General features: G+C 43.8%; 1 protein-coding gene and 1 pseudogene across 1 annotated transcript; one reads left to right on the top strand and one right to left on the bottom strand.

The window, feature by feature from the left end:
• Positions 1–27672: 27672 nt before the first annotated feature.
• LOC101136086 (coiled-coil-helix-coiled-coil-helix domain-containing protein 2-like) lies at positions 27673–28243 on the bottom strand (annotated as a pseudogene).
• A 6398-nt stretch (positions 28244–34641) lies between these two features.
• Positions 34642–132404, top strand: FLT3 (fms related receptor tyrosine kinase 3). The gene is made up of 24 exons (XM_019039485.4): positions 34642–35209; positions 64652–64773; positions 73034–73236; positions 78380–78495; positions 83161–83290; positions 85614–85741; positions 86060–86199; positions 86297–86450; positions 87391–87559; positions 98573–98676; positions 99834–99942; positions 100204–100382; positions 101476–101582; positions 101669–101801; positions 101892–101996; positions 107547–107657; positions 108590–108743; positions 110882–110964; positions 112357–112484; positions 117397–117519; positions 120315–120426; positions 120762–120861; positions 121461–121566; positions 131856–132404. Exons 1-24 carry the CDS (start codon positions 35167–35169, stop codon positions 131976–131978), a joined length of 2982 nt encoding a protein of 993 aa, XP_018895030.4. The 5' UTR covers positions 34642–35166; the 3' UTR covers positions 131979–132404.
• The last annotated feature ends 2442 nt before the right edge of the window (positions 132405–134846 follow it).

Raw genomic sequence — 134846 nt, 5'->3', positions numbered from 1 at the left:
CAATCTAGTATATCATTGGTATCATCCCATACAACTACCACCAGCCGTATAGAAGTACCTTTAACTTAGCAAAGCTCACTATTACCACTTCTGTTGGTTAAGCACCCCCTACTCCAGAAACTAATATTTGTATGTGAAATATGACCATTATAATCTTAAATCGGATAATTCTGTATTAATAATTGATTTTACTATTTCAAAGACTATGTTTATTTCAGTTTAGATTTTCTAATTTATACTTGGATGAAAAACTTTAAATCAGGAGACTTGCTGAAAAATATATGTATTAAAGCAAGAATTTTTTTTTTCTTTTTTTTGAGACGGAGTCTCACTCTGTCGCCCAGGCTAGAGTGCAGTGGCGCAATCTCGGCTCACTGCAAGCTCCACCTCCCGGGTTCACGCCATTCTCCTGCCTCAGCCTCCTGAGTAGCTGGGATTACAGGCATGCGCCACCACCCCCAGCTAATTTTGTATTTTTAGTAGAGACGGGGTTTCTCCATGTTGGCCAGGCTGGTCTCGAACTCCTGACCTCAGGTGATCCACCCGCCTTGGCCTCCCAAAGTGCTGGGATTACAGGCGTGAGCCACCGCGCCCGGCCAGAATTTTTTTTCTTAATCTTTACAACTTTTCTGTAAAAAGCAAGAATCTTAATAAGATATACTATTAATAAAATGAAGCTCCCGAAAAAAAAAAAAAACTTTGTCTTTTACTGTTAACCCTTTCACATGACCTATTATAGAGCAATAATATAAGTGCTAAAATTTATTCACAAGGTTTTTTATTTTATTTTATTTTATTTTGAGACAGAGTCATGGTCTGTCATCTAGGCTGGACTGCAGTCGCATGATCATGGCTCACTGCAGCCTCAACCTCTCAGGCTCAAGTGATCCTCCCACCTCAAAGTAGCTGGGACTACAGGCATGTGCCGCCAGTCCTGGCAAATTTTTTATTTTTTGAAGAGACAGGGTCTCACTGTGTTGCCCAGGCTGGTCTTGAACTCCTGAGCTCAAGCAATCCTCCCACCTCAGCCTCCCAAAAGCTGGGATTATGAGTGTGAGCCATTGCAACCGGCCTTATTTTTTATTTATATTTCTATTTATTTAAGAGACAGGGTCTTACTATGTTGTCCATGCTGGCCTCAAACTCCTGGGCTTAAAGGATCCTCCTGCCTCAGCCTCCCAAGTAGCTGGGACTACAGGCACTTAAATAGCCAGACTACAGTCTTAACTATTTTTATTATTAAAAAAGAATTAATAATAACAGACTTTAACACAAGGACAAAAATGAATCAAGAGCAAGGAGGAAAAGGGAATGTGTCATAAAGCAAAGGCTGAAATTAATAAAATGGAAAACATTAAAAATCTTAAACCAAACTCGTTATTTTTAAATAACAATAAAAATAGATACACTCTTGACAAGTCTAAGAAGGGTAAAAAGAAAGAAAAATACACATCATTAGTATCTTCAGTACACTTATAGAAAATAACTGCCAGTCTAGCATTCAATGTCTAATGAAAATATCCTTTAAAATGGAAGATGAGGCCAGGAGTGGTAGCTCACGCCTATCATCCCAGAACTTTGGGAGGCTGAGATGGGAGGATCACTTGAAGCCAGGAGTTTCAGATCAGCCTGCACAGCAAAGTGTGACCCCATCTTTACAAAAAAAGGGAAAAATAGGCCGGGCATGGTGGCTCACGCCTATAATCCTAGCACTTCGGGAGGCCAAGGTGGGTGGATCACCTGAGGTCAGGAGTTCAAGACCAGCCTGGCCAACACAGCGAGACCACCATCTCAACTAAAACTACAAAAAATTATCTGGGCGTGGTGGCACACGCCTGTAGTCCCAGCTATGCTGTAGGCTGAGGCAGGTGAATCACTTGAACTCAGGAGGCGGAGGTTGCAGTGAACCGAGATCGCACCACTGCATTCCAGTCTGGGCAACAGAGGGAGGCTCTGTCTAAAAAAAGAAAAATTAGCTGGGCGTGGTGATGTTCAGTTATAGTCCCAGCTACTGGAGAGGCTGAAGCAGGAAGATCACTTGAGCTCAGGAGTTCGAGGCTATAGTGAACTACGATTTTGCCATTGCACTTCAGTGGGGGCAACAGAGCGAGAACCTGTCTCTAAAATAAAGTGATTAATAATAAAAATAAAATGGAAGGCAGGGACAGTGGCTCACGCCTGTAATCCCAGCACTTTGGGAGTCTAAGGCGTATGGATCACCTGAGGCAAGGAGTTTAAGACCAGCCTGGACAACATGGTGAAACTCCGTCTCTATTAAAAACACACAAAAAAATTAGCCGGACCTGGTGGCACACACCTGTAATCCCAGCTACCAGGAGGCTGAGGTGGGAAAATCACTTGAACCCAGGGGGGCAGAGGTTGCAGTGAGCCAAGATCACACCACTGCACTCCAGCCTGGGCAACAGAGCGAGACTCCGTCCCCCCAAGAAAATAAAAATAAAATGGAAGATGAAATAAGGACTTTCAGAAAAAGCGAGATAATTTGTCACTAGCAGATGTACACTATTCCAGATGGAAGGAATCAAAAGCAATTGAGTGAAATATGTGGGTAAAACTAAATTAATATTGACTATAAGACAACAGTGTCTTGTGGAGTTTTAAATAGATGTAGAATTAAAGCACACAGAAACATCAACATATAAACCATCAGGTATAAATGAAGGACCGCAAAGTCTTTGTATTTTAAAAAAGTAATAAAAATGGTTATTTATCTTAGACTAAAGTAAATCAGAGATACATGTTATAATTTCCAGGGCTACTAATATAATAGCAAAGTAAAATAATAAATAACAACCTCACAGAAGGGAATGGAACAATGAAGTACTTAATCGAAAATGAGAGGACAGAAAACAGAACAGGTGGAACAAATAGAAAACAATTAGATTTAAGTCTGAATACACTAAATCTAAACGATCAAGCTTCAGTTAAAAGGCAAAGACTTTCAGGTTGGGGTAATAGAATAAGAAAACTGTGTATTAGGGTTCAATCGGAGAAGGACAACCACTATGAAAAACAAAGAATGAGGGGTTTATTGTAGGATTAGATTTGACACCATAATAGTAACTGGTGGAGGAGTCTATGCTGTGTTATTGTCAGCATCTAGTGCAGAGCTGAAGCTGCTATGGGTTAGCCTAACCAGTAGTGTGGAAGGAGTACTGGATATGAACAAGAACATGGGCAAAGGGGAATCTAAAAAGGACAACTGGAATTCCTGAGGACAAACTAGAACACACGTCTATTTCTCACTGACATCAGCAGTTGCCATGGCATTGCACATACTCTTGGCCCATGAATTATAAAAACTGAAGGAAAGATCCTCAGGCCCGTTGCCTCCTCCCTCCACCAGATCAGTGACAACCTGTGCAAGTTGCAATAGTGCCTGATACGCTGCACTGGCTACTGCTTCACTTCTGCCTTCCAAATTGCATACAAAGTCTTCTTGTCTTCAACACTGATGAAGAACTGTACTAGGAAAGAAATTCTGGTAAATACAGTTACAGTTTAGCTAATTTCACATAGTACAAAGCCACCACAGTCTACATCTTGGCATCTATACACACTTTTTCCGTAAACATTCTTAACTGACAATAACGAAGTCATGTTTCCAGCTAACATGATCGGTTTCCTTCATAAACTTAAGCAACCCTTGCAGGACAGGAGGATATAAAGTCATTCCTAGCTGAATCACACTATAATGATCCTGTAACGTAAATCCTATAAGGTTAATTACCATTGGCACAAAGTATATTCGATGGTAGAGGAGTGGGGAGGGAGAGAAAAAAGATGTTTAATATACAAAAACATATTCAAAAGAAGAAATAACTATTCCAACCCTCATTTCTGCCCCTTATTCACATGGTCAAAGCTGTTTATTACAACAGGTCCTTCAATAATGTTTAGTTATAACATTAATGAGAAAAATTCTGTTTCCAGCTGGTGCCACTGTCGATGTGGAGTTTTCATGTTCTGCCCATGTTTATGTGGGTTTTCTCCAGTTACTCCAGTTTCCTCCCACATCCCAAAGCTGTGTACAGGAGGAGAATTGTTGCAGCTACATTTTCCCAGTCTGAGTGAATATAGGTGTCATGTGAGGGTGCCCTATCATAGAATGGCCACCTGTCTAGGCGATTCTCGCCTAGAACTCTGAGCTACTGGGATGGGCTTCAGCCACCCATGGCCCTGAGCTAGAATATTTGGGTGAATAATTATCTTACTTATTTTTATTAATATTTCTTAAATGTATGTATAGCCCACATTTTTTTTCAATGTTTAATATTAGAAGTGCTTTGGTCTTTATTTAGAACTTTGTTGATGTTTTCGTGACCATAAATATAGTCTGGTTAAGGGATTTAACTCTTGTTTATATCAGCCTCTGGTAAAATTGTTTTCTTCATACATCATTTCACTGAAAGGTGTAGTTTCCAAGAACCTGTTGACAACCTTAAGTTAGGACTTACTATACTTCCTTCTTCCACTATCTATGCCATGTTTCCTTTGCCTTCAGCAGGCACCCAGGCTTTCATGATTCCTATCTGGTGAGGTGACCCACATCTTCATTTTTAGGGGTCTGGGTTGTTAGCAGTCCTGTCTGTAGGGGATAGTTATAGTTTGACTTTAATCACTGGGCAAGGGAGTACTGTGAGATGCCCCAGGGGACCTCATGCATTCCAGACATACTGCTTACCTAATTGTGTAATAGTGATCTGATTGCTTCTTCTTTTTTGAGACAGGGTCTCAGTCTGTCACCCAGGCTGGAGTGAAGTGGCACAAATCATGGCTCACTACAGCCTTGACCTCCTGGGCCCAAGTGATCTTCCTACCTCAGCCTCCCAAACATCTGGGACTACAGGTGTATACCACCTCACCTGGCTGATTTTTTTTTTTTTTTTAAAGACAGGGTCTCACTATGTTGTCCAGACTGTCCAGTTTCTTCTTGATAGGATTAGTCACCCCAGCTACTACAATAATTTCCTTCTTTGATTTACTGTTTCAGAAAGCTAAATATGGCTAAGTGCAGTTTCAACTCCTAATTCAGTGGCTCAATTAACATGTGCCCCCTTTACTAGTGGAAGCAAGGTAATCAATACCTTTAAACCTAATTAGATTAGAGAACTAATTCCAGAGAATCCAGAAATAATACAGACAATCCATCTATAAGTTTCTATTCCACTTCTGGCTATCCACTGCTGAATAACAACCCACCTCGAAACATAGTGGCTGAAAACAATCATTTATTTCTGCTTACAGATTATTTATTTCTGCTTACAAGTCTTCAATTTTGGTAGTATTTGGCAGCAATGGCTTATATCTGCCCCATGCAGTGTCACCCAGGGCAGCTTGTCTGGGAGCTGAGCTTGTCTGGGAGCTGAGAATCCACTTTCTTTCTTTTTTTTTTCTCTTTTTTATTTTGCCACACCTCACCTGAATGGGAAGCCACTTTCAAGATATCTCAGGCATATGGTTGACAAGTTGGTGCTAGTTGTCATATGCTAGATCACCCAGGGCTGTGGGCCAAGGCCTCAATTCTGCTCCACCTGGTCTTCAATATGGACTGCTTGTGCTCCCTCACAGCACTGTGGCTGGGTTCCAAGAGTGTCTGAAGAGAATCATGCAGAAACTGCATGGCCTTTTCTAATTGAGCCTGAGAAGTTACACAGTGTCAACTCCACTATAGGCTATTCATGGAAGCAGGCACCTACCTACCCAGACTCAAGGAGTAGGGAGTTTAACTCTATCTTTTGATGAAGATGTAGTTTCTAGAAGACCATGTGGGATGGGGACATACTGTTGAGGCCACCTTTGGAAAATAAAATGTACCACAATATGCTACCTTAAAAATAAGGAATCAAGAAAACAAAGGAAAAAGCTGGTAAAAATGTATAATATGAGCACTAACAGCAAGAAATACTCCTAGAGTTAAAGAGGGACTTTTGTTTTCTTTATTTTTGAGACGGAGTCTCGCTCTGTCGCCAGGCTGGAGTGCAGTATCTCAGCTCACTGCAATCTCTGCCTCCCGGGTTCAAGTGATTCTCGTGCCTTAGCCTCCCACGTAGCTTGGACTACAGGCGCGTGCCACCACGCCCAGCTAATTTTTGTATTTTTAGTAGAGATGGGGTTTTACCATGTTGTCCAGGGTGGTATTGATCTCTTGACCTCGTGATCCGCCCACCTCGGCCTCCCAAGTGCCGGGCCTGTGAGTCACTGCGCCCGGCCAAGAGGGACATTTTATATTGATAAGTTAAATTCACCAATAAGATTTTAACAGTTCCAGGCCAGGCATGGTGGCTCACGACTGTAATCCCAGCACTTTAGGAGGCCAAGGCAGAAGGATTGCTTGAGCCCAGGATTTGGAGACCAGCCTGGACAACATGACAAAACCCTGTCTACAAAAAATACAAATATTAGCCAGGCATGGTGGTGTGCACCTGTAGTCCCAGCTATTCAGGAGGCTGAGGTGGGCTGATTGATTGAGCCCAGGAGGTTGAAGTTGCAGTGAGCCGTGATTGGGCCACTGCATTCCAGCCTGGGCAACAGAATGAGACCTGGTCTCAGGGAAAAAAAAAAAAAAAGAAGTGCATATTTGCTTATTTATTTTGAGACAGGATTTTCCCCAGTTGCCCAGGCTGCAGTACAGTAGCAAGATAATAACTCACTGCAGCCTTCATCTCCCAGGCTCAAATGATCCTCCCACCTCAACCTCCTGAGTAGCTGAGACTACAGGCACATGCTACCACACCCAACTATTTTTTTTTCCAGCGGAGAGGAGATCTTGCTATGAATTTAATCTTTTTTTTTTTTTCTTTTTTTGAGACAGAGTCTTGCTCTGTTACCCAGGCTGGAGTGCAGTGGCATAATCTCAGCTCACTGCAGCTTCTGCCTCCCAGGTTCCAGCGATTCTTCTGCCTCAGCCTCCTGGGTAGCTGGGATTACAGGCGCCCTCTACCACACCCGGCTAATTTTTGTATTTTTAGTAGAAATGGGGTTTCACCATGTTGGCCAGGCTGGTCTCGAACTCCCAACCTCAGGTGATCTGCTGGCCTCAGCCTCCCAAAGTGCTGGGATTACAGGCATGAGCTACCGTGCCTGTCCTTTTTTTTCTTTTCTTTCTTTCTTGCGTGGTGTGTGTGTGTGTGTGTGTGTGTGTGACAGTCTCACTCTGTCGCCCAGGCTGGAGTGCAGTTGTGCAATCAAGAATTTAATCTTTAAAGCCACTTCTAAAATCGTGAAGAGTGGGAGTGGGTTATGAACAGCACATATAACCAGCCAACATGTAAAGAACTCCTACAAATCAATAAGAAAATAATAAGCACCCCAATAAATATTAGTAAGAGATTTGAAAAGGCATTTCTCAAAAGATGATATGAAAGGGCTGGGTATGGTGGCTCATGCCTGCAATACAGCACTTTGGGAAGCTGAGGCAGGAGGATCCCTTGAGACCAGACCAGGCAACATTGTGAGACCCTATCTCTACAAAATATTTAAAAAATTATCTGGATATGGTGACGTGCACCTGTAGTCTCAGCTACCCTGAAGGCTGAGGTGGGAGGATCACTTGAGCCCCGGAAGTCAAGGCTGCAGTGAGCCCCATGATTGTGCCACTGTACTCCAACCTGGGCAACAGCGAGACCCTATCTCAAAAAAAAAAAAAAAAAAGAGATATGCAAATAGCCCATAAGCACATGAAAAGGTATTCAATATCATTAATAATCAAGGAAATGAAAATTAAAACAAAAATGAATACTACCATTGGGACTCGGAAACCAATACCTCAAGGTCTCTCTGACATTCTCACCCTCCACCCTCCCCTAGACTTTCCCAAATAAGAAAGAAATTTTCTGAAGTTCCTTTATCTGCCTGAGATCCAGACCCGCCAAGGAGAACAATTGTTTTTTTCTTTCACACCCTGTAAGGCCAAGAATGTACACCTGAACAGACCCTTTCACAAGCTTATGTACAGATTAATCGCTGTTTCCTGATCCATTCATTCTACCTAGTAATCCCCTCAACACAATTCCTCTTCTCATCCCCCATAACCCGTTTTGCCAGGATGATGTATAAGCTTCTGAACTCCTTTGGGAATGGATAATCACTCCGTGATTCTCCCCATGTATACATTATATAAATTTGTATGCCTTTCTCCAATCTGCCTTTTATGTATTGATTTTTTTTTTTTCTTTGAGAGTCTAGTTCTGCTGCCCAGGCTGGAATGCAGTGGCGCCATCTCAGCCCACTGCAACCTCTGCCTCCCAGGTTCCAGCAATTCTCCTGCCTCAGCCTCCCGAGTAGCTGGGATTACAGGCATGCGCCACCACGCCCGGCTAATTTTGTATTTTTAGTAGAGACGGGGTTTCTCCATGTTGGTCGGGCTGGTCTCGAACTCCTGACCTCAGGTGATCCGCCCACCTCGGGCTCCCAAAGTGCTGGAATTACAGGCGTGAGCGACCGCGCCTGGCCTAGCCTCCACTTTTAAGTGAGAACGTGAGGTACTGGGTTTTCCATCTCTGCATTAATTCGCCTAGAGTAGTGGCCTCCAGCTACATCCAGGTTGCTGCAAAGGACATGACTTTGTTTTTTGGGTGTTTTTGTTTTTTTTGTTTTGTTTTGTTTTGTTTGAGACAGAGTCTTGCTCTGTAACCCAGGCTGGAGTGCAGTGGCGCGATCTCGGCTCACTGCAACCTCCGCCTCCCGGGTTCAAGCAATTCTCTGCCGCGGCCTCCGGAGTAGCTGGGATTACAGGCGCGTGCCACCACGCCCAGCTAATTTTTGTATTTTTAGTAGAGACAGAGTTTCACCATCTTAGCTAGGCTGGTCTTGAATTCCTGACTTCGTGATCCACCAGCCTTGGCTTCCCAAAGTGCTGGGATTACAGGCGTGAGCCACCGCGCCCAGCCATTTTTTTTGTATTTTATTGGAGACGAGGTTTCACCGTGTTGCCCAGGCTGTTCTCGAACTCCTGAGCTCAGGCAATCCGCAAAGCCTCCCAGAGTGCTGGGATTACAAGCGTGAGCCACCGTGCCCGGCCAACCTTGTTTTTTTTTTTTTTATTTTTTTTATTTTTTATTTTTTATTGATCATTCTTGGGTGTTTCTCGCAGAGGGGGATTTGGCAGGGTCATAGGACAATAGTGGAGGGAAGGTCAGCAGATAAACAAGTGAACAAAGTTCTCTGGTTTTCCTAGGCAGAGGACCCTGCGGCCTTCCGCAGTGTTTGTGTCCCTGGGTACTTGAGATTAGGGAGTGGTGATGGCTCTTAACGAGCATGCTGCCTTCAAGCATCTGTTTAACAAAGCACATCTTGCACCGCCCTTAATCCATTCAACCCTGAGTGGATACAGCACATGTTTCAGAGATCACAGGGTTGGGGGTAAGGTCACAAGAATTTTTCTTAGTACAGAACAAAATGAAAAGTCTCCCATGTCTACCTCTTTCTACACAGACACGGCAACCATCCGATTTCTCAATCTTTTCCTCACCTTTCCCCCCTTTCCACTCCACAAAACCGCCATTGTCATCATGGCCCGTTCTCAATGAGCTGTTGGGTACACCTCCCAGACGGGGTGGTGGCCGGGCAGAGGGGGCTCCTCACTTCCCAGTAGGGGCGGCCGGGCAGAGGCGCCCCTCACCTCCCGGACGGGGCGGCTGGCCAGGCGGGGGGCTGACCCCCCCCCGACCTCCCTCCCGGATGGGGCGGCTGGCCGGGCGGGGGGCTGACCCCCCCACCTCCCTCCCGGACGGGGCGGCTGGCCGGGCGGGGGGCTGATCCCCCCACCTCCCTCCCGGACGGAGCGGCTGGCCGGGCAGAGGGGCTCCTCACTTCCCAGTAGGGGCGGCCGGGCAGAGGCGCCCCTCACCTCCCGGACGGGGCGGCTGGCCAGGCGGGGGGCTAACCCCCCACCTCCCTTCCGGACGGGGCGGCTGGCCGGGCGGGGGGCTAACCCCCCCACCTCCCTCCCGGACGGAGCGGCTGGCCGGGCAGAGAGGCTCCTCACTTCCCAGTAGGGGCGGCCGGGCAGAGGCGCCCCTCACCTCCTGGACAGGGTGGCTGGCCGGGTGGGGGGCTGATCACCCCACCTCCCTCCCGGACGGGGCGGCTGCCGGGCGGAGACGCTCCTCACTTCCCAGACGGGGTGGCTGCTGGGCCGCGGGGCTCCTCACTTCTCAGACGGGGCGGCTGCCGGGCGGAGGGGCTCCTCACTTCTCAGACGGGGCGGCCGGGCAGAGATGCTCCTCACATCCCGGACGGGGCGGCAGGGCAGAGGTGCTCCCCACATCTCAGACGATGGGCGGCCGGGCAGAGACGCTCCTCACTTCCAGGATGTGATGGAGGCCGGGAAGAGGCGCTCCTCACTTCCTAGATGGGATGGCGGCCGGGCAGAGACGCTCCTCACTTTCCAGACTGGGCAGCCAGGCAGAGGGGCTCCTCACATCCCAGACGATGGGCGGCCAGGCAGAGACGCCCCTCACTTCCCAGACGGGGTCGCGGCCGGGCAGAGGCTGCAATCTCGGCACTTTGGGAGGCCAAGGCAGGTGGCTGGGAGGTGGTTGTAGCGGGCCGAGATCACGCCACTGCACTCCAGCCTGGGCGCCATTGAGCACTGAGTTAACGAGACTGTCTGCAATCCTGGCACCTCGGGAGGCCGAGGCTGGCAGATCACTCGCGGTTAGGAGCTGGAGACCAGCCCGGCCAACACAGCGAAACCCCATCTCCACCAAAAAAATACGAAAACCAGTCAGGCGTGGTGGTGCGCGCCTGCAATCGCAGGCACTGGGCAGGCTGAGGCAGGAGAATCAGGCAGGGAGGTTGCCGTGAGCTGAGATGGCAGCAGTACCGTCCAGCTTCGGCTCGGCATCAGAGGGAGACCGTGGAAACGGGAGAGGGAGAGGGAGAGGGAGAGGGAGAGGGAGAGCTTGTTTTTTTTTTTTTTTTAATGACTGCCTTAACCTTTTTTTTTTGAGACCGAGTCTCGCTCTGTCGCCCAGGCTGGAGTGCAGTGGCACGATCTCGGCTCACTGCAAGCTCCGCCTCCCGGGTTCACGCCATTCTCCTTCCTCAGCCTCCCGAGTAGGTGGGACTACAGGCACCCACCATCACGCCCGGCTAATTTTTTTTTTTTTTTTTTGTATTTTCAGTAGAGACGGGGTTTCACCGTGTTAGCCAGGATGCTCTCTATCTCCTGACCTTGTGATCCGCCCGTCTCTGCCTTCCAGAGTGCTGGGATTACAGTCGTGAGCCACCGCGCCCGGCCTTAGCACTCCTCTTTTATTTTTTTTTTGTATTATTTATTTATTTTTTCAACTTTTATTCCAGGGGTACATGTGCAGGATGTGCAGGTTTGTTACACAGGTAAACATGTGCCCTGCTGGTTTGCTGCACAGATCAACCCATCACCTGGATATTAAGCCTAGCATCCATTAGCTATTCTTCCTGATGCTTTCCCTCCCCCAGCCCCCACCCCACAGGCCCCAGCATGTGTTGTTCCCTTTTTCGTGTCCATGTGTTCTCATCATTCAGCTCCCACTTATTTTTATTTTTTATTTTTTGAGACGGAGTTTCCCTCTTGTTGCCCAGGCTGGAGTGCAATGGCGTGATCTCCGGCTCACCGCAACCTCCGCCTCCTGGATTCAAGCAATTCTCCTGCCTCAGCCTACTGAGCAGCTGGGATTACAGGCATGTGCCACCACACCCAGCTAATTTTGTATTTTTAGTAGAGACAGGGTTTCTCCATGTTGGTCACGGTGGTCTCGAACTCCCAACCTCAGGTGATCCCACCTGCTTCGGCCTCCCAAAGTGCTGGGATTACAGGCATGAGCCACCGTGCCCGGCAGCTCCCACTTATAAATGAGAACACGTGGTGTTTGGTTTTCTGTTCCTGTGTTAGTTTGCTGAGGATCACGACTTCCAGGTCCATCCATGTCCCTGCAAAAGACGATCTCGTTCCTTTTTATGGCTGCATGGTATTTCATGGTGTATATGTACCACATTTTCTTTCTTTCTTTCTTTCTTTTTTTTTTTTTTGATATGGAGTCTCACTCTATTGCCCAGGCTGGAGTGCAGTGGCGGCGCAATCTTGGCTCACTGCAACCTCTGCCTCCTGGGTTCAAGTGATTCTCGTGCCTTAGCCTCCCAAGTAGCTGGGATTATAGGCACTCACACTACCATGCCCAGCTAATTTTTGTATTTTTAGTAGAGATGGGGTTTCACCATGTTAGCCAGGATGGTCTCTGTCTCCTGACCTCATGATCTGCCCACCTCGGCCTCCCAAAGTGCTGGGATTACAGGCATGAGCCACTGCGCCCAGCCTATGTACCACATTTTCTTTATTCAGTCTATTATTCATGGGCATTAAGTTGATTCCATATCTTTGCTATTGTCAATAGTGTTGCAATGAACATAAGCATGCATGTATCTTTATAATGCCTAACCATTTTTTTTTGAGATGGAGCTTCACTCTTGTCGCCTAGGCTGGAGTGCAGTGGCACAATCTCGGCTCACTGCAACCTCCACCTCCTGGGTTCAAGCGATTCTCCTGCCGCAGCCTCCCAAGTAGCTGGGATTACAGGTGCCTGTCACCATGCCCAGCTAATTTTTGTATTTTTGGTAGAGACAGGGTTTCACCATGTTGGCCAACTGGTCTCAAACTCCTGACCTCAGGTGATCCACCTACCTCAGCCTCCCAAAGTGCTGGAATTACAGGCGTAAGCCACCCCACCCAGCTCCTGCCTTAACCTTTTTTTTTTTTTTTTTTTTTGAGACAGAGTATCTCTTTGTTGCCAGGCTGGAATGCAGTGGCACTATCTTGGCCCACTGCATCCTCTGCCTCCCGGGTTCAATCAATTCTCCTGCCTCAGCCTCCTAAGTAGCTGGAATACAGGCACACACCACCACGCCTAGCTAATTTTGTGTGTGTGTGTGTATTTTTAGTAGAGATGGGGTTTCAGCATGCTGGCCAGGATGGTCTTGATCTCCTGACCTCATGATCCACCTGCCCCAGCCTCCCAAAGTGCTGGGATCGCAGGTGTGAGCCGCCGTGCCCAGCCTGCCTTAACCATTTTTAAGTGTACAGTTCAGTAGTGTTAAGTATATTCACTTTGTTGTGCAACCAATCTCCACAACTCTTTTCATCTTGCAAAACTGAAACTAAAATACTAGCCTTTGGGGTTTCCAGAGCAGTCCTTAAATCATCACTTTGAGATTTCCCCAGGACGAACTCACAAGAGTTTGTGATGAGAGTGAAATAACAGTTCTCTGTCAAAGAGGGAATGAAAAAGGGATCTAGTTGTGGGTAGTTAACACTGCTGTTGCCGGGCGCGGTGGCTCACGCCTGTAATCCCAGCACTTTGGGAGGCCGAGGAGGGCAGATCACGAGGTCCGGAGATCAAGACCATCCTGGCTAATATGGTGAAACCCCATCTCCACTAAAAATACAAAAATTAGCTGGGCATGGTGGTTCACACCTGTAGTCCCAGCTACTCCAGAGGCTGAGGTGGGAGGATTGCTTGAGCCCAGGAAACAAGAGGCTGCAGTGAGCCAAGACTGCACCACTGTTCTCCAGCCTGGGTGACAGAGCGAGACCCTGTCTCAAAAAAAAAAAAAGAAAGAAAAAAGAAAAAGAAAAAGAAAAAAGTTGTGTCATGTGGTTAATTAATGAATAATTCATTAATTAAAATAATTTAATAAAAATTAAGTTATTTGTCTTGATTTTGTGAAATCTGTGATATTTGTCAGCTTTTGAAAATCTGTAATTTGTTGTGATTCAATTCTAAATAAATATTTACTTTTGCGCCTAATTTTATACTTAGAATTTTGTGTTCTTTTTCCTTAATAAGGTTCCCAAAATTGTATGATTCAGGTATCCCAAAAACCTGGATCCTTCCTTTGGCTCTGATAGCAAGGGAAAAAAAAATGCTCTAGGACCTTTAGATGAGGACTCACTTAGAAAGTCGATATAGATGTACAAAACAGGATGGATCAATGAACAGAATAATTTCATTTCCCAATGAAAAGGGAAGCCTGCTGGCTGCTGCAGCCCAACACTCAGAAGCCTAGTTTCTTGCAGAATATACACTTTCACTTGGATGTTGTGTTTTCTGGGCTCTTCTCTCCTCCTTCTGAACTATTTTCCTAGATGATCTCACCTCTTCCCAGATTTCAGTCTCATGGCTTAAATACTATCCATAGGCTGGTGACACCCAAATTTCTATCCCTACCTCAGACATCTCTTCTGAACTCCAGACTTGTATGTCAAAATGCTTACCTGACATTATTGTTTGAATTTTCAACCTTAGCTTGTCAAAATTGCACTATTTCTCCAAGCTTTTTTCTCTGCCAGTCATTCCCATCTCAATAAAGGGCATTTCCGGCGGATCACAGTGGCTCGCGCCTGTAATCCCAGCACTTTGGGAGGCCTAGGCGGGCAGATCACGAGATCAGGAGATCGAGACCATCCTGGCTAACACAGTGAAACCCGTCTCTACTAAAAATACAAAAAATTAGCTGGGTGGTGATGGCGGGCGCCTGTAGTCCCAGCTACTCTGGAGGGTGAGGCAGGAGAATGTCGTGAACCCGGGAGGCGGAGCTTGCAGTGAGCCGAGATCGTGCCACTGCACTCCAGCCTGGGCGACAGAGCAAGACTCTGTCTCAAAAAATAAATAAATAAATAAAATAAAGGGCATTTCCGAACACCCAGTTTGTCTTAAAGCAGACACCTGAGAGTCCAGTACTTTGGAAGGCCAAGGCAGGTGGATCGCTTGAACCCAGGAGTTTAATGCAGCCTGGGCAACAGAGTGAAACCCCGTCTCCAATAAAATACAAAAAATTAGCCAGGCATGGTGGCATGAGCCTGTAGTCCCAGCTACTTGGGAGGCAGAGGTGGGAGAATCACCTGAGCCTGGGAAGTTGAGACTGCAGTGAGCCATGATTGCGCCGCTGCACTCTAGCCTGGGCCACAGAGTGAGACCCTGTCTCAAAATAAAATAAATAAATAATAAGAAAAAGAAAAGAAACCTGAGAGTCATCCTGATCACCTAACGCCCTTCAGCCTTCAACGTCCATCCATTGTCTTCTCTTCCCCTCCACTGCCCAGAGCCTTGTTTAAATCATCATCTCTCTACTATACTATTCCATCAGCCTCCTACTTTATCTTGTATAATCTATTCTCTACAGAGCAGTCAATCAGCATTTTACAAGGTAAACTGGATGATCACACCCTTGCCACCCCCAGTTACAACCTTCATGTCCCACTGAATTCAATATAAATCCAGACTCCTTAGCATGACCTTCAGAGCCCTATGTGATATGGTATATCTCTCCAGCTCATCTCCTATCAGTAGGTCCCCTCAGGCCTTATTTCAGTTCCTCCACACAAGAAACTTTTCTACTTCAAGATCCTTATACATACCATTTCCTCTGCCTGGAATGCAGCCCCTTCTCCCCAACCATATATGCTTTGCCTGACTGACTTGAACACATCCTGATACGGGTCTCAGTTTAAATCTCCTCAGAGAGCCTTTTCCTTATCATCCAATTTAAATTAGGTCTCTGTTATATAGTCTCTCCCAGCACCCTGCACTTCCCCCTTGTAGCATTTATCACAATTTGTAATTATAGATTATTTGTTTCATATTTGACTGTCCTCCTGAGCTATGGGCTTCATGAGAGCAAGGACTGTTTCTATTTAACTCAGCACTTGGTGCACAGAAAGATTTCCACAAATATTTATTAAATGAATGAGTAAACAAATATGACCCTGGCATGGTGGCTCATGCCTATAATCCCAGCACCTTGGGAGGTCAACCCAAAGAAATTTTGTTTTTTTTCTGAGACAGAGTCTTGCTCTGTTGCCAGGCTGGAGTGCAGTGGTGAGATCTCAGCTCACTGCAACCTCCGCCTCCTGGGTTCAAGCGATTCCCCTGCCTCAGCCTCCCGAGTAGCTGGGACTATAGGTGTGCACCACCACACCTAGCTAATTTTTTGTATTTTAATAGAAACAGGGTTTCACCATCTTGGCCAGGATGGTCTCCATCTCCTTACCTCATGATCCGCCTGCCTCAGCCTCCCAAAGTGCCGGATTACAGGCGTGAACCACCACGCCCGGCCAAAACATTTATATTAATGGTAGAATAAAAATACAGTTTTATATATGATTAGTAGTAAATTCTCATTGCTCCTCTTTCTTTTCAATGCATTTTAACTTTTTCTCCTTTCATCAAATTTAATGTTTTCCTGCACTGACCAAAGTTTTATACATTTCTCAATTCATTTATTAAGGTTTGAAAGTAGGCTACCCAGCACTTTGGGAGGCCAAGGCGGGTGGATCATGAGGTCAGGAGATGGAGACCATCCTGGCCAACATGGTGAAACCTTGTCTCTACCAAAATAAAAAAAACTAGCCCGGTGTGGTGGCATGTGCCTGTAGTCCCAGCTACTTGGGAGGCTGAGGCAGGGGAATTGCTTGAACCAAGAGATTGCACCACTGAACTCCAGCCTGGCAACAGAGCGAGACTCTGTCTCAAAAAAAAAAAAAAGAAAGAAAGAAATTAGGCTAAAAAAAAAAAGCGTATAGTTATCTGTTGCAGCTTAACATTTTAATTCAAAGCTTAGCATCTTAAAATAACAAACATTTGGCCAGGTGTGGTGGCTTATGCCTGTAATCCCAGCATTTTGGGAGGCCGAGGCGAGTGGATCACTTGAGGTCAGAGTTTGAGACCATCCTGGCCAACACAGTGAAACCCCATCTCTACTAAAATCCAAAAAACTAGCCAGGCGTGGTGGTGTGCGCCTGTAGTCCCAGCTACTTGGGAGGCTGAGGCAGAAGAATCGCTTGAACCCAGAGATCACGCCACTGCACTCCAGCCTGGCAACAGAGTGAGACTGTCAAAAAAAAGAAAGGAAGGAGGGAAGAGAGAGAGAAAGAAAGGGCTAAAAAAAAGCGTATAGCCATCTGTTGCAGCTTAACAGATTAATTCAAAGTTTAGCATCTTAAAATAACAAACATTTGGCCAGGTGCGGTGGCTTATGCCTGTAATCCCAGCACTTTGGGAGGCCGAGGTGGGTGGGTCACTTGAGGTCAGGAGTTCGAGACCATCCTGGCCAACATGGTGAAACCCCGTCTCTTCTAAAAATACAAAAATTAGCTAGGCATGATGGCGGATGTCTGTAATCCCAGCTACTCGGGAGGCTGAGGCAGGAGAATCACTTGAACCCGGGAGGTGGAGGTTGCAGTGAGCCAGGATTGTGCCACTGCACTCCAGCCTGGGCAAGAGAGTAAGACTCCGTCACAAACAAACAAACAAACAAACAAACAAATGAACATTTATTATCTCACAGTTTCTATGGGTCAGGAATCTGGGTGTGGCTTAGGTGGGTTCCTCTGCCAGGTTCGCCCACAAGCTGTAATCAAAGCCAGGGCTGCAGTCATCTCAAGGCTTGACTGAGGGAGGGAGCATTGCCTTCTAAGCTCAATATGTGCCTATTGTCAGGCCTCATGTCCTCCCTGGCTGTTGGCCAGGGACATTGGCTCGTTGCCTCATGAACCTTTTATGGGGAAGCTCAAGATATGGTAGCTGACTTCTCTCAGAAGGAGAGAGGGCAAACAAGATGGAAGCAACAGTCTTATTTTTATTTTTTCAACAGAGTCTCACTCTGTCGCCGAGGCTAGAGTGCAGTGGTGCTACCTCGGCTCACTGCAGCCTGGACTTCCCAGTCTCAAGCAAACCTCCCACCTCAGCTTCCCCAAGTAGCTGGGACTACAGGCACATACCACCAGGCCTGGCTAGTTTATTTGTGTTTTTTGTAGAAACAGGGTTTTACCACGTTGCCCAGGCTAGTTTTTTAGGGGTTTTGTTTTGCTTTGGTTTTGTTTTGTTTTGTTTTTGTGTTTTTAGGAGCGGAGGTTTAATAGAAGAAAGAGAGAGGAGAACAGCTCTCTCTCTAGTAAGAGAGAGGGGCTTCTGAGAGGAAAGAACCTGCTTTGTTTCTTTAAGACAAGGTCTCACTGTTGCCCAGGCTGGAGTGCAGTGATGCAATTGTGGCTCACTGCAGCCTTGAATTCCTGGGGCTCAAGAGATCCTCCTGCCTCAGCCTCCCGAGCAGCTGGGCTCACACCACCATGTCTGGCTAATTTAAAATTTTTTTTGTAGAGACAAGGTCTGAGTTTGCTGCTCAGGCTGGAAGCCACAGGTTTTTTTTTTTTTGTAACCAAACTGTGAAAATGACGTCCTGTCAATTTTGCCATGTTCTTTGTGTCAGAAGGGAGTCATTAGCTCTTACACTCAGGGGAGGGCATTACCCAAAAGCATGAATGACAGGAGGTGGAAATTCTTAGGATCAGCGTAAAGGTTGCTAGTTGTGAGCCATTTTAACTTTAACTAAAATCCATTAATAATCCCTTGAATACTTGAAACCGATTCAAACAGAGAAAGTCTTTAGTTAATATGATTCTTTTTTGTTAGCCATAAATCTAGAAATGTTCAAATGTTGTTGGTATATATACTCATAGCAATCCTAACTGACTGAAGACAATTGGTTATTGTTTGTTGGAATGCTGAGATTTTCAGGATTATGTTCATGATTTTTAGGGGCAAAGGGAAGGAAACAAAATTTATGAAATCTAAGTTATCTTCTAAAATCATAAAAGTGTCAGTAAAATTCTCTAAAACATGTATTTTGAAATTTCATAGCCAGAAGTGCTCAGGAATGGCTTTGTTTATAGGCAAGTAAGTCATTGGGCACCCTTGGAGACTTTCCCGTGTTATTGGCAAGGTTTACATTTTTCCCGCTGCTTTTCCATGGCATGAAAACTTGTGCTGCTCTGAGAATATCACCAAATTCCTGTTTCAAATTAAAGCCCTCATATAAAATTGATCCCCATCCTTTCATTTCACTACCTTCATCTCTCACTGCACCCCAACAGGAGTTTTCTATTTACCACCTGAACTCATCTAGTGATCTCTCCCTACAGGTCCATCACCTAGCAATCACTCGAATTGATAATAGATTCTTTATATTGGCAGTATCAAGCCATGTTATTCCCTTTTCTTCTTTTAACAGTCACCTTCCAGACTAATTCTAGCAGATTTTTAATCATGCAAACCTAATTAGACTTGAATTAAGATGCAGACCAGGGAGGGGATTGGGAGTTGCTATTAGATTGGTGTATTGAAATTTAAGATTTCAAGGTGTAACAATAGAAATGGACTGATAAATTGTGGTCAAAGTTGTTGGCAGCAAGGGCATCTATGTTCTTTAAGGGTAGACGATTGGACGGGTATTCGTCATCATGAAAAGTGCTGGAGTGGAGAGGTGCAAATGAATGAGAGTAACTAGCTGGGAGTGCAACATTCCTTCCACTCAATTCAGGAAGTGAAAAGTTGTGTAAGAGATTACAGTTCAAAAAGGTGGTGGTGGCCAGACACAGCGGCTCACACCTGTAATCCCAGCACTTTGGGAGGAGGCAGAGGTGGGCAGAGAGTGCTTGTGCTCAGGAGTGCCAGACCAGCCTGGGCAACATGGCAAGACCCAGTGTCTACAAAAAATACAAATAATAGCCAGGCATGGTGGTGCGTGCCTGTAGTCCCATTTAGTTGGGAGGCTGAGGTGGGAGGATCTCTTGAGCCTGGGAGGCAGAGGTTGCAGTCAGCTAAGATTGCACCATTGCACTCCAGCCTGGGCGACAGAGTGAGACCCTGTCAAAAAAAAAAAAAAGGTAGCAGTGGCTAAGAGGAATACATGAGAAGCCAGATTTTTTAATTTTGAAAAACGTGATGTGAACTAGCCAAAAGAGACTGGCCTGTGTGAATTATCCTGAAAGGTGCACCCAGCTTCCAACTCCTGATGCCAGATCTACAACCAATAATCGTAAGCACAAATCACAGCCATCCTGAGCTCCTCTTAGGCAGGTGAGTAAACTTGCAACTCTGGGAAGTTTTTAAATTATAAAAAAAATTGATGCAAATTACAATCTTAACATTTTTGTGCAGGTGTAATAAGTTTGCAATCTGTTATAGTTTCTGTGTTTTGTTCATGATTTGAGGTGTTTCATATGTTTTAAGAGAATCTGACAGATTTATGTTTTTAGGTGAAATCCTTAGAAAAATGTAGCTAATTAAGTTTGTAATCACTGTGTAAACATGTGAAGGAATCTAATTAGTAAATCTGCAAATTTTGTATTATTATGCATGTAAATGCTTCTTAAATGCTGAGAAAGTTTAATTAGACTTTTATTAAGTGTTTGAAGCACTACAGAGGAATAAATTTACTAAATGTGTGACTAGTTTGAAACTTCTAAGAGAATTTCATAAAGGTGTTGAATGTTTAGGAAGATTTAATACAATTCAATAATTTAAATTTATAAGATGATTATCAAAGTACAAGTAAGATGAGTATTTTAAATTTCAAAACTATATTCGATTTATAAATTAAATGACAATACTTATAAGTTGAGCTCAAAAGCTTCAAAAAACTAAGTTCTAAAATGTGCAGCCTTGGCCAGGTGCAGTGGCTCTCACCTGTAATCTCAGTACTTTGGGAAGCTGAGGTGTGAGGATTCCTTAAGCCCAGGTGTTTGAACCAGCCTGGGCAACACAGCGAGCCTCAATCTGTAAAAATAAAAAATAAAAAACAATTAAATAAATAAAATGTGTAGCCATAATAACTGAATATTAAAACAAAGATACCTGGCCAGGCACCGTGGCTCACACCTGTAATCCCAGCACTTTGGGAGGCCAACACAGGTGGATCATGAGGTCAGGAGTTTGAGACTAGCCTGGCCAATATGGTGAAACCCCGTCTCTACTAAAAATACAAAAATTAGCCAGGCGTGGTGGCATGCGCCTATAGTCCCAGCTGCTCGGGAGGCTGAGGCAGGAGAATTGCTTGAACCTGGGAGGCGGAGGTTGCAGTGAGCCAATATCGTGCCACCGCACTCCAGCCTGGGTTACAGAGTGAGACCCTGTCTCAAAAACAAAATGCCAGGCATGGTAGCTTGTGCCTGCAATCCCAGCACTTTGGGAGGCCTAGGCGGGTGGATCACCTGAGGTCGGGAGTTCGAGACCAGCCTTACCGACATGGAGAAACCCTGTCTGTACTAAAAATACAAAATTAGCCACATGTGGTGGCATGTGCCCATAGTCCCAGCTACTTGGGAGGCTGAGACAGGAGAATCTCTTGAACCCGGGAGGCGGAGGTTGCGGTGAGCTGAGATCGCGCCATTGCACTCCAGTCTGGGCAACAACTCTGTCGCAAAAAACAAAACAAAAAACAAAATCAAACATATCTATAAAATGTCCAAAAGCATGTATTGGTTCCATAAATTATGATTCATCCATATCATGGAATGAGTAACTTAACAGAATGTTGTGGCATAATCAACATGGACAATATTTGATTTTTTTTTTTTTTTTTTTTTTTTGAGACGAAGTCTTGATTTTTTGGCCAGGCTGGAGCACAATGGCACGATCTCAACTCACTGCAACCTCTGCCTCCCAGGTTCAAGCAATTCTCCTGCCTCGGCCTCCCAAGTAGCTGGGATTACAGGCATGTGCTATCACGCCCGGCTAATTTTTGTATTTTTTGTAGAGACAGGGTTTCACCATGTTAGCCAGGCTGGTCTCGAACTCCTCACCTCAAGTGATCTGTCCACCTCGGCCTCCCAAAGTGCTGGGATTACAGGCATAAGCCATCACGCCCGGCCGATTTTATTTTATTTTACTTTATTTATTTATTTTTTTTGAGACAGAATCTCGCTCTGTTCCCTAGGCTGGAGTGCAGTGGCGCAATCTTGGCTCACTGCAAGCTCTGCCTCCCGGGTTCACGCCATTCTCCTGCCTCAGCCTCCGGAGTAGCTGGGACTACAGGCGCCCGCCACCATACCCGGCTAATTTTTTTTTTTTTTTTTTGTATTTTTAGTAGTGACGGGGTTTCACTGTGCTAGCCAGGATGGTCTCAATCTGACCTCGTGATCCGCCTGCCTCGGCCTCCCAAAGTGCTGGGATTACAGGCGTGAGTCACCGCGCCCAGCCCAATTTTTTTTTTTAAGTAAGCAAAGAAGGAGCATGTGTATGATAATCCTATTCATAAAATATATGTTTAGATCTATGTATAAATATACACATAGAGAAAAAACTGGATAGACTGGCATCGAAGTGTAAATGGTTATCAGTTGGTACATGTAGTGTGAGTGTGCGTATGGATACTTTCCAACTTTTTTCCTTTTTTGCGTTTAACATGTACACTTATGCTAGAGAAAGAATACTCCCTTTTCTTTCTTTTTTTTTTTTGAGACAGAGTCTCACTCTGTCACCCAGGCTGGAAGTGCAGTGGCGCGATCTTGGCTCACTGCAGCCTCAGGCTCCCAGGTTCAAGCGACTCTCATGCCTCAGCCTCCCAAGTAGCTGGGACTACAGATGTGCACCACCTTTTTCTTTTTTTTTTTTTTTTTGAGACGGAGTTTCACTGTTGTCGGCCAGGCTGGAGTGCAATCATGTGATCTCAGCTCACTGCAACCTCCGTCTCCCGGGTTCAAGTGATTCTCCTGCCTCAGCCTCCCAAGTAGCTGGGATTACAGGTGCCTGCCACCACACCTGGCTAATTTTGTATTTTTAGTAGAGACAGGGTTTGACTATGTTGGTCAGGATGGTCTCAAACTCCCAACCTCAGGTGATCTGCCCGCCTCGGCCTCCCAAAGTGCTGGGATTACAGGCATGAGCCACCGCACCTGGCCCATTTTTGTATTTGTAATAGAGAGGGGGTTTCACTATGTTGGCCAGGCTAGTCTTGAACTCCTGACCTGAAGTGATCTGTCCGCCTGGGCTTCCCAAAGATTACAGATGTGAGCCACCATGCCCCGCCAAGAGTATTATTTTTAATAGAAAAAAAATAGGTAATGATCTGTAAGTAGCAATGGAGAACTAGAAGAATGCCAATATTCCAGGCTTCATCATATATGGAACAGGGGGAAACAAGAATTTTCCCCAACTGCTTCCTCTGTAGCATTTGAAAGAGCTACAGAGGAAGCAGTTTCCTTGGGTTAAAGCAAGGTTTCTAAGGGCCATAGTGAAGGGAATGTTTTATGGAGCACACTTTTCACTGTGACCCTAGTATGCCTGGCACATGCTTTTATCAAAACCTCTGTAACACTTTGGTGCAAATATTTGTTTATGTGACTGTCAAGCAATATTATATTATATACCTTTGGGAATAAAGAATAACTATTTCTCTTATTGCCTCTACACTGTCATTTTTTACTTATTTATTTAGAGACAGAGTCTCGCTCTGTTGCCATGCTGGAGTACAATGGCGCTATCTCGGCTCACTGCAACCTCTGCCTCCCGGGTTCAAGTGATTCTCCTGTCTCAGCCCTTCAAGTAGCTGAGGTTACAGGCACATTCCACCACATCCAGCTAATTTTTGTATTTTTAATAGAGATGGGGGGTCTCACCATTTTGGCCAGGCTGGTCTTGAACTCCTGACCTTGTGATCCACCTGCCTCGGCCTCCCAAAGTGCTGGGATTACAGGTGTGAGTCACCACGCCCGGCCTACACTGTTTTTTTTAAAGTGCAGATCCTGATTTGAAGACCATTATCCCCTAAAATAAAAATCCTGAAAATACCTCCTTACCAGATTGCCACAGTGATTAAAAATATCCCAATTGAGGCTGGGCGCGGTGGCTCACGCCTGTAATCCCAGCACTTTGGGAGGCTGAGGGGCGCGGATCACAAGGTCAGGAGATCAAGATCATCCTGGCTAGCATGGTGAAACCCCGTCTCTACTAAAAATACAAAAAATTAGCCGGGCATGGTGGTGGGCGCCTGTGGTCCCAGCTGCTCGGGAGGCTGAGGCAGCAGAATGGCGTGAACCCATGAGACAGAGCTTGAAGTGAGCCGAGATCGCACCACTGCACTCCAGCCTGGGCAACAGAGCAAGACTCTGTCTCAAAAAAAAAAATTCCCAATTGAAGTAGTCCTTTTTAGTTAAAACGTTATTTCCAAAAACTGCACTCTGGAGCTCTACTCATTTTCAGGAAAGACAAAATGATGGTCATTGTTGAAACAGAGTGATGGATACATGTATCATTATACTATTCTTTCAGCTTTTGTGTATGTTTGAAAATTTCCATATTAAACAGTTTTTCTTTTTTTTGGTCAAGCACAGTGGCTCATGCCTGTAATCTCTGCACTTTGGGAGGTCAAGGTGGGAGGACCACTTGAGCCTGGGAGTTTGAGATCAGCCTGGACAACACAGTGAGACTTCACCTCTACAAAACACATAAATAAATAGGGGCCAGGCGCGGTGGCTCACGCCTGTAATCCCAGCACTTTGGGAGGCCTATGTGGGAGGATCACCTGAGGTCAGGAGTTCGAGACTAGCCTGACCAAGATGGAGAAACCCTGTCTCTACTAAAAATACAAAATTAGCCGGGTGTGGTGGTGCATGCCTTTAGTCCCAGCTACTAGGGAGGCTGAGGCAGAAGAATCACTTGAATCCAGGAGGTGGAGGTTGCCATTAACCGAGATCATGCCATTGCATTCCAGCCTGGGCAATAAGAGTGAAATTCTGTCTCAAAAAAATAAAAATAAAAATAAATAAATAAATGTGCCAGGTGTGGTGGTGTGGGTTTGTCATCCCAGCTACTCAGGAGGCTGAGGCAGGAGGATCGCTTGAGCCCGGGAGTTCAAGGCTGCAGTGAGCTATGATCATACCTCTCCACTTCAGCATGTTGGATAATGCGAGACCCTATCTCAAAAAAACAAATTTTTTTCTTAGAAACTTGTCAATATCCTCTGGTGGAAAAAACAACAACAACAACAAAACAAAAGTAAAATAAATAAGATAAAATTAAAAGAAGAAACTCATCAATAAATTCACCAGTCATGCAACGAATATTCATTGATTTATGAGAGCATGCTGGGTACTAGTCGTTGTGTTAAGGTCTAGGAATGCAAGTGTGAGTAACAGTTGGGGGATGAGGTGCAGGCAACAGTCGGACAAACATAGAGGCTAAGAACTGTAGTACAGTGGGACAGACAGAGGAGAGAAACAAGAGGATGTACCTGAGTCACATGTGGCTGGGGGGATAGCGATAGAGTAGTCAGGGATGAATCTAGAAGGTGAATCAGAGTTGGTCACATAGACTGGAAGGGGCAAGGGAAATAGTGAGAAAGGGGCATGGGTCATTGCAGATACCAACACAGGTATCAAGACATGGAAACAAGAAGAACATAAGGAGTTTGGAGTTCTGGTTCACTGTGACTCTAACTTGGGTTTATGTGGAGGAGTGGTGGCTATGCAAACAGGGTACAAAGTAAGCTATTGTTACAGACAGCCCCCAAGCACCATGGATTAAATGAGACCGAAGTTTATTTCTCTTAAGCAGCAGTCTAGAGGGATGTAGGTAGTCCAGGTTTTGGAGTTGCTCATGCAAATCTAATGCCTTCTATATTGTTGTTCCACCATACCCTAGGCTGTTGTTCATGTATGTATTGTCAAAATGGGATTACTGTGACATCCATGTCCCAGCTCAAGGGAAGGAAAAAGCATATTTGGAAAAAGCCTAGTGTGATCAGAGAGTGTAGTACAGTCATGTGCTGCATAACAACATTTTGGTCAAGATGGACAATGATCCAAAAGATTATAGTTCTGGTTTTCTACTGTACTTTTTCTATATTTCAATATGTTCAGATATACAAATACTTACTATTGTGTTACAACTGCCTACAGTATTCAGTATAATACATGCCATATAAGTTTGTAGCCTAGAAGCAACAGGCTATACCACATAGCCTGGGTATGCAGTAGGTTAATATCTAGGTTTGTGTAAGTACACTCTGATGTTTACGCAACAATGAAATTGCCTAGCAATCCATTTCTCAGAACCTGTCCTATTAAGTGACACACAACTATATTTATAAAATGCCATGTAAGTCCAAAAAGAAGATGTTTTGTCTGCTTGTAGGATATAAATTCTACATAAATGTGTTCACTCTTTCCTTGTTAATTACTTTGTTCAAACCCCTTATGTCCTTAGTTATTTTTGACAGTGTAAAATGGGCCAACTCGCCTTACCACAGATACCTCCATCTTTGTAACTTGTCTTCTTTCCATGAACTCCCTCTTTTGGCTTTCTGGATCATCCATCTCTCCTGCTTCAAAGTTTAGGCTGCTATTAGACTTCTTTGGAATGGGAAAAATACCTAACCTATGGGATTGTTATTAGTATTAAGTGAAGCAAAGATTGTAAAGTGATTAGTACAATGTTTGGCACATTTTAGGAACTCAAATGGTGGCAATTATTATTCTAAGCCATAATGGCTGAAAGCAGGGGTTTTGGATATGAGCCAATTTGAATTCTAATCACATTCAGCCTCTTACTGGCTGTGAGACTTTAGGTAGGTCACCTAACAGCTCTGAGCCTTAGATTTCTGATGGAGAAATCAGTTCCATCTCACTAATAAGGCCATGAGTCAGAGATAATCAGTTTGCATTTTAGTGTATTATCTTCCAGTTATTTGAGTAGGCATATACATAATTTCTGAAAATTTAATGACTGTCATGTGATGTAGTTTGTACCCTTTTTTTAACCTTAAACTCTTTGAAAGCACAATTTTCAACAGCTCCCATTTTTGTGTTAACTTCTAAAAGTTACCCATGCTCAATATTTTTTGTAAAAGTAAAATATCAAATTGAAATCTACTTAATATATCAATTAACAACCAATCTATAGGTGAAGCAAATGAATTAATTTCTATTGATTTTGAAATCTATCCGTTAAGGGCTGAATTGTGTCCCTTAACAGGACACAATTTTTTTGTGGTCCTAAAAAACATATTTTTGAGGTCCTAACCCCATATTCCTCAGAATGTGACCTTATTTGGAGATAGGCTTTTTACAGAGGTAATCAAGTTACAGTGAGGTCATTGGGTGGGTCCTAATCCAATATGACCGGTATCCTTATGAAAAGGGGAAATTCAAATGCAGCGCTACACAGACACGCACACAGGGAGACTGCCACGTGAACATGAAGGCAGAGGTTGGGGTGATGTAGCAGAAGCCAAGGAGCACCAAATATTGCCTGCAAACCACCAGAAGCCAGTACAAGGCTTGGAACAGATTCTCCATGACAGCCCTTAGAACCAACCCTGCCAACACCTTGATCTTGGACTTCTGGCCTCCAGAACTGTGTCTGTGGTACTTTGTTATGGCAGCTCCAGCAAACTAATACATTATCTGTTGCGAATAATTCTAAGGAGATGATTATTTTGAAATCATCTTAGACATAAAGGAAGAACTATCAATTATGAAATTCTGCAGTTGGAATTTTGCAGTTTACCTGTGTGCCACCAATTGCATAATGGAAACAGATTCCAGGGTCCTGTTATTGTTCATCCCATTTAGATGGGTTAATAAAAACACAGTAAAGAGCAGCTCATGAGTTCTAAGCAGGGGTAGTCATCTTCCACACATTCAGGATAAGTTAACTTGTCCAATATTTCAAATCTTTTTTTTTTTCCCTTGGAAGAAAATGACTTTATTCTAATTAACTCACAAAAAATAAAATCATAACAGCTCTTTTAAGGAGGCCACACAAACATTTGCCCAGCCCCAAATTCTACAGAGTAGGAACACCCCCTTCCATTTCAATTCAGAAGCAAGGAAGCTAGGAATGACACAAGAGGTTTAACTGATGGTTACACTTTATACCTTCACTATCAATTCTATTTTTATACTAAATTAACTTGGTTATAGAGCTGATTTTCCATTTCTCCAGGTTGAACTTCTTGATCAGGCCAATCGTTTTGCCAGTCGGCACTGTTTCAGCACCTCATTGAAACCCTCACAGAGCTTGATGTCACCATGGTTCTGGGCACACTCCAGAAACTGTTTGATCTCATAGAAGCAAGGCTGCTGCTGCTGTGCCAGCTGGGTTCCCTGAGGCTCCTGGTAAGTGATGTCAGGCCTCGCAGGCTCAGCATTACTTCCTCCACTAAACCCCCCAGTAATGGCATGACCCAGTGTGTGCCCCACGGCAGAGCCCACAGCCACGCCAGCTGCAGTGGTTGCCATCTGGGCCATCAGACGGGGCATAGCAGCAGGAGAGCCAACTGTAGATGGGGGTGCCGCTGCTGGTGGCTGAGCGGCTAGTGCTGGCCTGGATGCAACTCTCATCTGAGGGGCCCAGCTGGCTAGAGGGGTCATGCGGGAGGTGCAGCTTCAGCTTCCACATGGCATCCTAGGTACGCAACGGCTCGGCCTTTTCTTCAAATCTTTTTTATTCAAAACCTTTTATTATAGAAAATGTCTAATAAAAAGTATAATGAACTTATATGACTGTGGCTCAGGTGCAACTACTGGTGACACATGGTTAATTTTGATTGCTCCACTCAAACCCTCCACATCAGATGATTTTGAAGAAAATCTCTGGCTTTATGTCATTTTTTACAGCTTCACTGAGATCCAATTTACATGTCTATAGTTCACCTATTTAGCCTACAATTCAGTGGTTTTTAGTGTATTTACAGAGTTGAGCAACCATCACCATAATCTAATTTTACAATAGTTTCATCATCCCAAAAAAAGAAACCCTGTTCCCATTAACTGTCACTCCTTATTCCCCCTCAATCTTCCCATTTCATATCATTTTTTCTGTAACTATTTCATGTGTACCTCTGCAAAGATAGGAATGATTTTTAAAATATATAACAATGCTATCATCACACGTAATTTTTTTTTTTTAATGGAGACAGAGTCTCTCTCTGTCCCCCAGGCTGGAGTGCAGTGGCGCAATCTCGGCTCACTGCAACCTCCGCCTCCTGGGGTTCAAGCAATTCTCCTACCTCAGCCTCCCACACACATATAATTTTTTATAAAATAATATCAAAATTAAAACCAGTGATCACATTTTCCCAATTATTTTATGTATATTTTTCGGGTTACTTGAATCAGCATCCAAATAACATCTTTACATTGCACATTACAATTGCTTGATATTGTAATGTCCTTAATATATCTTAGGTTTCTTTTAATTTATAGGCTCCATCTCTTTTTTTATTTTCTTACAAATTTTCGTTGAAGAAACCAAGATATTTGTTCCATACAGTTTCCTAGGTTCTGGAATTTTATTTATTATTTATTTATTTATTTATATTTTTTTGAGATGGAGTCTTGCTGTGTCACCCAGGCTGGAGTGCAATGGTACCATCTGGGCTCACTGCAACCTCCACCTTCTGGGTTCAAGCGATCCTCCTGTCTCAGCCTCCTGAGTAGCTGGGATTACAGGCAGCCGCCACCATGCCCAGCTTATTTTTTTATTTTTAGTAGAGACGGGGTTTCACTATGTTGGCCAGGCTGGTCTTGAACTCCTGACCTCAAGTGATCCGCCCCCCTCAGCCTCCCAAAGTGCTGGGATTACAGGTGTGAGCCACTGCACCTGGCCTTTGGAATTTTAAAATTATGTCCCTGTGTTGTCCCATATTCCACTATCCCATGTATTTCCTATAAATTGGTAGTTGGATCTGGGATCTTCAGGTGTGCGCCACCAGGCCCTGGAATCTTAATCAGATTCAAATATCATTTGTTTGTATAAGAATACCTTGTAGGTGAAAATGTGTCAAACTTATTTATTTATTTATTTTTAATTATTATTTTTTAGAGACAAGATCTTGCTCTGTTGCTCAAGCTGAAGTGCAGTGACACAATCGCAGCTCACTGCAGCCTCAACTTTCTGGGTTCAAACAATCCTCCTGACTCAGCCTCCTGAATAGCTGGGACTACAGGTGTGAGCCACATACCCGGCTAATTTTAATTTTTTTTTTCTAGAAGTGGGGTCTCCCTTTATTGCCCAGGGTGGTCTGTAACTTCTAGGCTCAGTGATCCTCTTATCTCAGCCCCCCGAAGTGCTGGTATTATAGGTGTGAGCCACTGTGACTGGCCTCAAACTTCTTTAATTTTCCTTTTTTTTTTTTGAGATGGAGTCTTGCTCTGTCGCCCAGGCTAGAGTGCAATGGCACCATCTCGGCTCACTGCAACCTCCGCCTCCTGGGTTCAAGTGATTCTCCTGTCTCAGCCTCCCTCCCAAGTAGCTGGGATTACAGGTGCGTGCCACTGTGCCCGGCTAATTTTTGTACTTTTAGTAGAGACGGGGTTTCACCATGTTGGCCAGGCTGGTCTCAAACTCCTGACCTGTGATCCGCCCGCCTCGGCCTCCCAAAATACTGTGATTACAGGCATGAACCACCGCACCCGGCCTTTAATTTTCTTTTGTTGTGAAATACATCATACTCACAGCAGTGTGTAAAAATAATTACATAGATTAAAGAATAACAATAAAATGAACATCCAGCACCCACCACAGAGGTTAAAAAAAAAATACGGTGTGATTGGACATGGTGGTCCACACCTGTAGTCCCAGCTACCCAGAGGCTTGAGTCCAGGAGTTCAAGGCTGCAGTGAGCTATGGTCGTGCCTGTGAATAGCCATTACACTCCAGCTTGGGCAATGTAGCAAGACCCTACCACAAAACAACAATAAGGTATGTTAGCACCTCAGAAATCCCCAGTTTGTCTTCTGTAATTAAACCTCCTCTTCCCACCCCATACCAGACGTAACCACAATCCTGACTTTTGTGGTAATTATTCCTTTACTTTCCTTATACCCCTATGAATGTATTCCTAAGGAGAATATTGTTTGCTTCCGCCTTTATGTCTATTATTCCATGACTTGCTTTTCCCCCTCAACATTATGTTTTTGAGATTCATTCATGGTGTGTCAGGTAACTGTAGCTCATTCATTTACACTGTTATTTAATATATAGGTATTTTATTATGACTGTACTGCAATTTATCCTTTTGTTGGTGGGCATTTAGATTGTTCCCAATTTTTTGATATTATAAACAATAATGCTATGAACATTCTTATACTTGTCTCTTGGCACATATGTGTTTCTTTGAGGTTTATATCTGGGGCTGAAACTGCTGGCTGGAGGATATGTTCAACTTTATTAAGATATGCCGAATTATTTTTCAAAGTGCTCACACCCATTGGGATGTCCACCAACAGTGTGTGGGTGTTCTCCATTGCTCTGAATTCTTGTCAACACTTTGTATTGTCAGATTTTGCCAATTGGTGAGTTCAAAGCCCCTATTAATAAAAGATGTGTAAAATTATACTATAAAGTTGATATCTCAACTGAATTCACATGAACCCTATTCAAATATTCCTTTTGTTTGTCCCTGATTTTCAGGAAAACATAAGGCTTTGTAAGTTAAAAATGACATTAAAGTATTTCACCTGTGAGCTGCTACGAAACTATGTCACAATTTTTGGAGAGAGAGAGGAAAGGGAGAGGAGATATTTGTGTGACTTAAGGGGTGGAAACATGGTATCAAGATGCTGGTAAGATAGATGACCACTTACTCATGGCTAAGCATCATGGTGCTAAGAATCTAGATAAAATACATCCTTTCATAGAGTTAGCACTAGACACTCCATTCAACCCAGAAACAAACTTACTCTTCTCTTTTCCGATTTCTCCTGTTTCAGCTCATTTCTTCTAGTTGCTTTTGACCCTTTAAGAGTTTCTTTATTACAGAATTCCTATCATGAACTCTGACACCAAAATTTCATACTTGGGCATGCATACCTGGGCGTGTAATCCAGGACTCTAGACAATTTCAGGCTACTTTCCTTAGGGTTGCTGTGAGGAAGAAATTAGTTCTCATATTAGATATGACTCTTGGCACATCTCAAAAAAACATGGGCATTACTTCACCTTCTGTTAGCCTATACCTCATACTCCAAAATATTTCAGTCTATAAGATTTGCTCCTTCTAGAATTATTTTTTCCACCAATTTCCACGGAAAATCAAGTGTTCCTAGAAACCATTCCTGGCTGGCCGCAGTGACTCACACCTGTAATCCCAGCACTTTGGGAGTCCAAGGCGGGTGGATCACGAGGTCAGGAGATTGAGACCAGCCTGGCCAAGATGGTGAAACCCTTCTCTACTAAATATACAAAATTAGCTGGGCGCAGTGGCGGGTGCCTGTAATCCCAGCTACTCAGGTGGCTGAGGCTGGAGAATCGCTTGAACCCGGGAGGCGGAGGTTGTAGTGAGCCTAGACCGTGCCACTGCACTCTAGCCTGGGCGACAGAGCAAGACTCTGTCTCAAAAAAAAGAAACCATTCCTAACTTCTCCTCTCTCACCAACCCCCTTTTTCATGAAGATCTCTGTCTTGTGTCCAAGATTCTTGGACAAAGCAGCAGTATCTTTATGATTTTGTATCCTGAATACTGCTGCACTCAAGCTGATGTTCTGCAAATCTGTAATAATCAGTTTCATTTTTTTTAGTTTTTCATTTTATTTATTTATTTTTTTGAGATGGAGTCTCCGTCTGTCGCCCAGGCTGGAGTGTAGTGGCGCGATCTCGGCTCACTGCAACCTCCGCTCCCCAAGTTTAAGCAATTCTCTGCCTCAGCCTCCTGAGTAGCTGGGATTACAGGCGTGTGTCACCACGCCCGGCTAATTTTTTGTATTTTTAGTAGAGACGGGTTTCACCATCTTTGCCAGGCTGGTCTTGAACTCCTGACCTTGTGATCCACCTGCCTTGGCTTCCCAAAGTGCTGGGATTACAGGCATGAGCCACTACGCCCGGCCAAGACCAAGTCTTGCTCTGTTGCCCAGACTGGAGTGCAGTGGCATGATCTCAGTTCACTGCAACATCTGCTTCCTGGGTTCAAGCAATTCCCCTGCCTCAGCCTCCCGAGTAGCTAGGACTACAGTGCCACCACGCCCAGCTAATTTTTGTATTTTTGTTAGAGATGGGGTTTCACCATGTTGGTCAGGCTGGTCTCCAACTCCTGACCTCAAATGATCCAGCCGCTTTGGCCTCCCAAAGCGCTGGGATTGCAGGCATGAGCCACAGCGCCCAGCCAATCAGTTTCCTTTAAGACAGTAATCGAGCTTTAAATAGAAGGTAGTGTGTTAGGTCTTGGCCATTGGAAGCTTGCTTTTCTCCCCATAACCAGCCTGTTTCATTGCTTTATCTCCTCATGTTTCACTTATTTCAGGCCATCTTCCTTCACTTCTGTTTCTGACCTAAGGTAGACACAACACTCTTTAAAAAAATTTTTAAACCCCCAGCAGCTACACAAAAACTTAAAAAATTTAAAATTGAGGTAAAATACACATACATAAAATTTACCATCTTAACTTTTTGTTTTTGTTTTTGTTTTTGTTTTTGAGACAGAGTCTCACTCTGTCACCCAGGCTGGAGTGCAGTGGTGTGATCTCAGCTCACTGCAGCCTCTGCCTCCCGGGTTCCAGTGATTCTCCTGCCTCAACCTCCCAGGTAGCTGGGATTACAGGCATGCGCCACTACGCCTGGCTAATTGTTGCATTTTTGTAGAGATGGGGTTTCACCATGTTGGCTAGGCTGGTCTCGAACTGCTGACCTCAGGTGATCTGCCCACCTCGGCCTCCCAAAGTGCTAGGATTACAGGCATGAGCCACCGCACCCAGCTTTAGCCATTTTTAAGTGTACAGTTTAGTAGCGTTAAGTACATTCACATTGTTGTGCAACCAGTCTCCAGAACTCTGCTCATCTTGCAAAACTGAAACTCTGTATCCATTAAACACTGGCTCCCCATTTCCCCCTGCCCCCAGCCCATGGTAACCACCATTTAACTTTCTGTCTTTATGAATTTGTAATGGGATACAGTATTGTATTTTTTGGGACTAGCTTATTTCACTTAGCATAATGTCAAGATTCATCCATATTTTAGCTGTGTCAGAATTTCCCTCCTCTTTAAAGCTGAAAAATACTCAGTCGTATGTATACACTGCATTTTTGTTTATCATTCATCTGTTGTGGACATGGGTTACTTCTGCCTTTTGACTACTGTGAATAATGCTGCTTTCAACACGGGTGTACAGACATCTCTTCAAGACCCTGCTTTCAATTCTTTTGGCTACATGGCCAGAAATGGAATTGCTGGACCGTATTTTTTTTTAATTTTTCGAGAAACCTCTATAGTGTTTTCCATAGTGGCTGCACCATGGTAGACACTTCTAAAGTTTCTGCCATACCCTAGGGGAAAGAATTATTGTACTGTAGACAACATCTAAGGAAAAGAACTGTATGGCCAAGAGTAAACAGTCAATTTTCATGCTTTATTAGAAAATAATTAAAATAATTAAGAGCGTGGAATTCCTAGAATTGGGAGAGACATTATGAACCATTTGGTCCATCCCTTTCCTTTACGATGAGTAAACAGAGGTTTGTGGAGGTCAAACGGCCAGTTAAGTAAGGGAAGAACCAGAATTGGCATCCAGAGCTTTCCAATCCTCAACTTATTGCAAAGAAAATAATAATAATTTTCAACTCGAAAAATTATGCGATGAAGAACAAGAACTATTGAGCGGATGATTCGCAACATCCTCTGGGATGTATTTTCTGTGTGTTTTGTTTTGAAGGCTGTTTGTTAACCTCCCTAATTGCCTTGGTTGACATTGAAACCCTGCCTGTTTTTCTTGATCCCGCCGCTGACTGGGTCCTGAGCATCCTAGGAGATGGAGGCAGAGACAAAGGAAATCAGTCCACAATTAAGAATGGAATGATTCTTAATGGAATGCTCGCCTGTGCGCTGGCGGGAGTTGCCAGCGTGCCGAGCGGATTCAGCGCCTTTCTCAGGGCCTCAAAGATCCCAGCGCACTAGGAGGGTGGTTTGTGGCTCCCTGCAGTCCCCACGCCCCGGATCCAAACGACAGAGTTCGGAGACTCACAGGGGCAGCAAGGCGGCAGAGCCGCGGAGCCAGTGCAACTTCTCCGGCGGGACCGCGCCCAATCTTCCCCGCCGCAGTCGGGGAGCCCCGGGGGCCGCCGAGCACAGGCTGCGGACCGCGGCGGGCACGTGGGCTCGGCTGCAGCGCTGCGCCAGGCACCGGCTGCTCGGCTCTGCCCAACCTCTCCGCTCCCGCCTCGGTCCCTGCCTCTGGGGAGAGGGTTCCTCCCCCCTTCCACTTTGCACCAGTCCGAGGGAATTTGCGGTCGGTGACGCGCATCCTTAAGAGAGCCACCTGCAGCGCGGGGCGCGCCGCTCCAGGCGGCATCGCAGGGCTGGGCCGGCGCGGCCTGGGGACCCCGGGCTCCGGAGGCCATGCCGGCGTTGGCGCGCGGCGGCGGCCGGCTGCCGCTGCTCGGTAAGGCCCCGCTCGCTCGCTCGCAGCCCCTCGCGGTCCCTCAGCCCCCACCCCGCAGTGTGGACCCGGGCGCGCGCCTCCTCCGGCCCAGCCGCCTCGCTCCTCCCCGCGCTCGCTCCTTCCATTGCCTCCCGCGCCCCTCCCCTCTTTCGCGCCCTCCGGACTCGCCCACTACTTGCCTGCGGCCCCGGCTTTTCCCACCCCGCGTCCTCTTCCCTCTTCTCCGAAGTCTCTCCTCTGGCTCGGGCCGCGGTCCCGAGTGGCGGCCCGGACTTCGCAGACGGCCTCGCCGAGGCGCTGCGCCGGGTCTGGGGCAGCTCGGCCCGCGCGCTCGGGTGCTGGGCCGTCAGTGGGAGTCTGCGGCCGCGAACTCAGCGCCAGGTGGCCAAGGACCTCTCCTGGCCCGGCCCTTGGATACTGTAGATACCTGGGTGTCGTCTTTAACTCTTCTTTTGAGGTTTTGATTTATGGAGGGAACTCTGATGGGAAAATGCGTCCGCGTTCTCCCCTAGAGCGAGTCATCCTCAATAAAGATACCCCCCAGCCCCGCCGAATTTTGGTTGGATCAACGAATAGTTTACCTAGGAAATATTATGCAAACAGATTTACATATTAAAATACTAGCTGTCCCTTTCTTCTAGTCTCTTCTTATCCTGGCATTAAACCCCAAAGGGGTTTTCAAGGACTCCGAGGACTGTCCCCAAAGAATCTGCTGGGTAGCATAGTTGTTATTGAAAAAAAAAAATCTTCCCATCGGTTCGCGTCAGCTTTCTATTTGGAAAGATGAGAGGACTGAATCGAATTTGGGTTGAAGGCGACAGAGTTCTGGGAGCCCGGCAGCTCCGGTCCCTGTCCTAGGTCTGCAACCTTGGGACTGACACTCACCTCCCCCGGCCTCCGCGTCCTCATCTGTGCAGTGAGGGAGTCCGTCCGAGTCCCCTTCAGCTCTGAAATGCTAGGACTTGAAGTCTCTGTGGTAAATAGAGAAAATGCTTGCAATATAGAAGTGCAGGAATTATATCCAATAGCTTTTGTTACAAATAATTCTGAAATATAAAAAGTAAAAAATGGAAATCGGGGGAAAAGAGTTGAAAAACAAAGACATTTTAGTTCTTAAATAGTTATCTTTACTAGTTAGTAAATCTGTAATTTCAAATGTGTAGTACAATATGTTTTCCAGATTCCATTAATACAAAATGTTAGCTTTCTATTATGTATGATATTAAGTAGTAAGTGCATTTTTCAGAAGCATAATAGGCTTTCTAAATGTATAAGCATCAATACTTGCAACGATATTTAAGCTGCTTTGAATTCTTTTATATTTAGGAAAGAATTCAGAAATTTCTATATCTCTCTCTCCAGATATTTCTAAATGAAGTACAATTGGCACACAGTAAATATGCACACATCTTAAGAGTACAATTTCATTAGTTTTCACATATGTACGTGCCCAAATAACCACGATCAGACTGAGATATAGAGCAATTCTAGCTCCACCCTCTCTGTCAGTACCCCCTCCCCAGGTAGCCACTATTCTGACTTCTGATGCCATGGATTGCTTTTGCCTATGTTTGAACTTCATGTAAACCAAACCATCATCGTGTGCTCTTTTACGTCCACCTTCTTTTACTCAACATTATAATGATAAGATTCAACCTTGTTCTCTGTAGCAGTGTTTTTTTTTTAATTGCTGGTACCATTCCGTGGTATGAATAGATGTTATAATTTATTTTATCCATTATGTTCATGAAGCACATGGAAGTTGTTCCAATTTTGTGTAATTATGCATAGCACTGCTGTGAACATTGTTTTATATATGGTGGACATAAACACCAATATAAAGGATTATGCCCACAAGTAGAATTCCTGGATCATAGGGAAGGGATATGTTCAGGTTTGGTAGATACTGTCAAACGGTTTTCCACAGTGGTTATACCAATTTCCACTCCCACTAGCAGTGTATGGCAGTTCCAGTTCCTCACATCTTTGCCAATACTTTGTATTATGGATTTTCTTGAATAAAGAAGGATAAAGTGAGAAGCTTAAACATGAGAACTTTAAAATGGTTAATAGCCTTAAATTCTTTGAATTAGAACATGGGATCCCAATTTCCCTTATATTGTAATCACTACTTTTTTTTTTTTTTTTGAGATGGAGTCTCGCTCTGTCACCCAGGCTGGAGTGTAGTGGCGTGATCTCAGCTCACTGCAACCTCCGCCTCCCAGGTTCAAGCGATTCTCCTGCCTCAGCCTCCTGAGTAGCTGGGATTACAGGTGCGTGCCACCACACCCAGCTAATTTTTGTATTTTTAGTAGAGACGAGGTTTCACCATGTTGGCCAGGCTGGTCTCGAACTCCTGACCTCAGGCGATCCACCCACCTCAGCCTCCCAAAGTGCTGGGATTACAGGTATGAGCCACCACACCCGGCCATGCCCGGACTTCTATTCATCATTTATTAATAATGATGAAGCTTTCTAAGTGGGATTTGAAGGAGAGGAACATGTTCCCAATGGGCTTTTCTGCATTATCTGCTGATACTGGACAGAGAGAAGTATTTCAATATTTTAAGAGCTATGATACTACCTTTTTCATTAGTGTTAAAAAAAATTCATATTCAAAGCCTTGAACTGCACATTTGAGTTGCCATTCTTTGCTCTTGTTGCTTATCTTAGTTTATTTGCCTTCTTGGAAACTCCTAGCCCAAGGGGGAATGATTCAGGAGAAAGTGGAGGGAAGGGACACTCAGCAAAGCTTGGTTTGGATCGGATGTGAGCCCAGACCTGCCGACCTGACATTAATGTCCCCTCTGACTCTGAAACTCTAGTTCTAATTTTTGCCATTATATAGGTGTAGATTGGATATTCATTTCTTTTTAGGTACTTCACGTCTGTCTATAGTAAATTATCCTCTTAGGTTTAATTGTGAACTTCTTGCCTTACATTAAAAATGGATTAACTTTTTATAACTAAGAAGGCACTTTCAGTAACTCTTAGCTATTGGTAAATATTTGTTATTGGATTCTCCTGTTGTTTAAACTGAAAAACAATCAGGCAATGAGATATTAAATGGGAAGGAGGAAGACTTACTTATATTCCAAGGGAAGACTTCAGATAAGAAAAATGAAGAGAAAACATGCATTAGGAAGAAAAAAATCTGTTTTTATTTAACAAACTTTAATTGAATACCCATTTTTTTCCTTCCTTCCTTCCTTCCTTCCTTCCTTCCTTCCTTTCTTTCTTTCTTTCTTTTTCTTTCTTTCTTTCAACAGTCTCCCTTTGTCATTGAGGCTGGAGTGCAGTGGTGTGATCACAGCTCACTGCAGCTTCAACCTCCTGGGCTCAAGCAAGCCTCCTACCTCAGCCTCCTGAGTACCTGGGACCACAGGCACGTGCCACCACACCTGGTTAATTTTTTGAAAAATTTTTTGGTAGAGATGAGATCTCACTGTATTGCTCAGGCTAATCTTGAACTCCTGGGCTCAAGTGATCCTCCCAAAGTGCTAGGATTACAGGTGTAAGCTACCGTGCCTGACAGAATACCTATTTCTACTATTTCTTGCTAGGCACAAGCGGTACAAAGATTAAAGAGATGGAGGTAGGGGAACTTGTGTATAAATAACCAATTTTATTTTTTTAAGAAATGTGTGGTCATTGCCTTTCCCCAGGAAAAGTATTTCAGTATGCTTTCTTTTATTAAACCTTCCAACACAGTTATTATGATTACTAAATATACATTAAAAATTGCATGAGTCTGGCTGGGCGCGATGGCTCACGCTTGTAATCCCAGCACTTTGGGAGGCTGAGGCAGGCAGATCACTTGAGGAGTTTGAGACCAGCCTGGCCAACATGATGAAACCCTGTTTCTACTAAAAATACAAAAGTTAGCCAGGCGTGGTGGCGGACGCCTGTAATCCCAGCTACTTGGGAGGCTGAAGCAGGAGAATCACTTGAGCCTGGGAGGCAGAGGTTGCAGTGAGCCAAGATTGCGCCATTGCACTATACCCTTGGTGACAGAGTGCGACTCCATCTCAAAAAAAAAAAAAAAAAAAATTGCATGCGTCAATGAAGGAAGCTTTAGCCTGGTCAGAAAAGGGATCCCAGTTTTTTGCCACATAAAACTACTTTTTAAATTTTTTTTGAGACAAGACCTGGCCCTATCACCCAGGCTGGAGTGCAGTGGTACAGTCTCGGCTCACTGCAGCCTCTGCCTTACGGACTCAAGCAAGCCTCCCACCTCAACCTCCTGAGTTGTGGGACTACAGGCATGCACCATGACACCCGACTAATTTTTGTATTTTTTGTAGAGATGGGGTTTCACTGTGTTGCCTAGGCTGGTCTTGAACTCCTGAGCTCAAGCAATCCTCCTGCCTCAGCCTCCGAAAGTGCTGGGATTACACATGTGAGCCAGTGTGCCCAGCCTAAAACTACTTAAAAATGGAGATATAGTATTGTATTTAATGCTTATGGGAAAGAAAATGCTCTTCCATTTAAAGTAAAAGGAGCAAACTGTTCCAAAGCTAAATATGGTCATCTTTTAGGTCTTGGGAAGAAGCACTTTTCCAAATCATTCTTTAAGCAAAGGTATTGACTACATTTTACTCTGGGAGGGTATTCCTGCTCATTTGAGAAGCCCACAAAATGCCTTGGCTTCAGCAACATATCCACGGTTCTTTGTGTTCCTCTCATCTCATCCTTGCATGACACTCGGCAAGCAGGGTGACAGTAACTAACCCCTATCATTCAAGTTCAAGATTACAATCTTGCTGCCTCCCCACATACCTACCAGACATTGCCTTAATCTTTGGGCAAATATTTTGATTTGACAAAAAGCAAATAATCTCAAGAGTATTGTATTTTATCATTTTTCTTGACTTTGAAAGGGATCTTGTAGATAACAGGAATAAGAATTTGGAGAGGGGGCCGGGCAAGGTGGCTCATGCCTGTAATCCCAGCACTTTGGGAGGCCAAGGTGGGCAGATCACGAGGTCAAGAGATCAAGACCATCCTGGCCAACGTGATAAAACCCTGTCTCTACTAAAAATACAAAAATTAGCTGGCTGTGGTGGCGCACGCCTGTAGTCCCAGCTACTCAGGAGGCTGAGGCAGGAGAATCACTTGAACCTGGGAGGTGGAGGTTGCAGTGAGCCAAGATCATGCCACTGCATTCCAGCCTGGAGACAGAGCGAGACTCCTTCTCAAAAAAAAAGAGAGGGGAAACCGAAGGGCTGGAAATTGGCTTAGCTTGGTCTTGACACTGTGCTGTATCCTTTATTCCCTCTGAAATAGCAAATTCTTATGAACTTCACAGTAGGTGGTTTGTCTGCGTAGAGCTTTTTGGTTTTTTGTTTTTTCTTATATACCCAGACTGCTCACCTGCAAGCTTTTTGGTTTTTATCAGGAGACTTTGTGATCTTAAGATGTTTTTCTATGACTTCCAGAAAAGCTGTATCCACTTCTCAGGTAGTCATAGTTATAGGGTCGAAGATTTTTCTGTCTTTGGGGAATCTCTGAGTTTTATACCTAAGTGATTTAGTTATTCTTGGTTGATACTTTCTATGGCTGCATTATCAGTGGTTTTGAAGTAATGAAAGCTTTTGTAGAAGTCACTACTGGTCACTAATTTGACTCACGCAATTCTGTTCTATGGGTACCAACACATGTGAAGGAAATTTTAAAATAATATAAAAGTAGGCAGAGTGCAGTGGTACACACCTGTATCCCCAGCACTTTGGGAGGCCTAGGTGGGAGGATCACTGGAGCCCAGGAGTTCAAGACCAGCCTGGGCAATACAGCGAGACCCAGTCTCTACAAAAAAATTTAAAAATTAACTGAGCGTAGAGGCACATGCCTGTAGCCTCAGCTACTCAGGAGGCTGAGATAAGAGGATAGCTTGAGCCCAGGAATTTGAGGCTGCAGTGAGCTACGACCATGCCACTGTACTCTAACGTGGGTGACAGAGCAAGATGCTATCTCTTAAAAAAGAAAAAAGAAAGGAAAAAAATATATAAAGTGCACACAGTGTTCTTTTGTGGCCACAGAAATTGCATAAGATCCTAAAAGAGGAACCATTTTTTTTTTTAGGTTAAACAGTAAAAATATATATATTTTTTTACTGCTGTCATTATAAGGTCAATTGGTAGCCAAGAATCTTCCATAGAATTATTTACAGTCTATGCTAAAGCAGGCTTTAGTGTATAAGACAGTGTATAAGATAGTCACTGAATTCGGTCTTCGAATATTTTGTTATTTGAGTTATGCTTTTCCTAATGTTTGATATTATGTTCTTGGAGGTAATGCCCATAGATATATTAGGACTAAAAACACATTTAGGAAACGTGCTGTTTTCTGTGGCAGAGAATGTCTCTGCACTTAAGTTCCTCATTTGTAAAAAGGAGATAAGCAGTATCTTACTCCTTCATCAGATAATACTTGTAAAGCACAGCTGCACTCCTTGTTAGGCACGTGTTTTGCAGAAAGAAAAATATATGAAGTCTGAAGACATTAGGATTTGGAGTCACAAGATTTGCCTGCTTCTCTCCTTCCCTCCCTTCTTTTTTAATTCCCTCCCTCCTTCCCACCCTTCCTCCTTCCACAGATGTTTTTGAGCGCCGTCTATGTCTAGGACCTGTGTTAAATGCTACACAGTACTGTTTCCTGCCCTCAAAGTATAATGTTAGGGGTGTTGGTGGGAGAAGGTCAGACATATAGAAAGAAAATTGCAGTGGAGTTTTAGAAATATGCACAGTGGCTGAACCTCTAACCCAGACTGAGAAGGTAAAGCAAAGCTTCCAAGAGAAGGTGATGCCAGAGTCATACTGGGAGAGAAGTAAGACTTGTCAGAGAAAGAAGAGGGTGAGGATGTTCCAGGTAAATAGGACAGCAAATGGAGTTTTCCACAGATGGAAAACTATGATTTCATTCTGAGTTGTTGTGACACAATGTATAAGGTCGCCAGGATTAGAGTAACTATCATTTATAAAGTTGTAATTCAGCAAATTATTTGAAGATTTCTAATGAATAGGTTTTAACAAAAGAAAATTCAGGGTTGCCTGAGCATAACGTGTAATGTGTAAGGGATACTTTGGTGATGTGTTATGTTAAGTGGTTGGACTTTATCATGTAGACCAAGAGTCTCTGGATGGTTGGTCTGACGTGGGGATCCATGCCTATAGTCCCAGCTACATGGGAGGCTCGCTTGAGCCCAAGAGTTCAAGTCCAGCCTGGCCAACATAGCAAGATCCCATCTCTAATTAAAAAAAAAAAAGAGGCCAGGTGTGGTGGCTCACACCTGTAATCCCAGCAGTTTGGGAGGCCAAGGTGAGTGGATCACTTGAGCCCAGGAGTTTGAGGCCAGCCTGGGCAACATGGCAAAACCCCATTTCTACAAAAAATACAAAAAAAGTTAGCCAGATGTGCTGGCACGTGTCTGTAGTCCCAGCTACTAGGGAGGCTGAGGCAAGAGAATTGCTTGAGTCTGGGATGTGGAGGTTGCAGCGAGTCCAGATCACACCACTGCACTCCAGCCTGGGTGACAGAGCGAGACCCTGTCTCAAAAAAAAAAAAAAAAGGTAGTCTCTGGATGGATTTCAGGGGGTTTGTTATATCTTCCCTCTGTGTGTGTATGTGTGTGTGAGCATGCATTTTTTTTTTTTTGGAAAGTGAGTTAATTGCTACCTTCAGATTTTCAAAGGGGTTTGTGACTCAAGAAAGGGTAATCATTGCTGTTGGTTCTGGAGGGCTTTAAGCAGAGGTGTGACATGCTCTGATTTGTATTTTAGAAAGACAATTCTGGTGTCTGTGTGTAGGATGAATATGGGGCCAACAGAACTATGGCAGGGAAGTTGTTGGCAGTAGTCCAGGCCAGAGATGATAACGAGGGCTTGAATTAGGGTAATGGTGATAGAGATGTGGAGCTGAGAATTGCTTTGAGAATTATCAAGTAGTCAGAATGTTAGCTGAGCATGGTGGTGTGCACCTGTAAGCCCAGCCACTCTGGAGGCTGAGGCAGGAGGATCACTTGAGCCCAGGAGATTGAGGCTGCAGTGAGCTATGATCCTGCCACTGCACTCCAGCCTGGGTGGTAGAGCGAGACCCTATCTAAAAAAAAAGTCAAAATGTAAGGGTTGGCAATTGCCTGGGTAATGGGAAATGAGGCAGAGGGAGGAGTCAAAAATGGCTTCTGGGTTTCTGGATCCTGTGACGCTGGAGGTTTGCCACTGAGGAGGATTTGGGGAGAGGGAGGAGAGAGGGAGATAGGAAGAGGTGGGGCTTAGGGAGGAGAAAGGTGAGTTAAATTTCCATTTGAGTTTAAGGTTCCTGGCGGGGGTTACCCAGATATATAGTTAAAGACACAGAAGGTATGAATTAGGAACTTGTGAGCAGATATATTCTTTTTTATTTTATTTTTATTTTTTGAGACAGAGTCTCGCTCCATCACCCAGGCTGGAGTGCAATGGCGTGATCTTGGCTCACTGCAACCTCTGCCTCCTGGGTTCAAGTGATTCTCCTGCCTCAGCCTCCCGAGTAGCTGGGACTACAGGCGCTGTCCACCACACCTGGCTAATTTTTGTATTTTTAGTAAAGACGGGGTTTCACCATGTTGGCCAGGCTGGTTTCGAACTCCTGACATCAAGCGATTCACCTGCCTTGGCCACCCACGGTGCTGGGATTACAGGCGTGAGCCACCACGCCTGGCCTATTTTTTATTTTTATAGAGATGAGGTCTTGCTGTGTTACCCAGGCTGGTCTTGAATGCCTGAGTTCAAGCGACCCTCCCACCTTGGCTTCCCAAAGTGCTGAGATTACATGCGTGAGCCATTGCACCCAGCCTCACCAGCAGATAGACAGTAGTTAAAATTATGAGAATTTATAGAGAAAGAACATTGAATGAATGAGTTCAGAGAATGAAACCTTAGAGTTACCCAGTCTACTGCCCTCATTTACCACAGGAAGAAAATGGGGCCCAAAGAGGATAAATGAGTTGCTCAAATTCAGTTTTCAAAGCTGATAACTTTCAGAAGAGGGACTTGGAACTCTGGTCTCCAACTCTTTGCCTCACAGAAGACAGCTTGAAAATGAAGTGTCTTGACATCCTCTGGTTTGTTTCATAATGTGTAAAATAAAGCCACAACTCTTTAAAGTTTTAGATTAATGTCAACTTTTGTTGTACTTACCCCCACCCCCATCCCAGTACTGTCCCTTCAAAGTGTACCACTTTGAGAGCTCTTTTTCAATTCCAAAGTTGTCCTCACTGCTCAGAATGTGTTTGGAACTGGATTCTGGGAATTTCCATTAAGGTTTTAGAATGAATTTTTGGAAAGAACCTTAATATTGATGGTGGCAAATTTCCTTTGGCTTTGTTCTTTTGTTGAGGGGGCAGGGGCGGACAGGTCCCACTCTGTCACCCAGGCTGGAGTGCAGTGGCATGATCTTGGCTCACTGCAGGCTTCACTTTGCGGACTTCAGTGATCCTCCCACCTCAGCCTCCTGAGTAGTTGAGACCACAGGTGTGCACCACCACACTAGGCTAATGTTTGTATTTTTGGTAGAGATGGGGCTTTGCCATGTTGGCCAGGCTGGTCTCTTACTCCTGAGCTCAAGTGATCCTCCTGCCTCGGCCTCCCAAAGTGCTGGGATTATGTGTGAGCCACCGCGTCTGGCCAGCTTTTTAAAAAGTCAGGTTTATTGAGGTACAATTTTCATACAGTAAATTTCATCCTCTTTAGTATGCAGTTCTATGAGTTTAAGAAACAAATACAGTCATGGAACTGCCACCACTACCAAGATATAGACATTTCCATTCCCCTTAAAAGTTCCCTCATGGTGGTGCACAGTGGCTCGAACCTGTAATCCCAGCACTTTGGGAGGCTGAGGCAGGCGGATCAAGAGGTCAGGAGTTCAAGACCAGCTTGCCCATCATGGTGAAACCCTGTCTCTACTAAAAATACAAAAAATTGGGCATGGTGATGCACGCCTGTAATCCCAGCTACTCAGGAGGCTGAGGCAGGATAATCATTTGAACCTGGGAGGCGGAGGTTGCAGTGAGCTGAGATTGTGCCACCACACTTCACCCTGGGTGACAGAGACAGACTCCATCTAAAAAAAAAAAAGTTCCCTCATGGTGGGGCGCAGTAGCTCACGTCTGTAATCTCAGCATTTGGGGAGGCCGAGGCGGGCAGATCATTTGAAGTCAGGAGTTTGAGACCAGCCTGGCCAACATGGTGAAACCTTATCTCTACTAAAAAAAATATATATAAAACTTAGCCGGGCATGGTGGCAGGCGCCTTTAATCCCAGTTACTCGGGAGGCTGAGGCAGGAGAATTGCTTGAACCCAGGAGGTGAAAGTTGCAGTGAGCCAAGATCACGCCACTGCACTCCAGCCTGGGCAACACAGCAAGACTCCGTCTCAAAAAAAAAAAAAAAAGTTCCCTCATGCCCTTTTGTAGTCAACCCTGATCCCTACCCCAAGCCCCTCACAACCAGTACTCTCTTTCCTGTTTTCATTCCCTTTATAGAATGTCATGTAAGTGGAATCTTATGATATGTAGCCTTTGAGTGTGTTTATTTCACATAGCAGAATTATCAGATTTATCTGATCAGATGATTGTTACGTATATCAGTAATTTTTTCTTTCTGGTGCTGAGTAGTATCCTATTGTATGGATAGGCCTCAGTTTGTTTATCCATTATCCAGCGACTGGTCATTTGTTTGCTTCCAGTTTTTGGCAATGATGAATAAAACAGCTATAAATATTTGAATACAGGTTTTTGTGTAAGCATAGGTTTTCATTTCTTTTGGGTAAATACCTCAGAGTGGTATTGTATTGCTGCAGTGGATGCTAAGTGAATGTTTAACCTCATGAGAAACTGCCAAACTGTTTTTCAAAGTGATTGTACCATTTGTCATTTTCCCCAACAATGTGTGAGAATTGCATTTGCTCAAGGTCATCGTCAGCATGTGGTATTGTCAGTTTTTTGGTTTGGGTTTTTAACCATTCTAATAGCGGTGTAGCAATGTGTACTGTGGCTTAAATTTGCATTTCCCTAATGACTAATGATGTTAAGCATCTTTTCATGTGTTTAATTGTCATCCTATATTTTGTTTGGTGAAGTGTCTCCCAAAATCTTTTGCCCATTTTTAAAACTGGAGTGTTTGTTTTATTATTATTGGGTTTTAAGGGTTCTTTGCGTATTATGGATACCAGTCCTTTTTCACATGTATATCATCAAACTATTTTCTCCAGTCTGTGGCTTGTCTTCATTTTTTAAGAATGTTTTCTGGGCTGGGTGCGCCAGCTCACGCTTGTAATCCCAGCACTTTGGGAGGCCGAGGCAGGCGGATCACCAGGTCAGGAGTTCGAGACCAACCTGGCGAACATAGTGAAACCCTGTCTCTACGAAAAAACAAAAAAATTAGCTGGGCGTGGTGGTGGGCGCCTGTAATCCCAGCTACTCGGGAGGCTGAGGCAGGAGAATCGCTTGAACCCAGGGGGTGGAGGTTGCAGTGAGCCGAGATCGCACCATTGCACTCCAGCCCAGGTGACAGTGTGAGACTCTGTCTCAAAAAAAAAAAAAAAAAAAAAAAGGTTTTGGATGGCTCACACCTGTAATCCCAGCACTTTGGGAGGCCCAGGCAGGTGGATCACCTGAGGTCAGCTGTTCAAGACCAGCCTGGCCAACATGGCAAAACCCTGTCTCTAGTAAAAATACAAAAATTAGCCAGGCATGGTGGTGCGCACCTGTAATTCCAGCTACTTGGGAGGCTGAGGTGTGAGAATCACCTGAACCTGGGAGGTGGAGGTTGCAGTGAGCTGAGATTGTGCCACTGCACTCCAGCCTGGGCAACAGAGTGAGACTCCGTCTTAAAAAAAAAAAAAAAAAAAAAAAAAAAAGAATGTTTTCTGAGGAGCAAAAATTTTTCATTTTGGTGAAGTCCACTAGTGAAAAAAAATTAACTCTAAACTGAACACTGCTTTGATCCCACCTAACCCAGCTTAAATGCAAGACATGAAAGAACAAAGTGCTCACCATAAATTTAATTGCATCCCAGAAAAAAGTTCAAGAATATTTAACAGAAGACAAAAACATCCAGCACCAGGTAAAATTCACAATGTCTGACACCCAGTTATAAATTTACTAGACAAACAAGGAACAAGAAATATTTAACTTAAGGAGAAAAATCAGTCACCCAAAAGGGACCCAGAAATGACATCAAATGTGGAATTAGTGGGCAAGAAAATTAAAACGGTTATTATAACAATATTCCAAATCTTTCTGAATGAGGAAAGATTGTACATGTTAAGAAGAGACATAGTAAATATAACAAATTACTCAAATTGAACTTCTAAGGATGAAAACTCAATTACACTGGAGAGGATTAGTACCAGATTAAACATTGTAGGAGAAAAGATTAGTGGACTTGGCGGCATAGCAACAGAAACTATCCAAAATGAACAGAGCAAAAAAGACCAAATAACGTAAACAGAGAATTAGGGAGGTACAGAACTTCAGGTCGCCAGATATACATGTAATTAGAGTCCCTAAAGGAGAGAATGGGGGAAAGGAGGATGACAGTAAAGCTATTTCAAAAATAATGGAGGAAAATTGTCAAAATCGGATAAAAATGATAAACCTATGGGTTCAAGAAGCCCAGTGAAACTCAAACACATGACCCATGACAACTACAAAAGGCTAATTTTCATCAAATTGGTTAAAGCCAGAGACTAAGAGAAAATCTTAAAAGCATCCAGAGAAAAAAAGATACATTCATTTGGCAGACTTCTTGTCATGAACTATGTAAGTCAAAAGACAGTGAAGAAACATTGCAACATCTTTAAAGAACTGAAGGACGCTTTGGGAGGCTGAGGCAGGAGGATTGCTTGAAGCAAGGAGTTCAAGACCAGCCTGGGCAACATAGCAATCCCCTGTCTCTACGAAAAATAAAAGAACTGGCCAGGCATGATGGTGTGTCCTTGTAGTCAAAGCTACTTCAGAGGCTGAGGTAGGAGGATTGCTAGAGCCCAGGAGTTCAAGGCTGCAGTGAGCTATGATCATGCCACTGTACTTCATCCTGGACAACAGAGCAAAACTAATAATATAAATGTGTAGTTCTATATCCAAAAATAAAACACTTTCAAAAATGAAGAGAAACAAATAGTTTTTCAGATGTACAAAAACTGAAAGAAACAATCACTACCAGACTGGCACAATAGGAACTGTTAAAGAAAAGTTCTTCAGACAGGTGGGCATGGTGGTTCATGCCTGCAATCCTAGCACTTTGGGAGGCCAAGGTGGGCAGATCCCTTGAGGTCAGGAGTTCAAGACCAGCCTGGCCAGCATGGTGGAACCCCATCTCTACTAAAAATACAAAAATTAGCTGGGTTTGATTGTGCAAGTTTGTAATTCCAGCTACTTGGGAGGCTGAGGCAGAAGTATTGCTTGAACCTGGGAGGCGGAGGTTGAAGTGAGCAGAGATTTCACCACTGCACTCCAGTGTGAGTGACAGAGCAAACTCTGTCTCTCTCACACACACACACACACACACACACGAGTTCTTCAGACAGAAGGAAAAATAATACAAAATGAAAATCTGGATTTACACAAAGGAATACAAAATAGTGGGAATGGAAACTATTTGAGTAAGTATAGCCTTTTTTTCTTATTGTTTAAATCTCTTTAAAAGACAATTCACTGTTTAAAGCAATAATAATAATAATGTCTTGTGGGGTTTATAGCTTACATAGAAGTACAGTGCATGTCAGCAATACCACAAAGCCTGAAAGAAATGAAACGGAAATATGCCAGTGTAAGGTCCTAGTATTAGATATGAAGTAATGTAACATCACCTAAAGGTAGACTGTGTTATGGTAAACATGTAATACTATGAACCTTAAATCGACTACTAAAACAAAACAAAGCATTATAGCTAATAATCCACAAAAGAAAATAAAGTGGAATCATTTTTTTAAAAGCTCAGTTATTCCCAAAGGAGGCAGAAAAAAGAGAAGAAAGAATAAAAAACAGAAGGGACAAATGGAAAACAAAGAACAGTATAGTAGATTTAAATCTGATCATGTCAATACTTTCTGTAAACTAAAATGATCTAAATATCATAATTAAAAAGCAGAAGTTTCAGATTTGGCTAAAGAAAAGTAAGACCCTACTATATGCATCATAAATGAAACCAGTCCTGGATTTTTTTTAATGTAATTTTTTATTTAAAGAAGGGGTCTTGCCATGTTACCCAGACTGGTCTTAAACTCCTGGGCTCAAATGATCTGCCCACATTGGCCTCCCGAGGTGCTGGGATTACAGGTGTGAGCCACCATGCCCAGCCCTAGTCCTGAATATGAAGACACAAATAGATTAAAAGTAAATGGATGGGGAAAAAAAATCCCATTCCAACACTAATCAAAAGAGAGCCAGAGGTAATAATATTAGACAAAGTACATTTCAGAGAAAAGAATATTGCTAGAAACAAAGCGAGCCATTTCATAATGTTATAAGGCTTGATTCATCAAAAGGACATAACAATCCTAAACGTATGCACCTAATAACAGAACTTGAAAATACATGGGGCAAAATCTGATTGAACTGCAAGGAGAAATAAACAAATACACAATTATATTCAAAGTGTATGACACTCCTTCTCCTTCAATAACTGATAGAACAAGAACAAATAAATAAGTAGGATATAGAAGACTTGAACAGCATTGTCAAGCAGCTTGACCACATCACATTTATGGAACATTCCACCTAACAATAGTCACAGTAGTCAAATGCACATCTTTTTTCTTTTCTTTTTTTTTTTTTTGAGATGGAGTCTCGCTCTGTTGCCCAGGCTGGAGTGCAGTGGCACAATCTTGGCTCACTACAACCTCTGCCTCCTGGGCTCAAGTAATTCTGCCTCAGCCTCCCGAGTAGCTGGAACTATAGGCGTGCGCCACCATGCCCAGCTAATTTTTTGCATTTTTAGTAGAAACAGGGTTTCACCACATTGGCCAGGCTGGTCTTGAACTCCTTTCTCAGGTGATCCGCTCGCGTCGGCCTCCCAAAGTGAGGTGTCACAGGAGTGAGCCACCGCCCCGGCTTGCGCATCTTTTCAGGTGCACACTTACCAAGGTAGAGCATATTCTGAACCATAAAACAAGTGTCAGTGAATTTTTTTTTTTTTTTTTTTTTTAAGAGGAAGGCTTGCTCTGTCGCCCAGGCTGGAGTGCAGTGGCGCGATCTCGGCTCACTGCAAGCTCCGCCTCCCGGGTTCACGCCATTCTCCTGCCTCAGCCTCCCGCGTAGCTGGGACTACAGGCGCCCGCCACCACGCCCGGCTAATTTTTTGTATTTTTGGTATAGACGGGGTTTCACCGTGTTAGCCAGGATGGTCTCAATCTCCTGACCTCGTGATCCGCCCTCCTCGGCCTCCCAAAGTGCTGGGATTACAGGCATGAGCCACTGCGCCCGGCTGTAAATTTTAAAAGATTCAATACATACAAAGTATATCTTCTGACTACAATGGCATTAAATTAAAATTTCAGCCTGGGCAAGATGGCAAAACCCCATCTCTACAAAAATTAGAAAAAAATAATTAGCCAGGTTGGTGGCATTTGCCTGTACTCCCAGCTACACAGGAGGCTGAGGTGGGAGAATCACCTGAGCCCAGGGAAGTTAAGGCTGCAGTACACCGTGATCACACCACTGCAGTCCACCCTGGGTGACGAGTGAGACTCAAAACAAAAAACAAACAAAATTAATACCTGCAGGACATTTTTGTAAAAAAATAAAAAATTAATTAATTAAAATTAATAACAGAAAGAGGCCAGTACAGTAGCTTGCGCCTGTAATCCCAGCATTTTTGGAGGCTGAGGTGGCAAGATCACTTGAGGCCAGGAGTTCAAGACCAGCCTGGGTAACATAGCAAGACCTCGTCTCCCAAAAAATAAAAAAAAATTAGGGAGACGTGGTGGCCTATGTCTGTAGTCCTCACTAGTTGGGAGGCTGATGTGGGATGATCATTTGAGCCTAAAAGTTCAAGTCCAGCCAAGGCAACACAGCAAAACACCATTTCTTTAAAAAAAAAGAAAAAAAGTAAGCAAAAGAAAGGAAACACAGTAATAATCATCAGGGTGAAAAAGAAAAAGAAAACAAAAAAATTAGAGATTAAAACAATAAAACTAAGAACAATAAAAGATCAATAAAATCAGTAAACCTCTAGCCAAACTGTTAGGAAAAAAGAGTGAAGACGTGAATTGCCAATATCAGGAATGAGAGAAGTAGTATCGCTACATAATCTACAGATATTAAATGGTTAATATGGAAATATTACTAACAACTTTATACCTATACTTTGACAACTTTGATTAACAGAAAAAGAAAAGACACATACTATCAATGCTTGTTCAAGAAAAATTGATAAGCTAAATAATGCTCTACTAAAGCAATTTAATCTGTAGTTAAAAATATTCCCACAAGGAAAATTATTAGAGCAGATGGCTTTCACTGGGAAATCCACCAAACATTTAGAGAGGAAATAAAACCAATTCTATATAGACTCCTCCAGAAAACTGAAGAGAAGGCGACACTTCTCAACTCATTCTATGAAGCCAGCATTACTCTAATACCAAAACCAGACAAAGGTTAAAAGAAGGGTATAGATCAATAACTTCCATGAGTGTAAATGTAACAATCCTTAGTAATATTTTAACAAATTGAATTCAATGATATATAAAAAAGATAACAGGTGATGTCCTGCTGATGTTTATTCCAGGAATGCAAGGTTGGTTAACATTTGAAAATCAATCACTATATTTACAGACTAAAAAGAAAATTATTACTAAAAAAAAAGAACAAAACCAAGTCTATCTGATCATCTCAATAGATACAGACAAAGCATTTGACAAAGTTCAATATCCATTACTGACAAAAACCTCTTAGCAAACTAGGCATAGAAGTGATTCGGCTGGGCACGTGGTGGATCATGCCTGTAATCCCAGCACTTTGGGAGGACAAGGTGTAAGGACTGCCTGAGCTCAAGAGACCAACACCAGACTGGGCAACATGGTGAAACTTCATCTCTACAAAAAATACAAAAATTGGCCAGGCGCGGTGGCTCATGCCTGTAATCCCAGCACTTTGGGAGGCCGAGGTGGGCAGATCATGAAGTCAGGAGATCGAGACCATCCTGGCTAACACAGTGAAACCCCGTCTCTACTAAAAATACAAAAAAAAGTAGCTGGGCATGGTGGCGGGTGCCTGTAGTCCCAGCTACTCGGGAGGCTGAGGCAGGAGAATGGCGTGAACCCAGGAGGCAAAGCTTGCAGTGAGCTGAGATCGCGCCACTGCACTCCAGCCTGGGCGACAGAGCAAGACTCCGTCTCAAAAAAAACAAAAACAAAAAACAAAACAAAAAAAAATTAGCTGGGCGTCGTGGCTCCTGACTGTAGTCTCAGCTACTTGGAAGGGTCCCTTCCAAGGTTGGAGGATCCCTTGAGCATGGGAGGTGGAGGTTGCAGTGAGCTGAGATCGCACCATTGGACTCCATCCTAGGTGACACAGTGAGATCATGTCTCAAAAAAAAAATTCCTCCTGGAGTGGGCAGCAGAAAAAACAAAAAATAAAAGACTAGGCACAGTGGCTGATGCCTGTAATCCCAGTGATTTGGCAGGACGAGGCAAGGGGGGTTGCTTGAGGCTAGGAGTTTGAGACCAGCCTTGGCAACATAGCAAGACCCCATCTCTACAAAAATTTAAACAATTTTTTAAAAATTAGCTGAGTGTGGTGGTATGTGCATGTAGTCCTAGGTACTTGGGCAGCTGAGGTGGGAAAACTGTTTGAGCCCAGGAGTTCAGTGTTGGAGTGAGCTATGATAATGCCTCTGCACTCCAACCTGGGCAACAGAGCAAGATCCTGCCTATAAGAATCAAAGTAGGCCGGTGCAGTGGCTCACGCCTATAATCCCAGCACTTTGGGAGGGTGAGGCAGGCAGATCACCTGAGGTCAGGAATTCGAGACCAACCTGGGCAACATGGCGAAACCCTGTCTCTACTAAAAATATAAAAATTAGCCGGGCATGATGGTGGACACCTGTAATCCCAGCTACTCAGAAGCTAAGGGACAAAAATTGCTTGAACCCGGGAGATGGAGGTTGCAGTGAGCCAAGATCGCACCATTGTACTCCAGCCTGGGCGACAGAGCAAGACTATGTCTCACAAAAAAAAAAAAAAAAAAAAAGAATCAAAGTAAAAAAATCAAAGTAAAAATTATAATAAAAAATTATAAAAGAGAAAAGAACTTATCTTCCTCAAGCTAATTAAGGGTATCTATGAAAAACCAATAGCTAACATTATACTTCATAGTAAATTGATAAATATTTTCCCTAAGATCAGAAACAAGGGGAGGATATCCACTCTCACTTCTTTTATTCAACTTTATACTGGAGATTTTAGCCAATGTATTAAGACATGAAAAAGAAATGAAAAGCATCCAGATTGAAAATGTAAAACTCTTTATTTACAGACAACATGATAACCTATGTAGAAAATTCTATAGAACCTACAAAAAGTGACTATAACTAATAAGTGAGTTCTGTAAGTTTGCAGGATGTACTATCAGTGTGGAAAAAAATTAATTGTCTTTCTATGTCCTAGCAACTAACAATCAGAAATTGAAGGGAAGAATACCAAAATAGTATCCAAAAATATGAAACAGGGAGAAAGATGGGCAAGACCCATAATGAAAACTATAAAACACTGATAAGAGAAATTAAATAAGATCTAATTAAAAGGAGTGATATGCCATATTTATGTATTAGAAAACTCAATATTGTTATAATGTCAGTTTTGCCCAAATTGATCTAGTGATTCAATGAAATTCCTTTTAAAATCCCTGTAGATCTTTTTGCAGAAATTGACAAGCTGATTCTAAAATTCTTATGGAAATGCAAGAGAACTAGAATATCCAAAACAACTCTAAAGAACAAAGTTTGAGAATTTGTAGTAGATTCCAAGGCTTATTATAAAGCAGTAGTAACCAAGACAATGTGGCATTGGCATCCAGATAGACAAACAGATTAATGGAACAGTATAGTGATTCGCGACCCAGTAATTGACCAAAAATATATGGTCAATTTATTTTTTATAAAGGTGTAAAGGTAATTCAGTGGAGAAATCAGTCTTTCAACAAATGGTACTGGAACAATGGCATATTCATATGCAAAACTTTGATCCATATGTCATAATGTATGAAAAGTTAATTGAAAATGGATCATAGACCTAAATATAAAATTAAATGTAAATATGACTTCTAGGAGAAAACCTTTCTGATTTAAGATTAGGTGAAGATTTTTTAGATACAAAGCCAAAAGCATGATCCATAAAAGAAAAATTGATAAATTGGACATCTTCAAGATTACAAATTTCTGATCCTCTAAAAACAAGCCACAGACTGGCAGAAAATATTTGCCAATTACGTAAGTGATAAAGGACTCGTATCCAGAATATATATAATTTTAACCTCTCAAAACTCAATAATACAAAGTTTCAGTTAGGAGGGATAAGTTCTGGATATCTATTGTACAGCATGATGACTATAGCTGATAATAATGTTGATATAGTTTGGATATTTTTTGCTCTAAATCTCATGTTGAAATTTGATCCCTAGTGTTTTATTTATTTATTTATTTTTGAGATGGAGTCTCTCTCTGTCACCAAGGCTGGAGAGCAGTGGTGCGATCTCCACCAACTGCAATCTCCACCTCCTGGGTTCAAGCAATTCTGGTGCCTCAGCCTCCTGAGTAGCTGGGATTACAGGCATGCCCCACGGCGCCCAGCTAATTTTTGTATTTTAGTAGAGACGGGGTTTCACCATTTTGGCCAGGCTGGTCTCGAACTCCTGACCTCAGGTGATCCGCCCACCTTGGCCTCCCAAAGTGCTGGGATTACAGGCGTGAGCCACCATGCCCGGCCAGATCCCCAGTGTTTTAGATGGAGCCTAGTGGGAGGTGTTTGCGTCCTGGGGGTGGATACCTCGTGAGTGGCTTGATGTCATCCTGTGGGAATGAGTGAGTTCTCATTTTACTAGTTCCTACAAGACATGATTGTGAAAAAGAGCCTGGCATCCCCCTCCTCTCTCTTCCTTCCTTTCTCACTATGTGATGGCTGCTCCCCTTCGCCTTCTGTCATGAGTGGAAGTGATATGGTTTGGCTGTGTCTCCACCCAAATCTCAACTTGAATTGTATCTCCCAGAATTCCCACATGTTGTGGGAGGGACGTAGGGTGAGGTAATTGAATCGTGGGGGCTGGTCTTTCCCGTGCTATTCTTGTGCTCGTGAATAAGTCTCACAAGATCTGATGGGTTTATCAGGGGTTTTTGCTTTTGCTTCTTCCTCATTTTTCTCTTGCTGCCACCATGTAAGAAGTGCCTTTCACCTCCCACCATGATTTTGAAGCCTCCCAGCCATGTGGAACTGTAAGCCCAATTAAACCCCTTTTTCTTCCCAGTCTCAGGTGTGTTTTTATCAGCAGCATGAAAACAGACTAATACAGTAAATTGGTACCAGTAGAGTGGGGTGCTGCTGAAAAGATACCTGAAAATGTGGAAGTGACTTTGGAACTGGGTAACAGGCAGAAGTTGGAACAGTTTGGAGGGCTCAGAAGAAGTCAGGAAAATGTGGGAAAGCTTGGAACCTCCTAAAGACTTGTTGAATGGCTTTGACAAAAATCCTGATAGTGATACGAACAATAAGGTCCAAGTCGAGGTGGTCTATCTGATGGAGATGAGGAACTTGTTGGGAACTGGAGCAAAGGTGACGACTCTTGTTATGTTTTAGCAAAGAGACTGGAGGCATTTTGCCCTTGTCCTAGAGATTTGTGGAACTTTGAACTTGAGAAAGATGATTTAGGGTATCTGGCTGAAGAAATTTCTAAGCAGTGACACATTCAAGAGATGACTTGAGTACTTGTAAAGGCATTCAGTTTTGTAAGGGAAGCAGAGCATAAAAGTTGGGAAAATTTGCAGCGGGATTATGCAATAGAAAAGAAAAACCCAGGCCGGGCATGGTGGCTCACGCCTGTAACCCCAGCACTTTGGGAGGCCAAGGCAGGGGGATCACGAGGTCGGGAGTTCAAGACCAGCCTAGCAAACACAGTAAAACACTGTCTCTACTAAAAATACAAAAATTATCTGGGCATGGTGGCGTGCACCTCTAGTCCCAGCTACTTGGGAGGCTGAGGCAGGAGAATCGCTTGAACCTGGGAGGCGGAGGTTGTGGTGAGCCAAAGTGGTGCCACTGTACTCCAGCCTGGGTGACAGAGTGAGACTGCATCTCAAAAAAAAAAAAAAAAAGAAAAGAAAAGAAAAACCCATTTTCTGGGGAGAAATTCTAGCTGCTGCAGAAATTTGCACAAGTTGCAAGGAGCCTAATGTTAATCCCCAAGACCATGGGGAAAATGTCTCCAGGCCATGTTGGAGACCTTCACGGCAGCCCATCCCATAACAGGCCCAGAGGCCCAGGAGAAAAAAGTGGTTTCATGGGCTGAGCCCAGGATCCCCATGCTGTATGCAGCCAAGGACTTGGTGCCCTGTGTCCCAGCAGCTCCATCCATGGCTGAAAGGGACCAATGTACAGCTCAGGCTGTGGCTTCAGAGGGTGGAAGCTACAAGCCTTGGCAGCTTCCACGTGGTGTTCAGCATGCGGGTGCACAGAAGTCAAGAATTGAGATTTGGGAACCTCTGCCTAGATTTCAGAAGATGTATGGAAAAGCCTGGATGCCCTGAGAAAAGTTTGCTGCAGGGGCAGGGTCCTCATGGAGAACATCTGCTAGGGCAGTGCGGAAGGGAAATGTGGGGTCGGAGCCCCCACACAGAGTCCCTGCTGAAGCACTGCCTACTGGAGCTGTGAGAAGAGGGCCACTGCCTTCCAGACCCCAGAATGGTAGATCCATTGACAGCTTGCACCATGTACCTGGAAAAGCTGCAGACACAATTCCAGCCCATGAAAGCAGCCAGGAGGGAGGCTGTACCCTGCAAAGCCACAGGGGCGGAGCTTCCCAAGACCATAGGAATCCACCTCTTGCATCAGCGTGCCCTGGATGTGAGACCTGGAGTCAAAAGAGATCATTTTGGAGCTTTAAAATTTGACTGCCTCGCTGGATTTCAGACTTGCATAGGCCCTGTAACCCCTTTGTTTTGGCCAATTTCTCCCATTTGGAACAGCTGTATTTACCCAATGCCTGTACCCCCATTGTATCTAGGAAGTAACTAGCTTGCTTTTGATTTTACAGGCTCATAGGCAGAAGGGACTTGCCTTGCCTCAGATGAGACTGGACTGTGGACATTTGGGTTAAGGCTGAAATGAGTTAAGACTACGGGGGACTGTTGGGAAGGTGTGATTGATTTTGGAATGTCAGGACATGAGATTTGGAGGGGCCGGGGCAGAATGATATGGTTTGACTGTGTCACCACCCAAATCTCAACTTGAATTGTATCTCGCAGAATTCCCACGTGTTGTGGGAAGGACCCAGAGGGAGGTAATTGAATCATGGGTGCCAGACTTTCCCATGCTATTCTCATGATAGTGAATAAGTCTCACGAGATTTGATGGGAATAAGTCTCACGAGATCTGATGGGTTTATCAGGGGGTTCTGCTTTTGCTTCTTCCTCATTTTTCTCTTGCTGCCACCATGTGAGAAGTGCCTTTCGCCTCCTGCCATGATTCTGAAACCTCCCCAGCCATGTGGAGCTGTAAATCCAATTAAACCTCTTTTTCTTCCCAGTCTTGGGTATATTTTTATCAGCAGTGTGAAAACGGACTAATATATGAAGCTTCCTGAGTTCCTCACCAGAAGCAGATGCTAGCATCATGCTTCTCACACACACTATGTAACTGTGAGCCAAATAAAACTCTCTTTTCTTTTGTTTTCTTTTTCTTTCTTTTCTCTTTCTTTCTCTCTCTCTTTCTTTCTCTTTTTCTTTCTTTCTTTCTTTCTTCTTTCCCTTCCTTCCTTCCTCTCTGTCTCTCTTTCTTTTCCTTCCTTCCTTCCTTCCTTTCTGTCTGTCTCTTCCCTCCCTCCCTCCCTCCCTTCCTTCTTTCCTTCCTTCCTTCCCTCTCACTCTGTCACCCAGAGACAGGGTCTCACTCTGTCATCCAAGCTGAAGTGCAGTGGCATGATCACAGCTCACTGCAGCCTTGACCTCCCTGGGTTGAGGTGATCTTCCTGCCTCAGTTTCCTGAGTAGCTGGGACTACAGATACATGCTACCACACCTGGCTAATTTTGTATTTTTTGTAGAGACAGAGTTTCACTGTGTTGCCCAGGCTGGTCTCGAATTCCTGGGCTCAAGCAATCCTCCCACCTTGGCCTCCCAAAGTGCTGAGATTACAGTCCTCACTCATGCTACAAACACTGCCTTCTCTCTGCCTTCTGGAGTAGAACACCTTTTCTCCTCCTGCCTTTGGACATCAGACTGCAGGTTCTTTGGCTCTTGGACTCTGACACTTGCACCAGCAGCCTTCTGGGGGCTCTCAGGCCTTTGGCCTCAGACTGGGGTTGCATTGTTGGCTTCCTTGGTTTTGAGGCTTTTGGTCTTGGACTGAGACACGTTACTGGCTTTTCTCATTTTCTGGCTTGCAGACAGCTTGTCCTGGAACTTCGCCTTTGTAATCACATGAGCCAATTCTCTCTAAAAAATTCCCTTTCATATACAAATATATGAAATATATGTATATATATCCTATTGGTTTTGTCCCTCTGGAGAAGGCTACTACAAATGTATTGTGTAAAATGAAATAAAATAAACGTCAGCATTTGATTATATTTTGTAATATATTTTCTCTTTTTGGGGCCATTGTAGGTACTTAATATTTGTTAATTGCATGGATGGATGAATAAATAAATGTCAAAATGCTCATATTTTAAAAATGCATTGTATATGAGAAAATTGCTATGAAAGGCCATGTGCAGTGGCTCACGCCTATAATCCCAGCACTTTGGGAGGCCGAGGCGGGCAGATCACTTGAGGTCAGGAGTTCCAGACCAGCCTGGCCAACATGGGGGACCCTCACTTCTACTAAAAATACAAAAAATTAGCCGGGTGTGGTGGTGCATGCCTGTAATCACAGCTACTTGGGAGGCTGAGGCAGGAGGATCACTGGAACCTGGGAGGTGGAGTTTGCAGTGAGCTGAGATGGTGCCACTGTACTCCAGCTTGGGTGACCGAGTCAGACTCTGTCTCAAAAAAAAAAAAAAAATTGCTAAGAGAGTAGGTTTTAGATGTCTCAACATGAAAAAATAAATACATGAAGTGATGCATCCATTTTTTTTTTTTAGACAGAGCCTCACTCTGTTGCCCAGGCTAGAGTGCAATGGCGTGATCTCTGCTCACTGCAGCCTCTACCTCCCGGGTTGAAGTGATTCTTCTGCCTCAGCCTCCTGAGTAGCTGGGACTACAGGCATGTGCCAATTCACCCGGCTAATTTTTGTATTTTTAGTAGAGACAGGGTTTCACCATGTTGGCCAGGCTGGTCTTGAACTCCTGACCTCAAGTGATCTGCCCACCTCGGCCTCCCAAAGTGCTGGGATTACAGGTGTGAGCCACCATGCCCGGCCTTGTGATGCATCTATTTTTTATTGATACATAATATTTTACATATTTATGGGGTACATACGATATTTTGTGACCTCCATAGAATGTGTAATGACCAACTCAGAGTGTTTGAGGTAATCATCACTTTGAATATTTATCATTTCTATGTGTTGGGAACATTTCAAGTCCAAGAAATATATGAAATATATGAAAAAATATTCAACATCACTAATTATCAGGGAAATGCAAATCAAAACCACAATGATGTATATGTTAATTAGCTTGATTTAATCATTCCACAATGTATGCATATATTAAAACATCACATTATACTCCGTGAGTATACATTTTTGTCAATTATAAAATACTCAATACTTTTTAAAATGAGCAATCACATTAAAAAAGGTTAGATGTGGGCAAAAGATGTGAACAGATACACCACCAGAGAAGTTATGGAATGTAATAGCATCATCTAAATGGATGTTCAGTGTTCATTAGTCAGGAGGAAAATGCAAATTAAAACCACAATGAGGGCTGAGCGCAGTGGCTCACACCTGTAATCCCAGCGCTTGAGGAGCCCAAGGCGGGCAGACAACTTGAGCCTAGGAGTTTGAGACCAGCCTGGACAAAAAATACAAAAATTACAAAAATACATAAATTAGCCAGGTATGGTGGTGCGCACCAGTTGTCCCAGCTACTCGGGAAGCTAAGGTGGGGGGATGGCTTGAGCCCAGGAGGTCAAGGCCGCAGTGAGCTGTGATCACGCCAGTATACTCCAACCTGAGTGACAGGGTGAGACCCTGTCTCAAAAAATAAAAAATAAAAATAAGTAAGAACACAATGAGATACAACACACTTATTAGAAAGGCCAAAATTTTAAAGTCTCATCATACCAAATGTTAGCAAGGATGTGACACAACTGGGATTCCATACACTGCGAGTGGGAACATAAAAGTTCTAACCTCTTTGGAAGACAATTGGGCACTTTCTTAAAAAGTTACAAATACACTGACCATATAACCTAGGCATTCAATTCCTTAGTATTTACCCAAGAGAAATGAAAGTGTATATCCATATTAAGACTTTTATATAAATAGCAGCTTTATTAGTAACAGCAGAAGTGGAAACAGCCCAAATGTGTGTCCACAGGTGAATAGATTAAAACAAATTGTGTTATATATCTATACAACAGATTACTACTTGGTAATTAAAAGGAATGAACTACTGATACCTACTACAGTATGGACAAATATCAAAAAAATGCACAATGAAAGAGGCCAGACCACCCACCCTATAAAAAAACAGTTCATACTGTGTGATTCCATTTGTATGAAATTTTAGAAAATTCAAACCAGTCTATAATTACAGAAAATAGATCAGAGGTGGCTTGGGTGTGGGGGAATGGGGTTGGTAGCAGGGCGTGATATCAAAGCTTCATAAGGAAACTTTTGTGAGTGATAGGTAACTTTACTATCTTTTAAAAAAATTGTTTTCTTTTTTTTTTTTTAGAGGCAGGATCTGGCTCTTGCCCAGACTGGAGTGCAGAGGTGTGATCATAGCTCACTGCAGCTTCAAACTCCTGGCCTCAAGCTATCCTCCCACTTCAGCCTCCCAAGTAGCTGAGACTTCAGGCTTGTGCCACCACACTTGGCTAATGTTTTAAAAACAAATTTTTGTAGAGATGGAGTTTCACTCTGTCTCTCAGCCTGGTCTCTAACTCCTGGTCTCAAGTGATCCTCCCACCTTGGCCTCCCAAAGCACTGGGATTACAGGTGTGAGCATCATGCCCAGCCTTAAATTCACCATTTTGATTGTGGTGATGGTTTTGTAGATATGTATGAATTTACTAAATTGTATACTTTTAATGTGCACAATTTATTATAAGTTAATTATACTTATAATTTTTAATACTTAAAAAATATTATAAAATATTTTTTAAATTACTATTTTTTTAAAGACTAGAGAGAAAACATTACAGAGTGGAACAGGAAAAGTTCTTACTTTCTGAGACTGTCTCAGATTATGAGATTACAAAGATGGCTGAACACATATATTACCTCCTGTCGCTATCTACAGACCACTCAAGTGACAGTAAAAAATGCTTTTTTTTTTTTTTTTTTTCCAGAGATGAGGTCTCACTGTGTCACCCAGGGGCTGGAGTGCAATGGTGCAATCGCATCTCACTGCAGCCTCAACATCCCATGCCTGAGCGATCCTTTCCCACCTCAGCCTTCTGAGTAGTTGGACTGGGACTATAGGCGCACACCACTATGCCCAGTTAATTTAAAAAAAATTTTTAGGGATATGATTTTACTGGGTTGCCCAGGCTGGTCTCAAACCCCTGGCCTCAAGCAATCCACCCACCTCAGCCTCCCAAAGTGCTGGGATTACAGACATGAGCCACCAGGCTCAGCCAAAAAATGCTTTTAAAGAGATAAGCATATTTGTTGTTGGTGGTTTTTTTTTTTTTTTTAGAGACGGAGTCTCGCTCTGTCGCCCAAGCTGGAGTGCAGTGGCACGATCTTGGCTCACTGCAAGCTCCGCCTCCCGGGTTTACGCCATTCTCCTGCCTCAGCCTCCTGAGTAGCTGGGACTGCAGGCGCCTGCCACCACGCCCGGCTAATTTTTGTATTTTTTTAGGTAGAGACGGGGTTTCACCGCGTTAGCCAGGATGGTCTCGAGCTCCTGACCTCGTGATCCACCCGCCTCGGCCTCCCAAAGTGCTGGGATTACAGGTGTGAGCCACCACGCCCGGCCGCATATTTGTTAAGAGAATAGATCTTGGCCAGGCACAGTGGTTCATGCCTGTAATCCCAGCACTTTGGGAGGCCAAGGCAGCTGAATCACTTGAGGCCAGGAGTTTGAGACTAGCCTGGCCAACAAGGTGAACGCTGTCTCTACTAAAAACACGAAAATTAGCTGGGCATGATGGCGCACACCCGTGATCCCAGCTACTTGGGAGGCTGAGGCAGGAGAATCACTCAAACCCCGGAGACAGAGGTTGCAGTGAGCAGTGATCGTGCCACTGCACTCCAGCCTCGGCAACAGATCAAGACTCTGTCTCAATTAAAAAAAGAGAGAGAGAGAGAGCGAGAGAGAGTAGATCTTAAATGTTCTCATCACCAAAAAAGAAAAAGAAAAAGATAAGTATACAAGCTGATGGATAGGTTAGTTAGCTTGTTTGGGGTATTCATTTCACAATGTGTGTATGTATATGTGTATATACTTATATGTACATATATACTTAAATACATAAAGAGAAGCCCATATATATGTATATATACTTAATATATACATATACATACACACATTATATATAAATACACATATATTTGTATATATGAAAATTACATGATGTACACTGTGAATATATGATGTACACTGCAATTTTTATTTGCCAATTATACCTAATACCCCCAAAGAAACAAAGATATAAACATATAAAGACAAAGAGGATGGAGGAGAAAGTAAAACTTTGAGAGCTTTAAAGCAGATAAAGCTGGGTGTAGTGGCTCACACCTATCATCCAACAACTTGGGAGGCCAAGGCAGGGGAATCACTTGAGTCCAGGAGTTTGAAGTCACTGTGTGCAACATAGCGAGATCCTGTCTCTTAAAAAAAAAATTAAAAAGAAGAAGCAGATGATGAAAGCTGAATTATAGTTGGGGGTTGAGAAAGCTGAGAAGCAGCCTGCTTTTCATTGCAGGACCCCACAATAGTATAACTTGCCAAGACCAGCTCACAGGACACAGGCAGCAAGCAAGAGAGAGAATCTTCTCTGGGGAGTCGGACCAGCCGGTGAGAAAAGACCTAAATATACACCTACAGAGATTGGGCCACAAGCCACATCATAGAGCTTAGGACAGACACTCAGCACTTCATTCTTATATGTGAAGAGACTGTCAAAGATTGTCAGTCATTTGGGGAAAATATCTAAATCATGGGCAAACAGAAAGTAAAGAGGAGAGAAGGAATCAAAGAAATAATTCAAGAAAATGCCAAACAGAGGGATATGAATTTCTAGATTGAAAAGGCCCACTGAGTACCCAGCACAATGGATGAAAATAGACTCTCAGGAAGGCACATAATTTTGAAAATTTTAGTGCTCTGGTTTCAAAGAAAAGATTCTATAAGCACCCATAGAGAAAAAAGAATATACCAGGCCGGGCACAGTGGCTTACACCTGTAATCCCAGCACTTTGGGAGGCAGAGGCGGGTGGATCACCTGAGGTCAGGAGTCCAAGACCAGCCTGGCTAACGTGGCAAAACCCCGTCTCTACTAAAAATACAAAAAAAAAAAAAAAAAAAGAAAGAAAATTAGCTAGGCACGGTGACGGGCACCTGTAATCCCAGCTACTCGGGAGGCTAAGGCAGGAGAATCACTTGAGCCCGGGAGGCGGAGCTTGCAGTGAGCCAAGAACGCGCCACTGCACTCCAGCCTGGGCGACAGAGCGAGACTCCATCTCAAAAAAAAAAAAAAAAAAAGGTAGAAATCTATATACAACAAAAAGTGCACACACACACACACACACAAATCATGTATACAAATAATCATTTCCTCAGTCAAACTAGCCTCATTTCAAAAGCTTAAGAGCCACATGTAGCTAGTGGCTGCCATATTAGACAGCACAGGCATAGAACATGTCCATCACTGTAGACTGTTTTATTGGACAGCCCTGCTCTAAGTATCTCTGCTCCTGATTTAAACTAGACTAAACTTGCATAAAATCGAATTTCCTTCATACTTTCATAGTGGCCAATTTCCTCTGATTACACTTTGTTTTGTTGTTTGGTTGCAAGATAAATGCGTGTTTTCTTTTTAAGGTGTGCATGTATCAACATTATCATTTTTATTTTGTTTTACAGTTATTTTTTCTGCAATGATATTTGGGACTATTACAAATCAAGATCTGCCTGTGATCAAGTGTGTTTTAATCAATCATAAGAACAATGATTCATCAGTGGGGAAGTCATCATCATATCCCATGGTAAAGTAACATTAAAATTATACCTTTAGCTGTTTTTCTCTAGAGAACGTAATTTGTAAGTTATTGAAGCCTACCATGGCTAAATGGGCGTCTCTTTATGTATTTAAGTATATTATGTCCTCACATCTGGTACCAACAGAGCATCTATACTCCTAGCTCCCTGGCACTCCATTCCTTCAAGAACCGTATTCTTCATATGAGGATTTAGGAAGGACACTGATTGATAACTAGCATGAAGTAATGAGTAGAGTCGTCCCTTGGTATACAGGGGGGATGGTTCCAAGACTCTCACTAATACCAAAATCCATGGATACTCAAGTACCTGATATAAAATGGCTTGGTATTTGCATGTAACCTATGCAGATTCTGTATATTTTTGAGACAGTCTCATTCTGTTGACCAGGCTGGAGTATAGTGGCATGATCATAGCTCACTGCAGCCTCGCCCTCCTGGGCTCAAGCAATCCTCCCACTTCAACCTCCCAACTAGCTGGGACTAAAGGCACATGCCACCACACCTGGCTAATTTTTTTTATTTTTTGCAAAGATGGGGTCCCACTCTGTTGCCCAGGCTGATCTTGAACTCCTGGGCTCAACTGATCCTCCCACCTAAGCCTCCCAAAGTGCTGGGATTACAGTCCTGAGCCACCATGCTTGACCCTCCCGTGTACTTTTAAAATTATCTCTAGATTACTTATAATACCTAATACGATGCAAATGCTTTATAATACCTAAACAACTATGTGAATAGTTATTATACCCTATTGTTTAGGGAATAATGATGACAAGGGAAAAAAGTCGGTACATGTTCAGTACAGATGCAACCCCATTTTTTCAGAATATTTTCAATCTGTGGTTGGTTGTATCCATGGATGCGGAACCCATGGTTACAGAGGGCCGACTGTATTTCCTTTTCTCCTTAAAGAGAATCCAGGCTTTTCTTCCAAGCCTGAATCCCTCACTTCCAGCTTCCCCCAGTATATAGGTAGATTTTCCATTTGCACATCAAAATCCACCTACATCATTTATTTTATTTCATTTATATTTCCCCAAGCCTGCTCTTATTCTTGTATTAATTGATTTTGTTTATACCCCTGTTTAGTTCCCAGGCTTGAAAGCTCAGCATCATTTTGGACTACTTTCTTTCTATTACTTTCACATTTGGTCAGTTACCAAGTGTTGTCGATTCCCTTTAGGAGTTCTCATATAATCATCTCATATTCTCTAGTCTCACTGCCATTTCCCTAAGTCAAGCCCTCGTTAACTCCCTCATAATCACAGTGATATCCTAAGTGGCCTCTTCCTGCTACAATTCATCTCAGAGATAGCTGCTGGGCTAGCCTCCCTGAAGCAGGCACATCCTTCACTGCCTGGCTCTGAACCCTCCATGATTTCCCATTACTTAGACTGATACCAGGATTGCTCAGTAATCTGGCTCTGGCTCCTTCAAGTTCCTACTTTGTTTTTCATGACTCCTCTCTTTTACACTATTCGTCTTGTTTTTCATTACCCCCTCTCTTGTGCTATTCCTACCCCTCTATTTTAAAAACATATATTTAGTAAATTTACTCAAGGGAAGCTTAAGTGATGGAGAACTGAAAATAGTAGAAATCAGCCAGGTACAGTAGCTCACACCTGTAATCCCAGCACTTCGGGAGGCCAAGGTGGGTGGATCGCTTGAGCTCAGGAGTTTGAGACCAGCCTGAGGAACATGGTGAAACCCCGTGTCTATCAAAAATACAACAACAACAAAAAAATTAACCAGCCATGGTGGTGTGCGCCTGTGGTCCCAGCTACTTGTGAGGCTGAGGCCGGAAGATCATCTGAGCCAAAGAGGTGGAGGTTGCAGTGAGCCAAGATTGTGCCACTGCACTCCAGCCTGCCTTGGCCTCCCAAAGTGTTGGGATTACAGGCATGAGCCACTGCTACTGGCTGATATATATCTCATATATATATATGATATATATCATAGATTTTTTTTTTTTTGTAGAGACGGGTTTTGCCATGTTAGCCAGGTGGGTCTCGAACTCCTGACCTCAGGTGATCCGCCCACCTTGGCCTCCCAAAGTGCTGGGATTACAGGCATGAGCCACTCACTGCACCCGGCTGGGAATCGCGTTTCAACATGAGCTTTGGAGGGGACACACATCCAAACCATATCACCAACTATTCCATATTCTTCAAATTTGCTTTTAAGAGGTGACTGTGCTAAGGCACCAAGTATTCACAGCAGCTGATTGAGATGTACTGTTTTTTTTTTCCCTGTCAGTGATTAGAGAGCATAGGCAGGCAATCCACCATAACTCTAAAATTATCTCTCCTTACCAAATAGGTTCATTTATACCTCCCTTCCTCCAGAAAGTCAAAGCTGCATTTAATGTCACATTCCTCCTGAACAGATCTTGTGCCATTGCGGCACAGTCTAAACAAAACAAAACAAAACATAATAAAAACAAAAATAATAAAAACAAAAAGTCTCCACTATGGTTTAATGACGGGCTTTCTGTTTGTGAAGAACTGAAGTTACTGGAGTTGACCAAATGTGTTTGACAATCATGACCTCATATTTCAGGCAGGTGGCCTGCACAAGCCAGCTCATTTTCTTTATTTGCCATGTCCCACCCTGTACTTCTAGAGAATGAGTTGTTGATTTGTTTGTTTGTTGGTTGGTTTTCTGTAACAAGGATTTGGGAAAGAATGGTGGACTTTGTGTGATGGATCATTTTACGTGCTTTCTCTGGACTTTTCACAGCTTGTGCAGCTGTTTTACTTACGTAAGCAGACAACAACTGTGTTAGCGATTTCATGTCCTCATTAGTTAGCTATACTTGTTATAAGAAGATCAACAGACTGAACTTCACTGTTATTACAAAAGTTGTATTTTTTTTTTAACATTGTGAGTTTTAGATATCACAGTCTCTTAAATTCCAGTGCCTTCGTGGCTCCGTGGGACTCAGCTCTGCCAGGTGGTGAAGAACGTGGCCTGGCCTTCAAGAACATCCCTTGGGTCCTGGTCAGCCTGGCTCAAGCTATTCCCGGACTGCCAGCGGTGGAGCCCACCACCTCTGTACTGTGCATTTATCATGCTATTCTCTCTCCTCTGAAGCCTGCAGATTTGTCTATCCAGATTGTGGATTGTACCCAGCTTTAATTTTTAAAAACTTTTTACAGGGGCTGGGCACGGTGGCTCACGCCTGTAATCTCAGCATTTTGGGAGGCCCAGGCAGGTGGATCACCTGAGGTCGGGAGTTCGAGACCAGCCTGGCCAACATGGAGAAATTCCGTCTCTGCTAAAAATACAAAATAAACCAGGCATGGTGGCGCATGCCTGTAATCTCAGCTACTCAAGAGGCTGAGGTAGGAGAATCACTTGAACCCCAGAGGCGGAGGTTGTGGTGAGCCGAAATCATGCATTGCACTCCAGCCTGGCAACAAGAATGAGATTATGGATTTCTGGCAAGAATTTCCCAGGAGCGTGCCCTTCCCAGAGCATCATATTCAGAGTGACAGGAAGTCATTTGGTGTCATTATGAAGATGTGAACCTTGATCATTAGATTTAGACGGTGCATGCCAGGTGTCCCCACTGCAAAGTTACTATTTTCTTCACTTATAATTAATAAGTGTCTTGGAGGGGATGCAAATATCCTGTTCCTTCTTTAATTTTCACCTACTGATTTTAGCACCCATTGGTGGATCTTGCCTACGATTATTATGGTGGTGTTTGCCTAATGGTGCTTTTCTTTTTCCTACATTCCCTCTATGTTAATTGGAATGTTTTGTAAGGAAGCACTGTCCCTTTCCCCTCATTTTATGTACGTATTTATTCAATTTTTTATTTATATCAGTATAGGCCCATGAATATTTATTTTATCCTCTGGGTTGTAACCCAATACAATCATTATTTATTTTGTTGCTCAAATTCTTCCAGCTTTGGCCATTGAGAGTTACTTCAGTTTTGCTCCTGTGTCCTTTCAACATCTCCTCATCTTTTTCCAAGCCCTTCCTTAATTTTTGACACACTACCAGATAGTTCAGGTTCATCTTGTATTTTTCTTTTCTTGCCTTAGCCCTGGAATTCAGCACTTCTCCAAAGAGCACTGGCTTCTTTGGGGGGTAGTATTTAGAAACCAAGATCTGAGAGTTGGGTGTGCCCATTGCTGCTGGGATATCATTGCTTCTAGGCCCTCTCGGCAGGCAGAGCCTGGAAATACAATATATAGATAATCTAATTTTAGAATTACTAACCCATACCCTGGTGAGAAATAGATTTACTAACTAAAGGACAGTATTTGTGTACAGTGCTTTTTGTCTTTAGCCTTAAGGGATCCAAAGTATTATTTTCTGAAGTTACTTAGGTTAGTTCCTTTCTTTCCCATCCCCTTCACTATGGTTTTATTATTTATTTGTGATACAATTGAATTAATTTGGTTCGTATTCCGTCTTGATATTTCTTCCAGCCCCCTCATTTCACATATTCTAGTTGGTTTATTTATTTATTTTATTTTATTTATTATATATTCTTTTACTAGAGACAGGGTTATACCATGTTGCCAAGGCTGGTCTTGAACTCCTGGACTCAAGCAATCTGCCTGCCTCGGCCTCCCAAAGTGCTGGGATTACAGGCGTGAGCCACCACGCCTCGATTATTATTATTATTATTATTATTATTGTTATTACTTTGAGACAAGATCTCGCTCCGTTGTCCAGGCTGGAGTGCAGTGACACAAACATAGCTCACTTCAGCCTCAACCTCCTAGGCTCAAGCAATCCTCCTGCCTCAGCCTCCCGGGTAGCAAGGACCACAGGCATGCATCACCATGCCTGGCTAATTTTTTAATTTTTTGTAGAGATAGGGTCTCACTTTGTTGCCCAGGCTGATCTTGAACTCCTGGGCTCAAGTGATCCTCTTGCCTTGGCCTCACAAAGTCCTGGGATTACAGGCATGAGCCACTGTGCCTGACCCTCCTGGTTGGTTTAATTACTTGTTTTTTGAGACATGACATGACTCTTGTCCTAAAAGTCAAAACAATGTGAAACAGTATACTCAGAGAAGTATCACTGTCTCCTCACTCCTACTGACAAGTTTCCACCCTCTTTCTACATATCCCTGTACTTAACCAATCCCTTTAGATGTTTTGCTATTATTCCAGTATTTATTGTGCACAAGTGACCAGATACATATATATTTCCTTATATTCTCCTCTTTCTTACATAGCATAGCATACTTGAAGGTAGATACTTTTTGCACCTAGCTTTTTTCACTTAACAGTATGTCCAGGAAATCATTGCAAGTCAGTTCTTAGAGGTTGTCTTCATTCTTTTTTATAGCTACATAGTACCCCCTGGTGTGGATGTACCATAATTTGTTCAACCACTCTCCTATGTACGAGCATTTAGGTTGTTTTCAGTATTTTGCAATTACGAATTGTGCTGCAATTAATTGCTAGAGGTGTGCTTATTCCCAGGAGTGAGATTGCTGGCTCAAATGGTGAGTGAATCGCAAGTTTTATTAGGTATTGCCAAATTCTTCTCCAGAAGGGTTGTGCAGGGTGTGTTCCCCCAGCAATGCAGGAGAAACTGTTTCCCCATGGCCTCACTGACAAAATGTGTTGTCATATTTTTTAATTTTTTGCCAGTCTGATAGAGGAGAAGTGATATATTAGTCTTGTTTTAACTTACGGATTTCTAATTATAAGTAGGTTTAATATTTTCTCATATGTTTGAGGGCCATTCTTTTTTTTCTTTTTTTGAGATGGAGTCTCACTCTGTTGCCCAGGCTGGAGTACAGTAGTGCCATCTTGGCTCACTGCAGCCTCCGCCTCCCAGGTTCAAGCAGTTCTCTGCCTCAGCCTCCCAAGTAGCTGGGATTACAGGTGCCTGCCACCACACTCGGCTAATTTTTGTATTTTTAGTACAGGCAGGGTCTCACCATCTTGGCCAGGCTGGTCTCGAACTCCTGACCTTGTGATCCGCCCACCTTGGCCTCCCAAAGTGCTGGGATTTCAGGAGTGAGCCACCGCCCCTGGCTGAGGGCCATTCTTTATATCTTTTTTCTTGAATTGTGTATTCAATTCTTTTTCCCAGTTTTCTACTGTGTTTTGGTTCTGTGTCCCTCAATTTTCAAAGGTTCTTTTTATATTAGGGGTATTCGCCCTTTACGTGTAATATATGTTGGCATATTTTCTTCTAGTATGTCAGCTGGGTTTTTTTGTTTTGGGACGGGGTCTTGCTATGTTCTCCAGGCTGGACTTGAACTCCTGGGCTCAAGTGATCCTTCCACCTCAGCCTCCTGAGTAGCTGGAACTACAGGCATGTACCACCATGCTTGACTTGTCTATTATTTTTTACTTTATCTTGTGCCCATCTTTTATGATCCAGCTCAATTACTGGACTTGGGTGAAAAACTTAAACATCCGGCTTAGAAATCTCTTCTCCCTCCTTTGAAGTTCCAGGGCACTTACAATTTACATTTCAAAGTATTTGGTATCTTTTTATGGGACACTTGTATTTCTCCTGTGTTATACTTATTTATTCCTAGGAGACTCAAACTCTTTAAGGGCAAGATTAGTCTTTTTTTTTTTTTTCTAGTCTCATAGTACTCAGCAGATGGTCTTGCACTTATCATATACTTACTAAGAGAACAATTAAGACCAGAAATATGGTTTTTGACTGGTAGCAGAAGAGCTACCCTGCTCTTCACCTGAAGAAATATGTGTGTGCTCATGTGTGTGCATGTGTGCATGCTGTGTTCAGCCATGTAAAGGAGATAGGAGGTGAGGGACTCCACAGCAGAAGCTGCTCCAACCCCTGCTCTCAATATATCTTAATTAATTAATTAATTAATTTTTCGAGACAGAGTCTGACTCTGTCCCCCAGGCTGGAGTGCATTGGCGGGATCTAGGCTCATTGCAACCTCCATCTCCCAGGTTCAAGTGATTCTCCTGCCTCAGCCTCCTGAGTAGCTGGGATTACAGGCGCCTACCACCACACCCAGCTAATTTTTTGTATTTTCAGTAGAGATGGGGTTTCACCATGTTGGCCAGGCTGGTCTCGAGCTCCTGACCTCAAGTGATCTGCCCACTTCAGCCTCCCAAAGTGCTGGAATTACAGGCGTGAGCCATGGCGCCTGGCCTAATATATCTCAATTATTTAAAGCAGGCAAGAAGTGTGGTGGCAGTGTGGCTATGGGGACATCTGCCCAGAAAATTTGGTTTTTAAATTTCCTCTAACACAGATACCAATTTACCATCGCTTTATAAATTTTTATCTATATACCAACAATCACAAAAATATTTACCTATATATTATAGATTTTATAATTACGGTCTGATTAGTTTGCTGGGGGTGATAAAACAAACTACCACAGACTGGGCAACTTAAACCAACAGAAATTTATTATCTCACAATTCTGGAAGCTAGAAGTCCAAAATTAAGGTGTCAGCAGGGTTGGTTTCTTCTAAGGGCAGTGAGCAAGAATCTGCTCCAGGCCTCTCTCCTTGGTTGGAAGATGGCTGTCTTTCTGTTCACATGGTGTTCTTACTGTCTGTGTATCTGCCTTCAAATCTCCTCTTTTTTTTTTTTTTTTTGAGACAGAGTCTCACTCTGTTGCCCAGTCTGGAGTGCAGTGGTGCGATCTCAGCTCGCTGCAACCGCTGCCTCCCATGTTCAAGCCATTCTCCTGCCTCACCCTCCCGAGGAGCTGGGATTACAGGTGCCAACCACCACTTCCAGCTAATTTTTTGTATTTTTAGTAGACATAGGGTTTCACCATGTTGGCCAGGCCGGTCTTGAATTCCTGGCTTCAAGTGATCTGCCTGCCTCCGCGTCCCAAAGTGCTAGGATTGCAGGTGTGAGCCACCATGCCCTGCCTCCTCTTCTTATAAGGACACGAGTCATACTGGATTTAGGCCCACCCTAATGACCCATTTTAACTTGATTACCGCTGTAAAGACCATCTCCAAATAAAGTTGCATTTGAGGTTTAGGACTTCAACATATGAACTTGCAGAGGTAGGGGGACACACGCCATGACAGTCCGTACAACATTTTAGAAATGCAGCCCAGTGTTATTTATCTTTTCTTTAGAGAATTATAATTAATAGGACCTTCAGTCGGCAGCGTGTTCTCAGTGGGTTCCAGCTTGTGTGGGTGTTGCGTGCAGTGTGTCAGCATGCATATGTTTGGTAAAGTTTTGATGTGAAGAAGGGGAGGCCTTAGACCTGCAGTTTTCATGAATTCACTTTGTTCTATCTGCAACGTAGGTATCAGAATCCCCGGAAGACCTCGGGTGTGCGTTGAGACCCCAGAGCTCAGGGACAGTGTACGAAGCTGCCACTGTGGAAGTGGATGTATCTGCTTCCATCACACTGCAAGTGCTGGTCGACGCCCCAGGGAACATTTCCTGTCTCTGGGTCTTTAAGCACAGCTCCCTGAATTGCCAGCCACATTTTGATTTACAAAACAGGTAAGTGGAGGAATACCTTCTTGACATAAAATGTGGTTCATTTGGAATTTTGTTTCAAGTTTCTGTTCATGTTTATTGTAAACCTTTTTTTGTGTGTGAGTCAGGGTCTCTCTCTGTCACCCAGGCTGGAGTACAGTGGCACAATCTTGGCTCACTGTAGCCTCGACCTTCCAAGCTCAAGTAATCCCCCCACCCCAGTCCTCCCAAGTAGCTGGGACTACAGGCGTGTGCCACCACACCCAGCTAATTTTTTAAATTTTTTCTAGGCACCACGGTTTTTCACCATGTTGCCAAGGCTGGTCTTGAGCTCCTGGGTTTAAGCGATCCACCCACCTCAGCCTTCGAAAGTACCAGGATTACAGGTGTAAGCCACTGAGCCTGGCCTCAGCCTGTTTTTTGTAACTCTTATCTTCAGTGAAATAATGAACTAAAAATACAGTTAGGGCATCAATACATGACATTATATATCTGTCAAATCTCATAGGATGTATAATACAAAAAATGAACCCTAATGCGAACTATCTCGCTCTGTCATCCAGGCTGGAGTGCAGTGGCCTGATCTTGGCTCAGTGAAACTTCTGCTTCCCAGGTTAAAGTAATTCTCCTGTCTTAGCCTCCTGAATAGCGGGGATCACAGGCGCACACCACCACACCCAGCTAATTTTTGTATTTTTAGTAGAGATGGGGTTTCACCATGTTGGCCAGGCTGGCCTCGAACTCCTGACCTCAGATGATACTCCCACCTCGGCCTCCCAAAGTACTGGGATTACAGGCGTGAGCCACCGTGCCCGGCCCAAACTATGAACCTTAAAATTGGTTCATCAATTGTAACAAACATATCACACCTATGCAAGATGTTAATAATAAGGGAAACTGTGTGTGGAGGGAAGGGCATATATGGCATCTTTCTGTGTCTTCTGCTCAATTTTCCTGTAAGTCTAAAACTCTCTGAAAAGTAAAGTTGGTTGGGTGCAGTGGCTCATGCCTGTAATCCCAGCACTTTGGGAGGCCGAGGTGGGAGGATCACCTGAGGTCAGGAGTTCGAGACCAGCCTGGACAACATGGTGAAACCCCATCTCTACTAAAAATAAAAAAATTAGCCCGGCGTAGTGGTGTGGGCCTGTAATCACAGCTACTTGGGAGGCTGAGGCAGGAGAATAGCTTGAAGCCCGGAGGGGGATGTTCGGTGAGCCGATGTCACGCCACTGCACTCCACCCTGAGAGACAAGAGTGAGACTCCATCTCAAAAAAAAGAAAAAAAGAAACAGGTTAAGTCTATTAAGTTAAACCTATACACACAGACACATGTATAAGTATATAGAAAGCAGTGAGTGGCTGGCAAAATGTAAAACAAATAGTGAAAAGAATATCTAGGTTTTTTTTCCTTTTTCTTTTTTTGTTTTTTTAAATATTTTTACCTTATTTACAATTAAGAATTTTTTTTTTTTGAGGCAGAGTTTTGCTCTGTCTCCCAGGATGGAGTGCAGTGGCACGATCTCAGCTCACTGCAACCTCTGCCTCTCAGCTGCAAGCAATTCTTGTGCCTCAGCCTCCTGAGTAGCTGGTATTACAAGCACCCACCACCATTCCTGGCTAATGTTTTTTGTTTTCATTTTTTTTTTTTGTATTTTTAGTAGAGACAGGGTTTCATCATGTTGGCCAGTCTGATCTCAAACTCCTGACCTCAGGTGATCCACTCGCCTCAGCCTCCCAAAGTGCTGGGATTACAGGCGTGAGCCACCACACTGGGTCTATTTGGGATTTTTTAAGTGTCTTGTTTTTTAGTTGGATATCATGTTAAAGATAAAATTTAGAAAGTTTTCATTTCATTCTTGTTAGTGTAGCAAGAAATTTCTTTTTTAAATTTATTTATTTATTTATTTATTGAGGCGGAGTCTTGCTCTATTGCCAGGCTGGAGTGCAGTGGCATGATCTTGGCTCACTGCAACCTCCATCTCCTGGGTTCAAGCAATTCTCCTGCCTCAGCCTCCCGAGTAGCTGGGATTACAGGCACCTGCCACCACGACCAGCTAATTTTTGTATTTTTAATAGAGGTGGGGTTTCACCATGTTGGACAGGATGGTCTCCGTCTTTTGATCTCTTGATCTGCCCACCTCGGCCTCCCAAAGTGCTGGGATTACAGGCATGAGCCAAGCATCCAGCCAAGAAATTCTTAAAAAAAAAATTTTTTTTAAAGGAAATTTATTCTTGGGAAATGCTTGGGAAAAGAACATTTGATCTTATCTATTTTGTTTCACAATATGATAAGCAGAATTGCAATGTTATGTGCTATCTACAGATTATTTAGTAAGACATTGATCTGTCTGTGAGGAACATCGATCTCATCCAGAAAAATGTCTTAGCCAGGATGTGTGGGTAATGTCCTAACCCTGTATAGCTCTATGCTGATTGCTGCCCCCTGCTGTCCTTGTCCTCTTGCTGAAATGAGATGGGGCAAAGGACATAGGTCAATTAAATGCCCTCTTAACGCAGCCTTTCTTTTACATTCTTGTGGCTGTCCTGTTGTCCCTTAGGTGTAGAGAAGGCACGCGCTTTCCAGGAACTATGTAGTAAACAGTACCCAAATGGCCTGCAAGGGGTATCAGGCCCCTTGATAGGGTCTTGGAGAACGTCTCTGTGATCAACTTGTACCAGTTATTTGTATTCGTTTTTAAGGTCAAATACATTCTTCTCTTAAGTGATTTGCAGGACAGTGAGTATAGTTCTGAAGTTGAGTTCTAAATCTTGGAACACATTCATTTTCCTTTCCTCTTTTGAGATTGTATTACTCACTTCTTGTTTTTTGGCTGCAAATGTGCTGGGATTACAGGCGTGAGCCACAGTGCCAGCCACATTTTTTCTTTTTATTGGGAAGGCATCTCAATATGTTGCCCAGGTTAGTCTTGAACTCATGGCCTCAAGCGATCCTCCTACCTCGCCTCCCAAACTGCTGCGACTGCAGACGTGGTGGCTCACGCCAGGCGAATGGTTCAGAGAAAAAAAGTATATCATCAAAATAGATCTGCAGAAGCAAATCAAGTATATAACCTACTAATTGACTGTGTTTAAGAATGCAGGCCCATGTACTATTGAACCTGCTTGCTGCTTTAAAGCAGGGCTTCTCGAATATAACCTGTATTTGGATTGCCTGGAGATCTTGTTTAAAATGCAGATTCTGATGAGTAGGTCTCAGTGGGACCTGAGATTCTGCATCTTTGTCAACTGCCAGCTGATGCTAACACTGTTAGAGAAAGACTACACTTTGCACAGTTAAGGGTCTAAAGGTCAGAAAGTGTGAACTTATTTTATTATTTTATTTTATTTTATTTTTTGAGATGGAGTTTCAATCTTGTTGCCCAGGCTGGAGTGCAATGGCATGATCTTGGCTCACCGCAACCTCCGCCTCCTGGGTTCAAGCAATTCTCCTGCCTCAGCCTCCTGAGTAGCTGGGATTACAGGCATGCGCCACCCCACCCAGCTAATTTTGTATTTTTAGTAGACAGGGTTTCTCCATGTTGGTCAGGCTGGTCTCGAACTCCCGACCTCAGGTGATCCACCCACTTCGGCCTCCCAAAGTGCTGGGATTACAGGCATGAGCCACCATGCCTGGCCAGAAAGTGTGAATTTAAATCCAGCATCACTCAACAAAGTGCTAGGAGGACTGTCAGCTTTAGAGAGAGAGGATAGCACCAAATACACATCATAGTTATCTCTCGGAAGAGAATGCCCGTAACCCAATTTATGTTTACTGATTATCTGAAAAGTTAAAAATACTGACACTGAGACATCTTTCTCTTTACATCTAAGTGATATTCAGTGTAATTATGACTTTATAGGAACATGCCTTTTGTCAGATTTTGCTTGAGTTCTTTCAGTTAGACAGAGAAAGGCACAAACTAGGAGAACTTTTTTTTTTTTTAATCTCAGTGTTCTGTGAATGGGAAACTGAGGCTGAGGCTGGTGACCAGGTGACTTGGGCACATGTGATCACAGAGGGTGCTTTCTTATGGAAGGAAATGGCATGCCACTGCTAAAGGGACTGTATCACCAACACTGTGTGTGGGAGGTTTTTTTTTAATTTTTTTTTTTCGAGACAGAGTTTTGCTCTTGTTGCCCAAGCTGGAGTGCAATGGTGTGATCTTGGCTCACTGCAACCTCTGCCTCCCGGGTTCAAGCGATTCTCCTGCCTCGGTCTCCTGAGTAGCTAGGATGACAGGTGGGCGCCACCACGCCCAGCTAATTTTTTGTATTTTTAGTAGAAACAGGTTTCACCATGTTAGCCAGGCTGGTCTCGAACTCCTGACCTCAGGTGATCCACCCATCTCGGCCTCCCAAAGTGCTGGGATTACAGGCGTGAGCCACTGTACCTGGCCGTTTTTTTTTTTTTTTTTTTTTTTAATTTTTAAAAAATAGAGGTAGGGTCTCACTATGTGGCCCAGGCTGGTCTTGAACTCCTGGGCTCAAGTGATCTGCCAGCCTTGGCCTCCCAAAGTTCTGGGATTACATGTGTGAGCCACTGCACCCAGCTTACTGTGCTTTTGTTGTTGTTTTTTCAGTTTTTTTTTGAGACGGAGTTTCACTCTTGTCACCCAGGCTGGAGTGCAGTGGTGCGACCTGAGCTTGCTGCAGCCTTTACCTCCTAAGTTCAAGCAGTTCTCCTGCCTCAGTCTCCTGAGTAGCTGGGATTACAGGCGCCTGCTGCCATTCTCAGCTAATTTTTGTATTTTTAGTAGAGACAGGGTTTCACCATGTTGGCCAGGCAGGTCTCGGACTCCTGACCTCAGGTGATCTGCCTGCCTCGGCTTCCCAAAGTTCTGGGATTACAGGTGTGAGCCACCGCACCCGGCCTCCTGTGTGTTTTTAGATGGGAGTTTTCGATCCTAGAAGCTCAGAGAAGGTGAGATCATGGCACCGGAATGGAGCTCTCCCACCCTCAAGGGGAGGACTGGTTAAAAGTCAGGGTTCAACGAGCAACGCCCAGGCTGAGTGCTGGGCACATGACAGAAGCTGTGTTCTCCACAGAGCAGCTTCCGTGCCAGTCGGGGAACGCTGGAGTACCAAACTGCCTTTTTAGTCACTATGAAATTTTGTTTTTAGTTTCACACATTTTCCAAAATAACTAGTTCTCTTTCCTGTTTTGCAGAGGAGTTGTTTCCATGGTCATTTTGAAAATGACAGAAACCCAAGCTGGAGAATACCTACTTTTTATTCAGAGTGAAGCTACCAATTACACAATATTGTTTACAGTGAGTATAAGAAGTAAGTCCAGCCTGCTACTAGTATTCCAGCCTGGAATACAATATTTCAAAGGAGTGGTTTAGAACCCGTTAGCTTGACCATCTCCTCTAGACATATTCAGGTTTCCCTTGATACGTAGTTGGATTGATTAGATTCCTGTCAACCCTCTGTAGAACCTACAGAGGACTGAGAATCACTGATGAATCACTGATGTGTGCCGTGGGCTCTCAGAATGTGACTGCTGCTAAAAACGCCTGGGACGTCCTCTGTTCAGTAGCAGATGGCTGACAGGGAAGAAATGGAAAACACTTTGACCTTGGAATCAGAAGACCTCTGTTCTAATTCTGGTTCTGATACTACCACCTATGGCAGGTCACAATTTCTCTGAGCCCCAATTTCCTTATTGGTAAAATGAGGATAAAAATACGTACCTCACAGGATTGGAAGGTCTCAGCGTGATCCAATAGAACTTTCTGAGATGATGAAAATGATCTTTGTCTGTTCTTTCTGATACAGTAGCCACTGGCCACGTGGGGCTGTTGAACACTTGAAAGGTGGCTAAGGTGACTGAGGAACTAAAGTTTTAATTTTATTTAATTTTAATTTGTTAAAATTGGAATGTAAATAGCCCCATGCAGCTAGGGGCTACTGTGTTGGACAGCGCAGGCCCACACGCATGCCAGACCATATGCAAACTGTAAGGAACGGTCCAGATGTTCTTACCAAGGGAGGCAGCTGTGCAGTTGGCAGAGGCACCACCTGCGTGTGCTTTCTGGCTTCTCCTTGTTTTGTCCCCATCATGCACAGACTCGGTGCTATGCACACTGAACTTGCTGCTTCACCTTCCATGACCAAGAAGGACTAAAGGTGGCTGCATTCACTTAGGTCCTCGTGCTTTTAGGGGCCAGTGCAGTGCTCCAAAAACCCTGGGTTAATATAACTTGAAATTAGGTCCCCCCCACACATTGACACAACTTGCCAGGCTCTCCTCTTCCTTGTCAGTGACTCAATGTCCGGCCCACAGAGGTGCCCTGGGTCAGGAGTAACCACAACTGCCCTTTGCTGAAGATCTTTTGCCTGTTTCATCTCAGATGCTCACAGCGATCCTGCATGCATGTAGATGAGAAAACAGCCCCTCTGAGAGGTGTGGTGGTGGGCACAGCTGGAGGCTTTCTGCACCACACTGCCCTGGGTCTTGTGTGAGAATGTGTGGGTCTTGCTGTCAAAGCTACTAACAGAAGAGAGCACGCAAGAGTCCCAGAAGCGTCATCTTACTGGGGTTGGGGGTGGAGTAAGGTTCTAAAGTCAGCCTGTAAGGTATACATTAGCTAAAGTCAAAATTACCCAAAATTTATTCTGGAAAGTCCTTTAATTACTCTGAAAATGATAGGACCAGAGCCCTACAAGCTCCAAAGCCGAGAATCACCTTATGTTGCTCTTTAATGTCGGTCATGTTCCCTGCCCCCTTTCTAGTCCCTCACCGCCTCTGTGGGACAGTAAATACGTGCCCCAGGTTGGATGAAGCTAGGACATTTCTTGTTCTCTACTTCTCTTCCTCTTTCTCCTTTTTTCTCTCCTTTTAAAATTTTCTTGCCAAGTATAAACAGTTGTATAAGGTAAGTGGGCATCTGCTGTGTCTCTGTTATACTTAGGGTATATTCCTTTCACTTAAGATTTACAATGTAAAAATGTAACAACAATTATTCAAGTAAATTATAACTTATTTTTAGCATTCTGCAAGGTGGTGGGGTCCAAAAAATAGGTGGGAGAGATATGGCAACAGTCAGTGTGAAAAAGAGGAAAGGGTTTAGTCAACCACAAGCTCAGTATTAACCACCAGCGTGGCATGGTTGCCAAAAAAGTAAATTTGAACCTTGGCAGTGTTCATGAAAATATAACGTCTAAATTAAGGAAATTAATAGAAGATTATTCATTTCAGTTCTACTTTTTTAAAGATGAATACTGACAAAATGAGCAACCAGGATAGTGGAAAACTTGGAATTCTTTAAATTAGGAGCAGTTGAAGGAATTGGGAATGTGTAGTACATAGAAGGAAATGTTTTGAGGAGACGGTAAGATTGATTGCAGTGTAATGCAGAGGAAATTCTTTTGGGATTTGAGTCAGGAAACCTGAGCTAACTAGTTAAAGTACCTTGTATGGTAATTATCTCCCTTGATCTCGGTTTCTGATTTTAAATATTTGAAAGATTTTCATATGGAATCAAAGCTAGACTTTAAAGAAGTTGCTCTAGAGGGTATGATAAGAACCAATTGTTAGAAATTACAGGGAGAAAAAGTAAAAATCACCTCAAGATGGGAAAAAATACTTGCAGTTCACAGTCAACAAAGGATTAATAGTCATAATATGTAAAGTCAATAAGATAAACAATCTATATAAGTCAATAAGTCAATAAGAAAAACAAACAAAATGAAAACCTAGTAGAGAAATGAACAAAGGACATGAGTAGGCATTTCATTTTTGGAACATGAAACCTAAATGGTCAAGAAACATGTTAAAAGATAAACTTAGGCACATTAAAGTTGTACAGAGTATATTTGAGCAGAAAGCAATTCATGAATCAGGCAGTACCAGACGGCAAGCAGGTGGGCTCCAGTGAGGAGATTCAAGGGTAAGACTTCTTTCTATAATGTGTTCCCGGAAGCAAGACAAAGAAAAGATTTGATTGTTTAAAGAAGGACAGTCCCTCGATTGGTCAGTTTGCAGTTCCTCATTGATTAAGCTAAGTTGCATTTTGCTGCTCATATTGAATTGGGTTTGTTTTTTGCTTTTTGTTGTTGTTGTTTTTGTAGAGACGGGGTTTCGGCATGTTACCTAGGCTGATCTCGAACTCCTGGGCTCAAGCGATCCTCCCGCCTCACCCTGCCTAAGTGCTGGGATTACAGGCGTGAGCCACCGTGCCCGGCCTTTATTCTTTTCCTTTTTTTTTTTTTTTTGAGTTGTGTTTTGATTTGTTTACCTAGGAACTCAAGCTGTTAGAGTTGTTTCAGCCTAATGGACTCCCAATTAATTATTTTAACACATGTTAAATTAATAATGGAGAAATTAAATTAAGACCACAATGAAATACCATTTTATACTTGCTAGATTGCTGAAAATTAAGAAGTCTTGGTAAGTCTATAAAGCAATAGGTGCTCTCATATCCTGCTGTGTAACATAAATTAGTATAACCACTTTGGAAAACAAATGATCATTATGTGTAAGGCTGAATGTGCTCATACCATGTAGACCGGCAGTTCCACTCTTAAGAATGTTATTAAGGAAACTGTTATACACATGCCTCAGTACAAATGTGTAGAATGTTCAGAGCACATGGTTGATCTTACAAAAAACTGTGGCCAGGTGTGGTGGCTCATACCTGTAATCCAAGCACTTTGGGAGGCCAAGGCAGGAAGATCACTTGAGCCTGGGAGGTTGAGGCTGTAGTGAGCTGAGATTGCACCACTGCACTCCAGCCTGGGTGACAGAGACCCTGTCTCACACACACACACGGAAGGAAACAACCCAAATGTCTACTGCAAGAAAATGAAAAAATAATGATGTATTTACCAATAGAATATTATGTAGCAGTAAAAAAAAAAATGAATAAAGTATAGCTACATGTAAAACCATGGATGAATTTTAAAAACATAAGGTTGGATGAAAAAATGAAGTTGTAGAAGCTACATATTGATTGATAACACTATTTTGAAGCTCAAGAATGAAATAAATCAATATATTGTTTAGTGCCACATATTTATTTGGTATAACTACTTTGAAGAGTCCTCGAATAATAAACAAAATTCAGGATAAAGGATACGTGCAATTGAGAGGTGGGGAGAAGCACAAAAGTAGATCAAAAGGTATTTATTAATATTCTAGTTATTAGGTGGATAGTGGCTCCGTGGGTATTTGTTGTTGTTATGCTTTGAAATTTACACTCCATATATTCTTTCATATATATATATATATATCAAACAATACATAATATTTTCAAACAAAATTTATTGTAAGGAGAGAGGCTGGAATTCAGTATAGGGAAACTTTCTTTAAAAAAAAAAAAGTTTGTCAGAAATTAGAATGACCTACCCTGGGAGGTCATGAACTCCAGTCTCTAGAAGAGTCAAAGTAGAAGTAGAAAGTTTATGTTAGAAATAGCTGGGAGTGAAGGATGGTGTGTGTGTGTGTGATCCAGTGTGAGTGGGAGGCTCAACTAAACCTCTAAGTTCTGTTGCAATTCCAACTCCACCCTACCATGTTTCTTCTGTCTTTCTAAATCTTAGTATATTTCTGCCTAGTTGCAGATCAAATTATAGGAAGAAAGTTGAGGTCTAAACTATGTGTTAAACAAGGGTTTAAGCCATATGTTATTGCTAATTTCCTTTTTCCTGTGCCTATCAATATTTGTATTTTCACATGGCTTCACTCGACTACTTTAGTTAGCTGTGGATTTGTGAAATACCCAAAGAAATTGGCCAAGAGGAGAAATGTTCAAGTTGACACTGCAGCCAGAACTAAATTTAATATAATGGTTGGTTTGCTTTTGATGCCGTTATTATAAAAAAAGAAAAAAATATGTATACGTAATGGTTGCGAACTTTTCATAATGACATAGAATCCTTTTCTGAGGGGCTGCTAAGAGAATTATTTTTAAAATAGTAAAATGTTAATAACTTATGATGCTTTAGATACCCTGCTTTACACATTAAGAAGACCTTACTTTAGAAAAATGGAAAACCAGGACGCCCTAGTCTGCATATCTGAGAGCGTTCCAGAGCCGATCGTGGAATGGGTGCTTTGCGATTCACAGGGGGAAAGGTATGACACATCCATGGTAGCTGCTATTCTCATAATTTCCTTTTGGCCTTTTTCTAATGTAGTTGACATCAAGCTGTATCTAAAATTTAATTTATGCTCATTTAAACAGGAAACTTTGGCTTCTTAAAGTTAAAAAATGGCCAGTATAGGGCCGGGTGAAGTGGTTCACGCCTGTAATCCCAGCATTTCGGGAGGCCAAGGTGGACAGATCACTTGAGGTCAGGAGTTTGAGACCAGCCTGGCCAACATGGTGAAACCCCATCTCTACTAAAAGTACAAAAAATTAACTGGGTGTGGTGGCAGGCACCTATAATACCAGCTACTCTGGAGGCTGAGGCAGGAGAATCTCTTGAACCTGGGAGGCAGAGGTTGTGGTGAGCCGAGATCATGCCATTGCACTCCAGCCTGGGCAACAAGAGCGAAACTCCGTCTCAAAAAATAAATAAATAAAATTAAAAAAATAAAATAAATAAGTAATACAGAATGGCCAATGTGGGCTTCACAGGGAGGACAAGGATTTTTTTGGTGAGGGGCTTTTTGGAACCCCTCAAATCAACTGCAGGGCCCTTCCTGGGCATCATGCTACACAAGTAAAAGTCCCTCTACGTTCCAGGATTGTTGGCTCCCTGGGCATCTGGTTGGGGCAAAAAGAAAGATACTGATTTTAAAGTAGAATTATCTTATAAGTAAGAAATTCTAGGCTGGGCACAGTGGCTCACGTCTGTAATCCCAGCACTTTGGGAGGCCAAGACTGGCGGATCACGAGGTCAGGAGATCGAGACCATCCTGGCTAACATGGTGAAACCCCATCTCTACTAAAAATACAAAAAAAATTAGCCTATTAGCCGGGCGTGGTGGCGGGCACCTGTAGTCCCAGCTACTCAGGAGGCTGAGGCAGGAGAATGGCGTGAACCCGGGAGGCAGAGCTTGCAGTAAGCCGAGATCGCGCCACTGCACTCCAGCCTGGGTGACAGAGCGAGACTCCCTCTCAAAAAAAAAAAAACAGGAAATTATAGGCCGGGCACAGTGGCTCACACCTGTAATCCCAGCACTTTGGGAGGCCGAGGCAGGCAGATCACCTGAGGTTGGGGGTTCGAGACCAGCCTGACCAACATGGTCAAACCCCGTCTCTACTAAAAATACAAAAATTAGCCAGGTGTGGTGGTGGGCATCTGTAATCCCAGCTACTCAGGAGGCTGAGGAAGGAGAATTGCTTGAACCCGGGAGGCGGAGGTTGCAGTGACCTGAGATCGCGCCATTGCACTCCAGCCTGGGTGACAGAGTGAGACTCCATCTAAAAAAAAAGAAAAGAAAGGAAGAAAGAAATTCCTTGTGACAAAATGTTTAATTTCTGATTATCCTGTTTGTTCTGGAAAAGCAGTCTAATATGATTGTTTAAAGATATAGAATCTAGAGCCAGATAGCCTGGGTTTGAACCCTGGTTTGCTTAGCAGCTGTGTGGCCTTGGACAAGTTACTTACTCTCTGTGCCTCATCAGAAGAATGCGGATGACAACAGATACTTATAGGGTTGCTATGCTGATTAAATGAATTGATATATGTAAAGCACATAGAACAGTGCCTAGCCAATACTAAGTAAGGTATAAATGTTTACATAGTTTTTCATATATGCCAAAGTTAAGTTGCCACAAAGTAAAAATTCATGCAGTTTGAACTAATTAAAATTTACTAAACAACTTTTTTTTTAAAATAGGACCAAATAGAAGGAGAAAAAGTACCAAATACTTTGTTCCAAAGTGGTACAAAAGTTCACTTTCTGCTGAGGCAGGGAGAGGGGTTTTGCTCTGTTGAATACTTGGGAGTCTTGGCTGACTTCCCTTGTGGGTGGCACCTTGGCCCTCCTCTGTTCCTATGGGAACTCGGGTGACTTTTGAAACTTTAGCTTCCCCCTCCCCTACTGCGTCCCAAAAGGATGCTTACCTTGCTGAACTTCATGAAAGCCCAGTCATGCTTTTTCTCTTCTCTCTTTCCTCTCTTTTTTTCTTTATCTTCTTTCTCATTTTTTCCCCTTTCTTTCCCTGTCTTTAAACAATAGCAGCAAAGAGATCACCAAACATGAACAATTTTAAACTGTTTTGTTATGTAATTCTCCTTAGTGTTATTCTAATTCATTGAGATAATGAGTAACTAGCTAGCTCCCCTCTGAGCTCTTAGCTGAAACCATAGACAGGCTTGTTTACCTTTTGACCTTTTGTTTACCGTTTGACCCTTAAAACTGGCTCTAGAACTTTGTTCTCCTCTTGAGCATTCATTTGTAATTTTAAAACTTGTTTAGCCAAATGGTACTTCTTTTCTAATTGCAGCTGTAAAGAAGAAAGTCCAGCTGTTGTTAAAAAGGAGGAAAAAGTGCTTCATGAATTATTTGGGACGGACATAAGGTGCTGTGCCAGAAATGAACTGGGCAGGGAATGCACCAGGCTGTTCACAATAGGTAACACTATAATATCACGCACTTTCATTTTCAGTGACCAGTTCTTAGCAACTATCAGGAACTAACAGTAACTGCGTAGGTGATCATTCAACTTCAAAAATCCTGTCATTCCTTCAGGATGTAAATGCAATATTATGGATTCTGTAAATGCTGATTTCTTCATAAAAGAGGAGTCAGTCTCTAAAAGCTTCTTTTATTAATGTGGTTAGTAATATTTGAGATGATGCTAAAGTCTTTGTTCAGAATGTTCAGGATATCTTTTGTGATGAGGCAAAAATCACTTTTTTTTTTCTCACTTGGGATGTTTTCATCTCCTAGATCTAAATCAAACTCCTCAGACCACATTGCCACAATTATTTCTTAAAGTAGGGGAACCCTTATGGATAAGGTGCAAAGCTGTTCATGTGAACCATGGATTCGGGCTCACCTGGGAATTAGAAAACAAAGCACTCGAGGAGGTAATAGGACAAGTTTGTATTCTGAAAATGCAGGAACAATTAACTAATAGTCCGGATTGAAAACATTAAATGCAAACTCTGTTTTATTAAAACCTAGGGCAACTACTTTGAGATGAGTACCTATTCAACAAACAGAACTATGATACGGATTCTGTTTGCTTTTGTATCATCAGTGGCAAGAAACGACACCGGATACTACACTTGTTCCTCTTCAAAGCATCCCAGTCAATCAGCTTTGGTTACCATCGTAGGTAATGCAGGCTGCTCACACAGTCTTTATTCGTATTTTTAGTTGCTTTAGTGTGGAATGTGAAGTATGTGGTACAAATTCTCATTTCAATATAATGCTACTATCAGACACTAAGAAAGAAACTGAGTTAGAATAGCTTTGCAAAGATAATCTGCCCACCCTCTTCCTTTTCCCGTTAAACCAGGCTCACTTGAATGCCACTGTCTTTGCATATAACACATTGTAATATGACCATCTGTTTGTGTACTTTTATCCTCCAGTAGACTGTAAGTTTCTTAAGGACAAGAACAACTCATTCTATCCTTGTAGTTCCAGAACCTGACACAGAGCCTGACACAAAATGGACAATAAATACTAGTTCTAAGAACCAACTAACCGCACTGTTAGGGCAGTGAGCACTGAGAGACAGTACAAGCCCTTAGATGCACTGAAATTTTGGTGGGGTATGTAGGATCTGAAAATAACCACAGTTCAGTAATCTCAGATTAGGGCACAGCGTTCAGCCATAATGAAAATGCCAAGAAATACAGTGATGCTTTTAGCAGATTAATAAGGAAGTGTTCCATAAGGCAACCTCGTGAATATTGCTAGCCAGATTGCTCTTTTATTTGTGCCTTGAGTTTATTTTACTCTCTCTCATCAATGGAAGAGTGGTGCTGGCTGAGAGCAGGGGCCAGACAGTCAATTATCTACATCCCATTCTTTTTCTTTCCTTCTTTCTTTTTTTAAACATTTCTTAACTTCGAAAGATGATGAGCTCAGGCTTAGAACTAGGGATAGGACTCCTGGGTTTTCACTTGGATTATCCAACCTGACCTGCAGCATGCCAACACTTGAGTTTTCCTCTGTTAAACTGATGAATACAAGTTTATTTTATCTTCTCAATACATTTCCCTATGAATATTATTAACTAACTCATAAATGCCTATTTTTTCTTACAGAAAAGGGATTTATAAATGCTACCAATTCAAGTGAAGATTATGAAATTGACCCATATGAAGAGTTTTGTTTTTCTGTCAGGTTTAAAGCCTACCCACAAATCAGATGTACGTGGACCTTCTCTCGAAAATCATTTCCTTGTGAGCAAAAGGGTCTTGATGACGGATACAGGTGAGACCACAAAGGACTCTAAGATACCATTTTTAGCATAATTCTCCTTGCTTGTTGCCCGTGAGAAAGACAGTTTTATACTTATGGAAGCAAATTCACTTATGAGTTTGACTATTATTGAGTTGAAATTGGAGATAAGAAAACAATAAGCAGATGTGAGGATACGGTAGCAGTCTTACCATTACTTTAGATAATATAACCTGCTGCATGAAAACAGAAAGAACCGTATTAGTCTGGTCTAGTTTGAGTCTGGTTCTCTGGCATTTTCTGAGTCACAAGGTAGTTTTTACTTCCTGTTTGAGAGTGCGGTGAGTAGTACACTGAGTCTCCCCTAAAACATTTGCAGACGATTGAGGAAGTAAAACTCCTTAAAAACAGAAAAACATTACTCATAGGTGTATTGATTTAAATTTTCAAAAAATAGATTCAGAAATAGCCCAATAGTAAGTGCTGAAGGAAAATGTTGTTTTCCTTGGGATTTGTATGAGAAACTATGCAAGATTCTTTTTTTTAAGAAAAACAAATTTTCTTTTCTTTTTCTTTTTCTTTCTTTCTTTTTTTTTTTTTTTTGAGATGAGGTCTCACTCTGTCACCTAGGCTATAGTGCAGTGGTGCAATATTGGCTTACTGCAACCTCCACCTCCCAGGCTCAAGTGATCCTCCCACCTCAGCCTCCCAAGTAGCTGGTACCACAGGTGCACACCACCACACCTGACTAATTTTTTGTATTTTTGGTAGAGACAGGGTTTTGCCATGTTGCGCAGGCTGGTCTCGGACTCTTGAGCTCAGGAGATTCACCCTACCTGGGCCTCCCAAAGTGCTGGGATTACAGGTGTGAGCCACTGCACCCAGCCGAAAGATTCTCTTGTGGGAGGAATTCTCCATTCCTTCTTTGGAAAACAAAAAACAACTTTCCCCTATATCTTCTATAGTTATGACGTCTCTTGTCTCTTTAAACTAATGCTATGGAACATGGTTTTGGACTAGACTATGAGACACTGAGACACACATGTTATCTTTCAAACAAGTCAATGGACTAGAATAAATCATCCTTTCTCAGCATGTGGTCTGTTGAACAACTGTGTAAGAATCATCTGAGCAAATGTTTAAAATGTGGATTCCTGGCTCCCATTCCAGACATGCTGACTCAAAACTGGGGCAAAACACTCAGACTCTGCTTTTTTAATGAGAACCTTTGGTGATTCCTATCACAGGTCTAGATCTGTGCTGTCCGGTACGGTAGCCACCAGCCACATGTGGCTATTGAGAGCTTGAAGTGTGTCTGGTCCAAATTGAGATGTACTCTAATTGTAAAATACACACTAGATTTTGAAGACCTAGTATGAAAAAAAGAATGTAAAATATATTATTAATAATTTTTATATTGGCTGGGCTCGGTGGGTCACATCTGTAATCCCAGCACTTTATGAAGCCAAGGCGGGTGGATTGCTTGATCCTAGGAGTTTGAGACCAGCCTGAATAACATGGCAAAATCCCATCTCTACAAAAAATACAAAAATGAGTTGAGTGTGGTGGTGTACACCTTTAGTCTCAGCTACTTGGGAGGCTAAAGTTGGAGGATTGATTGAGCCCAGGTGGTCGAGGCTGCAGTAGCCATGATCACGCCACCGCACTCCAGCCGATGCAGAGCAAGACCCTGCCTCAAAAAGAAAAAATAATAATAAAATTAAAACAATTTTTATATTGATTATATATTAAAATGATAGTATTTTGGATATATCGCATTCAGCGAAATGTTATTAAACTTAATTTCACCTGCTTCCTTTTACTTTATACAGCCAACAGAATTTGTAAATGATGTACAAGGCTTGAAGTTGTGACTCACATTCTATTTCATTGGCTAGCCCTGTTCTAGATGAAGAGTAGGAGTTCTTTTCACCTTGATTCTGCTAAGTGTTTGTTTCATGATTATTGTGTTACTCTTTATACCTAAAAGGGATTTGTACTAAAAGTCCCTTGTTGGGACTTTTAGAATCTCAGTGCAGGGTTTGCATGGAGTTGTCTACTGTCTCTTACTGAAACCCCCCCAATGTTCAGAGCATTCATTTTTAAAGTAATTAAGAATGCAGACTGGTCTGGGAGCTGACTGAAACACACTCCCCCAAACTCAGGGTTTGTCAACAGTGGCGCTGCTGGCATGTTGAGGTGGATAATTCTTTGTTGTGAAGGACTGTCCCTTGCATTGTAGGATACTTTTCAGCATCCCAGGTCTCCTCCCACTGGATGCCAGGAGCACATTCCCTTTTCCCAGTGTGACAACCAAAAATATCTCCAGACACTGCCAAATTGAGAAAAATAACCCCTGGCATTTTTTTTTTTTTGAGAACCATTGCCTTAGAGGCATCACCCCACAGTCGTCATAAGCTGTTATTCAGAAATATCAAGCTTTTTTTTTTTTTTTTTTTGAGACAGAGTCTTATTCTGTTGCCCAGACTGAAGTGCAGTGGCACGATCTTGGCTCGCTGCAAGCTCCTGGGTTCAAGCAATTCTCCTGCCTCAGCCTCCTAAGTAGCTGGGATTATAGGTGCATGCCACCATGCCCAGCTAATTTTTTGTATTTTTAATAGAGATGGGGTTTCTTCATGTTGGCCAGGCTGTTCTCGAACTCCTGACCTCAAGTGATCCAACCGCCTCAGCCTCCCAAAGTGCTGGGATTACAGGCATGAGCCACCGCGCCTGGCCCATCAAGCTTTTAAATGTAGAAGGTTGGAGAGTCAGCCCCTCTTTACCCTAGTTGACTTGATTACCACTTGGCCTGTGTTCAGAAGGAAATCAGCATATCACTGTCCCCTCTCTCCTTTGTATCCTATCCCCATGTTAGATAAGCTCTTAGCATTATGGGAATCTCTTCTGAACCTGATTCAAAGAGAGAAGGGGTCAATTCAATTTAGTTCAACAAATATTACTTTAATATCCTCTTGATGGGTGTGATGCTGTGATGAGCTGCAAGAGTGAATAAGGTAATGTTGCTTTCCCTCTCCCCCAAGAATGTACACAGATTGCTACTGTGCTGGTGATATCTGGTATAACCTTTTGAGATTTTACAGAATCGCCAGTTGGGGACCATGTCACTGACATATGGGTCATGGGCCAATGTAGTGGGCTGCTTCATGTAGTTTCATTCCATGGCCACAATCCATACCCATGACCCCACGTTGTTATCCTATAGAGGTAGCCAAATGAATGAATTAGGTGAGCTCCTGACTCCTATACCGTTTTGTACCTCACTCATTCCTACTTATCTGGCAACAGATAAGTATGTATGTCACATCTCACCAGGGAGTTTATAAACTCTAAGAATAGGTGTGCTGCCATATTTCTCTATCTTTGTACAATGCCTTGTTCAGTAAGTGTGTTTAATAAATGAATGAATTCATCATCATATCTGGAATGCAACTCACAGTGCAGTCTGGGCCAAAGATGAGTCGACAGCATCCTCTTCGCTACAAGGACCATGCCCATGGTTCTTAGCACGACACCCAGTACTCAGTGTTTGTTGTATTTGAAAGTTCTTGAAGAGCTACGGTGTTTGTGCTAATGATGTGCGTTGTTGGTACTGATAATGTACCAGGTGTTATGGGCCACTGACGACACACAGCAAAGGAAAGATGGGCCCTCCTTCTTCATGAGAAAACATGCTCAAAGTACTGAACAAGAAACGAACAACACAAAATTTGAACACGCCTCTGAGTGCTCTAAATATCTTTTTCTCTCCACATGAGGCTCTATGTTGAGATGGGGATGGAGGACTAGATTATAGTCAGGGGTCATTTCCACTTTTCTTTCTTTTTGCCTTTTTTTTTTTTTTTTTTTTGAGACAGAGTCTCACTCTGTCGCCCAGGCTGGAGTGCAGTGGCATGATCTTGGCTCACTGCAACCTCCGTCTCCCGGGTTCAAGTGATTCTCCTGCCTCAGCCTCCCTAGTAGCTGAGATTACAGGCATGTGCCACCCTGCCCAGCTATTTTTTTTTGTATTTTTAGTAGAGACGGGGTTTCGCCATGTTGGCCAGGCTGGTCTCGAACTCCTGACCTCAAATGATACGCCCACCTCGGCCTCCCAAAGTGCTGGGATTACAGGTATGAACCACCGCGCCTGGCCCTTCTTTTTGCTTTTTTTTTTGAGACGGAGTCTCGCTCTGTCACCCAGGCTAGAGTGCAGTGGCGCAATCTTGGCTTACTGCAACCTCCTCCTCCTGGCGGAGGTGATTAAGTGATTGTCCTCCCGGTGGAGGTGAGTAAGTGATTCTCCTGCCTCAGCCTCTCGAGTAGCTGGGATTACAGGCACACACCACCACACCCGGCTAATTTTTGTATTTTTAGTAGAGACGGGGTTTCACCATGTTGGCCAGGCTGGTCTCGAACTCCTGACCTTGTGATCTGCCCACCTCGGCCTCCCAAAGTGCTGGGATTACAGCCGTGAGCCACCTTTCCTGGCTTCTTTTTGCTTTTTAGAGTCAGGGTCTCGCTATATTGCCCAGGTTGGATTCTAACTCCTGGGCTCAAGTGATCCTCCCGCCTCAGCCTCCTGAGTAGCTGCAACTTGGCGTGTGCCACTGCACCCGTCTTTCCTTTTGACTTTTTATTATAGAAAGTTTCAAATTTACTAATAAGTTGAAATAATAGTGCATGAGCATTTTTTACCTACCACCTAGATTTAACAATTTAATTGAACCGAATTTGGTTTGTGAAGTACAGTATTTTAGTCATGTATCAAGATTTTATAGGCAAAGTGATACAATTTTTTAAAAATCTGTTACTGAAAGGCCCCTGTAATAACACTACCCCTGAAAAAACTTTGGTGTGGTCATGGTATGTGCACCAGAAATCTCTCGGCTTCCCCACTTTCATGGCTTCATTTCTCCAATTTACTTCCTCAAATATTACGCCAAAGTTTACTAGGGCTTGCCTTTATATGTTTACATTTTATTAAATTATAACTTTCTAGCCGTCCTGGTGTCCTGGTCCTGATAAAGGTTTCCAGGATATTTCACCCATTAGTTTGTATAATTTCCTATCTCTACAGACTTAATTACAAATTCCAAATCTACCTTAGCTTTTTCCACTTTTATGGGGAAAAAAAAGGAATGGGACTGTTGTAATTACTTAGTAACCTCTTCTGAAACCTTCTCCTTAGCCTTGCCTAAGCCTGATGTTTTCCTTTTTCCTGAAATATTTAATTTTCCAACTCTGTGAATCTAAGTTTTGCCCACAGTAGGCACTAACCGAGTGCTTACGGGGTAAACAGCTGTGTGGTGGTCTTTTGGGTTCTGGGTGGTGAGCCAGGGTCCCGCTCAGAAGAACCACAAACTGAAAAGCAGGCTGTCACATACAGTGAGTGACACACAATTACAGAAGATTATGGAGCCTGGGAGAGGAGTCATGTTTTTTTTTTTTCCTATTTTCTGAAGGAGTTGAGCCTTGAGCATAGACAGAAAGGAGGGAAAATGAGGGAAAAGTTTGAGTCTAGAGAAATACCAGCAGCTCCTACCTAAATGCCATTCCCATTCACTTCTGCAGTTTGAGACAACATTCCTGGCTGCAGGTCTTCCCAAGACCCCACTCAGTTGTAAGTTATTAACCACATCTTAAGAAGCCATTCTGTGAGAATAAAAGATCCTTCTTTGAGCTCTTACCATGTGCAAAATCCTATAGGTGTATTACCTCATTTAACTCTCATAATCCCATTTTATGAACTGTGGAAATTGAGGCTAAATTACTTGCCCAATCACAGAAGGCAAAGCCAATACCCTTTATTCATTCTTTTTTTCTGAAATTGCCTTAAAAAAACCACCATAATTCCACCTCCAGAGATAACATTGCAGACTTTTTCTATGTAAGCACCATGATAGAAACATACAATATGGATCTTTGTATAAACATGAAATAAGGTACCATTTGTAATCTGATTTTTCACTTAAAATATATCATGAATATCTTTCTATATTAATAAGTATGTTGTTATATCTACCTTATTGCTGTAATGGCTGCATAGTATTCCACTTTTTAGAAATTTTTATTTTAACTAACTCCTATTGATGGGCATCAACTTTACTTTTTTTTCTTTCTTTCTTTGACATTTTTATTTTATTATTATTATTATTATTATTATTATTATTATTATTATTATTTCGGATGAAGGCTTGCCCTCTCACCCATGCTGGAGTGCAGTGGCGCGATCTCGGCTCACTGCATCCTCCACCTCAAGCGATTCTCCTGCCTCAGCCTCCCGAGTAGCTGGGATTACAGGCGTGTGCCACCGTGCCCAGCTAATTTTTTGTATCTTTAGTAGAGACGGAGTTTCACCATGTTGGCCAGGCTGATCTCGAACTCCTTACCTCAAGTGATCCTCCTCCTTTGGCCTCCCAAAGTGCTGGGATTGCAGGCGTGAGCCATCGTTCCCAGCCAAGAAACCCCTTTTCTTAGTTTTAATGAGAACGCATCTTCTTAGACACCGAGGTATTGTTTTACTGTAAACTCAAATGTCCTGACCTCCGTCTCCTGCCGGCTGGCCATTTGTAGAAAACCCCTAGGCGAAAGAGGAAGCTTTGCATCTCCCAATCAGCCTAATTGGTTAGTCCCCTTGGAATTCCCATGGGGTCAGGACACGGTTGTCATTGTAGTTGTCATTGTTTCCAGGGTTAACTGTCATAAGCATGAGGAAAGGCAGTTTAAAGCCATTGGATATTCAGTTTTGTGTTCCTGCATTTATGTGACCAATTTCATACTTGGAGTTTGTTCAGAAGAGTGAAAAATATTTCGAGTGCTATCTCTTCTAAACCGTGGCAAACCACACTCTATTAAGACAGCACAGAAGACTGAGGAAGAAAAATGTTTACGAAACATTTTGCTTTGGTCTGCCTCATGATAAGTAATTGTACCGGTCATTACTTTTTCCACTGAATTGACTGGTGTCTCTGACATGCTCTCCGGTGAGCCGCAATGGCTTCATTACCTCCTCTCTTCTCCTTTTTCAGGGTCTTTGGCCATTGTCCAGAAAGAATTACACTTTCCCTCTTAGAAGCTCACGTCTTTCTTCTCTTGGGCCACTTCCACGCCAGCCTCTTCCACACTGCCTTCCTGAGGTCAGGCACTGGCATGGAGCTCTGTTTCCTCTTCTCCTCCCTAGGGTTGTAATCTGGCTTTCCCCCAATCTTTCTATTGTTTCCACTTCACCAGTGATTTCCTCCTTGTTGTCCAGAAATAGGTCAGGATAAGAAATTCCCCTTTTTGACTTCTTCAGCCTTCTTGTTAACAAAGCAAAACAAGGTTGAATACCTTATTCAATGCTCAGCATTTTTTTTTTTTTTTTTTTGAGTCCGAGTCTTGCTCTGTTGCCTAGGCTGGAGTGTAGTGGCTCCAGCAATTCCCCTACCTCGGCCTCCCAAGTAGCTGGGACCACAGGTGTGTGCCATCACACCCAGCTAATTAAAAAAAAAATTCTGTAGAGACAAGGTCTTGCCATGTTTCCCAGGCCGATCTCAAACTCCTGGGCTCAAGTATTGCACCCTCCTCGGCCTCTCAGAGTGCTGGGATTACAGATGTGAACCCCTGCACCCACCCAAAGGTCAACTTTTAACTGCCTGAAACTTTTGATAGGTCAGAGAGATGAATTCTCTTGTTCACAATACACAGTCAGAATTACCTTGGCTTACGAGTTCAGGGCACAGAACATTGGTGTCACACAAACGTGGGCTCAAAAGCTGCAATTACACAGTGGCATTTTGTGGATTTTTTTTGTAGAGATGGGATCTCAGTAGATTGCCAAGGCTGGTCTCAAACTTCTGGCCTCAAGCAGTCCACCCATCTCAGCCTCCCAAAGTGTTGGGATTACAGGTGTGTTTTGAGTCTTGGGGACCAACTGGGATTCTCTTCTCCCCTTTATCTTCTGTATCCAATCTAGCCCCTGCCATTTCTTTTTTTCTGGTGCCTCTTGGGTTTGCTCTTTTCTCTCCTTTCCCATTCTCCTCCATTAAACAACGCTCCTCTTGTCATGCTCCGAAACCTCAAATCTGAACTTTTACTTCTCCTATCACAGAAACTTCCCACACTCTAACTGCTTATTACCCCTCTACCTTCACCACCAAATTGTAAATTCTGTGAGAACAGAAACCCAATTTTTTGAATTTGCTATTGTGTCCTCAATTTCCATCACAAACAGGTTCTAACACTGACAGTTGAATGAAGGAACGAATGAATGAGTTCTTGGATTGCTACAACTGCCTTTAAACTTCTAGTAAACTTTTGCTGCCATCGGCAGGTGAATATAAAACACTCTTCATAGGCCAAGCCACCCTGACTCATACCTGTTATCCCAGCACTTTGGGAGGCCAAGGTGGGGAGGATGGCTTGAGGGCAGGAGTTTGAGACCAGCCTGGGCAACATAGTGAGACCCCATCTGTACAGAAAAATTACATAAAATAAAATTAAGGCTAGGTGCAGTGGCTCATGCCTGTAATCCCAGCACTTTTGGAGGCCAAGGAGAGACGATCACATGAGGTCAGGAATTCAAGACGAGTCTGGCCAACATGGTGAACCCTGTCTCTATGAAAACTATAAAAATTAGCTGGCTGTGGTGGCGTGCACCTGTAATCCCAGCTACTTGGGAGGCTGAGGCAGGAGAATTGCTTGGACCCAGGAGGCAGAGGTTGCAGTGAGCCAAGATCATGCCACTGAACTCCAGCCTGGGCGACAGAGTGAGACTCCATCTCAAAAAAAAAAAAAAAGTTTTATTGCAATGCTCAGGGCAGTAAGCATTGTAGTAGAAAATAAGTAATTTGTATTTTTAAAATGTGTAATTCATCCCGGCACTTTGGGAGGCTGAGGTGGGTGGATCACTAGGTCAAGAGATCAAGATCATCCTGGCCAACATGGTGAAACCCCATCTCTACTAAAAACACAAAAAATTAGCTGGGCGTGGTGGCGGGCACCTGTAATCCCAGCTACTCAGGAGGCTGAGGCAGGAGAATCGCTTGAACCCGGGAGGCAGAGGTTGCAATAAGCCGAGATAGTGCCACTGCACTCCAACCTGGGTGACAGAGTGAGACTCCATATCAATAAATAAATAAAGTAAGTAAATAAAATACTGTTCATGATATTCTGCTCCCATGAGAGGCTTGCTGTTCCTCCTCACTGCGGCCCTATGACTTCCCGTCTGGCGCCTTCAGTCGCTGCTTCGTCTCCTCCTTGGATGCCTTTTCTTTTGTCCTCTCATCAAAACCAACTCATCCGTGAGGCTCCAGCTCGAGCTCTATCTCCTCTATGAAGCCTCCAAACCTTTCCCACCGACACAGACCTCTGCCTTCTTTGATCATCTGCTGGACTTCAGTTTAATGCTTTAATGATTCCACTTGTATGGGTCCTGTCTACCAACCCGGTTTAGGTATCTTTGAAGATAGGAGCTACCTACTTTTTAGGTCTTTTGCATCCTCCACACTCCTCATCTAAAGCTGCGTCCACTCTGACTCACCTTCCTAACCTGCCAGGCAGGGTCTTTTTGTTTTTTAAACTTTAAGTAGGCTAGGCCGGGCGCAGTGGCTCATGCCTGTAATCCCAGTGCTTTGGGAGTCTGAGGCAGGCAGATCACAAGGTCAGGAGATCGAGACCATCCTGGCTAACACGGTGAACCCCGTCTCTACTAAAAAATATAAAAAATTAGCCGGGCATGGTGGCAGGAGCCTGTAGTCCCAGCTACTCCAGAGGCTGAGGCAGGAGAGTGGCGGGAACCCGGGAGGCGGAGCTTGCAGTGAGCCGAGAGCACTCTGCACTCCAGCCACTGCACTCCAGCCTGGGAGACAGAGCGAGACTCTGTCTCAAGAAAAAAAAAAAAAAAACTTTAAGTAGGCTATGTGGAGGTCGAGTTAGATATCTTCGGAACAAGCCTTAGATTTCTTTTTCTGTTTTAAGGGAATTTTTTTGTTTTTCTCCAATTTTGTTACTGTGAGTGCACGAAGGCATATTCAACAGCTCATTGCTCCCCTGCCTCTCCTGCACCATCCAACATCTCACTGCAGTATCCAGCAACCCACAGGCCTGCTGGGTGTGGTGGACAGTCCCCAAGATCAGGTTATCCGTGTCAAAATATTGAGTGGTTGATGAGTGCTCCAAGTAGGCACTAGAGCCTGCTGAGAGCACTCAGGTTTCTGCACAAGCTCAGTGGATTTGAGCCCTCATCATTGTTCATTGCTATGTAAGTCAAGGGTTGGTCATAGGTCCTGCCTTGGACTGTCATTTCAGGAAGCAGGGCAGCTACAGCAGCAGTCCCCAACGTTTTTGGCACCAAGGATCCATTTTGTGGAAGACAATTTTTCCATAGATTGGGGGTAGGGGGATGGTTTCGGGATGAAACTGTTCTATCTCAGATCATCGGGGATTAGATTCTCTTAAGGAGCGCGCAACCTAGATCCCTGGCGTGTGCAATTCACAGTGGGGTTTGCGCTCCTGTGAGAATCTAATCCCTCTGCTGATCTGACAGGAGGCGGTAAAGCTCTCTTGCCTGCTGCTCACTTCCTGCTGTGCGGCCCCTTTCCTAACAGGCCATGGACAGGTACCAGTCTGCGGCTGGGGGGCTGGGGACCTCTGAACTACAGGCTTCTCCACCTGCACAAGTTCTGAGAAGTCAGACTATCCAGAGCAAGAGGGGCAGGAACTTCCTTGTCTCACTGAGAATCTTCGGCCAATCCCAACTCTCAATGGGCATATGACTCACACGGTGATCATCTTAAAATGCAGATTCTGAGTCAGTGATTTGAAAAGGGACCTGAAATCTTGCAATTGTAACAAGCTCCCAGATGATACCAATGGCGATGTTGATGCTGCCTGTCTGTGGACCACACTTTGAGTAGCAAGGGTCTGCAATATGGACATTTCCTTTTCCAGTGAACTTGAGCAAGGGAGGAGCATTTCAAGGAAGACACCTCCCATGCACACTGTCATTAGTTGCAGCATCTCCTGTAGCAATCGGGCTAAATCTGTCTTTAATTCTTTTTCAAACAGCATATCCAAGTTTTGCAATCATAAGCACCAGCCAGGAGAATATATATTCCATGCAGAAAATGATGATGCCCAATTTACCAAAATGTTCACGCTGAATATAAGAAGTAAGTTAAATTGCTGAGAATTTGATTTTTATTTTTTAATTCCTTAATTTTTTATTAGTCTTAACTAGGAAAAGTTAAGTAATGGCTTAGAAGGGCTACTACAAAACTGTTTTTGTACGCTGAAGTGTTTTGAAACTTTACTCTCATATCTACTGGCATTGATCATATATCTCTTTATTTTTTATGTTATTTTGTTCTGTTTCATTTTTAAGACCGAGTCTCACTCTACCACGCAGGCTGGGGTGCCATGGCACAATCATAGATCCCTGTAGCTTCAAACTCCTGGGCTCAAGTGATCCTCCTAAGCTTCCCGAGTAGCTGGGACTACAGGCACGCGCCACCATGCTCAGCTAATTTTAAAACCATTTTTGTAGAGAGGGGGCCTCCCTTTGTTGCCCAGGTTGGTCTCAAACTCCTGGCCTTAAGGGATCCTCATACCTTGGCCTCCCAAAGTGCTAGGATTACAGGCGAGAGCCACTGCACCTGGCCATATATCTCTTTCTGTGTGTATCATCAGAAGCTGAAAGACTTATTTCACATTGTCTCTGAATATGAATTAGTGTTATGACTTTATTGATTTTAGTATTTTGAAAGGTCATGTTAAGGAAAGGCTGAAAGTCATTTTATCTCTCATTTATTTGTTTTTAATAATTTTCATTTCTTTGGCTTGTAAAACAATGAGAAGTCCAAGTTCTCCTGAAGCTAAGAATCATTTTAAGGCATGCAAACAGGTGGAGGTCTGTACCTCAGCTCTCTCCAGGGGGAGGCTGGCAACGGAAAAATGGTGTGTAGCAGAGAGGTTGCATGGCAAGGAGGTTGCATGGCAAGGAGGTTGCATGGCAAGGAGGAAAGAAGAAATTACCAGAGGTCTGGAGGCATCCTAAATGAGACATCCTCCCAGAAGCACAAACTGCCCTGGAGTAAATGGGTAGCCTGTACTGTAGGCAACTTTGAAACTATTTCCAGAAAGTACCATACTCCATGAGCTTATTTTATTTTATTATTTTCAGAGACAGGGTCTTGCTGTGTTGCCCAGGCTGGTCTTGAACTCCTCGGCCCAAGTGATCCTCCCGCCTTGGCTTCACAAAGTATTGGTATTATAGGAGTGAACCACTATGCCCAGCCAGTGAGCTTATTTCACACGTTCTTTTCTGTAGGGAAACCTCAAGTGCTCGCAGAAGCATCGGCAAGTCAGGCGTCCTGTTTCTCGGATGGATACCCATTACCATCTTGGACCTGGAAGAAGTGTTCAGACAAGTCTCCCAAGTAATAAGGACATTGATGCCTCTTATAATGGAAGAACATAAAACTCTCTGACCTGTTGACTCTTTCATGAATACAGTTTAAGAGGAAATGATGAAATATTTAAAATGCTAACCTTCTCAATCAGCCATAACTCTCAATGGTCATAGACTGTTTCTGATAACTTATACTGGATGAATCTCTTTTAGAACTCGCTGCAGAAATCCTAACTTCCAATCTGATGACAGCTCATCTGTCTAAATTCTTTGCCATTTTTTTTTTCAGCTGCACAGAAGAGATCACAGAAGGAGTCTGGAATAGAAAGGCTAACAGAAAAGTGTTTGGACAGTGGGTGTCGAGCAGTACTCTAAACATGAGTGAAGCCATAAAAGGGTTCCTGGTCAAGTGCTGTGCATACAATTCCCTTGGCACATCTTGTGAGACGATCCTTTTAAACTCTCCAGGTACAACATTTGCTCTTGTGATATTCCACCATCAGGAATTCCCCATTAGAAGTTAGTCCCCATCGCTGACTTTTACTTGGGGAATTTTACAGGAGAGTATAGGGTCAGTGTGTGAGAAAAGGTTTCTTGAGTCAGGCAAGAATCCCCAGAGAGACTGTTTCGCAGGTTGGGGCGGAGTCCTGCCTGTGCCCTTGTGACTCATGTGTCACAGTGACCGGGAGAAGCAGAAACTCCCGGTGTGGTGAATCTCCATGGAAAGATCTAACTCTAGAGAAACAGATTTTGTCACTTGGAGTCTCTGTCATTTTCCCTTTTGATTAGCCTCCTTATTTGCCCTCAGCTTGCTGTTTTATAATTTTTGGTTTGCTTTTTAGAGCCCTCCTAAGTTAAACAATTGTGAAACCTGGCTGCCCACCCTAGTAATTAGGATCACCAACCTCACAAAACTGACTTCTCCACTTTCATGTGCGACCTTCATAAAAGGGATATGAACTTCTTTTTTCTCTGACTTGTACATCCTGTGGGTTTAAATCCATGCATTTTTTTTTTTTTTGAGATGGAGTCTCGGTCTGTCACCCAGGCTGCAGTGCAGTGGCGTGATCTTGGCTCACCTCTGCCTCCAGGGTTCAAGCGATTCTCCTGCCTCAGCCTCCCAAGCAGCTGGGATTATAGGCACCTGCCACCACGCCCAGCTAATTTTTGAATTTTTTTAGAGATGGGATTTCACTGTGTTGCCTGGGCTGGTGTCTAATTCTTGGACTCAAGTGATCCTCCCATCTTGGCCTCCCAAAGTGCTGGGACTACAGGCGTGAGCCATCGTGCCTGGCCCAGATGTAATTCTTGTAAATTTACCCTAGTAAATGGTTTTAAAGAATGGATTGAGAATAATCTGCAATTTTCTAGGGAGGAAATGTGTCCTTTACAGGGACATTGCCTGATTTTCTGTGGGGAGTAGAGTATATGTGGAGTGGTTGTGAGGACTGAAAATGATTATTACTGAAACAGGATGTGAGAGATTATAATGAGTTGTCCACTATTTATAATGTCACACAGGAATTCTGTTTCATCGCTGAGTGACACTCTTTTGTTGCAGGCCCCTTCCCTTTCATCCAAGACAACATCTCATTCTATGCAACAATTGGTGTTTGTCTCCTCTTCATTGTCGTTTTAACCCTGCTAATTTGTCACAAGTACAAAAAGGTAAAAGCAAAGGTAAAAATTCATTATTCTTTCCTCTATCTGCAGAACTGCCTATTCCTAACTGACTCATCATTTCATCTCTGAAGCAATTTAGGTATGAAAGCCAGCTACAGATGGTACAGGTGACTGGCTCCTCAGATAATGAGTACTTCTACGTTGATTTCAGAGAATATGAATATGATCTCAAATGGGAGTTTCCAAGAGAAAATTTAGAGTTTGGTAAGAATGGAATGTGCCAAATGTTTCTGCAACATTTCTTTTCCATTGGAAAATCTTTAAAATGCACGTACTCACCATTTGTCTTTGCAGGGAAGGTACTAGGATCAGGTGCTTTTGGAAAAGTGATGAACGCAACAGCTTATGGAATTAGCAAAACAGGAGTCTCAATCCAGGTTGCCGTCAAAATGCTGAAAGGTACAGTATAGTGGAAGGACAGCAACAAAGATGCACAAAAATGGGAGGCCCAGTTTCCCACCCATGCCTTCTTCTCTTTTCCATCCTTTTAATGGTTACTGTTTGCCATGTTTCAAGGCTAGAAATGGAGTGGATTGGGGTGTCAACCCAGTCATGAATACAAAATTCAAGTCATAAATACAAAACTCCACCTCTTCTTCCACTTCTCTCTTTGTTTATTTTTATTTTATTTTATTTTTTTGAGACAGGGTCTCACTCTGTCACCTAGGCTGGAGTACAGTAGTGTGATCATGGCTTACTGCAGCCTCCACCCCCTGGGCTCAGGCTCCTAAGCAGCTGGGGCTACAGGCACGCACCACCACGCTCAGCTAAGTTTTTTATTTTTGATAGAGACGGGGTTTCACCATGTTGCCTAGGCTGATCTGGGACTCCTGAGCTCAAACTATCTGCCCGCCTCGGCCTCCCAAACTGTTGGGATTATAGGCGTGAGCCACTATGCCAGGCCTATTTAGTTTTTATAGGCTTTGATATTTGGGGATACAGTTGCCACAGGCAGAAGTTCTTTCTTACATTTGTTTTGTTTTATTTTGTTTTATTTTTAGAGACAGGATCTTGCTCTGTTACCCAGGCTAGAGTGCTGTGATCATAGCTCACTGCAGCCTCGACCTCCTTGGCTCTAGCGATCCTCTCACCTCAGCCTCACAAGAGTGTGCCAAGACAATTGGCTAATTTTTTTTTTTTTTTGTAGAGATGGTGTCTCACCATATTGCCCAGGATGGTTGCAAACTCCTGGCTCAAGTGAGGCTGCCTTGGCCTCCTAAAGTGCTGGGATTACAGGTGTGGGTTGAAACAGACTCTGGGTAGGAGAGAAAACTGGGGCCCTTTGTATCCTCACTTCATTGCTCCATCCATTCCGATCTGGCGTCCAGCCCCATTGCTGGCCTCACCGTTACCACCGCTGACCCAGCAAAAGCATCTCCAGCTGGCTCTCTTGCTAAGGTCAACGGTGACCTCAAACCAAACCAAGCCTAACGGATATTTTTCAGTCCTCATTACTTGATTGTTCAGCATGAATTGATGCTGTTGATTCTTCTCTCCATCCAGAAGCTTTCTTTCTATGGGTTTTGTGTCACCATATTCTGGTTTTCCTCCCACCCCTCTGCCCTTCTCAGTCCTTTGTGGGCTCATCTTCTTCCATCCAGCTTTTGTTGTTGTGGCTGATTTTGAAACACAGCCTTGCTCTGTTGCCCAGGCTGGAGTGCAGTGGTGTGATCTCAGCTCACTGCCACCTCCACTTCCCAGGCTCAAGCCATCCTCCCACTTCAGGCTCCTGAGTAGGGGGGACTACAGGCATGCGCCACCATGCCTGGCTAATTTTTGTATTTTTGGTAGAGATGGGGCTTCGCCATGTTGCCCAGGTTCCGTCCAGCTTTTTATGGGGCATCCCTGTAGGCTTGCTCCTGGACCGCCTTGCGTTTTCGCTCCACACACTCAACACAGTCCATCCCCACTACGCCCGTGATGTCCTCCCATACACCAAGGGCCCTCATGCTTGCGTCTCCTTTCGGAGCTTCAGGTTCATATGTTAAATGTTTGGATGTCTCAAAGGTCCCTTTAACACGGTGTATGCAAGGTGAATTCCCCTAACCCTGGCCCTGCACCAGCAGTCCTCTCTGTGACTGGTAATGAATGCCAGTGAATAAATAACCACATTCTATATAGTTGGGCACACTAGAAACCCGTGACTTTTCCTTGACACCTTCCTCTTTCTAACACCCTGTGAGCTAATCCTATCAGGTTTCCGCTTAGTGTCTCTTGATTCCATCCTCATCCCTCCGTCTCTATGACCACCACTCTAGTTCAAGGCTCTCTCCTGGACAAAAGCTTCCAAAGCAGGTTCCTGTATCCACTCTTGCCTCCCTTTGGCTTCTCCATGCTGAGGTCCAAGTGACAGTGGCGAAAAGCTAAGCAGATCAAATGGCTTTCCTACTTCACATTTCCTCCACCACCCGCATGGCTGGGCCACCGCCGCCTCCCCACCTCTTGCTCTCGGCACCCCAGAGCGCTGGCCTTCTTTCAGTTCCCCCAGCACTGTCCTCCCACCCACTGTGGGGCCTTTGCACAAGTGGATCCTTCTGCTTCCCCTTCCCCTTTCATGTAGGTATCTCCCACTGCCCCCTCAGATCTCAGCTTAAACACCACTTCCTCTGTCTCACACCACAGACAATATTGAGGCCCTTGCAATGTGCGACATTAGCTCTCTGCAGGCTTTCCCCCGTAGAATCCATCACCTTTGTCATGACATTTTTTAACATCCAATTGTTGTCCCATCTGTCCAGTAGCCCCTGTGCCTCATGAGGGCAGGGTCTGTGTCTGTGGTGCTGTGCTCTCTCCTTTCTCGACCTTTGCCCACTCTTTCACAACCCTCAGTACTGTTCTCCTCCCCTTCCACCATGAGTCACCTGGCCAGCTCCCATTTTTCTTCAGGACTCAGTTTAGACATTGAATGCTCCTTTCTCCACCCCTCCAAGGCTAAGGTAGCTATCCCTTTTGACCCTACAGTACCCCTGCACTCCTTTGCCACGTTGCATTTTTTCTTTTTTTTTTTTTTGAGACAGAGTCTCACTCTGTCGCCCAGGCTGGAGTGCAGTGGCACCATCTTGGCTCACTGTAAGCTCTGCCTCCTGGGTTCACGCCATTCTCCTACCTCAGCCTCCCTAGTAGCTGGGACTACAGGCGCCCACCACCACGCCCGGCTAAATTTTTTTGTATTTTTAGTAGAGACAGAGTTTCACCGTGTTAGGCAGGATGGTCTCGATCTCCTGACCTCGTGATCCGCCTGTCTCAGCCTCCCAAAGTGCTGGGATTACAGGCGTGAGCCACCGTGCCCGGCCCAACGTTGCATTTTTTCTTTTTCTTTCTTTTTTTTTTTTTTTGAGATAGGGTCTCACTCTGTCACCCAGGCTGGAGTGCAGTGAAGTCATCATAGCTCACTGCAAGCTTGAAGTCCTGGGCTCAAGTGATGGTCTTCAGCCTTTCCGGTAACTGGAACTACATGCATGCACCACCATGCCCAGCTAATTTTTATTTTATTTTATTTTATTTATTTATTTATTTTTATTTTATTTTATTTTTAAGTAGAGACAAGCTCTTGCTATTTTGCCCAGGCCTTTCTTGAACTCCTGGGTACCAGCAATTCTCCCGCCTGTCTCAGCCTCCCAAGATGTTGGGATTAGAGGCACGAGGACCCACGCCTTGCCTGCCGTATTGCATTTATGGCACTGTATTGTCATGGCTTATTTACTTCTCTGCCTTCTCCAGGAGACTCTAAGATCCAGGAAGACAAGGGTTGTGTCTTGTTTTTCCTTCATTCCCCAGTGTCTAGGACATTGGCTCTTACAGAGTAGGCACTCAATAAATACTTGTTGAATGACTGAACGAAAGAGGTAATGGTACATGAAAATGCTTAGAAGAAGCTAAGCATGCTGAAAAATATATTATTTTAGCCATGAGGAATAGGACATGAACAAGTAAAGCCCCGAATCCCTGTCCAGCGTGAAGCTGAAGACATGATGTATTAGGGGGTCCCAGTGCCCACAGGAAATACCACCCCCAAGCTAAAATCTTGGAAACAAGGATACCCCTGAGAGCTTGCCCAAACCAAAATAGAGGATGTCAGCACCGGAGAAGCCACTATAATGGTTAGGATGCCTTCCTGGAGAAAATAATGGAACCTGTCAATCGAACCAAATCTTCACTGAATGTAAAGAAGAGTTACTATATCTGGAAGAAAAAATCTATTCACAGAGGGGTGGTGCCTGGAGCCTGGAGAGGGAAGTCCAGAGACCCTGCCCTTGCCCCTGTGGCTGCCCGGGCTGCCCTGACCAACTGCACATCAGCCGCAATGACAGGAGCCCTTGGATTCCATAGTGACTTTCCTCACACTGTGCTTCTAAGTCAGCTTATAAGTACAGTTTGCTGAGCTATCTGGAATTTTCCCTAGAGAGAGAATGCATTGGCCAACCAGTATGTTCTAGCCTGCTTGGCAGTTTTATTTCTCAATGTCAATTAATGGGTCTCTTGAGCACTTGATAGTGGGAATTAGTCCTTTTTGACCTTCTCCCATTGGACTTGCTGGCAAATCTAATGTTCTAGACCTGAGGGCCACAGGCTAGAGTCAACCATGCTCACAACACTGTTATCTCTCTCTGACTACAACAAATTCAAGAGTTCAAACAAACAAAAAGGACATTTCTCCCTTCTGTTAGCTTGTACTGAGGAGGAAAAGCATGTATTACTATTTTGTTTGTTTGTTTTGAGGGCCAACTGTAAGGATTTTTATTTTGGTAGGTAGAGGAAAGTCCTGTTGAAAGGTGCATTACCAGATTCAACATTTATACTATAGTCTTTGTTTTGTTTTGTTTTGTTTTGTTTTGTTTTTGAGACAGAGTCTCGCTCTGTCACCCAGGCTGGAGTGGTGCAGGGGCTCAATCTCGGCTCACTGCAACCTCTGCCTCCCCAGTTCAAGGGATTCTTTTGCCTCATCCTCCTGAGTAGCTGGAATTACAGGTACGCACCGGCACGCCCGGCTAATTTTTTGTATGTTTAGTAGAGACAGGGTTTCACCATGTTGGCCAGGTTGGTCTTCAACTCCTGACCTTAAGTGATCCACCCGCCTTGGCCTCCCAAAGTGTTGGGATTACAGGTGTGAGCCACTGCGCCCAGCCCTATACTACAGTCTGAATTCTGCCTTAGGCTGGGCATGGTGGCTCATGCCTGTATTCCCAGCACTTTGGGAGGCGGAGTTGGGAGGATTGCTTGAATCTAGGAGTTCAAGACCAGCCTGGGCAACATGGTGAGACCCCAACTCTACAAAAAATATAAAAATTAGCTGGGCATGATGGCCTGTGCTTGTAGTACCAGTAACTTGGAGGGCTGAGGTAGGAGGATCACTTGAGCCCAGGAGGCAGAGGCTACATACAGTAAGCTGAGATCATGTCACTACACTCCAGCCTGGGTGACAGAGTGAGATACTGTGTCAAAAAAAAAAAAAAAAAGAAAGAAAAGGAAAAAAAAAAAAGAAAAAGGAGAAATTCTGTCTTAAAACACAGGATATTGATTGTTTATTTATTTATTTATTTTAAGAGGAGTTTCACTCTTGTTGCCCAGGCTGGAGTGCAATGGTGCAATCTCAGCTAATTGCAACCTCTGCCTCCCACATTCAAGCGATTCTCCTGCCTCAGCCTCCCAAGTAGCTGGGATTACAGGTGCCTGCCACCACGCCTGGCTAATTTTTGTATTTTTAGTAGAGACGAGGTTTCACCATATTGGCCAGGCCGGTCTTGAACTCCTGACCTCAAGTGATCCACCCACCTCGGCCTCCCAAAGTGCTGGGATTACAGGCATGACCCACCATGCCTGGCTTCTCTCATAATTTTGAATTTAAATAAATAATGCAGATTGACTCTGAGCTGAGAAAAATTTTATTTAATGACATAAAATTCGTATTTTACTTGAGTTTTACATTTTTAATGCTCCTTTCTTTGACAGAAAAAGCAGACAGCTCTGAAAGAGAGGCACTCATGTCAGAACTCAAGATGATGACCCAGCTGGGAAGCCACGAGAATATTGTCAATCTGCTGGGGGCGTGCACACTGTCAGGTAACCCACTTCCACGAAAATCACCTCATCAAAAAGACTGTAGCTTGATGACAAAGAGGATGTTTGCTCTCTCTCTCTCTCTCTCTTTAATTCTTTTTCTTTTCTCAGTCACAGTGTGAACTCTCAAACCCAAGTGGAATTAGACACTGAGCACTCTATAAATCAGAGGGGTCAAAATAAAGAATGCCTCATTCATCTGCTTTATCGGGATATATTGCATAATTCTCACCTGCTTAAAAACAACAACAACAACAACATTGCAAGTACATTTGGTGGTGTCTGTGCTTCTCTCCCAGCTTGGAAGCTGGTGCACAGGCGTGGTGAGAGTGGTTACAGAGCCTGGCCACTGCCCCAGTTGGGCTGCCGTCAAATACGGCACAGCCTAGCTAGGATATCAGACTTTACTTTCCCAGAATTCTCTGGGGCATGCCCTCTGATCCTCTCTCTTCTGCCTAGAAATACCCAAATGATGTGCCCAAGGTTCATTCTTTCTGCAGCAGCAGGCCTGGGGCTGGTACTAAAAGAAAGGAAAAAGAGGAAAGTGAATCTGAGAGAGGACGGGGAATATATTTCTCCCTCCTCAAGCAAACAGCAAATCAGCATATAGTTACCAAGTGTTCACCTATAATACACAGCTAGAACATTACTTTCAGTTGCCAACTGGAGAATCCAGGAGGCCAGTGGTATTGGTGAGGCCACACATACAAACAAGGGCCACAGAGAATGTCAAGAAGATGCTGCTTTCCAAAGAAATTTGAGCAAAAGCTGAAACTGAATTTAAAGTATAAGAAGAGCTAGGCTCAGAAAAAGTTGTACTGTCCCCAAGTCAGCAGAGAACCGAGCCCTCCTAAGAGTATGTTGTCTGCTACATAGACTTCTGAAATAACAGTTTGCTTTGTGTATGCCTATAATTGAAACTGTAACTATTTCAGGACCAATTTACTTGATTTTTGAATACTGTTGCTATGGTGATCTTCTCAACTATCTAAGAAGTAAAAGAGAAAAATTTCACAGGACTTGGACAGAGATTTTCAAGGAACACAATTTCAGTTTTTACCCCACTTTCCAATCACATCCAAATTCCAGGTAAGAGGCTGGGTCAGGGTTTCATAATTACACATCATAGAACGTAGACAAAGTGTGCTGTTCAAACACACTTCGTTGACCAGTTTCTAAAGGCACTGTGAGGCCTGTGGGTCCTGCAACCTAGAGATTTCCTGAATCTTTGCTATAGTTTCCCTGTTGACATGGAACAACGAGTCCTGTCCCTTTCCTTCAGTACAGGTACTATAGCTGAGCTAGTCTCTCTCCACCCATGCCTGCATCACACCCTAGACGCCTATTTGGTTTGGGGAAAGGTGCATTATTCAGTGTTTCAGGACACCTGGTTGCCTCACAGGTATTGGTAGAAAGAATGAAGACTTTTTCCAAAGTCCTTAACATATTCAAAGAGAGCAGCTCGGGTCCTGGGACTATTGCGCAAAAGAACGCTGAACTCAAATTGGATTCTAAGATATTAGGATGGATTGATTGACACGTGATGGGGACACAGTAAAGTAGCAGTAACCTTGTCTCTTCTCTGCGTTTATCCTCCGCATCTATGGGGATCCTGAGAGATGCTTGGTCCTGCAGGGATTTATTGCTTTAGCGGGCATAAATGAGGGCTGTAGGAGTTTGCTGGATCTCCTCCTCATCCTTGAACTTTCTTGCTAATTACTTGAGCATCATGGCTTTGTAGCACCTTTCTCTGAATGGATTCCCAGGCATTCTGATGGAGGCATTCGTTGAGCCTTGGAGCATTCTTTTTTTTTTTTTTTCAGACAGAGTTTCGGTCTGTTGCCTAGGCTGGAGTGCAATGGTGTGATCTCGGCTCACTGCAACCTCCACATCCCAGGTTCAAGCGATTCTCTTGCCTCAGCCTCCCGAGTAGCTGAGATTACAGGCATGTGCCACCACGCCCAGCTAATTTTGAATTTTTAGTGGAGACAGGGTTTCACCATGTTGGTCAGGCTGGTGTTGAACTCCTGACCTCAGTTGATCCACCCACCTAGGCCCTGCAAAGTGCTGGAATTACAGACATGAGCCACCGCACCTGGCTGAGCCTTGGCGCGTTCTTATTTCCCTCCTTGTATGGAAGTTCTCCCTTATTCTGAAGGGTATTTGTTTATTGGAGACTTTTTTCTTTACCAGGGGCTTTTTAGGGATACATTTGAGAGTCCCGGCTTTGTTTTCTTAGAATGTAAGTTGTAAGTGCAGGCCTCTGGCCTTCCAGGTCTGAGACACAGACCCAGTGTCTTAAAGCCACCAGGCCCCACGGAGATCCCCATGCACGTCCATGTGCAGCTGCCCTTAACCTGTGCATGCCCGTCACACCAGTCCTCCCCTTTACACTCATTTCCCAGCTCATCATCTAGAAATGAGAACTCTATAAAGCCACTCATATTCTGGAACAGAGGGGCTATCCTACTGAGTCCGATGTGTGTGACCAGTATCCACTGGTCAGTACTTAGCCCCTTTGATTCGTTCTGTTCACTGGAATATTAAATACACTGAAATTATTCCTTTTGGAATATTTGTGGTCTGAAAGCATGAAGCCATTTCCTAAAGATATGTAAATTGTAAATTGGGTTAAACTCATATATTAGAATAAATTGAATCATGATCTATTTATAATTCCTACAGAGCTCCTCAGGGAAGAATTTTTATATACCTTAAAAGAGATTTGTATTATTGCTATTTATTAATTTCACAGTAAAAAGAAATGAGCTTTACAAAGGCAAACTGGAAAAAAGAAGGATGGTGAAACGCTTACGGGACTCTCGGGAAGATCTGTATTATGTGAGGGAAAGTGGGCTGAGTTCACAAACCAAAGAATGAGATCGATGTGAGTCCTGGTTCCACTCGAATCATATTTATCTCACTGTGCCTAATTTCTCTTTTATAAAATGCCACCCATCTCATAGGTTGTGGCAAGGATTGAGTGAGGTCCTTTTTGAACTGTAAGATTCTATATGGAAAACAGGGATTACTTTTATCTTAGACTGGCAAGCCCAGTTACACAGATGTTTTTAATGTACACAAAAAATGGACAAATGGATGGTGTGCTTTTAATTTAAAAGTCAATTTATAACTGGAATCCATTTATTTGATGAATTACATTTTTAAAATAAAATGTCTGCTGAGAAGAATAATGTAAATAATGAAAAAACAAAATTTTTTAATAGCATGCCTGGTTCAAGAGAAGTTCAGATACACCCAGACTCGGATCAAATCTCAGGGCTTCATGGGAATTCATTCCACTCTGAAGGTAATATTTTATTCTAAGTAGTAGCACTTTAAAATGGAAATGAATGCAAAAGTTTTATGTTAGCTATTTTTTAAAAGTGTATAAACACAAAAGCATTTTAAAATTAGCTAATTGTCAGATGATAGCTAAAAGCCAGTTTGTATACTGTAGATTTTATGTCAACATTCAACTAATAAACACTGAGGACTATTTTATTTGGTCAGATTATTCATTTAAAGTCATGTATTAATTACAGCCATCTTATTACCTGACAAGTGGAAGAGATAATGAGTTCCGAAGTTACATAGAATTTGGATTAACTTCTGCTTACTTTGCTTTCTGACTGGATGACTTTGGACAAGTTATGTGACCACCAGAATCACAATTTTCTTGTTTATAAAATAGGCCTAACACTACCTTCCTCACAGGACTGTTAGAAGGAGTAAATGAGGGGTTGGGCGTGGTGGCTCACGCCTGTAATCACGCCTTGGGAGGCCGAGGCAGGCAGGTCACCTGAGGTCAGGAGTTCAAGACCAGCCTGGCCCAACATGGAGAAACCTTGTCTCTACTAAAAATACAAAAATTAGCTGGGTATGGTGGTGCACACCTGCAATCCCAGCTACTTGGGAGGCTGAGGCAGGAGGATTGCTTGAACCCAAGAGGCAAAGGTTGCAGTGAGCTGAGATTGCACCACTGCATTCCAACCTGGGCAACAGAGTGAGACTTCAACTCAAAAAAAAAAAAAGAAAGAAAGAAAAAAAAAGGAAGGAGTAAATGGAAGAATATAAAATGCACAATACAGTTTATAAAATAGGATAGATGGGCCGGGCACAGTGGCTCACGCCTGTAATCCCACCACTTTGGGAGGCTGAGGTGGGTGGATCACGAGGTCAGGAGATCAAGACCATCCTGGCTAACATGGTGAAACCCTTCTCTACTAAAAATACAAAAAATTAGCATGAGCCTGTAGTCCCAGCTACTCGGGAGGCTGAGGCAGGAGAATCCAGTTGCAGCATGCCAAGATCGTGTCACTGCACTCCAGCCTGGGCGACAGAGCGAGACTCCTTCTCAAAAAAAAAAAAGGGATAGACAATTAATATTAATTCCTTTCCCACTGTGACAGCCCTACCTAGTGCAAAAGAGAAGTATCTGAAACTCCTGACTAATCAATCAGGAGGTCATCGGTCATCAAAGCAGTTCCAAAGTTTATCTCTAACCAAAACAAGTCTCCAGTGACCCTTCATAGGCGGCATAAACAGGTCATCTCTAATGCTGCCGGGAAGATAATGCGATAGCTTCATGTGTACGTCTTAGCACCTCACCTAACTCTGGCTTGAATAACCTTCCCATAGAGATTTAATAAGGCAACTTCTTAGAGTTTTGGCAAAAGTGAAGACTGGCTCTATTTTACAGATGAAATTGAATATGAAAACCAAAAAAGGCTGGAAGAAGAGGAGGACTTGAATGTGCTTACATTTGAAGATCTTCTGTGCTTTGCATATCAAGTTGCCAAAGGAATGGAATTTCTGGAATTTAAGTCGGTATGCTCCTTTTAAAGAAAAAACAAACCAAAAAAAGATTTGAAAAGATGTGCTTATATATGTTTTCTTGTTTATTTTAACTTGTATCCCTTAAAGTCTGCCTTTTCTCCCCTGTTCGCTGTTGGAGTCACCTAGCATGTTACCTTGGCTCTTGGCTAATTGTAGTAGCATAAAGGCTTGGGATCCCTTTTGAGGTCACGGCTAGCCCAGCCCTCCCAGGCTGCACAAAGTCCCCTGAAACTTCCAGGGCTGAAGGTCGAGATAGGAAGTCCTCAGAAATCCTTCCTCAAAACAAAGCATAGCATTGTCAGTCCCTTTCTGAACGGCTGTTCAGGTTGTGCCCTGCATGTGGGCATTCAACCCAGGGGATGAGTGGAGGCTGAAACCGAGCCAGCCACCCTGAGTGTCTTTGTCTAATTCTCACCCTACGTGCTGTGGGCTGGCAGCAGTCCTGCAGGCTCACTGCCTCCTCTGTTGCTAACCCCAGATCCATTCGTTGGTAAGGCCCGGGAGCCTGCTGTGAACCATGTCTCTACCCCAATTTTGCACTCTTTTTGAACTGCCTTTCCACCTGCTGTTCTCTGTGATTTCAAATGTCTCCTGCCTATAAGCAGATCATAGCCCACTCTCTGGCTACCTTCCTTCCTCGTTTGCTTGCCTTTCATTACCTTCTCTTTATTTCCCAAAATTCTTCCCCCTCATTTTTCTTGCAGTCTTCTAATCTCCTCCTCCTCTTCTCCACTTCCTTCCCCTTGCCTCTTCTCTCCTGTTTTCTCTCTGAATTTGGAAAGACTACTTTCAATTGTATTTTTTTGTTTTGTTTTGTTTTGTTTTGTTTTTTTTGGAGACAGAGTCTCGCTCTGTTGCCCAGGCTGGAGTGCAGTGGCGTGATCTTGGCTCACTACAACCTCTGCTTCCTGGGTTCAAGCAATTCTCATGCCTCAGCCTTCCGTGTAGCTGGGACCACGGGTGCATACCAGCATGCCTGGCTAATTTTTTGTATTTTAATAGAGATGGGAATTCACCATGTTGCCCAGGCTGGTCTTGAAATCCTGAGCTCAAGCAATCCACCTGCCTCAGCCTCCCAAAGTGTTGGGATTACAGGCGTGAGCCACCACACCCGGCCTTTTTTCTTTAAAAAATTACTGCCTCAGCCAGATGTTCATGGTGTGTGTCTGCAGTTCCAGCTACTTGGGAGGCCAAGGTGGGAGGACTGCTTGAGCCCAGGAGTTGGAAACTGCAGTGAGCTAGGATCGCACCACTGCACTCCATCCTGGGTGACAGAGCAAGACTCTTTCTCCAAAAAATAAAAAATAGGCAGCCGGGCGCGGTAGCTCACGCCTGTAATCCCAACACTTTGGGAGGCCAAGGTGGGCGGATCACGAGGTCAGGAGATCGAGACCATCCTGGCTAACACGGTGAAACCCCATCTCTATACAAAAAAAATTATCCGGGTGTAGTGGCGGGCACCTGTAGTCCCAGCTACTTGGGAGGCTGAGGCAGGAGAATGGCATGAACCTGGGAGGCAGAGCTTGCTGTGAGCCGAGATGGCGCCACTGCACTCCAGCCTGGGCGACGGAGTGAGACTCCATCTCAAAAAAAAAAAAAATTAATTAAAAATAAATAAATAGGCTGGGCACAGTGGTGTACATCTGTAATCCCAGTGCTTTTGGAGGGAAGCCCAAGAGTTCCAGGCTGCAATGAGCTATGACTATACCACTGCCCTTCAGTCTGTCTATTCAAAATAGTAATGAAATAAGCTTAAAAGCAATAATAATACAAGTTTTAAAAAATTACTGTCACAGTAATATTTCCGCACCTCTGAACTGCGAGGCACATTCTTCTCTTCATTTTCCCCACCTGCTGTTTGGATTCTTCTTGCTCACGCATCTTGCCCACCTGAGTCTTTCTCTATTTCACTTATACAACTACAATCCTGCTTTCACAAGCATTTTTTTTTGTTTTTGAGACAATGTCTTGCTCTGTTGCCCAGGCTGGAGTGCAGTGGTCCGATCTCAGCTCACTGCATCCTCTGCCTCCCGGGTTCAAGCGATCCTCCTGCCTTGGCTTCCCAAGTAGCTGGGGTTACAGGTGTGCACCACCACACCTGGCTAATTTTTTGTATTTTTGCAGGGATAAGGTTTCGCTATGTTGGTCAGACTGGTCTCAAACTCCTGACTCAAGTGATTTGCCCGCCTCGGCTTCCCAAAGTGCTGGGATTACAGGCGTGAGCCACTGTACCTGGCCCACGAACATCTTTATAGAGGTGGGAGAACACCTACTTAGATTGTCTGGCCTGGTTTGCTGCCCATAGCTAAGTAAATACTCAAACTACTCCCAACTGGCAGTCAAGGGGCACTGCTTCCCCTTCAACCCCAGGCTTGTAATAATATGAATTTTTGAAGAACATCCAGTTTCTTAGGACTTCTATCCTTTTATCTTCATATCAGGCCTCCCCTTTGAATCATGCGTGTCATTGTCCCCTTCTTGTCTCTCACCGCCTCCCTGATATTCCTCTGGGTGCCCCTCAGTTTCCTCTATAGGCCCTTGACTTCATCAAACATTTGTTGAGCCCCAGCTACGTGCCAAGCACTGTACTAGATGCTGGAGATACAGAGTCAGTTATGATATGACTCCTGGGCTCGAAGATCTTATGAATGATAGGGGAGACAGAGACAAGCAAACAAGCAAGTCAAAGATGACACTGAGGCTGGGGGTGGGTGGCTCAGGCCTGTAGTCCCAGCACTTTGGGAGGTTGAGACGGTGGATTGCTTGAGGCCAAGAGTTCAAGACCAGCCTGGCCAACATGGCAAAACCCCATCTCTACTAAGAATAGAAAAACAGCCAGGCACGGTGGTGCACGCCTATAATCCCAGCTACTTAGGAGGCTGAGGCATGAGAATCGCTTGAACTGGGAGGCAGAGGTTGCAGTGAGCAGAGATTGTACCGCTGCACTCCAGCCTGGGAGGCAGAGGTTGCAGTGAGCAGAGATTGTGCCGCTGCACTCCAGCCTGGGAGGCAGAGGTTGCAGTGAGCAGAGATTGTACCGCTGCACTCCAGCCTGGGAGGCAGAGGTTGCAGTGAGCAGAGATTGTACCGCTGCACTCCAGCCTGGGTGACAGAGTGAGACTTTCTCAAAAAATAAAAATAAAAAATTTTAAAAAGTTTAAAAAAGACAACACTGTAGCATGATAAGTGTTGTGACTGAAGTAAGTTCTGGGAACCCAGGGGAGGGATCTGCACAGCAGACCTGGTTGGGGGAAGGGGAGATGCAGCGGAAGAGGCTTTCTGAGGGAGTGCGTGCTTCATGCTTGGACTAATGGAGATTTTTGAAGGAAAAGGAAAACCAGCAGGGAATGTGGGATAGGATAGGAAGCATGGAATCAGGAGGAGTTTTTTTTTGGAGAAAGGTAATGAGTTGGACATACTGAATGTGAGGTGCCTTGAGCAACCAAGTAGAGCGTGGTCTAGCAGACACTTGGACACTTCTCCTGTCTGAAGCTCAAGAGAAATGTTTGGGTTGGAAATAGGGATGTGGGCAATGGTGGTTGCATCCCTAGGTTTGGATGAAATGGCTTGGGTGAGGGTGTGGGATGTGAGGATGCAGCCCTCAGGAGTAAGAGTAGGCTCGTGCACAAAGCCCCTGAGGGAGACAGGAGCTGGCAGAGCAGTGGGGAGAAAGCAGGAGTGAACCATGCGCAGGGTTCCCAGAGGAAGGACCAGAAGCGGGAGGGGCTGGCCACGAGCAGCAGACACCACAGGAAGGTCCCATCAGATCGAGACTGTGTGGGTGCCAAGCCAGTCAGTGCAGGCCTTGGCCAGAGCAGCTTGGGCAGACAGGCAGGAGGAGGAGGCAGGTTGCAGACCTGGGGTAAAGTGGGCAAAGTGAAGGTAGATGGCCCTGAAAAAACTGGGTATGGAGGAGGGAGCTCTAGAGGGGCTGTGGCACAGGGCTGCCAGTGTTCATGGTGCTGCTTTTTATTTTTTAAAGATGAAAGAGTGTACATTGGACCTTTGCTACTAGTACCCTGTTCCCCTTCAGATCTTCCTTTGTAAAGTTCATTTTCTTGTCAGACCCCTTTGATTAACATCACGACATCTCTCAGCTCAGGGACTCCTTCTAATTCCAGTTCAGTAAACCTCTCCAAACTCATTTTTAGCTTTTTGTTTTTCCGATTATTTCCCTCGATATTACTCCATTTATTCCTAAAGCTATTTTCCAGTCAGAAAAGAGATGCTGGCCAGGCGCGGTGGCTCACGCCTGCAATCCCAACATTTTGGGAGGCCGAGGTGGGTGGATCACCTGAGGTCAGGAGTTCGAGACCAGCCTGACCAACATGGCGAAACCCCATCTCTACTAAAAACACAAAATTAGCTGGGCCTGGTGGCGCATGCCTGTAATCCCAGCTACTTGGGAGGCTGAGGCAGGAGAATCACTTGAATCTGGGTCGGAGAGGTTGCAGTGAGCCGAGATCACGCCATTGCACTCCAGCCTGGGCAACAAGAGTGAAACTCCGTCTCAAAAAAAAAAAAAAAAGAAAAGAGATGCTATTTCTCACACCCACAATAAGAGTACTGGAGGACAGCTCTGAGACTCCCTCTGGAGGCTCAGGGGAAGGCCCCTGTTGGGGAGCCTCTCACTTTTGCTCAGAATCTGCAAAAGATCTGCTCCTGTTTGGCCTCTGGGGATGCTTCAGAAGCCGCACAAATAACTGCAGCCACCATAGCTGCAGAATTAGGTCTCCTATATTCACTTTGTTGCACATCATCATGGCCGCTCACGGCACGGCCCAGTAAAGATAAGAGGCCTTCCATCACCGGTACCTCCTACTGAACTTGAGTCTAGAAGAAAGATTGCACTCCAGGATAATACACATCACAGTAAATAACACTCTGGTGTCATTCTTGACAGTGTGTTCACAGAGACCTGGCCGCCAGGAACGTGCTTGTCACCCACGGGAAAGTGGTGAAGATATGTGACTTTGGATTGGCTCGAGATATCATGAGTGATTCCAACTATGTTGTCAGGGGCAATGTGAGGCTGCTATTTCCTACTTATTTTTATACGGCTATTTTGTGTTGTGTCGTTATCATGGTAAACAACTGCACTCACTGTGGTGCATTTTTGATTTATGGTAACATCAAAAAACCCTCACAGCAGTCTGCTTACTTATGCTTAAAAGGTTTTTCTGCAGCTTCAGGGAATCTTCCATCTATAATAAAAGCTGAGCAAAATAGCATCACATCTGTCCTTGGGCTAGCTAGTCAGAGTAGATCAGTTAGGGGCCTTTGAGTGCAAACCTCACTTTAAAAAACCCAAAATCTCAATACTTGCACTTAGTTCAGTTATCCTAGCTATAAAGTGACGATTGAGTTATGTTTTCAATTATGTGAAAAGCTAATAGTCACAATAAAGCACTTTAAAACATATATAACACATAAATACCTACAAAATGTTAAAGCTAAATACTTAAATATGAATTAATGAATATTTATCATCCTTTTACTGTTAACACAGGAAGACCTAAAACGTGAGTGAATTGGCCGGGCGCGGTGGCTCACGCCTGTAATCCCAGCACTTTGGGAGGCCGAGGAGGGCAGATCATGAGGTCAGGAGTTCGATACCAGCCTGACTAATATGGGGAAACTCCGTCTCTACTGAAAATACAAAAAATTAGCTGGGCGTGGTGGCGTGTGCCTGTAATCCCAACTATTCGGGAGGCTGAGGCAGGAGAATTGCTTGAACCCAGGAGGTGGAGGTTGCAGTGAGCTGAGATTGTGCCACTGCACTCCAGCCTGGGCAACAAGAGCAAAACTCTGTCTCAAAAAAAAACAAAAAAAACAAAAAAAAAAAAACAGTGTGAATTGACTTGGTAATAAAAAACTAACACAGATGTGTAGTTTTATGTGTAACACAGATGTGTTTACAAAAAGAACTATTAGAAGTAATAGATGACAAAAATGTGTAGTTGAAAATGTGTGTTTTTAAAGAATTACAACACCTGGCTGGGTGCTGGTGGCTCACGCCTTTAATCCAAGGCACTTTGAGAGGCCAAGGTGGGAGAATTGCTTGAGCCCGGGTTCAAGACCAGCCTATGGAACATGGTGAGACACTCAACTGTCTCTATAAAAAATAAAAAACTAGCTGAGTGTGGTGGCACACACCTGTGGTCTCAGCTACTTGGGAGGCTGAAGTGGGAGGATCACTTGAGCCCAGGAGGTCGAGGCTGCAGTGAGCTGTGATCATGCCACTGCACTCCAGCCTGGGCAACAGAATGAGACCCTTTTTTTTGAGACCCTGTCTCAAAAAAGAATTCCCTACTTGTGAAATAATAATAATAATATTAAATGCTGATTTAGTGCTTACTATGTGCTAAACATCTAAGTGCTTTATGCATATTAATTCATTTATTCCTCAGAGTACCCACTTGGAAACTGAGGCACAGAAAAGTAACTCGCCCATGGTTACACAGCATGTGGACTTGAACAGGAATAGTCTGAGCCCCGAGTCTGTGCTAACCGCTATGTTGTAGTGTTTCCCATGAGGGTTATGCACTTACCTCATAGCGTTGATGTGGGAAAAAACCAATAAAACCAACATGAAAGCACCTTGTCCAGGGTGAACATCCAGTAAATGTGAAAAGTCAAATTAAACTGTATTCCCGCTAGAAACAAATAATCATCTTAGCTGATTTACGATCTACTCCTACTCATCATAGACTGCTCATATGTAGTCATTCAGTTTCTACCCCACCAGCTGGTTGTCTCATATGTGGGAAAGTGAATTCCATTTGGAACCACAATTAATTTCTTTAATTAATCAAATTAACCAGACTTGCCTGCATGAATCAATAGCTCATCAGTATGCATACATTTAAAAGAGGGTTTACTTGGCTGATTAAGCATGTGCTGATTAAACATGTGCTGTGAAGGACTCCTCAACCCATGTAAAAGAAAATCAGTACAGCCAGGTGCGGTGGCTCACACCTGTAATCTCAGCACTTTGGGAGGCTGAGGCGGGTGGATCACGAGGTCAGAAGTTCAAGACCAGCCTGGCCAACATGGTGAAATCCCGTCTCTACGAAAAATACAAAAATTAGCTGGGCATGGTGGTGCATGCCTGTAATCCCAGCTACTTGGGAGGCTGAGGCAGGAGAACCACTTAAACCAGGGAGTCTGAGGTTGCAGTAAGCTGAGATAGCGCCATTGCACTCCAGCCTGGGCAACAAGAGCGAAACTCTGTCTCAAAAAAAAAGAGAAAGAAAATCAGTACAAAGCTCTGCCCCAATAACCTACCCATCTTGTGTCTTGATTCTAGTCTGAGACTATACTAAGTCAAAACTCCCTTTCATGCTAGTGGAAATTATTAAAGCCACAGAAGCCAGACTGGCATCATTTCTGGAAGTGATGACGTGGGCTCCCCTCCCGACATTCTTGTGGATGACATTTCCACTAAAGGTCTTCCCAGAAATGCTTTAACAGAAGATCTCACTAATTCACTAGTACCCACTTACCCCTAGGCAACTGACTGGCTATTCCTTAATGGAAAGTACCTCTTTCCAGTGGAAAGATGGCAAGTTAAACTTACCCATTCCAAGCACAAGCCTTTGTTCAAGAGGAGTTGTAAAGAAATATGCCTTGTGTTTTAGGCTAGTATTATTAGAATGTTAATTTGAAAGTGAAAACCTTTCACGTGAGGAATGTGATTTTCTCAATAAGGCATTAAGAGTGGTCTTAGGAAGATGATGCATTTCATCTTAATACAAAAGAAAAGAAGTCATGTCTGTATGTGGAAAATTCACCATCTTATCTCCTCTGGGTTTTCCACAGGCCCGTCTGCCTGTAAAATGGATGGCCCCCGAAAGCCTGTTTGAAGGCATCTACACCATTAAGAGTGATGTCTGGTCATATGGAATATTACTGTGGGAAATCTTCTCACTTGGTAAGTTGGGCAGCTGCTGGCCTCCCTTGACTCCGGGCTTTGCATCCTCTGCTCTCTCGGTGCCCCCCACCCCTCCCCCCAACACTGATGGGTCTTATTTGTATTGCAGCCCATGACTTTGTGTTTATTTGCTGGTGTCCTTTAGCCTGTCTTCCTCACTGGTCTATAACCTGCTTGAGAGCGTGAACCGTGACTTCTTTTTCTCAGCCACAGCCCGTGTGCCTGCAACAGTGTCTGGCACATGGCAGATCTCAATACGTGTTTGTTAATTGAATGAATCAATAAACAAATGAAGAAATGGATGAATGGCTGCAATTGTCTAATGTTTTCCTCAGGTGTGAATCCTTACCCTGGCATTCCGGTTGATGCTAACTTCTACAAACTGATTCAAAATGGATTTAAAATGGATCAGCCATTTTATGCTACAGAAGAAATGTAAGTTCAAGTCAGACTGTAATTTGGTTGAAGTCAGAAAGGTACAGTCTGTCTACTTCCAAATGCATGACCAAAAAAAGTCAAACTCCTTAGTGCGAAGTGTATAGGATTCTTTTTTTTAAAAATAGAAGTGAGGTCTTGCTGTGTTGGCCAGGCTGGTCTCAAACTCCTGGCTTCAAGCAATCTTCCTGGCTCAGCCTCTCAAAGTGCTGGGATTACAGGTGTGAGCCACCACACCCGGCTGTCTGATTCCATTTTAAAAAGAAAAGAAAACTTTTTGTTTTGGGAGTTTCTGAACAAAGCTGAACATTTCCTGTCCTCAGAGGCACCTGTTTCCCGGTTTTAATTCCTTTGCTTGAGGGCTCCATGAAGGTCATTCGATTCTATCCACTACGTCATGTTTCTTTAAATGCATTTCTGCCCATCTGATTTCTCCTTTCGGATATGAATTCAAAATCTGGTAGAGGACTTGCCACAAAACAAACATGCTGTAAATAAGCAGCTCCAGAGGAATAAATGGTGCTTCATTATATGGAAAATGATCCATTTTGCTTCATTCAGACTTCTTCATCTTGTTCCTTGTTCTATTGCTTTTACAGATACATTATAATGCAATCCTGCTGGGCTTTTGACTCAAGGAAACGGCCATCCTTCCCTAATTTGACTTCGTTTTTAGGATGTCAGCTGGCGGATGCAGAAGAAGCGGTATGTAGCAGCCAGGACTTTATAAAGCTTTATAAAGGAAATTGGTAAATTAAAACACTTGTTGCTGTCTTCCTGTGAACCAAAGGTACCAAGTTGTCATTCTCATTGCAGTTTTTCTGGGTTGCCCTTTCAAAGTTGTGTGGGGTAAGACTTTATTTATTTGTTTATTTATTTATTTATTGAGACAGGGTCTCGCTCTGTGGCCCAGGCTGGAGTGTGTGGCGTGATCATGGCTCACTGCAGCCTCGACCTCCCAAGCTCAAGCAATCCTCCAGCCATAGCCTTCCAAGTAGCTAGGACCATGGGAGGGCACCACCACGCCAGGCTAAGTTTTTTATTTTTTGTAGAAATAGGGTATCACTGTATTGCCCAGGCTGGTCTTGAACTCCTGGGCTCAAGCGATTCCCCCACCTCAGCCTCCCAAAGTGCTGGGATCACAGGGCATGAGTTCCTCTGCCTGCCCTAAGACATATTTATTGATAAAAATGTTTTTAGGGAAAAAAAAACACCTTTCCTGATTTCAGCCAAATGATTAATAAATGAAAAGCTCTTAAGAGTTCAGTGCAGTGAAGTAGACAACTAAATAAAACTAAATAAAAATAATCCCTGGCCTCCAGAAGCCACTAGCCCTTTCTTATGAAGCATGAGTGTGGAAAAATCACATGACTCAATCATGCTATATGGTAGCCTGGAAAGAGCATTGACCTGGAGTTCTGAGGGTTGAATACCAGCTGTACCACTCTGTCTCCCAATTGTGTCCATTATAGCAAATCACTTTACTTCTCTAAGCATCAGTTTTCTCACCTGTAAAATGGGTTGTTAAGTTAGATTATCTTTTGAGCTTTGGGGACTTGGGATTTCTTTGCTAACGCTTCTCCCGTCAACACCACCACCTGGTGTAGTGAAAAGAACCATCTCCAGATGAAATAAATAAAGGAGAGAACCTTGGGCTCCTAATACTGAGGTTCAGATCTTGGCTCCATCATTTACTTGATAAGTCACTTAATCTTTTGGGGAGTCTCCTTCTCAGTTTCTTTACCTGAAATATGTGATTAACAAATCTCACCTCATGGAGTTGTAAGAAGGAGTAAATCAGGTGATGTATGTGAAAAGAGTTAGCACGTACTGGGCACTTGGTATTTACTCCATAAAATGTTAGTTAAATATAAATCTGATTTTTAAGTGGATTGTCTGTCCTCCTTTCTAAATTGTTATGAGTCCGTTTTCAGTTCTGTATTCTCTATGTAGACCTGGGTAGATAGTGTGTACTTTCCTACTGCTGTGATTTTTTTGAAAATGACATAGAAACTAGGTTATTGTCAGAGAATTAGGTCAAAAGGCCAGAGGAAATGGAAAGCCCCCAGCAGACTTATATAGCCTATTGCACAGATACCTATAAACTGTTCATGACACCATAAGGTAAACTGAAAGGAGAGTTTAGAATGAAACAGGAAGTGAGCTGGTAAAGAAAGAATGTATATGTGCATGTATAGCTGTCTAGCTATACACTTTTTTTTTTGAGACAGGGTCTTGCTCTGTCATCCAGGCTGGAGTGCAGTGGAATGATCTCAGCTCACTGCAGCCTCCGCACTGTGGGCTCAAGCAATCCTCCCACCTCAGCCTCCCAAGTAGCTGGGACCACAGGCACACACCACCGGACCCAGCTATTTTTTTGTATTTTTGGTAGACACGGGCTCTCACTATGTTGCCCAGGCTGTTCTCAAACTTCTGAGCTCAAGTGGTCCACCTGCCTCAGCCTCCCAAAGTGCTAGGATTACAGGCATGAGCCACCACGCCTGGCTAAGAGAGGCCTGATTGATGTTACTCATTGCATAGTTGGGTGTGGATTTGTGGGGAACTTGTGAGCTGGATGTGAGGACTGAGTAGCATCTTGGCTGCTGGAGAGTAGAGGGTGAGTAGGATATTCCAGGATGAATGAATCATATAAATAAAAGTCCAAAGTTGAAAAAGTAGAGTGGCAAGTAGATGGCTGTGCCTAATATACAGGGAGAATGGGGGAGTAGAGAGGAAAAAAAAAGTGCAAAGGTCGTGTCGCCAGGATGGAGGCTTCAGGACCACTTGGGTCTTGGTTTGAGCTTCTCCTTTCATGTCCGCATACTCACGGGATGTCCAGATCCCCTTCCCTGTGTTCAGGGGGCCTGTCAGGTATCAGGAACCGTTGAATGGCAACATATCCATGCATGATTAATCAGCTGAGAGAATCCATGCTTAGGGACAGACGGTTCACAAACTTTTTCTCCCAATTCCTTCCACTCTGTTCCCTGACCCTCTGTGACCAGTGTCAGAAGCACCCAGAGAAAATGGTAGCTCCTTTAAGCAGCTTAGTAAACAGGCCCCCATGGCCCATTGCTGTGGGTCACACATGTAATCCCGCACTTTGGGAGGCTGAGGTGGGCGGATCACTTGAGGTCATGAGTTCCAGACCAGCCAGGCCAACATGGCAAAATCCCATCTCTACTAAAAACAAAAAATTAGCCAGGCGTGGTGGCGCATGCCTGTAATCCCAGCTACTCGGGAGGCTGAGGCAGAAGAATCGCTTGAACCTGGGAGGTGGATGTTGCAGTGAGCCGAGATGGCACCACTGCACTCCAGCCTGGGTGACACAGTGAGACTCTGTCTCAAAAAAGAAAAAGAAAAAGAGAAAGAAAGAGAGAAGGAAGGAAGGAAAGAAAGAGAGAGAAAAAAAGAAAGAAGAAAGAGAGAGAGAAAGAAAGAAAGAGAAAAAGAAAGAAAGGAAGGAGGAGGGAAGGAAGGAAGGAAGGAATGAAATGCCCCCCTCCCCGGGTGGGAGGAATCCAGAGGAACCCCTTACTTAGGGCTCATGCAGCCTGCCTCAGTCTAAGCCAGTCTGAAGGAGGAGAGCTTGCGTGGGTCTCAGCCATCTTGCCCGCTCTGCTGGGCACTTTTGTTGGTGCAAGGCACAACCCACACAGCCGCGCAGGCAGCCCTGCCCACTCTGCAGAATCCTATCTAGTCCCTTGGTTGGAAAACTGGCCTTGTCACCTTCCCCAGGGTGATCTTCCCTGTTATATCTGTGAAAGGTTTTGTAGAATCTTCTCTCCTCCCCTCCCCTCCCCTCTCCTCTTTTCTTTTTTTTTTGAGACAGAGTCTCACTCTGTCACCCAGGCTGGAGTGCAGTGGCATGATCTCAGCTCACTGCAACCTCTGCCTCCTGGGTTCAAGCAATTCTTATGCCTCAGCCTCCTGAGTAGCTGGGACTACAGGCACGCGCCACCACGCCCAGCTAATTTTTGTGTTTTTAGCAGAGACGGAGTTTCACCATATTGTCCGGGCTGGTCTTAAACTCCTGACCTCATGATCCGCCCGCCTCGGCCTTCCAAAGTGCTGAGAGTACAGGCGTGAGCCACCCCACCTGGCCCTATTTTTCTTTTTAATTTATTTTTTTTAGACAGAGTCTCACTCCGTCACCCAGGCTGGAGTGCAGTGGCGTGATCTCCGCTCACTGCAACCTTCACCTCCTGGGTTCAAGCAATTATCGTGCCTCAGCCTCTTGAGTAGCTGGGATTATAGGCACCTGCCACCACGCCTGGCTAATGCATCTTTAGTAGAGACGGGGTTTTACCATGTTGGCCAGGCTAGTCTCAAACTCCTGAGGTCAAGCGATTCGCCTGCCTCGGCCTCCCAAGGTGCTGGGATTACAGGCATGAGCCACCATGCCCGGCCAGAATCTTTGTTTCTGCATCAAGGACTAGGGAAGGAAAAGGGCCCTCAGAGAACCAGAGAGAAAGAGTGGGAAATACATGGAGAAAACATAGGTTAAGGCTTTTATGTCTAACCTCAGCACCAATGGGATTAGATCAGGGAGATCACTGATTACATGATTACCTGTCTAGGCATTTAGACAGTGGTGAACCGATGAAGATTTTTAGGATGGACGAACATGCTTCAATCTTTAAGAACCAGATCAGATATTCTGTGCTCTGCAAAGCCTCCCCCAATTTCCCTAGTCAGATTTCAGGCTGCTGCTTCTGAATTCTCATTAACACTTTCAGCTGTAACTCCATGTGAGACTCAAATCCTAGTGTAGGATGACTTTATATTATGGGTCTCTCTCTGTCGTCACTAGACTTCATTAGCGAGGGTAAGTACTGTTTCCTGTTCATCTTTACACCCCATGGGGTAGTGCTTGCCATGTGATATTAAGTAAATGAATGAAGTCAGCATGAAAGCAAGTTGGAGACCACATCTGTTTGTTTCATCATTATAGACCCCGCTGCTAGCATGATGCTTAGCACGTAGAAGGCGCTCAGCAAACATTCTGGAATGAGAAAGAAAAAGAGAGTGTAAAAGGAAGTTTGGAAAAGCTAGGCAGAAGATGAGATGTCAGGACATCAGTTGAGAGGGGCGGCAGCAGCAAGGATGGGCACACTGAGGGAGCGCACTAGGCAGGGGCTGTGGGCTGATAAAAGGGGGCACATACTTGTCCCCTGTTTCAGAGAAGGGGTCTGAACTAACATCACCTCCCCTCTCCTACTCAGCCCCATAAATTATAGGAAATAAGTTTGTTTTGTTTTGTTTTGTTTTGTTTTAAGAGAAGGGAAGCCAAGCGTGGTGGCTGACACTGATAATCCCAGCACTCTGGGAGGCTGAGGCACAAACATAGATTGAGCTCAGGAGTTCAAGGCCAGTCTGGGCAACATGGTAAAACCCTATCTCTACAAAAAAATTTAAAAATTAGCCAGGCGTGGTGGTGCATTCCTGTGGTCCCAGCTGCTAGGGAGGCTGAGGTGGGAGGATCGCTTGAGTCTGGGGAGCGGTCATGGCTGCAGTAAGCCACGATCATGCCACTGTACTCTAACCTGGGTGACAGAGCAAGACTGTCTCAACAAAACTAAACTAAACTAAACTAAAAGTGAGGCCATAATTGGCTTCGACAGTAAGAAAGAGATCTTTTTGTGGACCAGAAACTGTGGAAAATCCCTGAGACAATGAAAGCAGTTAAAATTGCACTGCAGAGGGAAAACCCACCACAGAGGATGCCTGGGAAAAACAAGGACAAGGGTAACACAAAGGCAGCAAGAAGTCCTGGGACACTGCAGAAGTTCTGAAGCAGGAGCAGCCACATGGTGAAATCAACATAAGATTAAATGTGGGTGTTAAAAATGTAAGAACGATATGGGTGAGATAGAAATGTAACACGTAACTTCTGTTTCAGTACAGGGGAAGAAAATGACCATAGAAAACATAATCAGTCCAACAAAATGGGGAAGAGAAAAATAAAGGGAATTCATGGAAATAGAAAACACAAAATTAGCTGGGTGTGGTGGTGCAAGCTTGTAGTTCTAGCTACTCAGGAGGCTGAGCTGGGAGGATCCCCTGAGCCCAGGAAGTCGAGGCTGCCGTGAGCTATAACTGGGCTGCTGCACTCCATTGTGGGCAAAGGAGAGAGATCCCATCTCTAAAGAATAAAATAAATAAATAAAAATTGAAAATACAAAAATAAAACACAAAATGGCAACAATCAGTAAGCCTACTTAGGAAAGAGAATCTCAGAATAAATAAAGTTGTTAACATGCATTGTTAGTGAATGCCACATTCACTAATCTCAATACAATGTAATAAAAAAATCACCCAACCAAAAAAGCCCCCAAATTTATATACCAAAATTAAAAATCAGCCAGGCGTGGTAGCTCACGCCTGTAATCCTAGCACTTTGGGAGTCTGAGGCGAGTGGATCACCTGAGGTCAGGAGTTCGAGACCAGCCTGGCCAACCTGGTGAAACCCCGTCTCTACTAAAAAGACAAAATTAGCTGGGTGTGGTGGCAGGTAGCTATAATCCCAGCTACTTGGGAGGCTGAGGCACAAGAAGTGCTTGAAGCCGGGAGGCGGAGGCTGCAGTGAGCCTAGACTGCACCATTGCACTCCAGCCTGGGAGTGCAAACAGAACGAAACTCTGTCTCAAAAAATAAATAAATAAAATAAAAATCATGCTTCTTAAGGAAGTCTTTGCTTAAGAAGAAGAAGGGGAAAGAGGGAAAAGGAGTAAAAATGGATATTGCCTATTAAAACCTGTGAGAGTTACCCAAATTCATAATTCTAAATTCGTTTATTAGAAAACAAAGAAAAATGAAAATCAATAACTAACCTTTTTTTCCTTTTTTTTTTTTTTTTTTTTTGAGACAGGTTCTTGCTCTGTCACCCTGGCTGGAATGCAGTGACATGATTATATAGCTCACTGCAGCCTCAAACTCCTGGAATCAAGCGATCCTCCCACCTCAGCTTCCTGAGTACTTTTTAAAAATTCTCTTTTGCAGAGATGGGGATCTTGCTATGTTGTGCAGGCTAGTCTCAAACTGCTGGCCTCAAGCAATCCTCCTGCCTCAGCCTCCCAAAGTGCTGGGATTACTGGTGTGAGCCACCGCACCTAGCCTGATTAGCCTTTCAATTTAAGAAGCTAGGGAAAAAACAAACAACAATAAAGAAGAAGGTGGAGAGAGAGAGGAGGAGGAAAATGAACAAAGCAGAAAGAAGGAATTAATAGAGATATAGCCAGATTTAATGACACAGAGGAAGTAGCAACAGCAAAATAATAGCGATGATCAGGAAAACCAAAAGTTGTTTTTTGAACTAATAATGTAATTGCTAACATTTTTTGAGTATTTAATCATAGAGTTTACTAATGTATTAGCCACAAAATTAATAACTCTTAATCCTCACCTCAATCTCCTGAAGTAGGTTCTATTATTATCCCTTTAGCAGACTAGTAAATTGAGGCACAGAGAGGTTAAGTAATTTGCCTAAGGTAACATGGTAAATGTCAGACTTAGGATTTGAATATAGCTGTCTGAGTGTAGTCTATACTGTATATTAATATTGTATATCAACAAAGTATACAAATATACTACTAAAGCTACTATCTTTGAAGTGAACAATTAAGAGAAAAAGAAGTCGGGTGTGGTGGCTCACGCCTGTAATCCCAGCACATTGGGAGGCCAAGGTGAGAGGATCGCTTGGGCTCAGAGGTTTGAGACCAGACTGGGCAACATAATGGGACCCCATCTCTACCAAAAATTTAAAAATTAACCAGGTGTAGTGGCACACACCAGTAGTCCCAGTTACTCAGGAGGCTGAGACAAGAGAATCACTTCTGCCTAGGATGTTGAGGCTGCAGTGAGCTGTGATTGCACCACTGTACTCCAGCCTGAGTGACAGAGCGAGACCCTGTCTTGAAAAAGAAAAAAGCACAAATAAATAACATTCAGATGAAAAGGAAACGATAACTAAGGAAAAAAGAACCATTTTTTAAAGTATAAGAAAATTTATGTACTTCTTTATAATGATACATTTGAAAACCTCGGGTTTGTTTCACAATTTCATAAGGAGAATGTATTTAAAAAGTCATTTAAAGGTCACTTTTATGATGTTATCTGTGGGCTTGTTAAAAACAACAGTGGCTGAGCGTGGTGGCTCAGCCTGTAATCCCAGCACTTTGGGAGGCCTAGGTGGGTGGATCACTTGAGGCCAGGAGTGCAAGACCAGCCTGGTCAACATAGTGAAACCCTGTCTCTACTAAAAAAATATAAAAATTAGCCAGGTGTGGTGGTACACACCTGTAGTCCCAGCTACTTGAGGCACAAGAATCGCTTGAACCCGAGAGGCAGAGGTTGCTGTGAGCTGAGATCATGCCACAACACTCCAGCCTGGGCAACAGAGTGAGACTCTGTCACAACAGCAACAGCAACAACAACAAAAAAAAAAAAAAAAGGAAAGAAAGGTCACTTAAAGAAATGGAAAAGAGTGATGTATTACAACTATACCCAGTAACTAGCTATGGGAGTGGAGAGAGATCGTCAGAGATGGTTCTAGAAACTTCTAGACAGTGAGACTGGATGAACAGCACATGTTAGTTAATTCAGGTGGAAGATTGGAAGTGTTATTGGTATTTGTGCTACACAAACTTCATGAGGTGGTTAGAAATTCAGTGGTAGAGATGTACATTTGGATTCAACAGGTTCAACAAATGCTAACTAACTGCTATGTCTACTTCACAAAAGGCATGCATGAGTAGTTACTGTTCATCCTTCAGGGTACAAGCAAAGCTGTCATTGTGCAACACCTGGTTCACAATGGATATATTTTGGGTCAAAGGATACACACACACACACACACACACACACAATTTTCTAGAAAGAAAAGTGAAGTGTAGGAGGCAGTCTGGACAGTTCACATTAAAACTCTCAAAAACAAAGAAAAAGAAGTAGACAGTAACAAGGGCTGTGGGAACGGCACAAATCTATAAAATTTAAATAGAATGCATGATTCCTAAATCATAAAGTTCTTATAAACAAACAATAATAAAAATGTATCACCTTTTAAAAACTTATTTCTTTTAGAGACAGGATCTTGCTATGTTGGTCAGGTTGGTCTTGAACTCTTGGCCTCAAGCAATCGTCCCACCCCGGCCTCCCAAAGTGCTAGGATTACAGAGTTGAGCCAGTACACCCAGCCTGTATAGCCTTTTATGTATATAAAAGGCAAAGGAAATAGGCAGGCTATTCAAAATGAAAACAAATGGACATAGAGTATAGGAAAAAGGCCCAACTTTGCAGATAGTGAAACATATATAGTTAAGGAGATAGAACTTCTTGCTCAGCGAAAGAGAAGAGATGTGGGAGGCTGACATACCCATTGTTCAGAAGGCTCTGGAAAATGTAGAGTTTCCAGGCACCGTTGATAGGAGTAGAAATAAATACAACCTTTCTGCAGGGCAGCCTGGCCTTGTGTATCACAGTTCAAGTGTGCATCCTTTTTGATCCAGCAATTCCACTTCTGCTTATCCCAACGTCAGACTAGATTGAGTGTGCACTTTTCAGTTTGTTTCGTATAACCAGTTGGTCAAAAGGTTAATTATGATGCATCAGTACTACGGAACTCTAGGCTGCCGTGAAAAAAAAAATATGTGGCCATCCTTAGTGAATAATGTAAATATGTGACACAGGCAACATATGAGCAGTATAATAACAATATATTGATAATTCAAAAATAAGGTTCTAAAATAGAATATATAGCCTGAGCCCACAGACACAAAATTGTGTGTGCATAGCAAGCTGTCTATAATGGCGGGTACTTGTCATGACTTGTAGCCTTTTTTCTTTTTTTTGAGATGGAGTCTTGCTCTGTCACCCAGGCTGGAGTGCAGTGGCACAATCTAGGCTCACTGCAGCCTCCTCCTCCCAGGTTCAAGCAATTCTCCTGCCTTAGCCTCCCAAGTAGCTGGGACTGCAGGCACGCGCCGCCATGCGCGGCTAGTTTTGTATTTTTAGTAGAGACAGGGTTTCTCCATGTTGGCTAGGCTGGTCCTGAACTCCCAAGCCCAGGTGATCCGCCCGCCTCGGCATCCCAAAGTGCTGGGATTACAGGCATGAGCCACTGCGCCCGGCCTTCTACGTCTCTTTCTGTATTTCTCAAATTATCTATATGAATGTATGTTAACTTCATATTTGGGAAAGGAAAGTAAATCTCTTCATTTCAGAAAAAAATATTTAAAAGTCGTGAAACTCCAAGGGAAAACTCAAGAATCAGTCCCTTGTATTAACTCCATCATGAACAGATTTCCTTTTGTGGCCTTTCTCTGTTATGATTTTTCTGGATGGTTTTAGGATTTCTAGAGTGACATTTTATATCTGAGAGTAGACTCAATAATGAAATAAAATATTTGACTATGACTTGATTTCTCCATTAATAAAAGGACCAAAATTGCTTTTTTAGTTATATAGAATATCCTGAGACCTATGCATAATAAAAGTACTTGTCTACACGTTTCCTGAAAATATGTACATCTATTATATATCAGTTTAAACATTTTAAAAGTGATGTCTAGGCCGGGTGTAGTGGCTCACACCTGTAATCGCAGCACTTTGGGAGGCCGGGGTGGTGTGGGATCACTTGAGCCCAGGAGTTTGAGACCACCCTGGACAACATAGTGAGACTTCGTCTTTACAAAAAATAAAAAAATTAGCGGGGTGTGGTGGAGCCTGCTTGTGGTCCCAGCTACTCAGGAGGTTAAGGTGGGAGGATTGCTCAAACCCAGAACATCAAGGCCACGGTGAGCTATGGTTGTACCACTGCACTCCAGTCTGGGCAACAGAGCAAGACTCTGTCTCAAAAAATAAATAAACAAACAACAAACAAACAAAAAAGTAATTGTCTATATAGAACAACTGTTTTTATTTAAATAATTTGTAATATGGGCGCGTAACATCTACATCAGATGGTAATCAGTGTTCTGTCTCTTTCCCACATTCAGATGTATCAGAATGTGGATGGCCGTGTTTTGGAATGTCCTCACACCTACCAAAACAGGCGACCTTTCAGCAGAGAGATGGATTCGGGGCCACTCTCTCCGCAGGCTCAGGTCGAAGATTCGTAGTTTTAAGGACTTCATCCCTCCACCTATCCCTAACAGGCTGTAGATTACCAAAACAAGATTAATTTCATCACTAAAAGAAAATCTATTATCAACTGCTGCTTCGCCAGACTTTTCTCTAGAAGCTGTCTGCGTTTACTCTTGTTTTCAAAGGGACTTTTGTAAAATCAAATCATCCTGTCACAAGGCAGGAGGAGCTGATAATGAACTTTATTGGAGCATCGATCTGCATCCAAGGCCTTCTCAGGCTGGCTTGAGTGAATTGTGTACCTGAAGTACAGTATATTCTTGTAAATACATAAAACAAAAGCATTTTGCTAAGGAGAAGCTAATATGATTTTTTAAGTCTATGTTTTAAAATAATATGTAAATTTTTTCAGCTATTTAGTGATATATTTTATGGGTGGGAATAAAATTTCTACTACAGAATTGCCCGTTATTGAATTATTTACATGGTATAATTAGGGCAGGTCTTAACTGGAGTTCACGAACCCCCTGAAGTTGTGCACCCATAGCCACCTACACATTCCTTCCAGAGCACGTGTGCTTTTACCCCAAGATACAAGGAATGTGTAGGCAGCTATGGTTGTCACAGCCTAAGATTTCTGCAACAACAGGGGTTGTACTGGGGGAAGTTTATAATGAATAGGTGTTCTACCATAAAGAGTAATACATCACCTAGACACTTTGGCAGCCTTCCCAGACTCAAGGGCCAGTCAGAAGTAACATGGAGGATTAGTATTTTCAATAAAGTTACTCTTGTCCCCACAGTCCCCTTCATTTTATTTTTATTTATTTGTTCGTTTATTTAACATTTTAGTGACAGGGTCTCACCCTGTCTCCCAGGCTGGAGTGGAGTGGTGAGATCACAGCTCACTGCAGCCTGAAACTCCTGGCCTCAAGTGGTCCTCCCACCTCAGCCTCCTGAGTGGCTGGGACTACAAGCACAGGCCACCACGCCCAGCTAATTTTTAAAATTTTTTGTAGAGATAGTGTCTTGCTATGCTGTGCAGGCTGGTCACAAATTCTTGGCCTCAAACAGTCCTCTTGCCTCAGCCTCCTAAAGTGCTGGGATTACAGGTGTGAGCCATGGCGACCAGCCCTCTTTGTCCTTTGAAGCTTAGCACCCTCCATCCTGTAGGCTTATGAACTTGGTTTGTGCCCCCGCCCCGCCCACCTCCGCTTACACGACAGGTGCCACCAAATTCTGCCTCTTCTTTCTCCTCCACCTCCTGTTGCATGTAGTGGTGAGGGACAAGGGATCTGGAACCGGTCAGCCCAGGTTGGAATTCTCTTTTCACCTGGCCTTAGCTGTGTCATCGGGGCAAGTAACTCAACTTCTCTAGCCTCAGTTTCCTTTTCTGAAAAATGGGACACTAATGGCATCTCTTTTATAGAGTTGCTGGAATAATTAGATGAATTAAATATATACGTAGCTGAGAAGTATAGAAATATAGAACATAAACATATACATCATGTAGATCAATGCCTGGCACCTCAGTGTGACCTAATAGCATCATTTGTGCCTTCCTTTATAGTTTTAATCCTTTGCCTAGTACCAGGTCACCAGAAACTCCCTTAGATTACCAGTCCTTTTAATGGCAGCAGCGGCCCATCTGGAGTGGCCACTGCAAAGATGCCAGCTGCAGTGTGGGAGCCACAGGGGCTGTGCGCTCCGTGGAGCTAGTGGGAGCCCCGCCCCCTTTTGAGATGGCAGGGCGGGAGCCCCACCCTCCTGGGAGCAGCTGCCACCAGACTAGCGGTGGCTGCAGACTTAGACGTCCCTGCGCTCCCGGCCGGGGAAGCCCTTCCTGCCCCCACTGCTCACAAGTGTCTGCTCTTGCTGCCTGGCCTCTTCCCACTCCTGGTGGCACTCAGATTTTGGAGCAAAGTTGAGGCTGAGCCCCCGCACTGTCGCCGCCCTGCCAGGTGTGTGCGCACTTAGGGTGGCGCTGACATGCCAGCCCCCTGCTGCCTTGGCCCCCTCTGGACTTTGGACACCGACCAGCACGGGAGGGAGGCCAAGCTGGGGCTGAGGGTGGCTAGGCATGGGTCTGCAGGTGCCCCTCAGCAGGAGCAGTCTGGGCACCGTGGATGACATAATTGATGGTAGCAGGAGGCAGATAGGCTCCTGGGCAGAAGGAGTCAGGTCCCCAGTGAAGCCCCACCTTCAAGCCAGGGACTGCCAGAAGCATGGGGGCCAAGCTGTCAGTTCCGGGTGGAGTCCCCAGTAGGGAGTGAGAAATTCTGGTGCTTTTTCGCTGGCCCATGCACCAACAATCGGCATGCACTTTCTCCTTTCTGAAGCCCATTAACCTCCCCGCTCCCCACACCCCCCTCCCCGACCCCCACAACTCAGCCAGATTTGCAGAGACCTCAGGACAACTTGCCTGTGGAAGGGAGCTACCCACTTCAGGTCTCCTGAGAGCTGTTCTGTTGCTCAGTGAAGCTCCTCCCTGCCTTGTTCACCCTCCACGTGTGCGAGTACCTCATTCTTCCTGGACACTGGACAAGAACTTCGGACCCACTGAATGATGGGACTGAAAGAACTGTAACAACCTGGTGACAAGGGAAGAAGACATGTGGCCCTTCAGAGGGCCCAGACCTCGAGGTTCCCAAGCCAGGGCTGTGACAGCCTCTTTGGGGCTCTGTGGTTCCTGGCGTCTCCAAGATGCCAGGCCACCGTGTTCCCCTTGTCCAGACATGGATGCCTGCAGCAGAAGCGGCATGTGGTATATCTAACCCAGCTGTAGCCTCACCCTGAGCCGGCACCTGTGCCAGTGCCTGGAGCTGCCCACCCTGCTGCAGCAGCCAGCGTGCCTGGCTGCACACAGTGGTCGGAGCCTTGGTCACTAACCCACGCACCCCTCC

Source organism: Gorilla gorilla, chromosome 14, assembly GCF_029281585.2.
Source record: "Gorilla gorilla gorilla isolate KB3781 chromosome 14, NHGRI_mGorGor1-v2.1_pri, whole genome shotgun sequence".
Lineage (NCBI taxonomy): Eukaryota > Metazoa > Chordata > Mammalia > Primates > Hominidae > Gorilla > Gorilla gorilla.
The sequence above is the reverse complement of the archived record's forward strand: the minus strand, read 5'-3'. Positions and strand labels throughout refer to the sequence as shown.

Bases quoted from the DNA above. Each gene is read 5' to 3' on its own strand.
- FLT3 (XM_019039485.4), top strand. From the start codon at position 35,167: ATGCCGGCGTTGGCGCGCGGCGGCGGCCGGCTGCCGCTGCTCG. The intron at 87,560-98,572 runs GTGAGACCACAA...TTTTTCAAACAG, and splicing joins GGTCTTGATGACGGATACAG to CATATCCAAGTTTTGCAATC. The intron at 121,567-131,855 runs GTATGTAGCAGC...TCCCACATTCAG, and splicing joins TGGCGGATGCAGAAGAAGCG to ATGTATCAGAATGTGGATGG.